Source organism: Anser cygnoides, chromosome 4 (assembly GCF_040182565.1).
Source record: "Anser cygnoides isolate HZ-2024a breed goose chromosome 4, Taihu_goose_T2T_genome, whole genome shotgun sequence".
Classification (NCBI taxonomy): domain Eukaryota; kingdom Metazoa; phylum Chordata; class Aves; order Anseriformes; family Anatidae; genus Anser; species Anser cygnoides.
Genome location: NC_089876.1, coordinates 40,778,651 through 40,906,098, shown reverse-complemented (window position 1 = coordinate 40,906,098; position 127,448 = coordinate 40,778,651). Strand labels below are relative to the sequence as shown.

The 127,448-nt window shown below is 41.2% G+C and overlaps 4 protein-coding genes and 1 long non-coding RNA gene across 20 annotated transcripts; 3 read left to right on the top strand and 2 right to left on the bottom strand.

The window, feature by feature from the left end:
- Positions 1 to 6,368: 6,368 nt before the first annotated feature.
- NAA15 (N-alpha-acetyltransferase 15, NatA auxiliary subunit) lies at positions 6,369 to 52,020 on the bottom strand. Its single transcript, XM_048074981.2, has 20 exons — positions 51,541 to 52,020; positions 37,015 to 37,099; positions 36,045 to 36,149; positions 35,199 to 35,356; positions 32,670 to 32,804; positions 32,355 to 32,508; positions 29,968 to 30,087; positions 29,237 to 29,332; positions 28,997 to 29,103; positions 28,501 to 28,573; positions 26,589 to 26,758; positions 25,775 to 25,927; positions 23,341 to 23,469; positions 20,754 to 20,967; positions 19,399 to 19,592; positions 17,173 to 17,281; positions 16,500 to 16,598; positions 15,625 to 15,768; positions 14,459 to 14,556; positions 6,369 to 11,735 (listed from the first exon to the last, which is right to left on the bottom strand). The coding sequence occupies exons 1-20, from the start codon at positions 52,018 to 52,020 to the stop codon at positions 11,535 to 11,537; spliced, it is 3,024 nt and encodes a 1,007-aa protein (XP_047930938.2). The 3' UTR covers positions 6,369 to 11,534.
- NDUFC1 (NADH:ubiquinone oxidoreductase subunit C1) lies at positions 51,967 to 55,305 on the top strand. 2 transcript variants are annotated; one of them, XM_066996699.1, is made up of 4 exons: positions 51,968 to 52,120; positions 52,467 to 52,570; positions 54,346 to 54,428; positions 55,155 to 55,305. In XM_066996699.1, coding segments are annotated over exons 1-4 (249 nt in total). In that variant the 5' UTR covers positions 51,968 to 52,059; the 3' UTR covers positions 55,156 to 55,305. The 2 variants fall into 2 exon arrangements, with proteins under 2 accessions (XP_066852801.1, XP_066852800.1); XM_066996700.1 differs by lacking the exon at positions 55,155 to 55,305 and having other exon boundaries at positions 51,967 to 52,120; positions 54,346 to 54,429.
- Positions 55,306 to 55,635: 330 nt separating this feature from the next.
- LOC136790815 (uncharacterized) lies at positions 55,636 to 88,083 on the bottom strand. Of its 3 annotated transcripts, none has more exons than XR_010831478.1 (5): positions 87,501 to 88,083; positions 68,724 to 68,928; positions 65,061 to 65,258; positions 60,195 to 60,305; positions 55,636 to 55,770 (listed from the first exon to the last, which is right to left on the bottom strand). It is a non-coding gene; the product is annotated as an uncharacterized lncRNA (long non-coding RNA). The 3 variants fall into 3 exon arrangements; XR_010831479.1 differs by having other exon boundaries at positions 60,195 to 60,302; XR_010831477.1 differs by lacking the exon at positions 55,636 to 55,770 and having other exon boundaries at positions 60,171 to 60,305.
- MGARP (mitochondria localized glutamic acid rich protein) lies at positions 56,680 to 79,270 on the top strand. 7 transcript variants are annotated; one of them, XR_010831457.1, is made up of 7 exons: positions 56,680 to 56,849; positions 57,801 to 57,904; positions 58,961 to 59,063; positions 63,687 to 63,920; positions 75,736 to 75,894; positions 76,586 to 76,693; positions 78,756 to 79,270. XR_010831457.1 is itself a non-coding variant. In XM_066996695.1 (7 exons), exons 1-6 carry the CDS (start codon positions 56,765 to 56,767, stop codon positions 76,630 to 76,632), a joined length of 732 nt encoding a protein of 243 aa, XP_066852796.1. In that variant the 5' UTR covers positions 56,680 to 56,764; the 3' UTR covers positions 76,633 to 76,634; positions 78,756 to 79,270. The 7 variants fall into 7 exon arrangements, 4 of the variants coding, with proteins under 4 accessions (XP_066852796.1, XP_066852795.1, XP_066852797.1 ...); XR_010831458.1 differs by having other exon boundaries at positions 76,540 to 76,634; XR_010831459.1 differs by having other exon boundaries at positions 76,540 to 76,693.
- A 24-nt stretch (positions 88,084 to 88,107) lies between the features above and the next one.
- On the top strand, positions 88,108 to 123,551 carry ELF2 (E74 like ETS transcription factor 2). 7 transcript variants are annotated; one of them, XM_066996684.1, is made up of 9 exons: positions 88,108 to 88,248; positions 95,150 to 95,345; positions 96,301 to 96,466; positions 112,736 to 112,849; positions 113,857 to 114,030; positions 116,059 to 116,145; positions 120,547 to 120,739; positions 121,113 to 121,466; positions 121,853 to 123,551. In XM_066996684.1, the coding sequence occupies exons 2-9, from the start codon at positions 95,274 to 95,276 to the stop codon at positions 122,478 to 122,480; spliced, it is 1,788 nt and encodes a 595-aa protein (XP_066852785.1). In that variant the 5' UTR covers positions 88,108 to 88,248; positions 95,150 to 95,273; the 3' UTR covers positions 122,481 to 123,551. The 7 variants fall into 7 exon arrangements, with proteins under 7 accessions (XP_066852785.1, XP_047930910.2, XP_013044624.3 ...); XM_048074953.2 differs by lacking the exon at positions 88,108 to 88,248 and adding an exon at positions 88,452 to 88,590; XM_013189168.3 differs by lacking the exons at positions 88,108 to 88,248; positions 95,150 to 95,345 and adding an exon at positions 100,927 to 101,027 and having other exon boundaries at positions 96,327 to 96,466.
- Positions 123,552 to 127,448: the final 3,897 nt, after the last annotated feature.

The following is a 127,448-nucleotide window of genomic DNA, read 5'->3' as shown; positions in this document are numbered from 1 at the left end:
TGTTTTTACACCCTCACAACTTCTGCTGATCCACGGTGAGGGATTTCGCAAACAGAAACTGAATCAAAACTGTTCTACTGAAAGTCTACCTTCCTTCATGTGAGAACAAATATTCCTGATACGCTTCACTTGTGAATTAAAACTGGCCTTAAAACTTGTTTTAAAGCCAATCCTCTGATTTAAAGTGCTCTAACAACAGCAGTAAAGTAGAAAATCCATTGTGTTTAAAGCACCATGTTAACTTCAGGTATATCACAACATTATAGAGTTCTCTTCTTGAATTATTAAGGAGCAACTACGTAAGAGCAGCTTACAAATGCACTTAATAGGCTGAAGGATTTTTAGATCAACCCATGCAGCTGTTACACAGACAATCTCACTCTGGCTACGTCAGGAATATGCAGAATGAGGTCACTCTCACTGTTTACTTCTGGGGAAGAAAAAAAAAAAAGAAATATTGCCATATGACACTGAACTCCAAACAAGAGAGAAAAGTCAATAAACAATGAAAGTTATCAGTACTCGGTAGAATTCCTTTCCAGCTTTCTTTGTAGGGAGTATTCACACGAGTATTTGAATGGGATTTGTGCATCTTCTGTGGTAACTTTTCACTGTGAAGGATAAGAATCTTAGAGCAACATATGCACAAGAGATACCTGAAGTAAAAAAATATAAATCAGTAAAGCCTAGTCTTTCATTTTTACACCAAGGTAATGTTCAAAATAATCGGCAACTCTGATCCTCAGTGAAACTGCTGTGTTCTGTTTTCACTGTATTTTTCTACCTTAGGCTATTCTATACCACTCGGTTGCTCTGAGGTGAAGTACACAGCCCCTTTTTTAGCAGAGAGTGCCAGCCCTGAATAAAATGTGCTAGGCTACAATATTTCCCAGATATGAGCTGTAACAGCACTTTCCAAAATTCTGAGATGTGTTTTCAATGACACAGGAAAAAGGGAGTTTACATCTTCCTAATCACTTTCCCATTTTGCCCTCAAAAGTGTCAATTTTAGTTAAGTGTAATTGCTTACTACTTTCAAATTAGAGTATCTTTTCTGTCCATAAATCTGACTCCAGGGTATTTTGGGAAATGGCAAGGTGGATGCAAGTGCCTGGTCCTGGAAATCCCCACAAATGAAAATGCCCTGAAGTCTGGCAAATACAGGGATATGGCCAAAGAAACTCAGAGATGCAGCATTTCCTGGCAAATTCTATATAAGGGGAAGAAGGAACATATGGTTCCTTGGAGGTCCTCAGCAGTGAAATAACGGGCTACAAGAGCAGATCTTCTTAATTAGTGATGAGTTAAAAAACGATGGTTAATGCAGTAACTCCCGTACAGTAACATCTCAGGAGAATCTCTTGGGCTCAAGTCACTTTTGTACGAGCTGTTTCAGTGTAGTACTGGAAATTTCATCACTTCTGCTCTATATGTGGTGATAAAAATGTTGATTAGATCATTACATTTCATCCAGCACTGGCTATTTCTGGATGCTGCTTTCTGTAAATTTGGAGACTAGCAAAGTAGTTGAATTTAATTATAGTAACAGAATACATTAAAAATGTTTCTTGCTGTATAAGCATTTGAAAAAACTTTTTTCTTCTTTCGAAAAGACAAGTCCTTTTAATACGCTATTCAGCTGTGCTTAGTGAATGAATGTACAAGAGCCGAAGTTCACAGCTATTTTTATTTAGCAGATGTAGAGAAGCCTAAAGAAGAGGGATTCTGAAAATAGTTGCGAATCTCTGGACTCACTCAGCATTTCAAGAATAGTTATTTCTGTCTTCCCTTGAAAACAGAAGACTTGTCAGTCACATGAAAATGTAAACTGTGTTCAACATCTAAAATGATGTCTACCAGGTTTTAAGTTACGGAACAAATTAGAAAAGAAGTGTAAGTCTTGGACTATCTCCTGCTTATGATGTTCTGAAGGGGCCAGAAACTTTCCGTGGGCGTCCTTCTGATGCTGGTAGTTTCATGGCAATCCATTTAAGCATTTTTTAATGTTTCTGCAGAGATACTGCACCTCTGACTTCTGAACTCCTCTGGGAGCTTAGTCCTTCAGTGCTGAGCCTCCAGTCCTCCATGTCTTGAAATTGTGTGGTTTTGAAAGGAAAAGCTCTGCTGTTAAAAGGCTTGGCTCTGCAAGTCTCCAAGAGTTGGACCTTCCATTAACATGTTCCTTGGCGATGAAACACCGGTGCCAGGGGTGTAGTAGCAACACGGGGCAGCTCTTTAGAAAGCTGCATTTAAGAACCCTGTATGCCAGGTTCCTAGAACAAGCTGAAAAACAAAGTATTGACACACCCTGTTTAAAGCACAAAGCCAAGCGTTTCATCTGTCTTTGCACTGAGATGAAGTTTTGACAGTTTCTTTTACCGCCAGTGACTGGAATGTGACTTCCTCATTCGCTGCTGTGCTCTTGTTCTTGTCAAAACTATAAACCTAAAATCCTTAATGAAATTAAGAGAAATTGAAGTTTTTCCATGTCTGGCTTGTGCTTGGGTTTTATTTTTATTTTGTTTTGCATGGCTGATGAGAGATCAGTGACAGTGTTCAGCTTAGCGTATGCCTTAGGTTGGGTGGTGACAGGCCTCATCCACCGGCCACGTTGTAGTCATTACTGAAATAAACCTTACATCCCCTGCCACGAGAACCTGCCAAACATGGCCAGAGAAAATCTGTACCCTGTGTGCTACAGGCAGCACCTGCAGCTCCACGAGCAATAGTTTTATAGACACAAATCACTCGACGCCCCTTTTCGTATGAACTGGAGCGGCTGTGGGGTTGGGCCTTCAGTGCTTGGCAGTGGGGTCCCTACGGAAACGTGACGCCACTGTGACTAAAATAGCTCGCCGTCGGGCCGTTCAGGTGGCTGAGGAACACCCCCACGTCAGGAGGTTGTCACAGGAACAGGGGCTCGCAGCAGACACCAGACCTGCACAAATGCCTCCAAAGGCCCTGCCCTGGAGCACCGAGGAGGTGGTGCTGGGCCCGTCCCCACCCGAGGGGCAGCAAAGCTGCTCCGAGGCGTTTGATCCAACAGATGTGCTGTAAGCCAAAAACCATGCCCACGCTTTCTCTCTTCCTGCTCTGCGCCCCAGGGCTTTCTGCATGTGTCAAGGAAGCACTGTGGGAAGGTTCGTCAAATGTCACGGAGCTGCTATATTTACCTGTGGGTGACACGGCCTCCGATAAATCAGCGCTGGGCAGCAAATAAACCCAGCTGCACTGTTCTCTGCCAGCCATTCGCCCGCCTGTGTAAGATCTAACTGGGAGACCTTGATCCCTAGAACTGTTTGATGTGAGGACATACAGTGCATTTTATTTTCTGTCATCTGTTTTTTTTTTTCTTTTCTTCAAATACTACAATATCAGAGTATGGTTTTGTTAATTATTTCTACACGAACAAGATTTTCTCCTTCTTTCCCTGGTCTCACGTTTGTTATTGAGGGCATAGTCCTTCTCCCATTTTAATTAAAACATTGAATAAAAAAATCCAACCTGTGAGCAAAACTGGGAACTGTTCCCACTTCTGTCCCTTTTGGTAAAATCCTGCTGATGCTGGTAGCAACATTGGTTTTGTTTTCAGCAGGAATAAGATGGAGGGTTGCAATAAAGTCACCATGACCTTTATAAACAGCAACCCCCTTCCTCTGCCCCGGACACCGAAAGCCTTGCTGCCAGCACTGGCTGCTGGTTCCCAAGCAGATGCTGGAGGCCCCAGGCGGCTCTGAGGACTAACCTGCTTCTTCACTGCCCCAAGGACACTTCGTCTGACGGAGCATCCCTCCTCAAGGCGTCAGCCGCACCAGTCTGCATTTTAAGAAGGCTACCAGTGAAAGGATGTTAGAGAGCAAATAACACAATGCTTTTTCACTATCGAAAACACTAAGATCGTCCTGCAAAGAATGACTTACAATGTACGTAAGAAAAAACAGAAAATAAAAACAGCCCACACATCTGATATCGTTCACATAGAAAAGAGGCAAAAGTTTTATTTTCCCAGTGGTTTGTGAAGTTGCTCCTTATGCTACCAATTATTGAAGCTTCCCTCAGTTCAGGGTTCCCACTTTTATTTATTCCAGTGGTGTCAGTCTGTCTTTCGCCATTTCTCAAAATTCAGCAGCAGCCCGTGTCTCAAGACGTGTGACTCAGCCCTGCATGCAGATCACTTCGCTTCCTCAGTTTTAACACGCCTGCAGCACAAGGGGTTTTCTCCACTGTCCCCTTCCCTTCTCTTTCAGGGTTTTATCTGGGGGTGAATTTAGGTCAGCATACATTATTCACGTAGCACGCACGCACTTTGTGTACCTGTCAATAATTTATAAAAGGCAGAACGTGACAGGAGCTGCAAATCGTGTTCCCTCTGTCCTCATTTGCTTTCTGTATTTTAGTTCAGACTTTCAGGAAACTGAGGAAAGAGAGGATAGGGTAGGGGGTCAATCCCTTTGTGTTCAAACTGTTGCACGAACCGGGTTTCAGATGCACGAGGTGGCTCGCAGCACAGGCTGTGATGCTGCTCTGCCTAACATACAGCAGCATGAGGAAGTCTCAGCCCAGTTTTGCCAAATAGAAATGTAAGTGAAAGTAGGAGTATCCATTGGACTCGGTAAAGGACTTGTGGTGAACGGATTCTCATCAGGGGACAAAAGAGGAATTTAAAAGCACAAACAAGAGTACTGCACAATAAAGCAAACGTAGACTGCTCCATCTACAGCACAGGAAAGTGCTAGGCCAAGCAGGACCCCCCTTCCCCTGCTGCACAGCAGCTCAGGCATTGCAGCAGTCATGCAACCCACTGAGAGCATTACTTTGGTACGCATTATTAAAACACACACACACAAAATAGAGCAGAACACTGACAGTGCCTTGCCAACCGCATAATCTGAGTCAACCAGATGCTTTTTTTTTTTTCCCCTCTTTGTTTATTAATGCAGTGCTTACTCACCTCTGCCAGAACCTGTGAGGTTTGATGGTTGCAGGAAGGGGACAAGATCTGTGAGCAGCACGTACCTCTTGGGTGCTGTGAGGGCCGCAATGCCTGCAGAGAGGTTTTGTCTGCTGCTCCTGCATGTGTGACCTTCACGGCAGTTTCCAGAAGCGTAACAGCAAGGTAGAAAGAGCTTTTATACTTGATGAAATAGAGAGGTACTGATGAAAAGTCAGACCTGACAGTTCTATGTAGATGAAATAATGTATGAACTGCCATGCTACCTTCTCTCCTCATAAATCTTCTGTGCCTTAAGTCCTCTTGCAGACTGGTCATAAGGTGCTGTTCCCATCAGTGGGAGCATGAAGTTTGAAGGTATTAAGTTCAAGGAAGGCAGCTGCCCAGAGCAAATGCCCCTCTTCTCACAAAAGAAAAATTAAATTTCTGAGGACATTTATAAAGAAGAGATGCTGTTTTTTTTTTTTTTTATTTGGTTGTTGTTTTTTAAGTAGGGTATTATCCATGCAAAGGAACTTTTACTGCAACAAGCTCCCATTTCACTTCCAAAGGTGTGAACATGAAGATATTTCTGTGATTACTTCAATATCTCAAAACAATGCAAAGACAAAACAAAACACAAACAAGACAGCCAACTGCCCAAACAAAAACCCCAGGAACTGATTAAAAAATACGGAACCTGAACGTTGTTGGAGTCCTTTGTCCTCATCGTATACAGTGTTATTCACTATACACTGCAGTTACAATTTTCCCCAGGTAATTTTAGCAATCTAAATTTAGCAATCTAAATGTTAACTTCATATAATGCTGTGTCAGCTGCTAACTAGTTACTTTTCATCTCATTTGTCACCTTTATCACATTATTTTGTCTGCAGACTGATTGAAACCACAAGAAATGGGAGAATGCCGGGTCAGGAAAGCTTTGGGGGTTTATGGGTGGGGAAGAGAAGGCTACCGAGCTCCCCCCTGCCCCTTCAGTCTAGATCTGAGGAAAATAGCAAATGCTTCTTCAGTCCGCTTGCCTCTCAAACCCCATTCTTATTCAATCCTACAGCAAGAGCATTTCCCAAATCTCCATATTGGGTCTTCGTAGCCTGAAAGAGCAAAGCACCTTTTCATGGGTACATATAAGCGGCTCATAGGGTAGGAAAAACTTGGTGAAACCTCCCTGCCAACTTGGTTCTTTCCCAGCATGACTCCCAAGGTAGCCACGTCCTTTCCCCTACTGGCCTTCCTCCATTTTATGAGACCCCCACCCCAATTTGCGACCCATCAGGGTGATGGAGCTGCCAGCATCACAGGCAGCTAGGAATTAAGAGAACTATTCATGACTGCTGTCATTCAAGGGATGATTTATTACGAGGCTGTTAGGCATCTAAGCAGGACACCGAACCCTACAAGGAAACACTAGTACTCGTTTACAAACAGAACTCAGCATTTTTATTCATTGATTGACTTCCTGCCAGTTTTGATATTTGCTATCACCAGAGAAGAGCGTAAAAACACAGTACAACATTGTTAACCAGTTAGGAAGGCTGGAAGGGAAAGCGAATCCCAGTACAATTGCAAGTAACTCAGTGGACTTTATAATTTAAGATTTTTGAACGGATCAGCAATGAAGCAATAAATATGCTGCCGCACTGAACCAACAATAGGACTTTCACTAAGTTTGTAGTTTATTGCATTACATTTTAAAACTAGACGTATCCATCATCATACATTTGTTCACCAACCAGGTAAATGACATTTCTTCATATGTTATGTGCTAAATGGCTAAAATTAAGTAGTAGCTGAACTAGACTAGAATTAGTAGAGGTAGATATTGAATGGGCAGTGCCAGGCAGAAATATTTTGTAGAATTTTTACCTTTTTATGGAAAATTAGCAGATGTAACATTTTCAATTAAAACAACAAACATCTTAGGGAAGCTATTCTAAGATGCTTTGGATTTTCTAGTGATACTTATCTTGAAATATTCTTACAGACCCTTTGATATGGCCCCTTGTAAACTGGACAACCCTTGCCCTCTGGGTTTTCTGCCATCGTTTACTCGAAGACCAACATACAAAGCTGGAATCCTTGTGAACATGCTACTGTTTGCTTGTACCACTCTACAGTAATACACATTTACAGCTTCTTTGACACGGGAGACTGCATTTGTAGTATTTACAGCTTCAGTACTTTCCAGTAACAAAAAAGATACTTGTATACTTAATCTAAAACAGAATTTCTATTATACCACCTCCTCCTAACTCCCTTCAGTCTCCTTTTGCCAAGCCACTGTAATCAGTTTCTCCTCACCGTTCTCAATGCTGTCTGTATGCTCTTGCAAAGAAGAGTCTCTGCCTGAGACAAGCTGGTTTTAATGCCTAAATTCCCAGGAAATGTCATCACAATGACGCGACCATGTTTTGTAAAGGTATATGCCCTTTGCTCCTTAAAACACCAGAGAACAGTTCATCACTGGAACACTCCTAGAAGCGAGTCCTTCCCAAGCTCGGCAACCATTTCCTTCCATCTGGAATAGCTTTCATTAACACGCTTACAGACTGCTTGATTCCTTACTGCTACCGCTGTCTAACCACACTAGATTTGCATCTTTTTCCTCCACAGAACCACAAAGCAGGAGGTCAGGATGCAGTCTGTTACCAGACAAGCACAACTCTTACTTCCACGCAGTTTGAGCTGTTTAACATGATCAGTCAGGTACAAACCGCACTTTTAGAGCAAACTTCCTTTAGATAGATAGGGGGAAAGATTTCAAGGCTAGCTAGCTACTCAGTAGAGAACAATTACAAAAACATTTAAAGCGATCATGAAAAGGGAAAAATAAAATCATTTTTCTCAGGTACATTGAGCTGGATTATCATAATATCAAACATTTTCGCATTAGTGGCACATGCCCAAGCCACAATTGTGGTGTATGGGATGCTAGCACTACAGGAACAATGGCACCATTGCTCAAACCCTCAAAGGCATCATGTAAGACTAAGATCTTTTTTTTTTTTTCCCCATTTGAACTTGCTTACATGATACTGAAATTGTATTTGCACCTCTGGTTTCTCAGGCCTGACCTCACCCTACTCTCACTGGTACTTTCTTTCTAAAAAGACAAATACAATTCTGTCTGGCTGAAGAATAAAGGTGTCACACCAACTTCCAGGATCTACTGTTCAGTTGAGAACCTCCAGACCTGTAAAAACAAGCCACAGGAAACACTAACAGAAGATTTATTAGGCTAATAATACGTACCTCATCTAGCCCTAAAGAGCTCCCTGGAAAAGCTTGGAATTTTCTCCCCACACTAGGAGAAAAACCAAGCGACAGATTTCTTTCTGTACTCGAGATGCCATGCACCAGGAAATGAGTCCTCCCCTACTATCATGGAAGTATTAAGACCTCTGCCGAAAAACGTAACTTTAGAAGAATATGAAGGCTTTTAAGGCATTTAAGATGCAAAGTATAAGATGAGCTATTGAATAGATCATCTTGAGAATATTTACTGGTTTGTACACACATACCTCATGCCTGAATGTTCTGGTCTCCAAGTGAAAAAGGAGACACCCCTCGCCCCCATCATCTTGGGGCAAGCCACCACTTTCAACTACTTGTGATTCAAGCCCACTTCTCTGACGCTGCTTATACATTAGCGGGATCTACAGTCTTCGTCTAGGGAAAATTTGTGTGAACACCTCCTCCCGACCCTCCTGAAGATATCCATGGCATGTCATCACCCATGGCTCCACTCACGGTGAAAACACCTTTCTCCAGTAGAAACTGAAGAACCAAACCAAAGCCTGTCACTAAACAAAGCCTGTCACTAAAAAGCTGCTGCTCTCAGTCACTCTGACCACAGCTGTGATCCCTGCTCACCTGCTTTGGCAGCTGAACACCAGTGACTGTAATTTTGGATCTCAGTATGCAACGGGAAGTTCTCACTGTAGCAGGGTCCTCTGTACTACTACTGCACAGACTACTCCTTGCTTTGGATTATAACTTCATTTCAACCTCTTACAAACTCTTCCACAGGAGTCAACCCTGCACCTAACATGAGATGTGTGAAGATGAATAACAATTCCTACACCAACTAAAGAACCTTCTTGTCCAGATAAACTCTTCGCTTAGTTTCATCGCCTGGGACGGCAGTCTTCTGGAAAGGGATGTGGAACCTCTTTAATCTGAAAGCATCACTTCTGAAGGACCGTGGATGCCTTTCAGCGAGGTTACAAAGAAGTGTCTTTGGGGGAACTGCAACAGATGCACACATGGAAGTTTCTGGAAGGCCCATGGAAACAGCCTTTCCCACTTGCATAATGAAGGATAACTTCTTGCTTTTATTTAATCAATTTCAACACAGAAACAGGCAGTAAAAAAGTAAAGGAAATAATCCCATTTATAGGCAGCACCCAAAAAACAGGATTTGAAAAACAAATTTTGCTTGACGCAATTCGCAATCTGTTTAAAAAAGTGAGCATTCATCTGCCTCTAGCTAAGCATCAGAAGCCAAGGAAACGGCAGCAATACTCAAAGAGGCAAGGCCAAAAGCTCATAGCTTGTGTATGCAAGATTGAGCCATCTTCAGTAGTTGCAGAAGACATGCAGTCCAAGTATCCCAGGCTGCAGAAAAGACTGAGATCTAGACATTAAATACCAGTCAGTTAAAGGCTCTATAGGTATTCTAGTCCCTTAAAGCCCAGCGGATTAAATATACAAATATAGCAATACAACTTACACTTCCAACATGTACTATGCTACAAACATACGCAAGGATAACCTAACCATGAAAAGAAAGTGTCGCTGAATACATAAGAAACAAAAAAACTGCTCTTCTGACAGAAAACTACAAACCTCAACAAATCCTCCTAGATTTCTGAACTGCACGCGTCAATCACCGACATCCATGATGCGGAAGAGGAAGGCTGTGTATCCACATGACAGATACCCTAAACTGAACTCCTGCAGCAAAGAAGGCACTCACTTTATAAGCTGTAGTTTATTTTCTGCTCTGTTTTATGATGAGCCTATAAAAAAAACATTTGAGCACACAGCTGTATTATTAACACAGTAGACTTGTAGAACATAGCTTGACTTGGAAAATAAAATTCAACATAACATTGGTGGAACTTAAAAGCCAAGTAGTAAAGCATTCTGTGTTATAGGACTTCCCAGACATTCAGTATTCACATATAATGCATTTGCACTTTATACTCAACATCCACCCATCAGCAGTGACATTATTAGCATAACTGGACAGCACAGTAAGCCAACCCTGAGCTGCACTCTAGTGAACCCATTCATTTTCAAAGTACAACAGAGATTGGTTTAAATATTCACACAATTGTTTTTCAAAACATTTTATTGCATTATATTTGGTACCTTATGTTTGACAAAGGAAATTACATCTGTAACTGCAGGAATAAGAAGCTGGTCTGTTATTGAAAAAAAATCTTGGGCCCCTTAAAAGTTACAAAGTCTTGGGCTTGCCTGAAACAACTGAGCAAGAAATATATTCTTAGAAATGTAGGGCTTCAAGTATTACAAACCTGTGACACTGTGGAAAAGTTCCAGAGGTATCTAAACTGCAGCACTTTTTTTTTTTCTGCATAACGTGAACAAGGCCTGCTGAGGTTTTAAACTATTAGTCTCTTGATCAGTCAAAATGGTAGTCAGGAGTTCTCCTCTTTGCAACTTCAAGCCATAGTATGTTCTCATTTTGTTTTCACTCTGTGTGAAAAATGCATGCTATCTTTCTAATTAGTTGGTGCCACATCACAGTGCATAATTTTATTTGGTTCTTGCATTACAGTTTTAAAAAGTTTGGCCAACCTACACGGATAGGTTCTTCTCAAAAACAGCAAAGTTGGTTCTCCCCGACCCACCCCCCAAGTTTAATTCAGAGCGATATAATTTCAACTGGTTCCTTCAGTTAAAAACTGTGGTGCAAGAACACCAAACTGATCGTGTACAGTGATTTTCAGAGACACAACAAGCTTATTGAACACACTATGTTTTTTAATTCTGCTTGGTATTGGTATGTCCCAGCATCCACAACATAACGCGTATGTTGCGGGTTTCTCTGTATATTCTGATTCACATTGCATACTTCCTATGGACAGAATCATCCCCGTATCAAAATCAGTCAGATGCTAAAGCCCCAACAACTCTTTGTGCTCAGTGAAAGAATCCAGTGCTAAAACAGCATTTTTGCTGTCTGAGATAACAGTAATCTCACAAGACAAATTTAAAGTAATATTTCTGCCACACACCTGCTCTGAGGGCTACACACCTCCAGATTTCATATAAATTAGTTTAAAAACATGGGTAGGTAGGTAAGGATAAGGGTTTTTTTCTTCAATTTTAGCAGCTTTTAATTTTTAAGAAACCGAACAACCTATATCCAGTAATATGTTAGATATTTTATATATATACTTTGTCAGCAGGATAAAAAAAAGTAAAACTATTTGAAGGCAACATTTTTTTTTTCCTTCCATTCTCTGTGTAAGTTAGAACAATTCAGCAGGTGCGTGACAAAAATATTATACACCAGATATGGTCCAATGTCATTTTTTTCCAATAAAGTTGTTCATATTTCATTGGCCAGTTCTTCAGGTTCTGCAGAACTATCTCCATTAACTGTGATCTTCATATCCTCTTCATATCCAGGGGGCATGAAAGCCAAAGCATAAGGGAAAAGCTTATGACAATTTGCTCTGTAAGTTTCAGATGCTTCTTTACAGTCTCCAAGGCTACCGTCACATAAAGCTTCTAATACCTCCATACACGTCTAATTAAAGAGAAAAATAAAGAAGCGTTATGGTTTCTTAAACGTTCATCTGAACACTCACAAACAAGCTATATAATACTACAGAGAAAACACAAATTCCAAGTACTGTTTTCAGGTTTCTATCAGTACCAAATGACATTTTTCATGAAAGACCAGTGTAGTTTGATTCAAAATAATGCAGTTTAAGCAGATTTAAAATGCAGCTGGAAATCTCGACTGAAGATGAAAATACTCATGTCACCTACTCCTGATGTTCCTTTAAAAAAATAAGATTCTCACTGGTTGGCAACCAAGAACCAGGCTCACCTGCCATTAAATGGGTGTTTTAGATTTGATTCCCCCCAGATCTTGGGACACATTGAGCATTTAAGCAATGCGTAACTTGCATGCCAATTTTAATCTTCACAAATAAAAACAATGAATTCAGAATACATACTGTAATTTCCTAAAACTGATTTTTGTGAATGTGCTTTCAGACAGAAATCAGAAGAATCGCTATTGTGGAATTATATACCACAATTATTTTTTTATTTTTTTATTTTTTTTTTACATTTAAGGGAGCATGACTTAGTGGTATGTGACTAATTACCGAATTGAGCCAATTTGGTTATTTTCACATCCTTCACAAATATCTGCAGTTTCATATCCATTTTGTGATTTAGAAGAGGAAAAAGACTTCCTGTTTTTTTTTTGTTTTTCAATTTGCATTCCAAACATGAGAAACTGAGCTAGTTATTGAGCTTCACTAAAGCTCATCAGCATTTAACATCCTTTTATCTCACACATGCTAGTATATCTGCCTTTTTTTTTTTTTTTCCAATCCTCTGGAATTTACTACAGCTGTTATTTGTTGTATGTATTGAGGTTAACTACTTGTCCTCCTGCTACGGGTTTCTGAAGTTCTCTTCAGCAAGCCCTTTTTTCCCCTTGCACATGAGCTCTGTGTGACACTGGTGTCTATGGAAGGTCAAATATATCCAGATATATGCTTGCAACGTGCCCTGAGACAGTTGGTCTCTACTAAAAATGAAATGTAATTTCTTTCCTTGTGAATGCCTTTCAACAAATGCCCAGACTCCTTCAGATTCCCATATTTTTAGGGCACTTCCAATTTTCCATTTAGAAGTTTGGTAGAAATCAAACTCATCCTTTACATTAGCATCAAGAATGCTTAAATCGAACTTCTTCCATTTTATCATAATGCTGCATATGTGATTTTACACACTGCTGTGTCAGTAAATGGTTCTTACAGTCCTATTGAACAAGATAACATCTCCAAAACCACAAACTATTTTTGATTACATTTTAATCTTTCCCCAGTCCAATTCTCAGGAAAAAAAAAGGCAGCTACCATGCAAGAATGCTGTTGAAGGCAATTTATTTTTCTTTCCTAAATCTATTTATATTCTATCTTAAATAGTTTAAGACTGTTCAGACAATAGCAACAACAACAAAAAACAAAGTTTACAGGGTGCTAAATATGTATTTAACATGTATAATATCTGAGTTTGTGTCCCATTCCCAGATCAGCTAGAGAAAGGACCTGAAGCCTCTATATCCTAAGCAAGCTTAGAAGTCATGACATTGTTGTTTCTCAACCCTATCCTCTCTTTTGTCAAAATAATCTATTAAAATACTTCCCCATTAAAGTTCTACTGAACACAGCATATTCCCTTTTTTTTTTTTGTTTTGGAAAAGGCTTATTTTTGCTTACAAAAGAATAATTTTACCATAAAGTTCACCAACTTCATGTGCACTAGATCTAAAAAATCCAAGTCCCCAGAAGTAAAGAGCAAAATAAAGAAAGAAAAGAGCAGGAGAACTGAGAGAAATGTAGTGTACTACAGGTTGCAATGCCTGTGAAGGAGTCTCAATTAATTATGTGCTTTGGCACTTCCTTATGCCAAAGGAAATGGTTTGACAGGGATACAGAAATACTTTAAAAGTATAGAAAAAGGAAACATTTTATTTCTTCTTTGCTTGCTTTACCAGCTAAGGTTCTGCCAGCGTACTATAATATGAAGAAAAAACATCTTTACTATTTCTTTATAAGGAATGTATGAAGATACTAAAAAAAAAACTACCCTCTCTTGAGTACTTTGAACTGTAAGCCAGGACTGGTAGCCTCCACAGAAGAAGGTGGAAGATGGGGAAATGATAGGAAGGGGAGTGGTGGTGGCTTATGGGGGGTAATTCCATGACTGCCAGAATAGAGCAGAGCTTCAAAGTTTAATGAGCTTTTTATTTATCTACATATTAAGGTCAAAACATGCATACACACCTTTTAATAAAACTAAAACTTGCACAGCTTTCTGGGAGAATGATTGGAAAATCTTCAGTCTGAGCCACTCCCATGTCACAGTCTTTTCCCTGTGAACAGTCACTTGTATAACAGCTAAAGCTCTGACAGACTAACCTTTCCTTACTAGGGAGTGTTAGCATCTTTTACTGTGTGAATGTTCTAGTGTTTAATAAGCTTTTCCATTACTTGAGGCAGTAACATGATTTCTGCTGCTATCTCTTTTCATATTATGACAAAACTACATTTAAATGTTCAAAAAACAGAAAATTTTTCAGTTCAGATGAACCCGAGAGCATTTTCTCTTACATGGCAACTCAACCTCCTTACCATAAGGTGCAACAACCATTTCAGCTTCCTCTTACCTATAACCTTCAATAGATACACAAGTAGTAGTAGTTTACAATTGATAAATAACTGTTACCTGAAGATTTCTGTTAATGAGGGATTCATCGAGGGTCATTGCCAGCTCCACCGCTCTTTTCTGACTTGAAGGATCTAAATAGTACATCATTTTGGCAGCTACAATAGGAAAAATAAACATCACTCAATGGAAGACCAAAAGCATAGTATAAGCAAATATAGAGACAGTATGATTAAGAGGCAATACTGAACTCTAAAGCTGTAGTTCAAAATGGAACCACTCAGAGCATTAAAGTTTGATACCTGAGCAGTTAGGCAAGTAGCTTTAAATCTACTATTAAGTGCTAGACAAAGCATTGAAACGACTAGGTCACTTCTATATTGCAGGATAGGAGCATTTTGCAGCATCCTCTGGAATCACGGGCAGTGAAGGTAACAAATCAGACCTGCTGCAACAGACCACAGTCACCTTTAGCACCAGTGCTCATGCTTCCTTCACACAGAAACTGGGACACAGAAGAGATGGGCACACAGAGCTCTTGTTACAATAGGGTAACAGGACACAGCTCTGAGTCCCACAGCAAAGGTGTAGCCAAAGGGACACGATGTCAGAAAAGATGAAAAGAATAAACTCACTGCTTTTTTGTGGCCAGTTCTAGGGTGACTGAGACACAACAGTAACGCTGCCCCCCAGTGTAGTTTACATCCCGTTTCCCAAGTGGTACTGTAATACTATAATGCAATTGCTACTGACAGATAGCCTCTGGTAACTGTTGAGTAACCAGCACTGAGCTCCCTGCGTTAGGCATACCAAGAGCTCTGAGTGTTAGCTGTCTTGCTGAGCACTCAGCACCTTTCACTTGGCAGTCAATCTCTTCAAATACATTTATTAGAAAGCTCTGCAAGTCTGAATAATACTTCACATACTAGACTATCTATTCCACAGATGCATTAAATACAGTTACAATTTTATGATGCATTTAGCACACATCAGAAATGAAAACATGGCAGAGATGTCCAAAAACTTGTAATTTAGCAGCATATGGAAGAAATGAGAGAAACTCAAAAGACAACCTTATGTTGTCACAGAAACTCAAACTGGGAGAGGAAAAGCATTCCTGACAGAACGAGCCATTTTTACATCACTGGTGCAGATATTGAGAGGCCACTGCTATATCAGCAGAGAAAATACAGAAGCTGTGCAGAAAAAAGATAAAGGCAACATACCTGATAACCTATGTGGTAGTGAGTCATAGTTCTTTTTAAGGAAAGCTTCATTGAAGTTCTTTGGATTAGTTGCTCCAAAAAGCCGATTCATTTCTTGGTTTAACACTGTTCTAACCGCATCAGGCAGATCCTTACTTTCAGATACTATTGAATTGGAAAAAAAAGTTACCAGAAGTAATCACAGAAAAATCCACTCTCCGCTATTATTTTTTGTCATGTTTACGCTATTAGTATAGTTGAAGAAAATGAATCTCAAAGGAAGATACATGAAATAAGAAAAATGTAAATAAGTGGGACTGGTTGGAGAAAGCCTAACTGTGACAGTTTTCTGATGCTTAGAAAAAAAACAAGGCTGTTTTACTCCAATACATTTTCCACCTTGCTGATTAAAGTCTATTAAAGCCTATCTCGAAGATTGAGATCATAAAAGTCTGTTCTTAAATATATCTAATCTTTAGTCATCAAGAGGAAGGGTGACCTCTGGGGCATTGGAAGGGAGAAAAACATTCTAGCAAAAGAGGACATGGTTCTAGGCTTTCTCCTCACACACTTACAGGCTGTGAGCAGAGAAGCCACATTCCTTACTCAGCAGCTTCCATTTTCTGCACTGACTCAACTCTTTGAGGAGGTCACCATACTGCTCATAGCTTTAAAAACACAAACTTACTAATACTTGTTGAAATAATTACTAAATCCAGCTCCAGTCATATTAAGCATATTCAGCCTAAGTCAGCTGTTTAAAAAGCTTTCTAAATTATCATGTATTTGGAATTAATTGTGCTAACAGTATGTATACTAAAAATCCAAGTTTTTGTGTAGTTAGGCATCATCTGGAAACATATACAGATCAAGCCATACATCAAACAGATCCCTACCACTGCTGAAGAGATGAATCATACACTCATGAAGCCACGGATGACTGGAATCAATAGCAAAGGCTCTTTTCACAGACTGAAGCATCAAAAGGAACTTCTCTGGAAAAGAAAGCGTTGGCAAATAGTCAAGAACTGTAGCTGAAACTCAGGGCAGTATGTTGCAGGAATATTTTGTGCTTGAAATTAGAATAATCAGACCAAAATAAACGTGAGTACTACATCATTTTTTCTACCGCATGCTTATTTAACCAGTGAATTAAACCTGTTAAACTGGTAAGTAAATTTGAACATACGTAGTTCTTAAACCATGATATTTAACTGATCCCCAAAAAATTCAAAAAACAAGTACTTCAAACAAACTCATTAGCAACCACACACCGCCACTTACAGCAGTTAGTTCTGCAAACTATTGATACAAACAAATAACGAGGGAAAGTGCAAGTTGGGATAATTCGTTCTACAGTCTTATGGCTTACACACAGCAAAGAAAATAGATAATCACCAAGTGCTCAAACTTCTGATTCGTTACAGAACACTTAACGGCTGTGGCATCGGTCCAGCGAAATAATGCGTCTCTATACAGCCTGATGACTCACATCTCACTGCTTGCCCAAATTCTAATATACAACTTGAAGAACCACAATTGCTTTATTTCATTAGCTTTCTCACCTACCTTTTCTAAAATAAATCTCGAAGGCAAAGAGATGCGTCTCTATTTTATTCTTCACTAAATTCTTCAAAGGTGTTAAAAATTTAATGGCTTCTTCCAAAGGTGCTTCAACCTATAGATTCCGGGGAGGACACACAACTAAGTTACAAAGCTTAAAACTAAGAACTAACTCTCCAACAACAGAATTAGGAATTTTTGATTGAGTCACAGAGTTACTCTCATAAGGTAATTATGTAATAATTTAACAAGAACCTGTTAAATTTCAAATTTTGCATCTTTCACTCAATATTAGTATCTAAACACAGACTGTCAATTCTAATTGGTTTGCGGTGGTTACAAATGACATTTTCCTACAAAGATACATCTTTGCCTTTTATCACACATTAGCAGTAACCATTGCAGCTGAACCTGCATTGTAACATACAGTATGATTCTCTATGGTATTCTACACACATAGGCCCAAAACGTTGATAAATAACTGCTTTATGCTCCTGACAGTCTGTTAAAGTGAGCTGCAGGCGGGCTCCTGACAGCTGCAGGCCATGGCAACATTCCCAGTTAAGATACTAATGGCAAGTGAGAAGTAACTAGATACTGATGATGGTCAGGGGGTCTTCACTAGCGTAATGCAGTGAACGGGTGGCTTTAATGCAAATGAATTCTGTACCTGGATTCTTTAGACAGAACTCTTGCATTAAGAGGTTGAAGATAACTAGAACAAGAAATGCCCTGTGAACACGAGTTACTCTCTAAGAATTGGACACATCATTTAATTGTTGCCTGTCCACAGTGCTTTAGTAATGTTGAAGCAATACACTTCATTGCACTGCACAAGTAACTGTTGAAGACAATGATGAACACCTTACAGAGAGATCCTGCTAATCACATACTCCATCAGTTTTCATTAAAAAATTGCATGGCTTATACACGCTGTTAAGAATTCACATGAACCAGTCACAAATCTGCATTTCAAACTGTTTGAAACATAAAATAAATCAGATTTCAAAGCTATGACTTCAATGCCAAAGCTATCTTTCATTCACCAAGGAAGCTGAGGTTCAACTGTTTCAGGAAAACAGTTTGCAAGTGACCAACTATGTCAAAAATGGTCTTCCAGCCCTGAGAACCAACTGTATTTGAAGCTCTCCAAATCATGATTCCAATATTAAATTTGGAATATAATTAGGGAAGATCTGCCAGAGGCCTGTATTATACAGCTGCAACTACTCCCTATAATCTATATAGGACAGCCTAGGTGTTGTTCCTGGGATATCCCATAACATCCTTCTACTCCAGAGCTCCATTTCAATACATTCCACTCTATTTTGATCTTAATTAGCACCACAATTACAGTGCTTCTCCTTGCAACCAATGACCTAAACAATAGAAATGCTGATAACATTCTTAAGCAAATAGTCAAGCTTTTAAAGTCACTTCCTTCTTGGCTATAAAGCCACTCTCACCTTCCAAATATCACCCCCCAAGAACCAGTAATATTTGTTATATGTCCAATATGAAGAAATCATATTGTATCCATCAATACTTGAATACTATATTACCATTAATAGAAATTATTATTTCCAGTTGGTTTTTCAATATCTTTCCTCACATTTTTTCAACTTTCTCCCACTTCTTCCAGGTACAACTTCCATCACAACAATCTTCTGGGTCACCTCCCCTTTACCTATCTCTACAACTCTTAAGCCAGATTTCAAAATCCACCTCAGTCTAGTCTAGTGCTGTTTCTGAATAGCTTCTTTATCCTTTTTTGCCTTCCACATTTTATACAAATGCAAATAAGTGCTGCTAAACCATTCAGTATCTCAAAGTCTCCTCTTCCACAGGATGCCTATGCTTAATAAATAAAAAATTAATATGGGCCATAAAGAAGGCAATGGTAATCACCTGACATGCAGAATAGAAATAACTCCATCTGCTAGCTAGTATAGTCAGCAAGTTGGTGCAATCCACACATGAAGGTAATTTCGCCTGTAGCAAGTGTATATGACTTCAATTGCTGCCTTTCAAAACTAGGCACAAAAGCAGTGATTTCATTACACTTTTGAAAGTATACCCAACAATCCCTAGAATTTTTTTTTAATGCTGCCTGTGAAAAGCAGACATACATAAAATAAATACGTAATCTGAATGGCTTCCAAATTGTCTGCATCCTCACAGCAGCTTTTCTACAAATTTCTACAACCGCTTCATATTAACATTAGAAAGTACCTTTGCCAATTTCTCAGGGATAAGTTCTTCTTTCGGTCCTCCAATTTCTTCATCATCATCATCTTTCTTCTTTTTCTGATTCCTCTGCTGCTTCTCTTTCTCAGCATTCTTCTTCTCCTCCTCCAGCTGTGCTTTCTTCTGTGCTCTTCTCTGCTTATTTCGTAGCTTCTTTAGCTCCTTGTCAGACATATTTGCTGTACACACACAAAGGGCAAAGACAGGCAATGTTGATGTATAATGTTAATCTGCTGCCAGATACCATCAACGTTTCTTTCAAACCATGTCTACTAACTAGTAATGCTGCCACTACATTTGTGAAAGTTTGTTTACCAGAGACATTATTTTATTGTTTACACTACTACTTTGTAATTAATTCCTATGTGAAATCAGGAAAATAGGAATTAGAACAACAGTATAGCAAACTGAGGGCAGAGCAAAGTATTCACCGCATGACTTCACAGTGTCAGGAGTATAAGTACACACCAATACACATTGATTTCTTCCTTAGGCATTACACAACAGAAATGTTACATTTGACATATTAAATGACCTAACAAAAGTGTGAAACAGTCACATTTCAGTGTAGATAGTTCCAGTTTTGCTTTTAACGCCCTACAGATACATTAAATTTGATTCATACTCAGATCCTCTCCTTGCTCCAATTAAAGCATAGAGAATTAAATGAAAAAGCATATGAAAGCAGCTACAACAAATTCTATTACACTTCTACTCGTCTTAATATGAACCTGAAGCCACACAAATGAACTGAGATGGGAAATCTTAAAACTTGACAAATCCCTCTGTAAGTATTCAACAGCCTCTATTCATACTATTTGAGGTGCCCCAAGCCATAATCACTTAAGTTGCTCTCCAATCAGAAGATGAGCAAAAAAAAAAAATTAAGGATTTAAACACTTTTTACATTAATAGCAAGAGATGATTAAAATGTAGGGTGCTAGCTAGTCATATTTTTGCATACTGATGTTTTTTTTTTCCAGCAAGAGCCACTCCAAGCACACTTTCTTCTATCTGTTACTTCATGGATGAGCAACCACGAGAATTCAATGTTTTTTCAGCCATTCCATAACACAAATATGTTTTTACTTATGAATTTTAATTGTCACTACAAAAAAACCATTATTTTTCATACCTACATAAAAACTTGTTTTAGTTTAGCTTTCAGTAGAACATCTACTTTTACTTCCACTCCAAGTTACTATTTGAGTTGTGATAATAACCTTGTATTTGGTTATTATAAGAAACTTCCAAATGACAACTATGAAGGCCCAGTATTCTTATAGTACATCCACTAACTAGTGAAACTACATATTTAATAAATCCTTAGGGTTCAATACCTGTATCAGTCTCATGTTCTTTATTTTCATCTGTTAAGGGATTATCATGAAGTTTCAAATATATCTCTATGGCAATTCGTGCTGCTTTGAAGTAGAACGGATGTTGTCGAAGTACATCTTCTAGTTTTAGCAAGTCCACGTAAGACCTAAGAGTAATCTTCCTCATACAGTAAGTGTGGAAGTCAAACTGGTCATCTGTGATTTCTACAAAATGCTAACACAACATATAACATTATTTAGCAAGTATTAACAGCAAGATACTAACCTTGACTTTGCATATTACCCCCCTCCAAAAGGAATAATTTAGTAGAAGAATGCTGTTTGACTGCTGTTGACCCTTTTTGAAACATGAGTTAATAAAACAAACAAAAAGTAATGGTGAAAAGACCAGATGGCATCTTAGGTCAGAATCAAAACTCATCCAGTCCACAACCTCTTAACTGTAGCTACCCTCTGACCATTTGCAGTTCAAAGGTTCCCCCTTTGCTGTACTTAAATGGCACTTGAATTTTCTTCTATGAACTCAGCTATTTTTTGTCAGCTTATACTTTTGCCTTCCATTAAGTACCCTAGCAACGAATTCCATACTTAAATCACATGTGATATGACAAAGTACTTCTTTTTGTTGTGGACCTGCTTCCTCACTGCCACTCAGTGTCCCCTTACTTTTGTTTGAGAAAGAGTGAAAAGTCATTCCACTCTTCAACTTCTCCATACATTTGTGATTTCATACAACTTCATCCTAACTCAGTTGTTGCTAGTCAAACTAAAGATCAAGCAGTGTGACAAGCTAATTGCACTCTCCTCATGCAGAAGTTATTCCATAGCTTATGTTTTACTGGCACATTTTTAAGGAGTTAAGAATGACCAAATGGGATATTCAAATGTAAGCAGTGCTATAGATTTACATAATGGAAGGAAAAGTACTTCTATAGTCACTTAATTCCCATTAGTGTCCCATCCTTTCAACTGCTGCTCTACACCAGCACGGTAGTTTTTGCAACACTGTCTATAACAGTTCCAGGATTTCTTTCCAAAGCAGCAATAATTCACTTAAGATCTATTACTGCTTACATCCATGCAAAATAGTCTTCTTGTCCCTCCTCCCCCAGCTACTCTGTTGAACATTAAGTTTTCATGGGCCGTTTTATCATTCAGTATTGTGAGATGCTTCTCTGCAGCTTTCTGCAGCCAGTTTTTAATCGCTTTACATCACAAGTCCTTGAACTATTAACTCCCTTTCTGTGATCATTTATCAATAGATCAAACGAGGGAGACCCTAAGAATCTCCATGTTAAACTCCTTTTCTCGTAAAAACCGCTTTTTTTTTTTTGGTCCTATTCTGTTTTCCCAGTCATGAACCAGCTAATCAAATCAATGAAATCAACTTTCCTTCTTTTTCTGAGACAGCATAGATTCCCTCACATGAAAGCTGACATCAAAAGCATTTCTGAAATCCAGAACACCTCCTAAAGATTAAAGAGGCAATACTTTTTTCTTAGAAAGCTTTGTTGATGTTTTCTGAATACAACAGATTTAGCTCTTGCTTCTGATCTTTACTACACCTTTCATCAATTAATCTAGTAAATACATCAAACACTGACTTAATTCCTTGGACAACCATCAAAAACATTTTGAAGTCAGCTCCACATCTACAAACCTCTTCTGGTACCCACAGCAAACTGCAATACTAGCAGTTTCTTACACAAATTATTTCAAAGGATTTTACACAAATTTCTGCAATGGATTTGTGCAAATAAAATATGGGCCTGACCACTGTTTGAGAACCATTTTTCTGATTCGTTCTGAGAATGAATTAGTCCTGCCAGCTGATAAGCATCATTGCTGAAATCTCGTTAAGTGTCTGCATTTGCAATGAGGTGTAGCTTCCTACTAAGTCCTCCTTTTTGAGTACTTCTTTTACACCCTCAAATGTCTTATGTTTCTAGACCCTTATGTGCTTGAAAAACAAAACTTTTTTTTTTTTAAAGGAAGCTGTCCAAACAATTTCTTTTTTTTTGCCTTTGGAAAAAAAATCTGCATTTAACGTGCAGGGAAGTTTTATTCCCCTGTTTTTGAATACATTTTTTACTTTAAGAAGTCTCTATATTCCTAATAGCTTCTTTTAACCTGTAGCTTAGTTTTTGTTTATTATTTTTTAAAGGAGAGGACATGATTTTATTACATTTACTCTGTCCCTCAAAGACAGGCGACACCTTTCATTTACTTTAAGGCTGGGCTTGTCAGCTCAGCCACCATTTTTTGGACTTAAAATACAAATATTCTTGGTTTCTACCCAAATACCTGTATATTTTTTTTTAAATGAACTCTACCAAAACTAAGCTTATTTTTGACTGTTTTTTGTTCTTTCCTGGATATTTAAAATACTTAATATAACCTAACACACAGTTTGCGATGTCAGTTTTAGAAGAAAATGTAATTTAATCAACTTCCCAGCACCCAATGAAAAACAAAATCTCTCCAGAATCTATGTGAAGTATACTCCTACTGTTCAGAAAGGAAACATATTAGCACAGTAAACTTAAGCTAGTATTTTCCAACCCAGCCAGTTTGACTAGATACATACTCTCTCAATTTCATGGCATTTCTTAAGTGCTTCTCCAAATTTATTCATTGCTTTGTAAGCTTGCGCACATTCTGTCTGAAACCACATGCACTGCATTTCGTTCAAGTTCTCTACTGCCGAGGTTCCTTCCTAAAAGCAAAAACAGCATTACAGAAAAAAAAATCTCAATTTGTTAACCAGTTAAAAGTACAAATAAAAAGGCCATCAAAATAATGACCAATTTCAAAATTGTAGTCCTGAAAGCTAGAAGTTGCCACAGTTATTCCTTAATTTGGCCCTTTTGTGCACTTTTACCCTGATATAATCTTTATTGTACCATCTTTATTTATGTGGTCCCACATTTCCACTGTATTTTCTATTTCATTTCCTCTACCCAAAACAATGCTTCAAGCAATGAACAAGATGAGCTTGCTTTGTTCATTAATCATGACTCCAAGCTGAAGAAAACTGTTCTTGTATGTTTCACTTTTTCAAAGACTCAAAGACACAATTAATAGCCAGGCAGTCGCCACATTACTGTGAGAGTTCCTCATCTTTAGGATAGGAGAGGCATTCGCTCAGTGTTTTCAATATGGCTTGCAAGTATAACATATTGCAGCATGAAGAGAAATTACAGAAAAATTTTATCACACGGCATGGCACTGACACCTGCAGGATTTTTTTTTTTTCCCCCTAAAGCTGCCCATCTGTGTCTTCCAGAGACTTCCTGATTGAGCTAAGTATGGAAGTAGCTGATAGTGCTTCCTGTGAAATAATAGGAGTTTCTTACGGGATCAGCCCTAAGTGGTGGGAAAGGAAAGCAGCACCTAGAGTGGTGGGAAAGGAAAGCAGTACTAGTAGCTTTCATCACTTCTAGTTCAGAAGCAATTACGGTTGTCTTTCAAATCTGGTATTTGTACATGCTTGTATACATCTGTAGAACTTATCATACACCTGTCAAGCTTAATGTCAGCCCCAGCCATTCACAGAGTTTGTGTGATCACGCAAAAACCAAGCTATTGAAGAATCAGCCAAGAACCAAAGCTGGGAAAGCGACAGATAATAGTCAGATAATATTCAAAAGGAAGCGTAAGGAGAATGCTTCAAATGAGAAAGAAAGGCAGTTTTCAAACCAGGCTGAGCTGGGTAGCTAGAAATCAGAAAAAAATGTCAAAGTTCCATTTTCAGTATGCTTAATTTAGGTCTTTAATTTTTATTTTTATGAAGCTTGCACTTGAGCACTAGATATAAGATCAAAAGGAGTTGAAAAAAGATTACAAAGTGCAGCATCATCAAATCATGCTTTTAAAGTTCAGTTCGGGGCAACTGGGATGCTTGCTTTTTTGACATTATCTTGAAGCTGCTTAAGGCATTTTGAGAGTGAATTAACCTGGATTCGCAGGAAATTTTGCATCAACAGCTCCACATAAACCTACTGAGGTTATATATTTTTTTCCTTCTCAAATCCCATCCTGTGTTCGCCTGCACACTCCCACTCACCATTTCAGAAAAAAATCTTTACCTTTTCCCTTATGAATACCCCCTGTTCAACCTACATTACTCCAGGTTCTTCTTAGTGTTCAACAAAGAGAAAATCGGGAGAAGCAAAAATAACTTTACTTTGCAGGAAGGTCCCGAAAGTGTTTTGCCTCCCTCCCATTAACAACACACAAATCATATTGCCAGAATTAAAAAGCTATCATTTGCCAAATATTCTGGGAAGACTGCACTGAGCTATTTTGACTTTCAGATGTGAAAGAACAATAGCAAGAGAACTCAAAAAAAAAAAAAGTAATCTATGAGACCACCAAACCTATCACAATAAGTTACTGTGGGGACAAAAGCTGCATTATACAGATTACTTAATTTCCTGCATCAGTTTTTTTTTCCTGCCAACTAATTGGTTGTAAGCAGATGCAGAAAAAAGATACAACGCGCAGCTTCCCTTTGTCACTATTAAACATGGCCTTGGGGATGAAAGCTTGCTCACAAAAGGAGAACATCTCAGAATGCTTCTCACGCAGAAGCCATAGCAAATTTATTTATTTAAAAGAGAATTCTGACTAGTCTTAACATATTACTGTTAGAACAACGTGAAAGACAGGCTACTTGATCATATCTCTCATATCTATCTCCAATAGAATCAATACTAAACTCAAAGAACTCAAAAAAAACCCACAAAAAAGCCAGTTCTCTCTTGAAAGGGCATCCTGTATTTCTATGTGGCACAAGACATCAAATCCAGGTTTTAATGTTGCATTTTCACTTAACGCTATGGAATCATGCTTAGTAATTCAATCCGTAAAACCAACTACCATTAGTAAAAGCAAGCAACCATTTTTGCTCTGAAACAGAACTTAAGGTTTGTAATAAAGGTGAGGGGAAAGTTAAAAAATTATTCCATAACGGATCAGGCCCACATTATTCAGAAGAGCTATAGTTAAATGCAACCAACCCGTGTAAACTTAGAACACATTTCTTCTGCTTCTTTAATGAAGTTTGCTTTCAACATATATTTCGCACATTTGGAGTTGATAAATCTGTCTGCTGTGTCCAAAGCCTGAGCCTCATCCATCCACCTTGCAGCTTCTTTAATATTTCCAGCATGCTTAAACAAATAGAAATGCAAATTAGACTCGGAAAGTATAAAACATGTACAGCAGATCAACTCTGTTTAATATAACTAGTTAATTTTCTACACTTATGTTTATAAATAGCTTTTCTCAGGAAAGTAACGGATCTTAAAAGGAAAAAAGCGGAGTAACTACTTTCCATCATTATGGAGTTACAGGTCTTTTGGCACTAGAAGTTTTTCCTGAAAATACCTAAAACCACTTTGATTAATCCCACTCTGAGGGAATACCATATTGTAGTTGAGAAATTGTTTTTAAATAGTTAAGAAAAAGAAGGGTGTGCATGTAATATTAGGTGGATGACATTTATAACATCAACTAAATTGATCAGGGTGATCTTCTTTAATATGAAAATAATATGAAAAAAATACATCTTGCAGTACGCTTGTCCTTTATTGCCTTCAAAAATCTTCACAAGGGCTTATTCATGCACACTAAAAAAATCAAACTAGATAACCAATACCCTTCTTTCGGAACACACTAAAATTCACTACAACATTTCCCATGGATTCTTCACGCCTTTAAAACAAGCTTAGCACTTCACTGTTCCATCAAAACCATTAAAGTGTAAAAGTCTTTCAGCATGCCAAAAAAATATCCTCTGATCACCAAGAATGGGCCAAACTTAAAACTTACCTTGTAGATTTTTGCCTTCACAAGGAACAGTTCTATCAAAGTGGGAGTACTTTCTATAGCAGCATTTATATATTCTAGAGCCAGGGATGGCTGTCCAATTTTATCATAATGTTGAGCCAAATAATACTGGACCCAGAGTAAAGTGGTTGGAGGTTCTTCTTTACCATCATCTACAGTAAGAAAATCAGAGGGAGATTTTTTGGTTCAGTTTATTAAAGTAACATGACAAAAAAATAAACAAAAAAACTACACATATAGCCACTGAAGTTAATTCTGCCTCTATATCAGGCTGCCACATCAGACCTGGGAGTGTTTCTGAACTCCTGGGTCCAGGTAAGTAACTTCTAAGTCTATGTTTTGACAAGACTTAAGCACATTTTCTTCCCTTCTCACACCATGGTTTTAAGGGAAAAGAAACATGAATTCGCAAGTCAGAAGATGGTTGCATTTTGATCCAACTAGCCCCTCAGCCAGGGCAGCCCGAAGTGCAGAACCGCAGTGCACAGAGTTCTCACTGAATACCATTTTAGGTGAAGGATATAGCAAGTCCCGCTGAACACAACTGTTGCACACTAACACTGTAAAACATTTCAGTAAATTCAGCATTTACACTTTTTCAGTCCACAGACTTGAGTATTTTCAAATAAAAATGTCGGTTCCATACCACAGCTTTAAAAGGATTTTCTGTCTCTACCTTTGAGAGATTTATTGTCACTATTCATGTAAGTGTATCCAACAAAACAGTGCTATGCACAAGTCAGTTTTCAAAGCTAGAGCGCTCTGCTTGAAACCCACAGTACTAATGAAGCCTTAAAGTTAAGTTTGCTGCTTAATTTTGAATATGAAGCAAAGGCACCTTGCCGGGGGAGGGCACAGGGGTTCTGGTTGTGCCAGAAGATTCCGGTTCTTCAGTTTACATTATAACCAAACATGCAATTACATGCATTTGTTCATTTTAAGGCAGAAGAATGTTGTTTATTTGAACGAAATTTAGTATCAAAGAAAATATTTAATTGAAATTATAGTAAGCTATCTACTCAAACAGAAAAACTTAACAAGCAACTTCATAAGGAAGAATCGCATTATTTTTGCAAAGCAGGGTTGGTTTTGGTTGGTTGCAAATTGGTTACAACTTCAGTAAAAAGTTTTTAATAATAACGATTATTCCATGAAGTTTTAAATGTATATTGTTATTTGTACTATCCTAATTATTACACCATCCTAATCCGCCTACCAAAACTTCAAAACTATCTTTTGTTGATATTTTATGCAGATTTTTCTTGGAGACTTTCCATTACAATGTGATTAAGCTAGTAACTAACGAAACATCATAAAACTACTACAGAGGAAACTGTGAATGTTAGATTCAATACATGTAGAACCACAACTCGCAACAAAAACAGTAGTCAGCGGTAACATGGACAAGGTAGTGCTTGTTTTATTAATCTCTCAAAGACCAAGCAAACAAACAAACAAACCACACAAGGCAGACAAAATACTTCACCACAAGCTCCAAACAAAAAAACCCTGTAGATTGTCCTACCAAATCAGTATAAAACATCAAATAAATATAAATTCATTTTTAACAATGCTACAATTTGACAATGCTACTGAACATTACAACGTAGCCTTCAAATGTCTATTTCCTGTAAATTGATCAACTCAAGCCTTGAAAATAAAACACCTGGACTCAAAATTGGAAGACAAATGATAACTGGATACATGTGTACAGACTTAAAATTTGACAGCTGAAATCCCTTTTAAGGATGGTTGTGGTTTGGTTCTGTTTTGGGAACAGGAATAAAAACATGATTCCAATTTCATCACTCTCCACTGATTCTCTGCCTCTGAATGGTCCTATAATGCTTATACCAGCCACCACTTCCATGAAGTAAGATAGTTTAGCACTCACCATTTGGGTTAAATAACCTGCAGCTTCTTAGGGAGGTTTCATAACCTACCACGAGCTCTTCTATGATTGCCACCTACACATGCAAGACAAGACAAAAAAAACTGTAAGCAAGATGGTATTTCATCTCAGTTTGAGCTACTTTGTGTTCCCCAGACTAGTTATTCTTGGTAAGAAAATTTTGCAATAACCTAAATTGCAACACATATGGGAATGTACTCGGTCTCTCTCCCCCACTTTTAATTAGTAAATCTTAGGGTTTTTTTTTTTTAGTGCAGCTTTTAATTAGTAAATCTTTGTTTTCTACATTTACAAACTAGGCACAAGGCTATGTATGCTTCTGCTTGATTTTTCTAGAAATACTAGAACAGAATAAACAACAGTGCAGACATAGTGAGCACTGAAGAAAAAAAGCTTCTCTCTTTAGTGTGTAACAGCTACTATCATGCTGTAATAGATCAAAACGATAATGTAAAAAGTTGGATAAAAAGAATCCTACCTTCTCCTTGTCTTTATATAATGACCTCAAAGTATTGAAGACCGGTGGGCAACCTTTGCTGAAATTCATCCTTAGAAACTTGTCCAGACATTCCTTAAACTTTTCACCTTGAGAGGAAAAAGACCTGTTGATTTTGTTTTACCACACATTACTTATCAATTGTAGGCTGTTTTTGCTGATAAAACACTAGCATCTAAGAAACACAAGCGCTGATCATTACCTGCTCAAAGATGCACTTACCTGACAAGAAGTTTAACGGTAATCTTCTTGGAACTAGTCCTCTTGGGTATTTTGTCCACGCCTCTTCATAAATCTTTAGCCTCTCCATCATATTTGCTGGAACAGAATTTTACACTTTACTTTTTTGTCAGGATGGGAAAGCAGGGAAAAGGGATGAGGGAAATTAACTAGATCTGGTTAAGAAGAGTCAGAATACAAGATCTAATGAGCATATACTTCCTAGAGAACATTAATTTCCACTTGCAGTGGAAATGATTTCAGATGTTCAGTATCCCTAAATTCCTCTTCCAATACTAGTTATAATTGCATGCATCTCATCTTAAAAACAGTTCTTGTCTTAACACTGTACTAAAATTGTGAACAAAGAAAACCATTCAGGAGAATCATGTCTGTTTTTCCAAAACCTGTATTACCTGTAACGTAAGATTAAGACAGAGTAGAAGAAAAAGTCTGAATTAAACTATTCTATTGGAAATAATTTTCATCTTCCAATAATGCACACCGAGATGAGATGACTGATTTTTTTGGTTTGTTTCCGTTTTAAAAATATGGTAACAATAACACAAGAATCTTTACAGCTTTCCTTAAAATTACAACAATATATACACACTGACAAGAACACAAAATTTAATTGAGCATGTCTTTAAATAATGCAATACCAGTTTTCAACACACATATAAGTGCCAAATGTGCAGAAACAGCTTGCTTACTACAATATATAAAATCATTACCTGGTTTAAGTGCCTTTTCTAGGCCTTTGTAGTAGGCCCAGTTTTCAGGATTTCTTTCTTGCAATCCTTTGTAGACATCAACTGCTTCTTCAAGTCTGCCAAGTTGAAGCAGGAGTTCTCCTGTGTGAAATTTAAGAAACTTTAATTAAGGCAACAGGAGAATGAAGCAGTATAGTATTAATTACTCTACAGTAAAAGATTAGATAATCCTTGACTCCATGTAGATTCTAACTTCTTAGGAAAAAATGATCAAAGTGGCACCACAAACTAGCTGACAGATATTTTGACAACAGGTGCAGATACTTTGACAACAGGTGCAGTTAAAGTAAGATCCCACAACTCAGCCAAATAACTCTTGAAACTTACTTGAAAATTTAATGTTAAAAGCAAGATTCATGTGTTTTTTCTCACTTACAGAAATGACTGGTTACTTTAAGCGCAGTTTTTACTACAGAAGGCAATTAAAAGCAGTACACGGTATTTCATGCGTATAGCATCTTGAAAACCAAACTGTAACTGCAGAGCTGCAAATAAAAGAATGGTTCTTCAGTCTGATATTTCATAAAACTAACTTCAACGTTTTAAAATCAAGACACTGATCTGATTAACAAATTTTCAAGATTCTACAAGCAAGTTTCCTTCTAACGATAATTCATTAAAAGATACAATGGCTAAAACTAAAGTCTAGGTCTAACTGTACTTAGCATCTTTGCTGATGCTGGAGCAAAATTCAAATTTCCTATCTCACAGGAGAAGATTACATTTTACAATGCTTTGATATTTGTAAATGTGACACACTAGAAGATTATACACAAGAGGTGAAACAGTGTCACTCCAGATTAAGGTTAAGATTTTCTTAACCTGTTTCAAGAGCAAAATGCAAAAGTCAGCATTAACTCTTCTCTATGCCATAACATGTAATTTTATCAAAAGATGCCTCTTCCCACAGATAGGGCTGGGGGACTACCCGCAGTATCTAAGCGCGGGGAAAACATCAATAGTTCACTCACCAAGAATGATAGAATCTGGAAAATAAACTTAAATTATTCCTCTTTGGTGGAAGTTATCATTTTTCACCATGGTGGCAAATGCCAATACTATTTTCAGGATTTCTCAGCTGTATTCCATCCACAATGGCTTTTGCACATACACTTGGAATTTACAGACAGCGCTCATTTATTATCAGGCTTTTCTGTGGTATGCGACTGCAGCTAAGTTAAAACCAACAACACAACAGTTGTACCTTACTGCACAGACTGCACAGTGCACAGACTGCAAAGAGCATTTCCATTCTTTTTTTTCCCCAGTAGTTCACTAGAATGTTGTTTGTTTGTTTTTGCAGGGGTCCTGTTTGAAAATCACGTTTCAGACCCTCAGCAAAAACTTGAGAACACAATGTGCCAAAGGTCTTTCAAATAATTTGTAAAAGCAACTCCCATTCCCCAAAACCAAAAGCCCATGCTATGCCTGAAAAATAGTCTGCAGTCGCATAATCCCAACACCTGTTTACAATCATACGCAAACCAAGTAACCCATTCAGAAGAGAGCTGCCTGCAGTCACTTTCTTTGAGGAAATACCACACAATTTTCATAGCATTGTCACTAGTCTATTCGTAGTTTGTTTGCACAACAGTGAGACTGTCGAGCAGGAACAGGGAGCGGGTTACTGTACCTACATGAATATAAGAGTAAAAATCTCTTTGCTTCAAGCAATCACCCTAATAGATTTCAGTGTGGGCTATGAACAGACAGTAGTTTTGATAAGTTGGCAGTTTTACATAAACAGTGAGAGAAGTACTGTGCAGCACCACACAGAAGAGGAACAAGGCATACTTTAAGTAAGTGTACCCGTTAACAGAGCCGTAAGAACAAACTTCTATCATTCTGCATTTCAGCAATGGAATGTAATAGAGTATTATATTGTTCTGTTGTCATATGCTAGCATTATTATAATACAATAGCAGAAGATTATATTGGGTTGCCCACCCAAAGGGTCTATTTCCATACACTTTAAGAGCGACTGAGTATAATTAAAAGCCTTCTACTTTGCCAAAAATTATTCTGCCCTTACAGCAAATGGTCTCTGTCAGGACCACTATCAAATCCTAGGATGGCACAGGTCTGGCTAAACTAGCCAAACAGAATTTCAGAACAATTCAGAATCACCTGTCAGAAAACATTCATCAGCTTGTAAGTTTCAGAACAGCATGTCTGCACTCTGCTGACGACTTATCTACCTGGGAGAGGCATATGATAGGCACAGCACAGAATTTAAACAGTTCTTGAACTTGTTTTTAAATTAAAGTTGCAAAAGATGGAAAAAGCTGACAGCATAGGCACTCCATTTTATAACCATGCATTTAGGTGTATCTTTGAAGAGTAATTACCTTTAGTTTCTTCAACAGCCAGTTTATCACAGATCTGCTTTTCATAGGTACAAAGATGCTCCAAAGCTTCTTTGTTTAGTCCTGCCTCACGGAGGACTTGATTTTGATACAGCAGCAGTTCACTGTACTCATAGTCCACTTTATCAGGTGATGTCTACACAGGACAAGAGACATGAGAAAGCTCAGGCTTCTAGAATGCATTTGGGATTTAATTTATTTGACTAACACTGCATAAAGTTTGCATATCATGACAGGAAATGTTTCATTTTTGTCTTAGGAAGTAATCCACTCAAGAATTCCATGTTCTCCTCTTACCTGCTGTGTCTTCCTAAATTCCTCTAAAATTTTTGCTGCCATTTCATAGTCTTCCAACAGATGGTAAGCAATAGCATAGCCAATCCATGATGCTCGCTGTGCGGGTCGGAGCTGAAGCAACTGGTATCTTGTTTCCTGCAAAAAAGTAGCTATTGATTTTCCTGACTTTATTCTGATGCTCTGCAGAATTCATTATGCAATGCTCTGTCTTCAGCATTCTGATATTTAATGAATGTCATTAAAAATTACTTTTCTATATATAAAGATTATTTCTGAACCAAAAGAAACTTTGAAACACTACAGTGATCTCAACTGGATTAAAAAATTGTATTTTTACATCATTTCTAATTGAAAAGACTCGTGAGTCAGACTAACTTTAAGGTATTACATACACGCTTTTCCTGTATTACTGCTTGTGAACAGAATGAAATTAAAGATGTTTTCGTTTGAGCTGCAGGAATATTTATTATATACTGATGTTTCCAATTCACCTTGGAAATATATATATATTAAATCATTAGAAATGTCATTATGCAAAATAGGTCACGCAAGCACATCCCTATTCTTTGGCCAGAAAATAATTACAGCTGGAAGATGCAACAGATTTGGAATTATGCTGCTTTAATTTGAAAGAAAAGCCAGGACTTGTTTTGTTACAGACTTTTGGAAGACACCTTCAAATACTTAAAAATTAAGAAAAAAAGTTACTACTTACTAAACAGCATAAACAGTCAAAAGCACAGATCAAAAAAAGAACTAAAAATAGTAACAGCAGTTTCATTAGACTGCAGGAAGATCCTTTAAAATATTATAAAATGCGAGAGGGCAGAAACTAAAGCTAAGAACGAACAGCAACCTTTAAACAACAAAAATACCCCTCCCAACTGTATTCCAGTTCTTCATGCTCTTCATAAACTTGTATATGACCATTCATAGATTACTGGCTTATAAACATGTTAACATTTAATCCTTAATGCATTCTGTAAACATGTTACTCGCGTGCTTAATAATTATGTATTTGTAATCACATTTATCCAGATGCCTTTTCAAAGAGAATATATATTTACAAATGAATTTTTGGCACCTATGCTAAGTTTTGGCTACCCTGTCTCAGTGAGAGAGGAGTCAAATTTCTAAATTACTGAAAAGATTGAAACCCGATACAAAATATTATCCTAAGTCTCTTGTGCAAACGTCTGAAGTTCAACAGAGATTATTGCAGAGAAAAGGGATACCTTATTACACTTGCCTACATAAGCTTAAAAGCATACAAGCTTCCAGACACAAAGACTTAAAGCTTTTTTCAATTCATTAATGTTTGAATTATAAATACTTAGGATGTCACATATCCCTGCATGGCACAGTAAGAAAGAAAAAAAATCTTCTGTAATTGTTCAGACTAATCTTAAGTGAGCAATACAGCAATTATCACAAATGCAAGAGGAGAAGTCTTGAGAATCAATCAAGACTTACGAAATAAAGGAATATTTATGAATAAGATAGACACATGGGCAGAAATTATTACTTAGTCTGAACCACACTGAAACAACTCCACAATATGCATAATGAACAGAAGCGGTTACTCCTTAAGAAACAAAGCTACTGGCAAGCTAGACATCAGCTTGCAATTCAAGAAATCAAAAAAGCTAACTACATTAGGAGTAGAATTTGTAGAGAAGATGAGAGAAAGTGTGTGTTCTTTACAGAAGCACCACAGCCACGATACTACCGCTTCATAACAGTTGCTTAGCATCGAACGTCTCACGTGGCAAATACAGACAACTGATGCAAGGCAGCAAATAACTGGGCACTGCAGTAGCAGGCAGAAAAAGAAAGAGGCTTTCTATCTAAGTTACCAAACTGTGTTCACAATTAATCCAAAATAAATAGGAAAAAACAAGGTAGTAATCTAAACATTGAGTACTAAATCTATACAGAAGAGGAATATTCAAGAGTTTTGATAAAGAATCTTACAGCTGACAGAAAATATAAGGAAACGCATGGCCCCTGAGGAAGCTGTGTACTAATGCCCAGGTTAGATAGCAAGCAAAATATGGCGTTTCATGCAGCATACTTCTTGCTTAATATTGTCAGCCACTACTGAGAGGAAAACTAGTGGCCACTGATCTAGAAGAAGAGGCCACTAAAGAGATATGCTAAAAAGTGATTAAAAAATTGAAACTCCTTTGCCTGAAAAACACTATTCTTCAGGACATGCAGGAATCTCTCAAAGTAAATAATAATAAGACCGTGGATTGTCTACAGCTGGATTATGCAGCATTAGAAAAAGTTTAGCAAACAATTCCACAGTGAGATAAACGAATAGTATACTATGTGACTTAGTCTGTATACTTCACAGAGATTGCTCAGTAGTATGTCTGCTTTTACCTTCATGAAGTTACTGAGCACACAGTTTTAATGCTGGATTTCACAGTCTAAGTCCATACTTCTTAAAAGCGTCATGAAACAATTCGCAAACTTTGCCACAATTCCCTAGAAGCTGATAATGTATGTAGTATGTATACTTACCCTGTAACCTTCAAGATCCCTCATTTGAATTTGTAGCAGAGAAAGATCTCTCAAGATTTGAAGATTGTCTTTGTCCCATTTCAGTGCATTTCTATAGCATTTGATAGCTTCATCGTACTTCTTGTCTGACCTCTGAAGAAGGCCATAGACATGCCAACCTGGAAAACTCTGTTAAGGATTCTACTGAACTTGAGCAGGGAGAGAACATATGTAACATAGCAGTGACAGAACAGTTGGTAAAAAGTTCTAAAGCCGTTTTATGTCATCACAATCATTACATTATTTTCCTCAGCTATATGAAGAAACTGCCTGCAAACTTAAAATATAAAACAGTTCACCGGTTACATGGATATGCTGTAAACTCTACTTTTCATGTACTGGATGAGGAAATTGTAGTAGGATCTCTGAAAAAGACCGTCAAGCTTAAATACATTTTTGAATAAGGGCTTATTAGTTTGACAACTGGAGTGCTTGCATTTCCAACATTCTAAGTATATGACAACCTATCAATGTAATGGCAACTACTGCTTTTAGAGCAAACCATGTGCTTAAAAGCCTAGTTTGGCCCACCACAAGTTTAGAGTTGCAGCTTAATGATAAAAACAAATATGTACAATGAAAGCTAGAATAACCTGAGTTAACTGTGACTGCAAGGATAGCTGCAAATCATTTGCCCATTAGACAGCTTAAACAAAATACTGTTATATATTGGACACAATTTTAAATTCTGAAATTCCAGTTTGAGGCATAATCGTACTGGCTCTTGTTGCTACTCTATAAATCAAGTAGTTAGAGAAAAAAACTCTTTCCCATTCGTAAGTGGAAGTTCTATTTCGAAAAGGATACATACATGACTCTTCAAGTCATTCCTTAGGCCTCTACGCACCAGTTCATATGCTTCCTCTTTCTTCCCTAGACAGTTTAATGTTAGTCCTTTCATTGCCAAGGTTTCTAAAAAAACACAAAGATTAAATAAATATCAGTTATTCATTTTTATAAGCTTTTAAGCTTAAAACATCAACTTTCAATATAGTATACATTCAAATGTAGACACCATTATCAACATCGAGATTTTGCATTTTTTTTCACATGGTAAACTAAACGGATTATTCACTTAAGTATGTCATACATGACAGTAATTTTTTGCAGTATTTCTACCAAAAGTGAAGGCATTAAAAACTTTTTGCTCTACAAATATTTTGAGAAGGGAATCTTTTAATGTGACCACTCAAGCATCTATTCACAACACTTTGAGACTTCTACACATCCATCCGTGCCAACCTAGTTCACAAAGAAAGTTTTTGGATAATGGAAAGAAAGTTTCAACTCAGGTAGTAAAAACAGACTGAAAATACAGTAAGGGGCAAACACTGTCCTCCTTCTCTTCCAAAAAAACTATTCCTTCAGAAAAACTAACAAGACCACAAAGCTGACTGAACAATATACAAAGCTGAACAATATATATCTACCTCTGCCTTTTGTCTTGCACTTCTTCCTGATCATGAACAAATAATAATTTCCCCTGAAAAAGTGATTTAAACAATATATATTTCAGAAACTTGTACCATGTTATGACTGCCAGCATAAAGAACGGCAGGCTATGACTACTGGTACGATCAATCTTTAAACTACAAATCTTAACAGAAAGACTGTCATGGTGCAGGTTTTTGGACGCTCTTACTACTGTAAGAAAATCTATTTTAAGGGCAAATGGTTAATTATAAAATGGTATATATATTTACAAAGCTTACAAATTATTACTATATCTTAAAGTATGTGGGGGAGGGAAGTGAGGACATATCAGTTGAAAACTTACCTCCATGTTCTGCAAACTTTGGGTTAGAAAGGATCTGTTTACAAAACTTCAACCCATTTCTATACTGCTTATGTTCGTAACACCGCTGTTGAAGGAGAACAGAGTATGGTTATTCAAAATATTCAGAGTGAAAGTATTTCCTACCAAAATTAAGCATCAGTGAAAATGTATTAATCAGAAAAGGTACTAATTAATAAGCCTCATTTACCTTCCTGTAATTAAAAAACTTTTGATCACCAGAGAAAGTGTATCCATGAGAACACACATTTAAATATCTATTTATTTTATATATATTTTAATACAGCAATTTATCCGATATCACAGGAAATGTTAAGTGCCTAGAGAGATTCAACTTTCCTTTAACATATGAGCAATCCTTATTAAAAACGTATCTTGGTAAGCATTCATCTCACTGTAGCTCAACCATCTTTCACAGAAAGACCACGGGCATCTCCTATAACCATACAGGATGGGGAAAAAAAAGTCATTGGAGCTTGGCTTAAACCATTTCTGAAAGCAACCTCTCATATCAGTTTGAACACCACACAGATCCCATATACATCCAAACTTTCAAAATTGGTATACACTAACATTATCTTGCCATATTGGCAACTGTAACATAGAAAATTCAAATTCAAGTGATAAATCTATTACGCAAGCCCCACAGATGACGCATGACTATGGTATATGCTCTGGCATCTCAGACCTTGAATGTGGCTGTGTGTTTAGAAGACCCCAAGTGCCAGTCACCCATTCTTTTACAAGTCTGCAAGTGCTCATCACAGAAAATCTGCTGACAAGAAGCAATAACTCAAGCACTTGAATCACGTGAATTGAAGCCTGAGTTAGAGATGGTGCATCACAACCAGGGTGCACATACTAGCGGAGTACAGAACAGTATTTAGTTACTCTCCATTTACAGGGGAAGCATTTAGAACAAGCAAGAATCTGTCAATAGTCAGAAGAGTTAACTTGCTCTCTATCAGTGCAGAAACAATTCTCTGCACGGCAGTACACAAGTCTTGCAGTGCCAGTGCTTGGAGTTACCATACAGGCCAAAGCAAATATGCATATAACAGGTCTATAAAACTTATAATTAATCACTTTTGCAGTAAGTTTTCAGGACAACAGGAATCCCTATGTGAGAGCTATAATTAGAAGTTCAGGTCAGCAAGCTTTACAGTTATTCCACCATCGTCTGAACAAAAATAGCATCCGAAGAATTTCTGAAACAGAACTTTGTTCAGCCCAAGAACTGTTTTGATGTTTTCCACTAGATATTCCACAACATTTCATTACGCTTGCTGCCATTCTGGAACTGATTTGATAACTCCTACTTCATGCTGTTTAAATTTCTTAAGAGTGAAGGAATGGTGAGTGAGTGAGAAGCATGCGCGCTGATTTTGTGACAATAATCACTCTGGCAGTACCTCCTGAACGAAGGCCTGCCAAACTGAACAACCTGCTGAAAAACCTGCTAGAGCCAGAATTGCTACTGTTCAGTCTGTATTTCGCTCCAGAATTGCACCACTGTATTTCATTATTCCCATCCAGAACTATATTTCACATCTAACCTGAAAAATATTTCACAGTAATTAGGGAGCAAGTAATACACTGTCAGCATACATTTAATAGCACGCTTCACAGCAGTTTTTTATTATTGCCTTTGGTTGCCAAGAATGGAATTATTACTAATTCTTTGTGGTTTTTATTGCCACAGATAGTTGTCCACAGTGAAGCTGAGTAAACCCCAAAATTAACGAATGGGTCTTGGTGCTACACAGATTGTTAAGCGATCCGAGCTCTACCCAGACACTGCAGTTCTCCAACAGAACTCCACACAACTAGGGTTATATGCAGCATAGGGTCTGATTTTTGGGTGGTCCCATGTGAAGCCAGCAATTGTACTCAACGATCACTGTGGGTCCCTTCCAACTGGGGATACTGAATGGTTATGGGATACTTCACACTAAGCGGAAGACAGCTCTGACCTGAGAAAAAAAAAATCAAGGAATTCTACATGGCAGGTATGTTCCCCTGCCAAACAGTTTCTGAACTGCTCAGGAGTCAAAACTCCAGCATGACCTACCTTTGGGATCACCAATTCAGAGCCTCCATCCTTCCAGACAGCGACTCAAAACATAAAAAGAATGGAAGACCTGTATCTGCAGAGGTCCATTCATTAAGAGTTTTCCAGTTCTTAAAGATCTGTTATTTTAGCTGTTGGAAGCGTTTATTGATTTAAAGTCAATTTAGAATATGTTACAACTTCTTCCTTTCCCAAAAGCTCCTAGATGATCACATATACAAGGCGTTAACATCATTTTACCTATAGAAAATACTGAAAGATACTGAAAATACTGAAAGAACTACCACTTAAATATACATTACTATTTTTACACATCAGAACAGGCTTCCAGAGGTCACAGACTCAGTATGTTAAAACCATTTCCTGTATCCTTTCTGCTAATCCCATACATTCTTTTCCAGTTCTTTCAGTTTTCATTTTTCCAGTTAGACACCTTTGAATATACTTATAAGTGTGCTTGTTGTATAACATGAAACTTCTGCAACTATTTTACAAAGATACTCATTATCACACCGACTAAAGCTCCTCCCCAGATGACATTACTACTATCATTAGAAAATTCTTCCATCTTTCAAAATTTGGAGACATTAGAATACATCCACACCAACCCTTACATACGTATAAATACCCAGAAAGGCATAAGCGAAGACACACACCAGACAATTTCCTGTTGAGGAGTATTGCCAAGAGAACAGAGGGAACGCCCTCCAGACTTAGGACACCATCACCAAGTACAAAACCCATGGGGAATACTCACGCGCACAACACACACATCCACGCTTCTGCAGCTTCAGGTATTACTGTTACATTTCGTTCCAAGATACCCCACGTTCATACCTTGTAGTTTCATTTTTGATGTTTTTCAGCAAAGATGCAAACACCGCAAAAATTAGTTACCTGCATGAAGTCCTCATGACTAGAATACTTCAAAGCTTTGGGACGTGAAAGTACTTTTTAAAAGCCTAGTTAACCTTGCAAGACAGCTTTACGCTGTGAACTGAGAGCCCTCCAGAAATGCAAACCACTGGGTGCAGCTAAGACCATCACAGTCACCTGCACGGGATCCAATGTGCTGCGCTACCCAGGGTAATGAATGTGTGTTCAGAATTCCCTGCTCACACAGCTATCTCAGGTGTACAGCGGAACAGGATTAGCCTGCAAGGAGAAGAATTTGCAATAGTTGAAAAACTATTAACAACAGAAAAAATGCACGCTAATATCAATTTCTGAAGCAAATTGCTTTCTGTTTGCCTGCTGTATTGTAATGCTCAAAGACAAAGATGAAATTTTGTGTATCACAGCCTTCCTTAACAGCATCCTAATTTAAAAGTTGAAGTGCAAGCCACGCTTCTAATTTTCTCCATTTTACAGAGCTTGTCACCTTAACACGACAAGACAACACATGAAAAAGAAAAGAGATGGGACCAACACGGTTACCTTCACAATTAAGAAGACCTGAAGCGTGCTACAATATGACTTAAAATTCAACCCTCGTTTTCCTTAAAACATGACTGGACTGATTCTGAAATGATAAATGTTCACCTCCAGTTTTATTAAGTCTAACAATTTGCTTGAGTGGGACTCATTTCACTATGCAAGATGAAAGCGACGCAAAAAGTGGCACACAGGATGAATGAACTCAAACCAGTTTTGGTTTTCTACATGTCAGCCCACTGCCTGTATCTTTAAACAGAAACCAAGGAAGGAAGAAGCACTGTTGTTGTAAATACCAATACAATCACTTTCAGTCACTTAAGCAAATGCAAAGGATATCTTAGGTTTCATTTTACTGTAACACCAATGCCACAACTCGAGTATAAGAGTACAGAAACACGCATCACTTGAGCACAGCCCCAACTCCTGGGGTAACTGGGAAGCCGTTCGTAACAGGATCTTACTGACTCCGGTTTACCAGTTCTGGAGGCAGGAGTGTAAAACCAAGCAAGAGACAACAGCTCTCAAGTCCTGCTAACAAAGCGCCTGCTAAGGATTACATCTTTCTTCACACTGCTCAAAACTAACCATATACAAACAAGTTAATGAGAATGTATTGCACTTGTCCCCTAAGGAGTCCCATACGAAAAGTTAGGTGAGGCAAACCCAAAGGGGCTTCAAGTAAAGCAGGAAGTTTCAAAAATTAAGTTTAAAGAGTTACATGAATGTTATGGGAATGCTTAAAAAAGAAAATGGTGTATCTACCTCAACTTCTCTGCTTCGTGTTGCTTTGGCATCCTGAAGAGTGCTGTTTAACGCCCTGTCTTCTCTTCCACAGCACTGATGAAAACACGAACAAACTCCAAAAGGTGTTAAAAAAAGTTTATCACTACATGAATGTATTGCTTTCTAAGTACTAAGGGCCATACCACTGAAATGTCAAGGCTGAAGACAGAAAAGCATGACAAGTCAAGGATCCTGCTCCCCACGGTGGTAAAAGAGTCATGGGAAAGGGCAGGACAATGGTCAGAAGGAGAGACTTGGAGAGGAACAAATACAAACGGCGACTCCCTCTATCTCCAAAGACAGGAAAATGGTTAGCAGGGTAACCACCTAGCAAAGGAAGATTAAGGGTTAGGTAAGAGGAACCTGTATAGACATTTTTTTTAAAAAAAGCTTGACTGATTATTATTTACACCTTTAAGTTGTTACCTGCTTTGAAGAAGTTGGCTGAGTCACTTTAATCAACCATTTCTCCCAGCTTATGACACAATAGGATCAACTTTTTTTTTTTTTTTTTGAAATCATCAGTCATAGAAGCTACCGCCCAGGCACCCTCCCTGCAAGCAGAACTGCCATTTGTTCCCACTTAGGTGGGTGTGAAAGCAGCAAAACCTGTCGCAAAAGTGGTACGGCCACAGGAACTGACGAACGTGTCCCTGCTGTAAGGCACTGTCCCAGGCAGGAGGGGTAGGAAGGGTGCTCCCGGGTTGTGTGATTTGCCTTTAAGTACAGCTGTTCAGATGCTGGCTATGAACATGAAATCTTATCTCTGGGCAGTTTCATTTTATGTAGTCTAACAACCGGTCTTTCACCTTGAAGTTCAAGGAAAGTCAGCCAAGATGGTATATATGCTAAAAAACAGGAAATATTTGCGCACAGATTTTTTTTTTCCAGAGTAATACAAAACGCATGATACCGAGTACTTTATAACAGAGCAAATTCACTGAGAATTGTAACAAATTCTCCCTTTAGGCTGCAAAGAGGAAAAAACTTAGAGGCTTATATCCACTGAAGTCTGTGGAAAAGATCCGATCAACCCAGAGAGAACTGGACAGAAGCCATGAATTATCAAGAACTGATCACGTACTTTTATCACCCCAAGTGCAGAATGAAGAACTAGTCACAGCTGCATATATCCACCAGTGAAGTACCGTATGGTCTCTGTTTTCAGGCACTGCTAGATCACTGAAAGCGTGAGCAATGTGCTACATAGAATTTCTCCAACCTTTCAGGTTAATACTTTTAGTCTACTTCATTTTGTTAATGGAAGCATTTCAAATCATGTAATTTTAAGAGTTTCCTTATTCTAGGTATACACACATTCCACATTTTAAACAGCAGGAAGAAGGGAACAAATCAAATCAAGGTCACGTTTCGTCTTGCTTCAGAAAAGACGAGATTATTTTACCCCAGCATGCCCAACAGCATCACTCAGATTCCACTATCATTCATTCATGTGTATAATTATCTCCCTCTCCAAAAAGGTTATTGACTAGCAAGCTGTGAATGAGAGAGAAGGAAGTAGGGAATGCAGCACATGTCACCATAGCACACGCTTACTGAACCTTACTGAAATCTTATTGACACAAACCTTCCTGAAGCTGTGGCTTGAAGGAACAGGGACAGAAACATAAAAAAAATCTTGCAAGAAAAAGGAGACAGTAGGTATTGAAAAGGGGAAGTAAAGAACAAAAAAATAATACAAGGAAAGATGACTGCGAGGTAATACATAGCCTGGGAGAGAAAGCACTCAAGGGAGTCAGTTTCAGTAAGAGGAGAGAAAAGAATCAGTAAAAGTTAAAAAACGAAACAGAAACACAGCTGTAGGAATAGGGATATCTCAAGTACTCTCAGGACAAAAACACAGCAGGAAGTCTTCATCTGAGTAGCTGCTTTCCTCCCAGATGAGTAAGCTCGTAGTAGTTATGTCCTGGCATTGGACACTTACTTGGGGACAGCTGCTCTACAAGAGGTTGCATTCTACAGAGCAGAGTTGCCTTCTCTAAGCAGAACTCCTCCACATATACCTCCTGTGCATACACACTTCCAAAGCCCTCAGTCACAACCAGCTTGTGATGCCTGACAGACAAGTGCTCCAGCTAGGCTTGCGATGCCTTGCAATGAGAAAACAGAAGAGTGAAACATCTAAAAAGTAAGGTTAAGCTGAATGCTTCAAAAGAAAGTCATTTGACTGTCTATCGGCACTGGTTCTCTTTTACACATCTGCTGTCCTTCTGAGCTTTCCCTTTAGTAAGTTACCAGGTGTTTAAAAATATCTAACGAGCTTTTCCATACGTGCTGCAGCCAGAATGACAGCCTACTCCAAACATACCAAGATGCTTTTTATAACATTTAATTACTTTGCCGTATTTACGGTAAGGATGTAACACCTGCTTTAATTAATGTAATTCTACAAAGGATTAAGATGAGGCAACGTATCAGAATCACTTAAGACCCCGGCTGGTAAGACACAGCATAACTCTCCCTCCATACCCAAGTATTTATTCAACAGACTTGAGCGCATAGCAATTGCTTAGCAAAGACTGAAACCGAAATTAGAAGAGCGAGCCCATATTCTCTAAAATCCAGGTCTGAGGTGGAAGGAGGGCTCGCATTCCAGTGTTGGAGACACAGAAGTTGAATCCAGAGATCTGAGCAGAATCAGTCTTCAGCCAGCAGGTGCCTCACACGCACGCTGGCCCACCATGCTAAGTGTGAGTAATTCCTCGGCGTTTCTTCCCTGATGGCTGCCATCAAGAAAGGTGAAAAGACTCCACTAACAATTTCCCTGGTGACCCATGAGGTTGTATACAAGGGAGAACTGACAAGTCACGCTACTAAATCTAGATGCACTCTCAAGGGCTGCCAACAAGAGCACAGAGATGACTTTTATCCAGACTTAATTCAGCTATTCATTGCTTGCTTTATATACTGTATAGTCATATAAACATTCACAAGTGCATTTTAGAATTGGTTATAGTTAATTGAAATAAAACTAAAGCAAATTTGAGCACTTAAAAAAAATACCCCCCCAACACTGACAGTAACTCTGGCAAAGCTATCACTATAATTTAGACAAGGCTGTGACAGACTAGCCAAAATAAGATTTTCTTCGCTGAATGAGAACCAAAATTGGATTCAGACCCAAGAGACAGTGTAGATGCAACCTTAACTTCTCATCACTAGCCCGCTGTACTCAACCCCTCTTCCTCAACAGGTCACGTAGCCTCTAAGTGCCATTGGTAAGAACCTGTATAATTGATCGACATATACGCACAGGTAAGTATTTTACTTGCATCTGAGAGTCCCCAGTAGGAAGTACAATGGAGAGGGGTCTGTCTCTGCCAGAGCAGCTGAGGGATTCCACTTTCTGCTAACCTCTTTCCTGAGGGTTTGTTCGTCTTGAGCAGAAGCAAGGCGGACAAGTCTCAGCTCCAGGAATCAGCTCCTCAGGGGACCGTGCAGGATTTCCCAGCAGCAGCCGTGCACACGCATGTTTGCGGCACCACATCGCCGCGTTGGCAACTACGATGCCGTGAGAGCTTCTGCAGCAGAATGCCTTGGCACACTTGGCCTTAACGTTAGCTGAGGCGTGCACTTACAACGCATGACATGCATGTCTGCCGCTGGGATGCTATCTATTTCTTCCAGCACTGTTCAGATGCAGCAACTTAAAGGCTAGCAAGACCAGGCGCAGTGCAGCTCAAGGCTGATTTCCAGCACAGTTACTCTGTGCAGCTAGACGAGATCAGGTCAAGTCACTAAGGTGCACTAATTCAAGCTAAATGTAGTAAAGAAGATTCTGAAAGCTGGAAGCATTAGGAGCAACCACTCACCGTGAATTAGTGTGTCTTTGGAGCACTAACCATATCAAACAGCTCAACTGCTCTAGGCAAGGGCTTCAACCACGCTGAGTCAGTTTCATGACAAATAAAAGATGTATAAACCAGTGGACTGAAGAAGTAGTCAGACCTAACAGATATCTTAATGCTGAAGAACTCTGAGGCAAACCTGCATCATTTTTTGCCAGCAGATTGAAACCTACCATCTTCTTCCATTGCCGTGCGGCATTACCGAACAGAACTGCTGTGCATAAGGAACAGCTTCAGCAACTGCCTAACTGAAGGGACTAAGAAACCCTCCTCCTGCAGCACCTGCCTTGCTTTTTGGGAGTGATTGATGCTTCATAACGAACATTCCTTGGTAGAATTTATCAGAGGAACAGAACAGGTTCAAACTGCAATTAGTTAGGAAGAAGATAAGAAATAAGCGGACCTTTCCATTCAATGCTGAGGCAGGAAAAAATCAGCCTGTACTTCTGAATTGGCCCCGCATTCCTGCATTTGACAAAATTCCGCTGGCAAGAGCTGCTGACATGTAGTTAAATCTCTTCCAGAAGAAAAACTAGAAATTCTTACTCACTGAAGCGAGGCTTTTGCCGAAAAATCAATTATTCAACATCAGTTCTGTTGGCCGCTACTTGCTTATTTTAACCTCTCCCTTCTTGGGAAAAATTATCACGAATGTGGCTCTGTGCCAGCTCAGACCAGCTGACTTTCTGTCCATTCCTGTAGATCCCCCGTGTTCAGGCTTCATCTCTGAATGCCGCACGGAACTGACGGTACCGCACAAAAGATCTGGTATGGATGGCAGGTATGCGGTTTTTCACGATCTTCTGAAACAGTTAAGTAAATAAATTGAAATTCCAAAATACAGTGCAGAAAAGGATAAGGAAGCCCCCACAAAAGGTCATTCCAGACATGCACAGACGTTCCAACTCAGCTGTAACTCGTGACAGAGCTGGAGACACATGGTGACACTTCCTACCTATGTATTACGTCCAGAGTATTCTTCACCCTTAGCTCTGAGGTATGAGATGTTGTCTTGCAGCACTGAGACATTGCAAAATATTTAATGTGGTATTAAGATAAGGTAGGTTGTTCTTCAACATTACAAGGTTTGCTAGCTTGATGGTGTGATATCATGGGAGCAGACAAGTTCCTTGTAACGAATGGCACTGACCCCAGTTTGAAAGGTAGCAATGAATAACTGCACATTTTCTCTAAAGGCCCTTACCAGCATTACCAGAAAAGATGCAACTCCTTATCATGACTCTTGCTGCAGTGCCACAGTGCTGCTGTGAAAAACAGATTTAAACTTGGGATGCCCAGAAAGTGCAATCAGTAAAAATTCACTACAAACACCTTTGAAAAATAGGAAAAAACCACAGACTTGAAGACTTGATTAAATTCTAATCAAAATAAATGACAATACCTATTGGCACAATATACCATGTAAGACAGATCAATTCCATTGCTACAATGTTTCATATCAACACAGAATTTTGGCTACGAGTACTTACAGCCATAAAAAACCTAAGACTGGTTATGATACTACAACCATTAAGACATTAGAGAAGTGTGTTTTTATCAGTAACACTTTCCTTTTCATTACTGAAACAGATAAGGAACAGAAGTACAGTGTTCCTAAGAAATGTACAGCAGGGAATCCTGTTTGTACAGTTTCAGAGCGCCTTTACGACAAAAGTGACCTAATTTGGTGATCAAGCTCTAGTCATAGCAGTATTGCTCAAGTGATTCCTTAATACTGTCCTAGTCTCAAAAAGTAATTAATTTCTTTAGCAAGCTTGAGAAATATTTCTGGGGAAAAACAAAAATGAAACAAAAAAACACCACCAACAAAAAACACAACAGGTAAGACACAACTCCACTTAAAGTAGAAGGTCTGTACTTTATTTCCATCCCAATGTTTCAACCAAGAAATATTTTTTTCCTCCTACTTTTGGGAAGGCCGAGTGGGGTATTCCTTCTAGCAAAGGAAAAAGGAACGATCGACATCTCTGCGGCCAGGATATTGGAAAAGCCTTGTTAGCAATTCCACGTTTCAGATGAGATAATGTGTGGTGAAACTTCAGAGGCAAACACACCTGATTACTGTACAGTCATGCAAATGCAACGATGATCGCATACAAAATGTGCTAATTTATTTGGTTACTGATAAAAGTGAAATTCGGGAAATTAGTCTTTAATCTTGAATCCAGATCGCTTAAAAGGCTATTCCAAGTCTGCTACCCCAGCAACCTGAAAGTCAGCACCTGAACTGCTGAGACAGAACATTATTTTTAAAGGACTGGTGCCGGTTAAAGTATTAGTGAAGGAGAAGCGCAGGTCTGTCAAGTTTGAAAGCGGAGGGACAGGGAGCAGAATCTGGAATGGAGAAACAGGAAGATGGCCCAGCAGGAGGGACTTGGCAGATTTACAGCAGAGCCACTGTAGAGACGCTGTTCAACAGGCTTTTTTATGTCATTAGGAAGTTCCTGTAACTTGTAGAAGAACACTTGTCAAAGCCAGCATGGAAAGGAAGAACAGCTCAAAGGCAAACACACTCACAGGCAGCAGCATTACCATAAAATTGACCAACTCCAGGTGAAACTCACAACTCCTGCTCTTGCAACAGACACCCCGGCCCTTGTAACGCCCCGCTGGAGTACACGTGCTCTGGCAGCGCTGAATGAAACCCTCCGAGCACGAGGGAACTGACTCTGAGATGGAAGCTGTATGCCTCCCCAGACATCACGAAGACCAAACATCATCACCAGCCCTGACAAGCTAGGGAGCCTCTGATCTGCATACAGCAGAACATAAACGAGGCTAGGCGCCTGGCTTCTTCAGCGCAGTACTTGTACGAGACGTGCCGGAGTTACGGATCAGCAGAACTTTTTAAGCCAGCCCTGAACACCCTTAGCTCCTCACCTGAATTCATCATTTGCGTTATAAAATATTTCACTTACTAAAACATGGAGCAGTCATTTTTGCACCTTCTTGCTCTGCCTGAACACCATGACTCTGAGAACTGTACCCTCTGCTGCTTCGAGGAAGTGAGCAACTTCCACGTAGTATCTGGCACAGCAAATAGCTTTGGATTTAATATTTCTCCAGCACATTTTCAAAATGTCCAACTTCTACATCCAAACAAAAGTTAATTGGATATTGTTAATGGGACTTGGAAAATAAAACTGACCATATTTGATGAATGGTATCTGAATAGAAACAGTGGCCGAGTAATTTGGCAAAGTGCCAGTAAAAATCACCAGTTATATTTGATATAAATCACTCCATCTTATTTCCTACAATTACTAGTCTCATCTTGTCCAGAAAGAGGGGAAAAAATGGAGTAAAGTTTTTTATCCCATTAATTCATAATACATTCAGCCTTCTGGGTACCTAGAAGTCTACTTTCCTACTCCTTCAACTCCTGCATTTGCTATTCTACCCTTTCTTCTCTCTCTGCCTCAAGTCTTCTTGAGTAATCTGTAGGCAGCTCAAAGATTTTCTGTGTTCAAAAGAATGACATGGACTCAAATATGTTCAAATGGATCAAAAACAAAGAGGGGGAAAATGTACAGATCCAGTTCTCTTCTTCGAAACTCCAGAGAACCTTTGAGCAATGGCAGTGGCACAGGAATACTGACGTGTTGACTCAACATTAAGTGTAAGAACAATATAACCTAGAAACTTTCTTTTTAGTGGAAGCACATGTTTAAGCAGGATGGCAATCGATCATCCTGCGACTGCTTTTTTAATTCAAACTAACCGTGCAGATTCCTTTCTCTCTGCACTGTAGGAACACCAAACTGTGAAATGCCATTCACATGATTTTTTTTTTCCTATCAGAACCTCCACATACCTGTAAAGTGACTAGGAGAGGTTAGGCTAGTCAGCGTGTCGCAACAAACGAAGGCAAAGTGCACACCTTTCTGAACTCAGAATTTGTCATTTAGGTGGAAATGCTGGTTTGCAAGCCAATTTTTATGCAAAAGACACTTACTGATCATGCAGGATGTTTGCTACGAAACAATAAACTGAGAAATAATTATTGCCTTTCACTATGGAAAGGTAAATTCAGGCTGGGCAGCTGAGGGTAGTTTTTGCAAAGCCTTAACATTTAAGTTTTGTACCACAAGCATACTGAAAAACAACATAAGGCCTCAGGAACATACACAGTGGATTTTAAAAAAAAGAGATTTTGTTGTATACTTCACTTACAGGAATATAAAGCCACTTAGCCACTTAACTCCTATGTTTACCACTTCCACGAAAATTAGGGTGTGAATGATTTCACATTTCTGCGAACAGTCTGTGTGTCAGTAATTACCTACTTGATGGGTAATGCATCCTTTCAATACTACTTGGGCTGGTTCCCAAAGCATCTGCTGAAAAAAAAAGAAATCCCAGGCTTGCTCAAGGGGACAACTGCGGGGGCCTGCCCAGGCCAGCAGACAGCAGGCGCTGACCCAGGGGCAGCTAATCAGGGCACCTCATTAGGCGGCCCGAGTCCCACGGGTGAGCCAGCTGCCCAGGCGGGCTCTGGCTCCCCGTCCTGCTGCTCAGCCACCCGTGGGCCCCAGGAGGAGGCGGCTGAGGACACGGCGTCGTGGAGATTACAGCCTCCTGAGAAGGGCTCAGTTGAGGAAGGGAAGAGCGAGATGGAGCGGTGGTGCAGGAGCAGATAAGTCGTGTTCCTTTGGACTTGCGTTGATAAATGGGACTTCCTGAAAGACGCCTCACATTCGTGTCTACCACGTAATCAAAACCTTACAAAGTAGGGTCATTATCTATAATGAGGCAGACAAGCAGTTCATTAGCAGTATTTTCAGTGTGATGGAAACTGACTTCAACCCTTTTCTATTCACAAATGCACTTAATCACGGGGCAGCCTTAATGCAGGTTTATTCCTGCAAGATACAGAAAAACAAAAGGCCAGAATAACTTTTAGTTCAGCCAGTACCTGAAATTCCTATGTTTTCATTGAAGATTTTCAGTTAAAAAGAGGGCAAAATTAGAATTGCTTCACTCCACATAAATCCGATTGGACTAGAACAGACCTTTGTCTCTCCTGACCTGAACCAAACCGTGAAGCTTTACTCATCTCGTATGTGCCTAGCCAGCATTTTCTCCAAAAGAAACTTACTCCTCCCTTGTTCCTGCCCTCCGCACAAATACTCAGAGGGCCACGTACCAAGCCCAGAAATAAAAAAAAAACCTGACAGTATTAAACACAGACGGGCACCTTGATTCAGTCTGTCTTGTAACCACACCGGTCATCCCCAATGCAAAGGAAAAGGAGGGAGTAACAACAAGACGATTACTCTCCCAGCTCACAACTTACAAAAAATTACATGCTTAGAACAAGGTCATACCAACTGCCACGCAGGACTGGACCTTCCCAAGTAGAAACAAACTTCGCAGTTCGCTGTATGTCCTCTAACCCTAATGGAAGCGGCACGTCTCAGGACGAGGTGTCTGTACGTACCTGTAAGGATTTCCAGTTCTGCAGATGTATTTCATTTTCACAGAACGTTTTGGAGTGACAGACTACACATACACACCACTTAAATGGCAGAATTTTACAGAGCTGTTATTTCGAAGGACAATAGCACTGGTGTTACTGCTGGCCGCTGGAAGGACCCAACTGAGCAGGTTAAGCCTTGCTGAAAGAAGACGCAAGCTTTTAGACAAAACTGACTTTTCCGAGAGAAAACTATGTAGCGTTTGACCCAGATGACACGATCTTCTGCACAAAGCCACTGAAACCGCTCGCTAACATAACTCCGTTGTTTCCCACTCACCCCCCAGCCTTCAGAAACACGAGGTTCCCCAGCAGGGCACCAAAGCTGAAACAAGTTTCTGAAGATGCAAACCGAAAAACTTCTTTCACGGTAGGTGGACTGCGTGCTGCCACAACCTCACCCTAAAACCCGTGTTCACTGACTAATTCCTGCTGCAGCCCCGTCCCTCCACACGCACACATGGCCACCCAGAAAAAGCCACTGTCAGACCCTGAAGCAGAGCCAGCCTTTGAGCCAAACTTCGGACGGCCTCCGAAGCCTTCACCGCCCCTCACTTCCTCCTCTGAAAGCCGCCTTTCCCCCGGACGGGCAAATCTGATTACCACGGCAAAAATCTGAGTTTAGGAGAGGAAAAATAACACCACACAGGCTCCGCTGGCGGAGGAAGGCTGCTGCAGATAAGGCGCCGGGGCTGTTCGTGGGGCAGCCCCCCGGCCGGAGCAGGGACCCCGCGGGGACGGAGACCCCCCCCGGGCCGACCGGAGCGGCGGGGCCGGGGCTCCGCTCCCCCCCGGGCGGTGCCGAGCCGTGCCCCGCCGGCTGCCCCGCGGCCTCCCGCGGCGGCACTCACCAGGATGCGCTTGAAGAGCGCGTTCTCCTTGGGCGGCAGGCTCACCGACGGCATCGTCCCCGCCGCTCCCGCTCCCGCCGCTGGCTCCGGCGCCGCCGAGGGGGCGCTCCGGGGAGGGGGGGGGGCGCGCGGGCTGCGCCCCGTGCCCGCTGATCGGTCGCCGCCGCCGCCGGGAGCCTCCCCGCCGCAGAGCCTGGCCGCCCCCCCTCCCCCGCCGCCCGCTGTGCCGCGGGCCCGGCCCCGTCCGCCCGCCGCGCTGGGCTGGGCTGGGCTGGGCTGCCCCGAGCCGCGCCGAGCCCCGGGCGGCGGCTCACGTGGTAACCGAGCAGGCCGGAGAGAGGCGCCGCCAAAATGGCCGCCGCGCACGGCTTCCCCAGCCGGGTCAGCGCGCCCGCAGCGCCTGCGCCGCGACCCCGCGCCCGCCCCGCCCCGGGAGAGCGCGGCTGCGGCGGCTCCGCCCGGCCGGCAGGGGGCGGCCATGAGCGCCGCGACCGCCCGCCCGCCCGCCCGGCCGACAAGATGGCGGCGGCGCTGAGGGCGGCGGCGAGGCTGCGGCTGGCGGCCACCGGGCCCGGGCTCGGTGAGCGCGGGGGGTGAGCGGCGCTGCCGGCGGGGCACTGAGACCGGGGGTGGGCTGTGGGGCTGGGGGAAGGGACCGGGACCGGGACCGGGACCTCTTCGGGCTGTGGGCAGCTCCCCGACCCCCCTCTCTCTCTTCCGTCAGCTAGGGGAGGGGATGCCGCAGTGTGTCTAGGAAGGGGTGTCCTATTAACGATGTTGTAATTAGATCTCTTTCCTGATCGTATTTGTCAGTAATTGACTTAGGAGTCAGTTACTGCCAAGTAATTGGCACTGATGAGAAAAAATAGGAAAAGGTAATGACTAGAAAAAAATGTTAACCTGTTTGGAATCTTCTGCCTTCGCAGTTTTTACCCGGTCTGCGTTTGTTGCGAGAAAACATAATTATGACCAACCGAACTGGTTTGGAGTCGGCTTGGCTTTTAGCACCAGTGCTGCCCTGTGGGCTCTTGTAAGTGCTTTTGGTTGATTTTGTTGAACTTAACAATTCCCAGATTGTAATGATCCGAAGATAATGGCTACAGCATATTTAATTGGTTGTGGTAATGGATAGGCATAGCAAGTGTCAAGATTGAAGCAGCACATCACATGTGGATTACTTGTGCTTTCCCAAATCTATGTGGCAGTTTAATTTACAAAAATGAACAAGCTATTAAGCTCCTATTAAGCCCCTGTTGCAAACTTCAAAACATCCACTAGTGAGGAATTAATTCCTCAAGCCTGTTGGCATAATGCTTTCAACATTGTTTTTCCTAACTCACTTTCAATAAAATCTAAGGATGTGCCCAAACAGTTTTGGTTTATCATACTGTGCAAGCGTTCTTTCCTGAAGCATTTTTCAGCTACATTCAGTTGATTAGGACCCCCTTCTCCTGAGCAAAACGCAGGTGCAAGATGCTGAGTTTCAGAGAACTCTTGGGCTTCACGTTGATAGAGCAAGCAGGATGTGGTAGCTCTCCTGAGGAAACACTGAGGATAAGCAGCACTTGCGTGATGACAGTGATTTGCATGGTGGGATGGATTCCCATCCCCATTTTTGGGGTGGTAGCGGATTGACAGTAAAAGGGGGAGAAAAAAAAATTGGCCAGCCAGCAGAAAATGTTTGAGGGAGGTGTGATAAAACATACCTTACTGAGCAATTGATAATTTACGTGTGGTTTAACTTCTGTCACCACGATTCCTAATAGTTATATACTGGTTTACACTCTGATCATGGGAATTTCATTTTCTTTAGTTTTTTTCATACTCTGGTTCTAGTTGTATATTCACAGAATCACAGAATCGTCTAGGTTGGAAGAGACCTCCAAGATGACCTAGTCCAACCTCAGCCCTAACACCAACAAGTCCTCCACTAAACCATATCACTAAGGGCTACATCTAAACGTCTTTTAAAGACCTCCAGGGATGGTGACTCAGCCACCTCCCTGGGAAGCCCATTCCAATGCCTAACAACCCTTTCGGTAAAGAAGTACTTCCTAACATCCAACCTAAAACTCCCCTGTCGCAACTTTCGCCCATTCCCCCTCGTCCTGTCACCAGGCACGTGGGAGAATAGACCAACCCCCACCTCGCTACAGCCTCCTTTAAGGTACCTATAGAGAGCGATAAGGTCTCCCCTGAGCCTCCTCTTCTCCAGGCTGAACAACCCCAGCTCCCTCAGCCGCTCCTCGTAAGACTTGTTCCCCAGACCCCTCACCAGCTTCGTTGCCCTTCTCTGGACTCGCTCGAGCACCTCCATGTCCTTCTTGTAGCGAGGGGCCCAAAACTGAACACAGTACTCGAGGTGCGGCCTCACCAGAGCCGAGTACAGGGGCACAATCACTTCCCTAGACCTGCTGGCCACACTGCTTCTTATGCAGGCCAGGATGCTGTTGGCCTTCTTGGCCACCTGGGCACACTGCTGGCTCATATTCAGCCGACTATCAACCAATACTCCCAGGTCCCTCTCGGCCAGGCAGCTTTCCAGCCACTCATCTCCCAGCCTGGAGCTCTGCTTGGGGTTGTTGCGCCCCAGGTGCAGGACCCGGCACTTGGCCTTGTTGAACTTCATGCAGTTGACCTCAGCCCATCGCTCCAGCCTATCCAGATCAAATTGTATATATATATCAATATTGTATATCAATATTGAGAATATCAAGTATATCAAGTAATCAAGTATATCAATATTGTAGAGACATTTAACATATACTGCTTTTACATATGCTTTAACATATACTGCTTTTCCAGCTTTTCAAGCAGCATAATGAAGATGTAATGGAATATGAAAGAAGAAAAGAAGAGAGAAAACATAAGTGTACAGGATGTTCATAGTGAGTATGGACATACAGATGCTTTTTAACTTAGAAACCTGAATTCTGCAGATCTTTTGACTTTGGTTAGTTCTCAAAATCTTGATTGGTGTCTTTTTCTCTTCCCATATTATTTTCTTTAATATCTTGTCTTGGTTTTGCTGTCTGGCTACTTCTTCCCCAGTTCTGCAGTGATGAAGTGATTAATATTTTCAGATACTCATTTGTGTGCACATTCACTGCCAGCTTTTTGTCTTGGACATGCAAACCTTTTGAAAATAATATGCCTTCTAATGTCTGTAATAAATTTAGGTGCCAAAGAGAATACCTTAGAGTGCTTTTAGTGGCAAGACGGTCAAGGTCACTAGAAATAGCTTCTCTTTGCCTTTTTTTTTTTTAACAGTTCTATGGTGGGAAACATTTTTCTTAGCTGTCATTGTATGTTACTCATAAGAACGATATAAAATCAGTGCCTGTGGATTTGCATTATTAAGCAAATTGTCCTTATTGACTTAAAAAACACAATTGTGATTCTGCCAGATAAAAACATTATTGGGGATCATGGCCTCAGCAATTAACATGCTATTTGAAAGAAACACTTAACCACAGGACTACAAGATTTTCTGAATTAGTTTATTTTTCCTATAAATATTTTTGTCCAGCTAAAAACATAGTACATTGTGAGACCTTTCTAACCCACTTCATTGTGTGTATTTCCTTTGTGCTAATTTTTTCCCCCTTTCTTAGGTTGACCAGAGGCTTGGTAAGAAATATCATCATCGGTTGTGTCCTGTGGATAAATGAGCACAGCAGAAGTACAAAGTATCTAAACACTTACCTGTTCATACATTTCATGTGCATTATTATAAAATAAATGATAAAATGTGGAAGAAACTTACGAAGACTCTTCTTGCCATGTGTTTTCATTCTACTGTCTTTCATAAACTGCTTTCATATAGCATTTACCTTTTTCACAGTTTTGAAAATAATTTTCACAAACTGTCTTTATTATTCTGGAGGTTGCGTTACAAATTCAAGAGTGATTTAAGAGGAAATTTAGCAAATATTTCAAAAATTGAGTGCTCTTGCCATTATTTTCATGGCTGAATTTCCAAAATAAGCAAATATAAGAATGACATTTACCAGAATTCTAATAAAATAGTTATTTGTATAAATGCTGAAAATGCATTTTCTACCTCACATGCCAAAGGGAAAGCTTTCAGCTCAGTTTTCGCTAGATAGACTTTCAAAGGCTGACCCAGTGGTTTGAAGACCTGCTGTAATTTGTTACACATCTTGTAGTTCTTTGAGTACTGACTATTGTTCTTCATTTCTTTGTGGTCTGATTTTTTTTTTTCGCCTCCTGTAGAACAGAAATGAAGCATTATTGGATATAATACCAAAAAAAATCAGAAATAACCAACCATTAAATTCTGTGGGTTTGATCACTACTATTATTTCCTTGGCAGTAACCTTGCTTTGCTTTTGATGTGGCGTGGAAGATAAACGTACTTCGTGCTTACAGAAAGTTAGGATGAAAGTTCAGTCCTCAGAACTGTTTAACTGACCTACGGCTCATTAGTTTACCCTTTCCCAACTGGTATTACATATTTTCTTAAGGGCACAGGCAGTTTTCTGCTTTCCAGCTCTTTGAGACCTGTCACAGGTAGCTGTGCCCAGCTGTTCACCAAGGATGTGTTCCGTGAAGGTGCGGTAGTTACCAGCTCAAGGGACAGTGATGCAATTTCACAGTATTTCTGAAGGGCAGCAGAGGGGGAGTGCGTGCAGCGCTGCGCTCTGGGTATGTCTGGAGGAGAGGCAGGAGCGAGCTTGGCTGGCGGAGGTGCCGGCCTTCATGCGCTGTGTGTTGCGGTGCTGGTGCAGAGAGAGCACGCCTCTGGTGATGGTCTGTGAGGCAGCGTGCTGCCTCCTGGGGACTCACACCTGCACCTGCCATAAGCCAAGGTCGACCAAGGGCAGAGGACGGCAGCGGGATGATGACAGCCAGCGGGACGAGCGCTGCGTGGTCAGGAGGGGAGCTTGAAGGCTGCTTGGAGAAGGGGCAGCCGGCTGTCCGTGTGGGCGAGTGACCCTGAAACGCTTTACAGGCTAACGGGACCCGAGGGCTGTGGCTGGCCTCCTGCGCTGCCGGCCCGCCTCAGCCCGCCTTTGGGGCGCCCGACCCGAACGCCCTTGGCGTTACACGGCGCGGCTCCCCCGGCGGGGCGCCGGGCGAAGGGGCCGCCCTCGCTGCTCCGACCGCCTCCCGGGGCGGGGCGGGGCGGGGCGGGGGGACTGCGGTGCGTGCCGGTGCTCCCGCAGCGCCCGGTGCTCGCTCCGCCGCCGCCGCCGCCACCATGTACCTGTGCAGGGCCGCCTCGCAGGCGCTGGCCGCTCGCCTCAGCCGGGCTCCCTCGGCGGCGGGCCGCCTCCAGCACCGCGGTACGGCTCGGGGGGGGGGGGGGACACAGGTGCGGCGGGCGCGCGAGGTGACCGTGGGGGCCGTTGGCGGCTCCCCCGCCTGAGGGAGGGGGCGGGAAGGGCGTGAGGCGCCCCGCTGTGCCCCGCCGTGCCCCGCCGGGGCGGCCGAGGAGCGCGTCGAGGCAGGTGATGCTATCCGTAACCCGGCGTGTGATGGCGGCTGCGGCTGTTCCTGAGGCTGCCGAGCGCGTTCTGGGCGCGCTGCGGGGGTTCTCGTGCGGGATGAAGGCGCAGAACGCGGCTGACGGCTCGGTCCTCAGACAGCGTTTGGTCGGGGGGCCGGGTTTTGAGCTGTGCTGAAGCATCTCCAGGCTGCAGCACGCAGCGAAGCTGGAGGAATGACGAACGAAAATCGATGACTAACCCTGCCTTTCTGGTGCGATGAGCGCCCGATCGGTGATCAGGTTGTGTAATCCTGCCTCCCTGCCCTGTTGGCCAACGCTCGCGGTTACGGGTATGCATCTAAAGGTCAGCAGCCTATTTGCAACGAAACAACGTGGATCGAAAGGAAACGGCTTTTTCTTAAAGTGCACTGCTGTTACACCGAAGGGAGTTTGTTACCGCTGCTGATCGTGACTGCAGCAAGACGGAATAACGCCAGATTAATTCTTTTAATTCTTAGGCTGAGCATGTCTATTTAGCTGACATCCAGTACCTGGAAGCTGATGTAGGCAGACAACAGTTCACAGAAAATCTTACGCTCTTAGGAAGATCTCAGCTGTGTACCCCATTCATGTTAGGCACCACACCCCATTTTAGCCAGTTGTACTAAACATTGCTAAGCTACATCCCCCCGTTTTGCTACAGATCTTTTGATGGTCCCTTCCCATCTAAAGCTCAGACTGCAAAATTCTATTTTATGATCCTATTTTAGCAGTAATTTTACATCGCTATCAATAACGTTTTTTCTAGCACCGCTTCGCCAGATGTCATCTGGGAGTGTTCCTGGCTCTTCTGGAGAGAACATGATTTACTATCTCCTTGCTGGCGTTGCTGCTTTTGGTGGTTTATTTTATGTAAGTGATTGGCAGTGGAGCTATCTGTGCTTTCTGAGCTGATGTGGTTTCAGGCGTGTTCTGCGTTTAAAAAATAGGGTCAGGATGTAAACTCTGTCAATAAAATGTGGTTGTCATAGCACATAGTTAAAGCAGTTTAACATAAAAATCAGTCCAAGAGAATTAATCAGACAAAATATAGTGCTTGCCTATTTTACTGTTATTTTGATGTGCATAGCTACAGTGATTCTCAGTGGGAAACCTGTTTAAAGCCATGTGAAATGAATGTGTCCAAAGACAGAGTAAAGCATCTGTCTCTAACACCTTGCCTCTTCTTGCGACTACAAACATTAAGGACGTACTGCAGAAGGCAAGAGGGATGTGAACCCAGAAGGGGAAGATTATGAACCTGGTTAACTGGGGCAATAAGAAAGATATGAATATTAATCACTTAGAAAAAGCACATTTGAGTTTTGTAAACACCAAGCTATTTTCAAACACTTTCAGTAATCATTTTCCACTCTGCCTCTAAATATATCAGGCTCTGTGCTTCATGCCCCTAAAGCCTTTGTTTTATAGCTTTCTTCCCTCGAGATTTGAGATAGTGACTAGCACATCCCAAAGAGGTACAGGTTTCTGTCTCCCACAAAATAATCCTCTAAAATGGTAAGCAGCATCTGCTTGTTCAAAATATTATCAGATTGTGTGACTGCATGTCTGAAAGAATTATAAATTCTCTTGCAGTAAGCTTTTTGCTTACCACAGTTTGTATAAAAAATAAATATGTCTGGCCATATTTTTTTTTAATACTCTGTTCAATTCCTGAAACACTGTATCTTCTCTCTGACATCTACACATTTTGTAAGTATGAAATGCGTAAATATGTTATTGAAGCAAAATAGATTTTTTGGATATTTTTACCTTGCTTATAATAATTTGATATGCCTTCTAAGACAAGCAGTAGTACCTGTTTGAAACCCTCCCCTCTTCCTTTTTTTTTTTGTAATTTTGTAGTTAGCTATTAGTTTACATGCAGCTATATTAGTTAGATATATGTTTAGATATATTATTTTCCAGACCTACAGAACAGTTGGTTCCTCCCGCAGCAACTACATTGAGCATATGCATATTCTTCAGGAGAGAGCTGAAGGGCGGAAAAGCGCATACGGGTCAGGCAAGGGTGAGTTGAGCTCTTCTCTTGTTCTCTGGGTACACGAGGATCTGGAGCAGATATCTGGATTATGTAATTGGGCCTTAACCCTGTCCGAGTCCAAGATCTGTGACTGGGAGTAAAGACAAAGGTGTTCTGCTCGAATTTTGGAGATGGGCTTAATGCTTAGGCAGTGGATCTGGCCTGTGATCAACCTGCAGTATGAAAGGATGAAAGTATGCAGGATGAAAAGAGCTAATGTGTGAACCGTTGATTTTATCTTGGGCATTTTCATTTGATTTACTGAAAGCTTAATGAAACGTGATTGAATGCACGATGCTGTCAAAATCAGTTCTGTTCTTTCGTGTTTTTTTTTGGTGGGGAGGAGGGGCGGGAAGAGGTAATATCTCTTTCTCAGCCGACAGTTTGGCTGCAGGCCACGTGTCATCAGGGAACGCAGTTCAATCTTGATGTGTTGAGCTGGGAGAAATATCTATTTATTTATTTAAATAATGTACATAGAACCTATTTCTTGTCCCACAACTTTGATTTAATCCTTTTCATTTTAGATTTAAATGGAAAGCAGACACCAACTAAATGTATGGCAAAACCTTCATGCTTAAATAATTAGACCAAGTTAGTTCAAATACTTGTAATGGAATGTTGTCTCTGTCTACATCAATTAGTGTTACAATGAAGTTAATCTGAAAGATAGGACCTTGGCAAGCATGGCCTTGCTATGAAAAGCAATTATAAAAATGGCTTGTTCAGGATCTCTTTATGTTTACTGAGTTATTGCTTGAACAACAACAAAAAACTTTTAAAAACATGAAGCCATAGCACTTGAAGCTATTCCTTATTTTTTCAGAGGCTGACATCTAGAGAATTGATTTCATGTATTTGAATCCACACAAAGAATAGATTTGACTAAAGTATGCTGAGTTTAATTTCTTTTTCAATGTGAGAACATGCTTTAAATTGTTAGCTTCTAAAATTATTTCTTTATATTCTTCTTGTAGTTCCACAATGTAGCCTTTAGTTTGAAAGTTTTAAAGTTTTTTTTTTAAGCTTTAAAGTTACAGAACTTAAGATTTTAAATGACAAAATACTTTAATTTCCTTTGTTTTATGCATCTGAAAATAATAAAGATTTTAAACTTACTCTCTGGATGCTGAGATGGCCGCAATTTTAATGCAATCCTTCCTTGTCCATCAAACAAAAAGTCTGATCAGGACCACAGTACGTATTTCTTCCCAGTGACTTAGCCTTCTGCTGTTCAGGGAAGAAACAAGGGTTATGCCAACCAAGGCAGTCAGAAGAATGCGGTAGCAGTAACAAAACCTTCCAGGCCACTCAGAATGTAGTCAGTAAATTCCCCCTTTTCTTTGAGGGTTCACTTCTGCAAGGTACTGACTTCTAACCCTAGGCTACCAAAATGTCTGAGTAGGATACCAGCAGAGTCGGTGGTGCTGTTTACCCGTTGAAGGCTATAGCTGCGTTGCCTGAGACGCGGGTAAGAGTACCCAGTGCTCTGTAACTCAATTAATTGTCACTTCAGGTACTCTCCAGATATCCCACATCTGATGCCTTGTGCTGCTTAGAAATTTCCGTAAATGCAACAACCAATGGCGGATGATTACTGCCTCTCATTATTGCTAGTGAGAACACTAAAACACTTCTGGGGCCATTCAGTGAAGGCATTTGACACTTGTTTTCGGTATTATTTTGGATACCGGACTCCTGGCTAGATGCTCAAGACGGAGTTTTTAATTGGACTTGAGTGACCAATTCCAATTCACAATACAAAACTACTGTTGAATCAGCTCTTTTTAAACATCCTTCTTCATTCCCAATTGTATCCTTCCCAAAGAGGTTTCTATTCTTACTTTTCCTATGGAATCCTCTATGTGCTTTCTCAAAAAAATTAACATCTCTTCCTCCCCTTTTTTCCTGTGCCCTGCATAGTGACACTTTTGTGTGTATCTTGTCGTGGTGTGTTACCATAGTACTGCTTTTCCCAGAAGTGCCACTGGAGCTTCTTTCCCCACATACTCTTTAGATTCAGTTAAGTCCTTACACTGTTTCACAGTAAGCATTGCTGATAAGAGTGATTAAAAATTATGTTCTTGAAGTAATCGTACTTTTTAGGATCACTTAAGTTCAAGCTTAAAATACCCTGTAAAACAGCGTTGACAATGAAATCAAATGGCAGACAGAAAAGTAGCATGCCAAACAGAATGTTCATGGCTTATTTGCTACCTATCATATGATAAGAGAAGAACATTCTAGCTGGAAGAGCTTACTACTAGGGTGCAGCAGATCAGAGAGAGTGTCTCTTGATCTAAATAATTTTCATGGTTTCTCTTTCTGAGGAAAGTTCTCCCCTTATGCCCAAACCCAAACTGTCTATTACAAAAAACTTCATGCAGCAAATGGTGCTGTCAAAACAAGAGAAACCATCAAATACTATTCCAGGCTTGCTTATTAGCAGGTTGAAATCATATTTAATGGTATCTTATTTAATGATGAAATTAGACTTTTATAAGAAAATCTAATAGCAAATTTTCTGTAGTTCTTTTTAACTGAAAGCTACTCTCAAATGTAGGGAGGGGTTTTAAAAAGCCCCTGGCAGAAGCCTGACTCAAAGTAGCAGTTGGAAATCTGGGACATCACTTGAACTGTAAAAATGATGCTTGCCTTGTGGAACATTCTACTTGTTTATTTAGCAAATACCGAGCTTTGTCTTCTATTTGCTTGTGTCTCCTTTTAACTTATTCCGTATTTCCTCCTTTTCAGCAATGATTTTTCTTTTTACCTTAATGCAAGCTGATTCAATCTTTCTAATCTGTACTCTGCTTTTACACTTTCCAGACTAAAATACAAGGGAAATCTCTTTCCAAACCCGAGGAAGTTAAATACAAACAAAGGACAGTCGTTCACCATTGCGTACCTTGCAGCCTACCATGGGATGACTTTATGCCTTCTATTGTAAACTCCATACTTGTGAGACTTTAAGAGAAGCACCTATGTTTGCAAGGCCAAACCATATTGAGCTATTACTGAACCTGCTTTGTAGAAGGCAGTTCTGAGGTTGAGAAGCTGGCTGTTCTGAATGAATGCACTCTATATCTGACTGTCCAATAAACTGTACTGAATGCTGAGCTTGGCTGTTAGTCTGTTCTTTGCGTAATCAATTTATTTTTTCTGAAAGATAGCATTCTCTTAAAGGGACATGATCAGGTTGTGGAGTACAAAGCTTCGGTTTGTACTGAACACTGAGCAGACTTGTGTTAAAACCTGAACACAAACAGATGGCTTTCTTATGCCAATGCAAGACTAAGACGTAAAATTGATCCATTCAGTTTTTAAACAAATATAAAAGAATAAAATAAATTCTGACCATGTCTCTTTAAGTTTTTCCTTTTCCTTTTTCTTTCTCACTTAGTTTACACTGTATTGCAAACTTTATTTCCAGTTCTGTTTTTTCACTTGGTGAGTTGGGTCTGGTAGTAAACTTGCAATGAACACTTGCTATATAACTTTCTTGATCTTAGTGTGTATTCGCATGCTGTTTGTGCATCTTCTCTGCTGTTTTGTGCTGTTTGTAATGACTTGTCTCAGCTGAGTATGAAGTATTGCATGCTTGGGAAAAATTGTGATTTTCAATTTCTAAAGAGTCTGACCCACAGCAGTTAGGCAGTTCTTTAGGACAGATAGGTCTGTTTAGGGAAAAAAAAAGTTTTAAGTGGTCATATCTCCAGTAAAGTGAACACTGTTCACTTAAAATTTGCAATTAATTTTCTGATTTATATACCTCTTTTCAGTAAGGGTCCCCTGTCTTGTTCTGTCCTATAGGTCTTACCTTTCTTACTTGAGTGCTATGGCTCTTGCAGTCCCAAGTGTGGTCACAGTGCATCAAGTATAACTTTAAAGAAAGCAGGATAAACAGGGACGGCAGAATACCTCTGGCAAAGTAGAGCTAAGAGATGGCACAAGAGCAATCTGAAAACTAACTCTGTGTTGGGCTCTGCCCCATTGCAACTATTGCCAGCCAAATTAGCCACCTTGAAAGTAGCCCTGCACAAACTGAAGCTGCACCTTGGAATGCAGTGCTTCTGAGCTGTGAGCCCGATTGATAATGCACTACGTAAAAGCTTCCTGGTATGGTGGCAAATGTCTTATTCCCAGTATGGTAACATCACTACTGGGTGCGAACAGGAGAAGAATCCTGCTCCCTGTGAGGTCAGAGTCCATTATCACTGCCCTTTTCATCAGAGTGGTTTTGGAGCAACACTTGGTCTGGTCTGGTCCCTGTCACATTTTATTTTTATCCTTCCCTGCACCCTCACCTCTCGCAGTCACTTGCTTTAAGCCACACTCCTGCTTACTACACTGAAGCAGTTGTGGAACTTGGTAATTAAGAATATGGTTTCCTTATCTTGTAAACATCTGTTTTTTTTTGGTGTGATATTAGACAACAGGGGGGAATAATTCTTGATTTATTGACTTGGTTTGTAGATTCTGATCTCAAAGTTTAGTTAGCTTCCCATTTTTAAATTTTAATGAGGATGATGGTAAAAAGTAGTTGGTGAATTTGTGTTGCATGCATGCACTTTATGCTTTCTTCATTTGTATTAAATAAACCCTTAAAAGGTGATGAAGAGGAAACAGCTGAAGCCGCTGGAGAAGACACAGCCACGGAAGAAGCTGATGCATTAGCTGCTGCTGGACCTGCAGCACAGGATGAGAGTTCTGGGGTGTCCCCAGAAGCTGGAGGGGAGAGTGACTTACCAGCTGCGGATGCACCCCCTGCTGTGGAGGGAGCACAGCAGGAAGCTGCTGCTAATTCGGAAGTTGCTGCTAATTCAGAAGCTGCTGCAGCGCAAGGTTAATTTATGAATGCACTTTTGTGTGTGTGTATGTTGTGAGTTCTTAAAGTCTGCTTCTTAGAACAGAACACAAAAAACAAACACCGGTATTCCTACTGGAGGCTGTCCTGCAGTGAAAGCTAATTCAGTTGTTACCTTGACGTATCATAAGCATTACAGTAACAGAACTTTCAAGAAAGTTCATTTAATCAGTGTCACTAAAAGCATGCTGCCTGTGGCACCAGAGTTAGTCTAAAACTAGAAGAATGAGAAGTTTGTTTTACGACCCCATTCTCCTTCTTCAAGATCTTACGTTAAGGTGAGCAGGTAATGTGATTGGTTAAACAGTTGTTCTGTGAGCGGATTCCTAAGGGTCCGCTGAGGAATCTAAACACTATTTCACAGGCTGTTCCTAGGGTGTGCACACTAAATATAGCTCTTCTGTCAGTTAACTTCAGCGGAATTGCATAACAACCAACATGTCACTATGGTCTTGGTCTTAAAGATAGATCAGGTTAAAAGTGTCAAAATTCAATAAAACGTCAAGCTAGCATTAAACACGAGTCAATTGGAGGCTACATATCCAGTATTTTGAACTCTGAAATATTTTTGTTTACCGTTCCTTTTTAAAATCATGGTAATACAGGTACGCAAACCTATCCATAAGTTGCATAGAACGTAAGTTTATAATTTAGTTTGATTTTTTTTTTTGGTTTGGCAATCAAATTTACTTACTGCTATCCAGTAAGTACAGAGCAATGACTTTTCCTCTTTCCTCGTGAATGATTCAATTACGATTGGAAGGGAAACACACAAACCAATGTGAATTTCTGTTTTGACAGGAAAGCAGCAAACACTTGCATCTGGTATGCACAGTTTTTAAAAACAAACAAAAAAAGGAAGAAATTGACAAGCCTATGATGAAGGAGAAACTTCACTGAAAGTCTTTCTTTGGAAAGGAAGACTTCAGTGTGGCTGTAGCATGTGTGAAAACCAATGATAGTTTTAAGCTTGACTTAAACATGGAACCTTTACTGCATGCCAGTGTTTGACTTCTTTTTTGAGAAAACAAATGTGCACCTACTTGCATCTAAAATATGAGTCAAACTGAGTTTACAAGTATTTTGGCTGCTAGTGTGTGGGGAGGTTTTTGTAGTACCTTGAAAGGTATTAGCTGATTCCTGAATTGTATTCCGCCTTTTTCCTTGGTGGCTCCAATGAGGTATGGATGCATCTTAATTGCCTTTTTAACAAAGCAACTTGAGAGGTGGTGCAGCTCTTCAAATGGTTGACTTCTGTGAAAGCTCTATATACAAATGGGATTTTAATTCATGTGTGAATGGTTCCTTGTGCTTGTCTGCAAAATAATCCATTAAAAATAACACATTTTAAAACAATACTTGGTCCAACCTGGTAAATGTAATAATAGCTCATAAAAAGTATTAGTAAGTGTATTTGTTGTGATTATTACTGTTTACATAAACAAAATAATTATGAGGTAATAATTAAAATACCTATAGCTTTAAAAAGACATCTACTTCTGTAGAATATTTACACTATTTCATTTAGAAAGGAAATAGTCTGGTGTATGCTAAAGTTAGTGAATCAGAGCTGTAAAGAGAGATTTTTTTAAAAAGTCTTTACCTGTGTCGCTCTACAGAGCAACTGCAAAAATTCATTTTAAGAAGTGGTCACTTGCTTGTATCCCGAAGTGGCTGAATATTCCATTCACAACGCTGACCCATGGATAGTTACTAATTTTTGGGTAGGGTGGGATCTTTGTATGGTAAATATTCTCATCTCTCTTTTGAAGATGAAGCAGATAAGGCTCTAGAACCTTGCCTGAGAAACGTTGTGCGTACGTGTCTGAGTATCTGTCTGAGTATCCAATTCCAGACACAGTGACTTTGTGTAGTTAGTTACTATTTTTAGAAGAGCAAACCTGTGCCTTGTTACTGCTCGTGTAGACTGGGAGTCGATGAGGTATTGAGATATTACTGATTTCCTAGATCTATTTTCTCAGGCAACATACTGAAAAACCAGCACTAGAACAGAGCTTCTGTTGCACAGATACTTATAAGGGATTCTGAGGGCCGTCTCCTCTGTCAAATCTTGCTGCAGCAATTATTCTTTGCTGAGTGGTAAGCTGGCAGAAAGGAACCCGTGAGACGTAAAATTGTTGAGAGACTTCTGCTTGTTGTTTCAGCCATCTTCCTTCCAACCTCTAATCAGGAAATTACATGTTAGCAAGAACATGTCGTGTCAAGCAGCAGCACTTGTACTTCACCTCAGCGATTACTAGTGTCCGAGGCAAGGGAGTGCTCGATCTCTTTGGCATTTCCGGGGTGTTAGAACTTGGGATCTGAGAACAGTTTTCTGGTGCAGCTGGTCACTATTAAAGTCAATTTTAAATAATCGTTCCTCATAGTTGTGCCTAAGCCGAGGACGAACGGTATGAATCCCATAAGCAGTTCACGTGAGGTTCCTGCTCTGGGGCTGTCCTGCCGTGGCTGCAGCGTAACCTGAATCCTGCGGTGGGAGGCTGCAAAGGCAGCGGGGCCGCCTGTCACCAGGTCACCTTAGCATGCCTCTGCGCCTCTCATCCAGGCACAGCCTGCAGTAGAACACCAAGGCTTCTGAGGCAGTTCTTTCCTCAGCCCTCCAAGGAACTGACAGATGCCTCTGGCTCTTGACCTCGTGAAGGCTTTAACAAGCAGTACACAAAAGCTTAAAGTAGTATCCCTTTCCTACAAGCCAGTTTCAATCAACAAAATACTTTAAATATAAGAAGTTAGCATTGTGAGCCAGAAGTTTTCTTCTCTGTATGCACTTTGTTCAGAGTGTTTACTTGCAGTAAACAGCTACTTGTGAATTTAAAATGTTTTTCTTTTATTAAATTAAATTAAATTAAATTTAAATTTTATTTATTAAAAATATTCTGGAAATACCTTTCAGTCCTGTATTTAATAGTTGATCATTTATTGTTTTCTCTTCATTTAGAGAAAAAGGGTCTGCATTTTTACTAAGGCAGAGAAGTATTTTCTCTCAGAATTGACAAGGGAAATGTAGACTTAAGTTGAAAAAGAATATTTATTTAAATAACTTTTATTATTTTTGTAGGTAGCTTGATGCTACTTCTGCAGATGAAGGTGCAAGTATTTTTTATTACCATTACACCTCTACTTTCTCAAATGCAATTGATTTTCTTAATTTATAAAGCTTGCTTTAATATATTTGGAAATGTATCCAACAAACGGACATTCATCTCAAGCTCCAGCATGCATAGATACATATGTATGTATGCAAGTAAAATGAATGAGCATCTATGGATGCTCAAAAAACACAAAACCTTGGATGTAGGTACTTAAACAGGGTCATTTCAATTTTAGAAAGCTAATTATAATTGCACTTGGCTGAAATTTTCTCCTTGCTTCAATTTAAGCAATTTACAACTCACTACTGGTATCTGGAATTTTGTTGTTGCTAAAAAAAAAAGTATTGTGTCACACTGTTACTCTAAATTCTGTTTTCCTGTGCTTTTTTATTACTTGAGCAATTGCACTGTCACTCTTGGTTACTGCCTGATGCAGGTAAGTTTCATGTTGTTTTCCTTTTAGTGTACACTGTGTGATGATAAATAAAGATCAGTTAGTCCTCAGATAGAATAAATGCTATAAAATGCACAGATTGGCAAGAGACTATTTGGATTCAGCAGTGTTGTTGCATTAGCGATTGTCTTAGTTTGTTGGATTGCTGCTACAAACCTTGTTCCAACTCTGTTACGGAGGCTTGAGGTTTTGCCATTATCAGCTGGAATAGCAAAATCAATTAGCTCAAAGCCATTCGCTCCTAGACTTCTGTGGTGTAGGTTCCTTTCTAATTTTGCAAATAGTGAAGAACAAGGTCTCTTCTCCATTTATTATTTCAAACACTGTTCTTCCATGACTGGATTTAGGAGGGGTGAGTAACTAGGTTTGGGGAGGATTAGTGTGTGAATGTGCCAGTGTTTTCTGTGTTAAGCTTTGAATGACATGATAATGCCAGCTGTCTGCAACCTAGAGAAACAAATACAGGCTGTGCTGGGCAGGAGTTACTGCTTTCCGGACAGAACTTTTGCTGACCCCATCACGCAATGATGCCAAGCAGATAAAAACACCCTACGTGACCAGTGTACGTTGGTTTTGCTTGGTAAGTTACCAAACTATGGGTGCATACTCAAATTCCTTCTGGTCTGTGCTGTGACCCTGCCAGTATTTTGAGATTGCTGAGAAGTCCTCAGTGATTGCTCATACTTAGTCAGAGGTTTTCATAACGATGTTGCTCAGTAGAACAAATGCATCCTCCCAGTCATTTGTTTGTGTGAGATGTAGGAAGGAGGAAAAGCTGTTCAACCTGCAGCTCTTCACGACCTTAAAGTCGTGTTGGGGCAAGATGCAGCACGGATAGGGCTGCACAGACCTTAACTACTACATCACCTGTCTACAGTTGGAGCTTGGGAAAGTGACTACACTGTTATTCTCCCCGCAGCCCTTATCCCTGCCTGTGTAAATCAGAAGCATCTCCTAACAGGCCCACTATTTGCCATTTTCATACACATGGCATTAAATGGGTCTCTAGATATAGAATGTTGTGACACAAGACAATTAGAATGAGGAGAAGTATTCCTCTCATCTAACTAAATTAGTGCTTAATTGTCAACTATAATAAAGGTTTTCTATTTTGAATCTCCTTTTAGAAGATTTTTTGTCTCTTCATTGGTTATATTGGATGAAGTGCGCTAAATTAGGCTTTAGAAAATTGAATTATGTGAATGTTACCCTACCACGGCAGCATCCGTATCCGTGGAACTACTGTTGGCCATTTCTGCTTCATGTTTGTCCCTTTCTCCATCTGTCCCTTGAGCTGCTGTGTTTATCTTCCATCCTTTTGATTGCCATATATTGGCCACTGTTCTCTTATCTCTTCCTCCTGTTCTTCATAAAACTGAGCTTATAGATGAGTCATCATAGCATAAACAACTGAAAAATCTGTGGGATGAATATGAACAATGTTTAGAAAATAATTCTGTAAAAGCTGTGAGTATCTGAAGACATAAGCTGGTAAACAGAAAGACTGTTCAGTTTTGATCACCTCAGCTGAAGAGAGACTTTTACAGCATGCATTAAGGGGGGGGGGTTCCAGTAAAATGGAAAAATGCTAGAAAAAATGGAAAAATGCAGCCAAGGGTGCAAACAAATAAGTGTGTGAGAACTGCATAAAATAACTGTTTCCTGTTTGTCTACTATAGAACAAGGGGACAAGTAATCACTAAAGCAACATTAGAGCTGACAAAATGGCATAAAGTGAATAATGTATAAACGGTTTTCACTGCTAAGGAGAAAATGGAAGTACTGATTTTACTAATAAAATATTCATAACTCCACATCAAGAATAATAATAATAAAAAATAAAAATTGAAAGCTAACTTTCTATAAATTGGAAAGCAAGACCTTATGTTGGTCAGCCTACACCGTTAGCATTTATTTTAGATAATTAGATACTAGTACCCGTGTTACTTGAACGTGTTCTGTAAATACAGCATGTGGAGGAATACTGTTAGTGTCCTGCTTTAGGGAAAATGGCATCAGTGACATCTTTTTATTCCCCAGTGGTGACAGTGCAAACCAGCACTGGGATTTTTGTATTCATTTTTGGCCAGTGTTTCTCACTGCAGAGAGAAACTTCTTTTTCCAAAACCAACAATGCTGAACTTTGGTTGCCACTTGGGCAACTGTCTGGCATGGGTAAAACTTATCCACGATCTAAGGGAGCCAGGTACCCCCCGCCTTTTATGATCTATTTTGCAACATCTCACATATATTCTTGAGTTACTTTAAAATGTGACAGATTTTAAGTGAATTCTACTTCACTGCAAGATTTTCATGAGCAGTTCTTTAAACTAAGAACAGGGAACTTTTTGCTCTGCCTGTCTTAATGTTTCAGAGGACACCCTAGAAACCTGCAGTGGAGCTTAATGGGGAGAAGCTTTACACCGAGGACTGTCCATAGAATACTGTTTCCTATTTTCACAGTTATTTGATTATTTTTTTTCCTTTGGAATTACTTTGTGACATTGGTTATGTTATAGGTAGCTTGAAATATCAAAGCCTTTTTTGGTATTTTGGTTCGTGTGCATTCTGTGGCTCCAGGCAGATTCCATTTGTATTATGCTGGCTATCTGGTATTATTTTAGCTTTATAAAGCCAAATTCTTCTGCAAAGAATATTTTCAGAAGTAATTGAACATGACTTTCTGCATGAAAGATACCAGTCTCATCTTGACTGTTTAAAACAAAACACAAACATGATATGAAAAATATGTCTGTAAGTGAAATGATTCACTCAGAAAAGTGCATTTTTTTTAAATGTAATTTAAAAATATTTTTTAAATGCAGGAAGTGAATGTCAGTTGATTTTTTTTTCTAACCAAAATATACATTTTGTTAAAATTAATCAAAAGATTAGGATCAAAGAATAGGGAACATTTACAGCTATCCTAGATTTTTTACAGCTAAGAATGTCTAAAGCTATCCTACACTAGGGTAGCTATAAATGTATTAGTAGGGAAATGCAAAACTGGGGAAAAATGCAGACTGTCTCTACTAAGAAGGTTGTAGCTATCTTGTACAGTCTTGTTGTGAAACTTCCAACCTGAGGGAAAAAAATCTCCACTTATCCCCAAGCAAGGGAAAAATTGAATGTAACTTTCTTTTTAAAATCAGGAACACCTCTCTTCTCCATATATATTGTAAATAAGAAAAGTGTGCTTAAGAAAATGCTTCAAAAATACACAGTAAAATTTAAAGTCTTGTAAGATAGAAGAATATAATAAACAAGTTTGTATAATTACACCTGCTGGCTATTTGTATTGGTCATCTATAAATTGGTATCACTAGATGTCAAGAATGATCAACAGGTGTCAACACTAAAGCACTGAACAAGGAGAGCACTCTGAAGCAGTGCTGAGTCAACTGGCCAAAGGTAGTGACAGTTTGGCTGTAGGAATGAAATTCTGAATTCCTGGAGTGCCCCCCACTCTCCAGCTGTTTTTTGTTTTAAACTTGGACTTTTCTCTTTTTTCATGCCGCTCCTAATGCGTCAGTCTTCTCTATTTTTTCATATTAATAGGAGGATGTATTTCTTCACAAGGTAAAGTGCCTCACGTGCATGAGGAAGGAGGACAGCAGTTCTTTCCTTTTTTCAGATAACTTCTTTCTACGTGTAAAATGTTTTGTTTGTTTTTCTTAGCAATTAATTGTTAACTGATACTTTAGTGGAAGTTTGAAGAAGACCTAACCCTCACATTAACATGGTTGATTTTTTTGAATTGCTGTTCCAAGGTTTAAACTTTAGTTTAAGTTAGTGCTAAAAAAGTCTTCTGCTTTTTGCTTTTTTTTTTTTTTAAAAAAGTCTTGCTTCCAGAGTAGTTCACACTTGCACAGTTGGTTAGACAGGGGAGTTGGACTTCTCACTTCTGACCCTCTGGGTTCACCTCTTGACAATGCTGACATTACAGGAGATGAGTGCAGAAGGTAAAGAAGTACACTTTGTTTTTAATTTTCTTTGATTTCATATATCTTACTGTTTTTTCAGGAATTATTGCAATGAAACCTGACAGGAAATAATACATATGCATTTGACCATTGTTGGTTTGGTTTGTTAGCTTTCAGGCATGGTATGTGGTATGAAACACAACGTGGAAAATTCAGCTTTATGAACACTGAACTCTAAAACCTGACTATATCTCCCATGTAGAAAGTGCTATCAGAAACATTATCATTTACAAAAACTTTGCAGGAGCCATGTTCTTAGCAGATTTCAGACCAACTTATCAGTGCCCACTCAGCTTGTGCCATCCCTCCCTTTCACCTACCTGCTTCAGGATCACACTATAGCATATTGTTTCCCAGGTGGTGGGACACAACTGCCAAGGGAAGTTGGTTTGACCTCAGACTAGAACTCTGAGTCCCAGACAAAAGTCCAAGCCGATCCAGTTTGAAAAGTCCCTCAGGACAGTTTTAAAGCTTGTTTAAAATGCTCCAAAGCTTTGGGGGACGATACTATGCAAGTAGTAGGATCTGGATTCTGAAAGTGCATCCATATGTTGTTATTAGCAGGAGAAAATCAATCCATGTGTGTTTTTTACTGATTTTTATTTTTTATATTGTTAGCTGGAGCAAACATCAGTCATACAGGTCATACAAGTCTCTGCTTATCATGCTTCTCTGTTTTGCAGGGAGAATGCTGAGCTCGCTAATATTAAGACAATCAATGGAAAACCATGAGAATGCAGAAATGCAATGGATTTGGAATGTTTTCTGTTCTATTCTGAACACAGAAATGTAGAGTCCTGCTTTCTCAATGCTAGAGCTTGTAGCATTTGTAAGAGCAAAAATTGTGTCCTTAGAGATTGCAGGAATAAATATTTTATAAAGGAAGAAGCTTTCTTCACTGAAATGATAGGAATGCAGTTTTCTAAAAATTATACTGCTGGGTCTAACTGGATGTTGGATATAGTGCCTATAAGCTACTGGAGCTTCCTAATGCTGCTGACTTGTTTAAAAACAAAACAAGCTAATTTCCTTTTGTCCATAAAATCAATTTCCTTTTTTATATTTACTTAACTCAAAACAGATGGGCTTTCATAACATAAATAGTTTGGTATCGTTTGGTGCATGTTTAATGTGCAGCTGGTTCTTGCCCAGTCATGTTTCTGCATGCACAATTTGGAAAGGCTTATTTCGTCTTGAAATGGTTATCTTGTAAAGCAAAGGGAGCTAAAACCCACTTAAAAGTGCATGTAATTATCTTAGGCAAAAATAGGGGATATTTTTTTTGAGTTCAGTGTTACACTGAAGCAATGGATATTATAAAGGTGTTGAGTTATGTACTGATGGTTGTGTAGTGACATCATGCCAGTGGTCTAAATAGCCTGAGGTCTTTGTACTCTCTAAATTTTCAGTATGTTATAATCCCTTTGAACACTTTCAGAACAGCTGTTAATGCAATATGTATAGCCTGGCTACTTGCTGGTAAACATGATTAGTTTGATTTCTCTGAGGCTTGAAGTTCTTCTCTATTACCTTTTGTTGGAAGGACTAGAAAGTTAAGCTCCTAATTCAGATCTTCAAGTGCAATAGTACAATGCTAAAAATTATGAAGTGTACAGCTTCTGTAGAGTAATACGTCCTACAAAGATTTGGGACAGGAAAAAAGCACCGAATGAAACTGTAAAATTATGAAACCATTAACTGCAGTGCTGCTGATGCATGATGTGCTTGGTTTTTTGTTGCTGCTCTTATTGGTTGTTTTGTTTGTTATCTACAGAATTAAGAAAAAAAAACTTGTGAATACAGAAAAACTAAGAACATCAAGAGTATTGCCACTTTTAGATTTTACATTATATGGGTTGGGGTGACAGTCATTTAAGACTAATTTGACTGGAACATTGCAAATAGGTGTTTTGATAAAGACGTTAAGGAGCTGACGTAGTATTTTATAATATTTATAATAAAGCAGCTGGGCATTCAGTGGAGAGCATTATACAAACACTACTTAGATACCATGTGTCTTCACTGCAGAGAGACAGTTATACAATGCAGATTATTTTCAGTCAAAGCGTGTAGAAATCACCAGAAAGCTGGCGTAAATAGAGAAAATGGGTCACAATCATTGCTGCACAAAGACATATGGGGACTTTGGAATTTCAAACTGATCAGCCTTCAGAAAACTACACAATCAGTTAAGATGCTATAACACCTCTACAGCTCTATTTTGAAAAATGAGCTTAAATTTTGTAGAATTGTAGAACTAACAAAAGTTAGAAGTGATTTCATACACCCTCTATTCCTCTATTAACTTCTACAGAGTTTCATGACAGGCTGATTATCAGCTTCATGAAAACTGAATAGACAGAGAAGTGCTTCCAAGGATTATGAAAAACAAGTCATCACTGTACCTGGCACAGATTAAAATCTTCTTTTATGTAGTATTACTGCAGTATTGTACATAGAACAACAGAGATACTAGGCAGCACTGAAAAATATACGAAAAGTATGCAGATATAAATAATAAAAAACCCCAAGCAACCCCACTGAGATTAAATTAATATGTAAGGAAACAATAAGGAGAAATTCCTTAACTTGTTAATGCTTTGTGCTGTTAGCTGATCAATAGAAGAGGGAGATGCAATGGACCCTGTTGTAATCTGGAATGCCCTTCACAGACAAGGGACTGTGTCACAGACCCGATTCTGCAAGAGGTGGGTGACTTGTTCTCAGATTGCCAGGTAATCATTAAACTTGGTTTGCCCTGGGATCACAGGAATTCCCTAGAACAGGGAAAGATGTGTTTATCTTGTGAGCGGAACACAGCATTTGTTCCAAGACTGAGCTGTGTAAAAACCACCAAAAAATAAGAGACTTGTTTTAGTATGTCAGATTAACGTTCAAAATAGCATTCATGGTTATGGAGTTGTACAGCACCGTGTTCAGGTTGATACCATCTTTGGATGATATTTTGGCAGCGGAAATAGGAAGAAAGCACACTGAAATTCTCTGAAAACTGGTAGTTGATCAATATCAAGTTGAACAACAAAAACCACATGCAAAGACCCTTCCCCGATCTGTATGCTCTATTGCATCTTTGACTATAAAGAACATGTCACGTTACCATGCTGAACAGAATGATAGTAATGTAAGAGCAGACCACAGAAAATGGCTTATTACCTTTTTTTTTTTCTTTTTCCTTTCCTAAGTTTCTAACTGTAACAATACAGAGAAGCTAAGATCTTGTTAGGTGTTTAATAATTTTCCATACATGTCCTGATGTAAAGTACAGTTTTATCAGGTTGGTGTTGGGCAGCTTTCAGTTTAATATAGACATGTCAAGAAAGCCGTGGTGATAGCAACAGAATTACAAAACGAACAGGACTTATTTTCATGATGCATTTTCACGGTGCTCAGAACAACAAATGACCAAATGACACCTAGTAGCTTGTCATAAATGCAGTAAGGTAAAAAAAAAAAAAAAAAAGCTGCTAAAATGATCTTCCTGGGCTGGTCTGAATCTTTGCTAGAGACAGTGCCTGGAGGAATGGATAATGAGTGGTCTAAACTGCCACAGCTGATGCAGCCAGGAGCAAGCATGCTCTGATCATGAGCTGTTTCCAGCCTTCTCCTCTTCAAAGGAGCACTTCAGTTGTGGCATCAGAAAGGTTGCTCCTATGAAATTCTGTCCATGTGCGCTCAAAGAATGAGTGTGAACACCACTCCAATTTCCAAAGAGGGAAAACTAGCTAGAGTTTTCTGTAGTAAGCAGGGACAATTACTCACAGGTTTTCAAAAATGCAAAGCCTAGGTTAGAAGAACATGAGAAGAGACATTTTGCTTGAGTAACAGTTTAAAATGTGATGTTTGGTCTCCCTGTAGAATGTAGATACACAGATATACTAATAAATAGGCATCAGGAAATAAAATCTGTAACTGTAAGAGAATACACAGTTTGGAGAACATGTACCTTTTCTTTAGGACATAAAAACATCTCGTGTTTATAGCTTTCTGCCCCAGGGCTAGGAAGAGTCAGATACTAGTTGTGATATTTCCTGGAATTCCACTTGCAAAAGTGTATTTGCATGATAAGATTTAATCATCTCATAAACTCTGTTGCCTCCAATTACTTCCAGCATGTACGTTAGGCAGGTACTTCACATTTTGTGAGCCGTGACTGCTTTCCCTCATTTGTGCCGGTGAATGGACAGGAAAGACAAGACAATTATCTCTCTGATTTGATTCATAGAAACTGTGAGTGAAGTCTTGGATGTTACAGCTTCTTCTGACCATGAGGAAAACTTAGAGAGTGTCAAGGAAGGAGTAGCCTCAGCAGCTCAAGAGATGTCTGACACAGCCTCAAGGAACCAGGACGCTGATGCTGAGGAGTCGGGGCAGACTTCAGAAGGTGCAAGAGTACAGCTGGGTCTGAAACCTTTGGTGTCTGAAAACCACCGGCGGCAGCTTGCACTGAACTAGCTGCAAGAGCATGCAGAACTGAAGTGACACAATGTGTCTGCTGGTGGTGACTGCGTTCGGCAGTGTTAGCACAAAATTTAATGTTGAAATGATTTGCTGTGAGTTAGAAATAGGTGCCAGCAGGTGGGCCGTGGGGGCATTTTGAGCTCGGTGCCCTGCCAAGTGGCTAGACATACAGTCTATTAAAAACATGAAACTCTCCCTTTTGCTGTATGTGATGTAACACTTTTCCTTTAAAAAGTCTGACTTCGTTAGAAAGATAGAATTTTCTTAAATTACACTGCTGTATAGAAAAATGTAGAAAGTGATATTTATAAGCCTTACAATGTTTCAGTACAGCTATAAATGATTCATTCTTATATTGCTCTTGAACAATATAATTGAATGCAAAGAAAAATGTGTGTTAAAATCAACATCACAGAGATTTTTCAAAGTTTGGCTGCTAACTCTTTTACAATTAGATATAAAAAGTTTAAAGAAAAATGTCTATATCTGATATGACTTTGAAAATCATATTCCTTTAGATCAAAGGACCCTTCTTATTTGTAGCTGAGTGTTTCCTTTTCTTCTGCAGGTATACCATACAATGTTTCTCACTAGCATTTTGTCTCCATTTTCAGTTTCTGTGGACAAGGAGACACCTGAAGAAATTGCTAAGGAACCCTAAAGGTACACAGTGCAATTGCAGCATTGAGGTTTCCTGCAATTCACCTTTCTGTTTTTCTCAGGTAGTGGCAAATGCAGGATATGGGAAGTCTGCATGTGCGCTCTGATGGTGAATTTGTATTTCCACACGTAACAAGTGCACTGTAAAAAAAAAAAAACTTAACTGAAGTATTTCTTATTGTTTAGGAATTGTTGTCAGCATCTTTTAGAGGTTAGGGAGCAAAACTCTATCAATTGCCACACTGGTTATTTATTTGTGTCTTTAGCTTAGTTCCCTGCAAATTGCATTAAGACCCAAGAATTATGGTTCTCTGCAAGGCCAAATTTGTTCTTTGGATGCTGATTTCAATTATAGAGATACTGGACTTCTGGGCTATTACCTTATACAAGTGAATTGCCTTTTATTTTTATTTTTTAAAGACATATTTCAAGATTAAGCTCTCTGCGCTTTTAGTTTGTGCTAGGGGAAAATATTGAGTACAATATTGTTACTGGTTCTGATCCATCAGGCTGCTCCTCCTGAAACGTGTGACTAATTGTTCAACTAATTGTTCGCCTTCAACTAATTGTTGCAGTAGATTGGGATTAAGGAATACTTAGATATTATCAGTTGGATATATTACTTCATAGAATAAAACATTTTGTCTGAGTTTTATTATTCTATGTGACCCCCTTTCCAAAATGGACTGTAAGATGGTAAGAGAACCCTAAGGGAAAAGAAAAGATTGGCTGAGAAATGAACATGAAGCTTGGTAGAAAAGATACTAATTAGAATAGAGACAAATGAAAGCAAAGCAAAACAAACCTTTCAGGTCAGGAATTCTCCACATTATTTTTACTCCCAGTTAACAATTCATGCATTAATTCTTGGAGCACCAGTGCAAGAGGAGAAGGAAACAGAGCAAAGAAACTGTTATTTTTCGCTGTGTCCTCAAAATGTATGCCATATGTCTATGAGCACTTGAAACATAATGGCACAGTAGTATGAGTCAGCCTCAAGTGCACGTTTACTTATTCCATCATCCACTGCAATATAAATTATCTTAATGCCTCTTATCTTCATTTGATAAGAGGTAAATATTGTTCTTAAGCTGCATTAGTAAATAAACCAAATGTTTTGGGTCTTTTTACATGTTGTTTTAGCATTTGAAACTAAGAAAAAAATTAAAACCAATGCCAACATTATAAAATAATTTACAAAATGCTTGTGTAAGATGTTCCTCTACCAAATAGAATGTCTGTATTTTACTGGGAATTATGGTATGAGGGGCAACATATATCTAATGAATATGGGTGAGATGTGCAGAAAAGCTGAAGGAGTGTGCTTCTCAAAGCTGCTGGTTTTGCTCAAAATGAAAGCTACGGGCACCTGAGGACATCACATCAGAAAACCAAGATACCAAGAAATTCTCTCCACTCTGGGACACACAAATGCAGTGACATAAAGAAAGTAGTAGTGTTAGGAAGTGATTTTTTTTGGTTGTTTGTTTTCTCTTTCTCCACCTGTTAACATCTTGCAACCCTAAAATGGTTGCACTGTTATTCCAGTTCACTTTTTAAAAACTTCTAGTTATTCAGTAAAGGGGTAGAAGTAGTAGTAGTGGATGAAATCCTCAGATGAAGCCTCGAATTGATGTTGAGAGTGTGTCTGAGTAAGAACACACTGTTGTTCCCCTTAATTTTCAGGGTACAGCAGTTATTCTGTGTGTGGCTCTTGGCCCCATATTGACACTGCTACGTATCAGTAATCTCAACAAACACAATTTACCTCATGCTTAAAGTTAAGCACGTAACTATTTGTAGACGTAAGGCTTAGTGAATCTGCCCAGCATGAGGGGAAATCATTGACACCTGGGCAACGTGGCTGAAGATGAGCGATTCCTTGAAATTGTGCTTTGTTGGTGTAGCAGAGCAAGTTTTTACAAGCCATCAGATAAGTATGGTTTACACAGCAGTAGCGTTTATATGCTGTAATCACTTAACTGATAACCTGCAGTCAAAACTACAGTGCGCTTTGACTGTTGCAGAGAAATAGACCTGCTGAATGAAGTCTGTTGCTAAACATCATTTACTGATGCTCCCTCTAAAACACATTCTTTTTTCTTTTTTTTTTTTTTTTCCCAGTGAGCGGCACTGAAGCCCTTGAAAAGTTCAATGGAAATATTTGTGGCAATCAACCAGCCGATTCCTGTGTGAAACCTCATGCTCCTCCCTGAAGACATAAAACAATCCGTGCAGTTTGTCACACCGCACGCTACTTACTAGGACCAGTATTCATTGCTGCAACAGACAACCTAATACGATTTAAGTTGGCTAGGCAGACGCTTCTGTAATTAACATCTCTGCTTTAGAAAGTAGCACCTGGTAACAAGTGTCAAAGTACCACCCAGCATGTAACAATAACTAGATGTACTAAGAGAAGCAGTAGGCATAACTGAATCCATGTCAGGTGAACTTGTTTTAGCTCTTGGCTGTCTAGGTGTTTACTTTGATTTCCTACTTTTGGTCCAAACTGTGGTGCACAATTATACCATTGTAACATTCCACATGGAGTAAAAAGTTTTAACTAAGCTAAAACCTTATAAAAACTACCTGGTAGTATTTTTACATTGGGTCACGGGGGGAAATGACAACCTTGTTTGCTCCTAAGATTTGGATTTGCAATTTTTACCATAGGACATTTGGCTCTACGAAATCTGATTTTCCTCCTGTGTGAACATTGTAGATGCTATCCTTCCTTGCACAATAGTAGGCAGGAGAAAACATTTGTAAAGCTTCTGCTCTGAGAACAAGAACTGCGTGCACGCGGTAGCAATAAGGACTTTATCACAAATTACAGAAACCAGGAAAATCAAAGTGAGGCTGGCTGGAGCTACCATTGTTGATCCAAGTGGTGGCTCCTGCCCTGGGGGTGCTGGGCCCCGTTCCTACCAAGCCTCGTTCAGCTTGCTGTAGTCTTCGTGTTGTTCTGCCTTAGCAGCGACATTGCAGCGGTGGCATAACACAACGGAGGATTGAGAGAACGCTCTCGTATGAACCAGGAGCAACTCAGGCTCTGGTTAAGCTCCTCTGAGAGCCGGCAGGTGGCCAGCAAAATCCCCAGGGAAGGCTACGGCAGAGGTGTTCAGATGGACAAGGGTTCCTAGGGACTAATGAAGAGCACAATGGCTATGGAAGCTCAGAACAAGCTGTTATCTGTCAAAATACTCTCCCCCAGAGAGGGGCATGTTGCAACCTGGGCTAACTGCGAAACAGACCATGGAAAAGTAGCTACAAGGGCCTTTGCTGGCCAGTGGCCTTTTTCGCTCTTTCTCAAAATGTACAGCCGCTAAATAATCTTGCCTTGTTAGTATTAATAATGAAAAAATCTATAATGAATAATTAGTTTGTAAGCCTGCGTTCTTCTAACCCTCCATTCTGCTTTATGCATGCACATGAGTATCTATTTAAAAGTGTTTAGAGAGGTTCCCATCAGCTAAAAGCATTACAGCCATCATGGAATGGCAACAGTTCTAAGTGAGGCCCAAATAAGATATATTATAAACATTTTCTATAGAAACTGTGAACTAAAAGATGTATCTGTCTGCTTTCTCTTCAAGCAGAACTTTGGAAAGATGCTGAAGGGGAAATTATGGCATTTTAAAATTCCCACCCTTGCACAAAGAAACTCATGCTCCTCCACCTGTCACAAAGCGAATTATAACACTGCTCCAACAAGAATATGGCCTATTGTCCCTGCACCTGCTTGTAAGAATGACTGGAATAATGCTGAAGCAAAATCAGGCTCCTGAGCTTCAAGAAGCCCTTCCATAGCCTTCTACTTAGAGGATAAAGCCACTGCGATTAAGAGCAATTTTTTTTTGTAGACAAAGCTATGGGAATAAAACTCTTACACTGATATTTTGTTGGATGTCTGTCTATATTTATCCGGTAGAGTAAATATTCTATGATGGATGGTTACTCTTAAATGTTATTTTTTATCTCTTCATTTTCAAAAATCCCCAGTGAAAAAAGCTCCAATTTCTACAGCTGGCTGTAGGGTTTCTGAAATTGTAGGATTTCCTGACTGTCCCTTTGTCTCAGGAATTGCTTGAGTATTGAGCAAAATGTATTAGCCCATGGGAACAGTTGCATGAAGAATTGAAGCACAACCTTCGTGATGCTTTCCAAAGCAATCTTCCCAATTTCAAAAAAAAAATAAGTAATAGCTCCAGGATAACCTGTACAAATGCTTCATGTCAGGGATCCCCTTCAAGAAGAAAACAAACAAACAAACAAACCACATCCAAAACCCAAAAGACACTGCTCTTTAAGGCCAAGGAAACTAGGAATGCATCATGAACTTTAGCTGTGATGACACGGAGCACAACACAGTCTGCTTCAACACTTGATTATCCCAGATTAACAGCCGAGAGATTTTGTAATGTGCGGAGGGCTGCTGTGCAGAAATAAATAGCCAATTACTGCATGCAAAATGCCTTGCTGCTTTCTCAGATATTCTTTTTCTTACTGCTTTAGGTGCTCCCTGGTGATCATTGATCACTTTTATCAGTCATGTTAGCATGCAGTCTAATTATCGCAAAGATGCATATTTTTCTGTTCCTTCACCTCCAGAAAAGTGACTTTTTGAGCAGCAACACAAAGGCTGTGATGAAGCGTAGAAAATGGTGAGGAGGAGCTCATTAAGGAGAACAAGATCACAGCAGATGTTGGAGGGAGACGACAAGATTAAAGGAGATGGGGAAAAAGGTTGTGTTTGACAATATAATTTAAAGCTCAGAATAAAACTCGAGTCCTGAATTTGTCCAAACTGCAGAATGCTCCTCTGCAGCCATCAGGTTATCTGTGAAACCAGTCAGTGAAGCGTTTCACTTCCCCCTAGCGCTGGCTCTCGTGAAGGATCACAACCCATCGCTGTTGGCCACAATTCACTTAGCTAAGCACTGGAGACAGACAAAGTCCGTCTAACAGCTAAAGTTTTACTCTTTGTCGGTGTGTAGATGTCAATATAGAGTTTCAGTTTTTACTTACTTCTTAAAAACTTAAGACTATTATTTAAATAGACTGCTAAAACTACAAATTGGTACTCAAAATTTGGAAAACCTGGGAGTGAAATACCTTAACCAAGATTTCTTGTGCCAAAGCATCAAGCTTCAATGGGATAACATACTAATTTACTTAGCTTTCTGAAAGGGAAAGAACAAACCAAACAACCCCCTATCAAAACACCAAACCAAGCATCAGGGTTGTGTTTTTTTCCTGTGTTGACTCCTTTCCTCTCCTTTCCCTCAAAATTTGAATCAACTAGCCAACCCCAATTATTGCTATACCAGAGAAGTGGGAAGGACACAAATCTCCTAGCAGCTGAGTGATGACCGAGGAGGTCAGTGGTTTATTTTGCTGTGCTTGCTAGCAGATGGGTAAATGTAAGCACATTATATGTATATGGCACAGCTGAGTACCACTTTGGAGGTTGTAATCAGTTACTGTAGGTGCTGTTTCCTTTCTGCTTGTGGTTAGGGGATGGAAGGCTGAGCCCATGTCACTGCAGGGTGAGTGCTTAGAGAGCGCAGCCATGTATGGGGTGAGGGGAGAGATGCAAGGACAGGAGGCGTTTTGTGCAAAAGGACGTAGAAGTGAGTGGTGCTTTTTCTGCTGCCTGCAGATCAGCTAGCTTATTTCTGGAGTGCTGCTCCTAATGTGAGGTGGGTACTTCTGCTCTTAGGAAAGGCCTTTCTTGGTTGTACACTTTGCTGTTGCCCTGCTTGCTTGCTGCAGCAAATGGAAGGTGGCAGAATGATGGAAGTAAAGGTTGTCCCAGAGCTACAGCCGCTGCCTGGCACAGTAGGTAACTGGATCTTCCTGCATGCTGGTCTTTGTTCCTTTGTTTGAGATGCTGCAGGAGATGTTGGATCTTCTAGCTTTATTGGGATGGGAAGAAGGGCTAAAACTAGAGCTTTCTGTGCTGGAGTTATTCCTGCCCTTTGTTTGAACTACAGGTGATTAAACATATTGTTTAAACTGTGACTTGCTTTGTGGTTTAGCTATGTGCAAATGTATTCTGCCTCTTTGTGACTTTTTAGCAAACTCAGGCTGATAGTGATCAATGCTTGATATACAGGAGCTCTGAAAAAATAGGAAGACTCAATGGAATTAAAGCTCTTCTTCATGTGCTTCGTTAATGATTTGTATCGGCTCCATGTGCAGATTCAGTGTTATTTAATTACCTAAAAATCTTGGATGTTTAGTGATAAGTAATTTTTCTTATTTTAAATCTTCAAGACTTATTAATCTTTCAAAGGATGTATCTCTGAGCTCTGCTTGTGCCCTAAGAAAAGTGCCATACGTTGCTAGGTTCTTGTGCTTTGTCTCAGGAAGCTCTGCCATCTGTACTTCATTTTTCTAGTTCAGCATTGATTGCAGTACACAAACCAATGGAATTAAGGAGGAAAATATGGAGAATAAGTGGAAGAAGAGAGGGAGTAATGTATATCAGGATCATAATTCCTCTCTGTGTCTTTCCTTCGTCTGTAATTAAATTAGAGAGGTCTTTGGAGACTTCATATATCACCTTCCCATAAAGCGATTTTCTTCTGGCTTCTTTCTTCCTGCATCAGGCTATTTTATTTCTTCAGTAGTTACAGTGAAATGTTAATTCTCCAGTGAGGGCTAATTGAGAATAATTAACTATTGGCTAACGTGCACTCACATCATCAAACAGAAGAGGGCACTAAATCAAAGGCAGTGGATTATTAAAACCCAGAACAGAGACAGCATCTCCCCAAACCTGGAGCCGAACAATACAGGAAGAAATGAATAATGTATGATTTTGCTCGCTAGAGAAAACTGGATTTTTTTTTTAGGCTAATTGTGGTTTGGAGAAAATCCAAATCATACAGATCCTTTTCGTCCCACTGTTGCAGTAAGCAACTCATTTCCAATGCAAATTATGTGGTGCTGAGGCTGTTAGAGCAAGAGAGAAGCCAAACCTGGAGTAACTGTTCAAGGGTTGACAGCTCTTGCCAATGGGCGTACAATGAGGCTGGATGTGAATGTCTTTGTTTCCATTTAAATGATTAATGGAGTTGTATAAAATCAAAATCACTGTGGTCTTGCCCCTTTTTGCTTATCTGCAAGTATCAGAAGTAGAAGGAGCTTACACAAAGTATTTGACCCTGGTTATAAACACAGAAGTACTCTGAAGCACTTGAAGTCATTACGTAAACCTGTTAATAAGAAAAACCTTAATGATTTGAGTTGTCCCTTCCTCCTCCTGTCTGCCTTCAGCATCTCTCTTCTCAGTCTTGTCTGAGGTACTAATTCTGAGATACCCTCACTCAGGCACTATCCACATGAAGACACTTCCTAATTGCAAAGCTTAGATGTTCATAAATGAAAAGTACTTTCCAAAGTTGAAATAGTATGCCATGAAAGACAAAGTTATCTTTGAGAACATTCTTTTCTTTAAAGAAAAACAGTTGAAAACAAACTAGATGAATTACATAAGTTGTTTTAAAAATCAATTCTTTTTTGCAAAACATCAGTTTCCAAAGGGCTTTCCTGTTTCAGAAGGGCCCTTTGTGAGAATTCTGTTTTCTTGTATGTCTAAATGAACATACTGTGCGTCTCATGTGTACCACCCTCTAGTTCTTTTTCTCTGACGTTTTTACACTTTTTGTACAAAGTTATAGGCCTGGGGGAAATGTTTGTTGCTTTGTCAGATGTAGATATTCAGTGGCCCTTCCTAGGCTCAACATTTCTGTGCTACTACTTGCATTTGACAGGGACTGGTATTAAAGATCTGCTCCAGCTACCAGTATCCTGTCAAAATAGCCTTCCCTATTTCAGATCCCTCTAACTTGTTTCACTGAGGGGTAAAAAAAAAGAAAAAGCTGACTGTCAGGATAGATTGGGAACTGGTCTCCTGACTTATTTTTCTTCTCTGCACTGGGGGACAAGAACTAAGAGAGATGATACCATACCGACTCTATCCCTGCTTCTTACCATTCTGATCTTTTTTTTGTTTTCCACCAGCAATAGACTCTGATCTCTCAGCTAGTAATAAAATAATAAAGTAATAGTAAAGTAAAGTAATAATTGTTTTGTTCTGTTTTTTTCTTCCTATAATTGTCTGGTAGGATCTTAAATAAAAGCAAGACCACTCAAATTCTTCAAAATCGTGACGTGATTGCTGTAGCCTCTGTGGTCTGTGCGACCCTTTTACTGTGCCATCAGGCCTTCCTCATGTCTTCTAATCCCATAAAGCCACCAGTATTCCACTATGTACCCAAATACCTCAAAAACTTTCCTTCTTGTGGTGGAGACAGGAAGTCAGCTAAGAAATAGCATTGCTGTAGCTGGTAAACAGCCATACTTGTGTCAACACATCAGTTGGCTGCTGTGGGTCAGCGCAAACAATAGCTGCTTCCTCCGGAGGGGACGCATGCTGCTGGAGGCCTCCTCTGCTCAGCTGCTTGCATTCCAGAAACTTACAGGAACTTACCTTTGAGATTTCTATCCTTTTATAAAATGGACCTCAAATTTGCAAGTGATGTCAAAGGGGAAGGAATGACAGATGGACAGATACAAAGATAGCTAGGCATCAAAGCTTTTTTTTTTTTATAGCTGAAATCATAGCTTATCTTAGTGATGTTGGAAAACTGGACAGAAAGAACAGTATGCTTTTCTAAGGCTATAAATACAATATAGATTCTACTGAAAGTTCATGTTGAAAACAACAACAAAAACGCAAAAATCAAGAAAACTGAGACCTTCTAATTTCTGTTTTAGAAATGATCAATAGTTTTTATTGTTGTGCTCTCTGGATTTTTCACAAAATAGTTTATATGTCCTGAAAATTTATCCTAGGAAGAGGAAAAATAAAACCTAATTACACCCGTAGAATTACTGCTACTTTATTAATAATGATTTACAGAGTAAACTGTCTGACAGAAGGGTTGTGGGACCTTAACTCCCTCGTTTCTTCTGGGTCATTTCTTGGCCATTTCTTCTGGGTCATACTTCTGGGTCTGAATCAGTGTAACTTTCCCCTTTCAACTGAATGACTGAGGGCAGTAAGGTCGGCATATAGAATTAGGCTACAGACTTTTGAGGACCAATGTTTTAAAAAACAATGTGGAGCACAGCTTTCTATAAAAGGGACAGAGCAGCATCTGTTGAAGTGCTGACCCTACGTTATCGCACAGCAGTATCCCTGCAGCAGCGGTTTTGAATTGTTTGCAAGTCTACTTCACAAGCGGGTGATGGGGTGATCTTTTTTTTATAGCTGCATCAATTATGTAATTTCAAAAATCATCCAACCATCCAATCGACCAAACCCCTTAATGGCCCTGCTTTTTCTTCAGTTTGAAGTTTTAATAGTTTTCAGCTTAGCTTTCCAACTAGGTTAAAGTAAAATGAAAAGAGCTGTTCTTAAGAGAAATACAACTTTGCATATGAAGAGTTAATCTGATTTCATTTAAAAAAAAGAAAAAAGAAAAAAAGAAAAGATGCCATTGTGGTGATTTCAAAACAGTGCTGTTTTTTTCTGTAGAGAAGCACAGGTGTCTGTAGTCAGAGTGTGCTTGCCACAGCTGCCTCCCAGAGAGGTGCCGCTGAGCTTCCAGTGAAAACGGCTGCGCAGCTCAGCTCGTTAGGAGAAAAAGTGAGAAGTGGGGAGTCACATAAATAACCAGATCAGGGATGCAAAAATGCTTATACCTTGGCACCCAAGCTGAGAGTGGAGTAAAACCGAATAAACCAGAGGACTGCATGGACCATATAGCAGGAAAATAAACATCGGTGTTACAGAAGAGATCACTTAATGTTTATCTTCACAGCACCCCTAAGTTTGCAACTCATGCCCGGTCATTCCATGAAGGAACTACTGAGATGTACAGAGAAGCCTTAGCTTTGTTTGGTTGGCAGTGGGCCTATGTTTTGAAGGAAGCTGTTTGCTCTCCTTAAAGAGGATCGTGGTTAAGAGGTTTCCTTCTTTTTCTGAATTTTAACTTGAACTTATGGAAAGAAGAAAAATAACTAAAGGAGTATGTCAAGTCAGGACTAATTAAGCACAGAGGTGAAGCTGACAGAACTTGGTTCTGACAGGTTGCAAAAGAAGTCACACTGACAGCTAGAATTCAGCTAGACTTAGTCCCAGCCTATGGCAAGGCTACTTCTGTCAGGGAGACTTCCTAACCTTTTCCTTCCTATATCCTACCTTTTTCTTGACATGCACTTTTCTTTGCCCTAAGTAGCCTTAATTTATTTTGTCAGCTACCATCTCTGATCTAATTCCAAGCCCCATAAGATGTGAATGTCCATCATCTACTATGAGACTTTACCTTTACATTCCTGTCAGAAACTTACATGCCTATACTTTAAAACATAATTACATTCCTGACATGCAAACATTGAATGCTCTTCTGTAATTTCTAGCAGAAACATTGAGATCAAGATATTGTTAATGAATGTTAAGACATACCAAAATTCAGCAACATAAAGTAATAATAAATTATGTATTTCCCAACATCCAAGTGCCTGCTTTATTAAACATCTAGCAGGCTCAATTTGCGGTAAGACCTAAATTTTGCTATTATGTATGCTCTATTACAAAGTGACTGTTTAAGTTTACGACTTCCACAAGAGGCTGCATTATTAATGTGTTATTAATATTGCCTAACACCTTTTGGAATGTAAGAATCTCCAACGCTTCCATGCTTCAGGGCACATACCTGACGTTTAAGGGCCACCTTTATTGTGAGGGTGATGTTTGTGCCCAAATATTTATACCTTGGAAAACTGTGAGGTAAATGTAATCTAGTAGGGCCAGTCAGGTTGTAGGGCTGGATGACAGCTGAAAGAGCTTACCTCCCTAGGAAAGGATGACGGTGCTGTGAAGACATGGAGGGAAGAAATATCCAGTTCAGGTGCATGAGGAACAGGAGCCAGGCCTGTACAGGTGGTACAAGTGGAAGCTGAGGGCTGGGAATCAGCCTTGGTTGGAGGAGGAGGTGAAGAGGAGTGCCAGGTGCGCATTTGCCACGGGTGGTCAGATGGAAACTGTCAGAGAAGCGCTTTTGCACGTTGGTGAAGGTGAGCACGTCTATATGATTGTGCTTTATCTGTGTCCTGCTGCTCACAGTGTTTCTCTGAGGGGTATGTCAGACTCTTACAGTGTCCAGTTTATACAGAAAACCCTCAGGCTGCCGAGCTCTTTCCGAGCACCTGGCTTTGCAACCTTCGTCTCCCCGACAGAGCGCTGTGTTTTTTCCCCTTTTCTCCCCGCGGTGAGAACGCGACGCCCCGCCACGGGACCAGCCCGGGTACCGCCAGCGCTGCGGGGCACCCGCCCCAACGCCCGCTCCCTCAGCGGCGCCTCGCGCCCCACCCGCCCCAACGGCCGCGGCGGGCGGTTGCGCAGGCGCGGCGCATGGCCGCGGCTCCCCGCGAGCATGTGCAGAGGCGGCGGGGGGGCCGGGCCGTGCCGGGCCGGGCCGTGCCGGGCAGGTTTGGCCGCTGCAGCCGCCCCGCCCCGCCCCTGGCGGCTCTGCCCGGGCGGCGCCCACCGCCGCCTGCTGCCGGCCGGGCCGGGGCGCGGAGGCGGCCTGCGGGCACGGTAAGAGCCGGGCGGGCGGGCGGGCGCTGTCAGGCGGCTCCGCGTGAGGGGGGGGCGCGGGGTGGGAGGGCTCCGTGCCCCGTTCTGCCCCCCCTCCCCCCGGCCCCGCCGCGCTTTCGGTTCCCGGCGGCTGTCAGCGCCACCGCGGCCTGGCCGGGCCGTGGCGAGCCGTGCCCGGCGCCTTGTTTACCCGCGGCGGCGGGGGGAAGATGGCAGCCCCGGCCTCCCCGCGCCGCGGCAGCTCGGCCCCGCCGGGGGTGTCCCCGCCGCCCTCGTTCCTCCTGCGCCTCGCCTGCCGCCCGCCCGCCGCCCTCGCGCCTCCTACGGCTGCTCCTTCAACCGGTTAGCTTCGCGGTCTGCCGGGGCTTCCAGCTGTCAGCCGGGAGACGGCGTCCCCCATCCGCCGGGGAGCGAAGCTCTCCTGGCAGCGCTTCAGCGCCGCGTTGCTCCCCAGCAGCGACTCACCCCTGTCGCGGCTCCGTCGTGGGGCTGCCCGGCGCTTTGTCACCCGTCGCGCTGCGTGCGGCAGGCTCGGCCCGCTGCCCGGCGGCGTGAGGCGCGGAGCGGCCGGGCACACGGAGCCCGGCGGGGTGAGGGCACAGGCGGCGGGGCGGCAGCCCGGCACGGGCGTCTGCGGCCTGAAGGGGGAGGGATGGGGGCCGTGTGTGTACCGCCTGTGCCGCGGCTTTGAAGTGAAGCGGTGCGAGCGCTGGCGCTTTGGAGAAGGCTCGGGGAGCGTAGCAATTCTGCATCGCTTGGCGGAAGTATCCGAGAGTACGTTGAAACCTCTGTATTGTCGTCCGAGGGGGATTTGATAAAGCTGCCCGTTCTGTTGAGTACTGCTGAAGAGAGAGAGCTGAGTCTGTAATGCTCACGGCAAAACTTTGTTTCCGAGGTATTAGGGAGGTTAAATACAAGGCTGCGGATCTGCGCGTGATGGGGCTGCTCCCAGGTTCTTCCCTCTCTCCTCGCTCCCTCTCTGGCAGCATCGCTTACTTCAGGAAAGGTGCCGGGAACAGGGTGATGTGTTTTTTGTATGATGGCCTCAGTGGCATGCTCTTTTAATCTCTGAGGTTTCAGTAACAGCAGATTCAGAAAGTCTCTAAACTTCAGGCTGTGCATCTTTGTTTCCAGTAATCGGTTAAGGCATTGAAGGGCTTTATCTCCGTAAAGCTAACTTGAAATTCTTACTCCTTTGTTCTCTAGAACATCCTTTGAAAATGAATCACATATTTGGTGTGCACTGCTTCCTTTGTTTGTTTGTTTTAAACCTGCATCCTTTTTTTTTTTTTTTTTTCATCTGTCTCTGCTCTTTTATTATGTAAAGCGATGAATAATTGTTCCCTGCTCTGGGCTGTGGGGGAGTGGCAATGGATGTTAAGGACCGACAATTGACATGGAGGAAAGAGAAGTGGTGGTAGGGAGTAGGGGTGGGCATGCGAGTGAGTCTTCTGTCAGAGGGAAAGGAAGGTTTCAGGGAATCTTTAAATAGAGAGCAGTGGGAAGAGAGCCTGCTAATAGGATAAAATACGGGAAGGGCCAGAAGAAGAGTGCTGAAGTCAGAAAGCTTTCTGCAGAACGTTAATAGCTTTTAAGTGATTGTAAGCTCTTGGGGCTCATCAGCTTTCGCTATTGATTGAGGTTTCAGAACAAACTGTGGATGGTCAGATTTTCTGGTTAAATATATGTGGAAGTAGTTCCTTGAGTTTCTTGCTGGATTGGGTACACCGTTAATTCGATCCGACGTAACAATTCCTGCGCGTTCAGCAACAGACTTGCTGCCTTGTTGGATGGATGCTCCTGGTGCTCTGAAGTATGTTGTGGCCACTTTTTGCAGCCGTACTTTTTGAACTATGCTTTGACCACTCCTTATTTTGATTTCTCTTTCTGTAACTTTCGGAGTGATTTCTAAGCTGCTATAAATTGCATGGTTGTCTGTTTTGTTCTCCTGAAGCTGGGGATGCAGAGGCTTCCCTGTGTCATCTTTTTGAGCGGACCCTGTGATTCTCTTTGATTTTTTTTTCTCCGTCAGCTTTTGCACTAACTTGTCCTTTTTAGTTTTTAGACTTGTTCTGTGTTTCAAGAAAATAAAGTTAACTCACAGTTTCGCTTGCAGATGCCAGTGTAAATCAGTCAGCCAGAGCTGTGAAGTTGTCTGGGAAAATGTCTTAAAAAGAACTTTGAGTTGGCCAAACTTTTGTTTTTTTTTTTTTTTCCAGTGTTCTTTGCTTTGTAGTATCAGAGTGGTGGTGACAGTTCCTTGGTATGTGTGAGGTGCTGCCTATGAAAGACCACCTTTGTGCCCCTGTGGAGCCTTGTTGCAGTTAAGGGGGTTCAGCAGTGATCTTGGCCGGTGTGTTTCTGTGCGTATAACTTATTTCATTTTCAAGCTGACTTCTTTAACTGGTTTGATCAAACTAAGGAAAGGCTTTCTTGAAAAAGGCTGTATGTGATGCTACTGCTGGCTGCAGCCCTGCTCTTGCGGTTGGATCCGTGTAGGTATCTGCATAAATCCGTCCTCAGGATTTTGGATGCCAGCTGAATAAAAGGGGGACATTGTTCCAAGCGCTCTTATGTTTCTTCTGACTGCTGTGGGAGCAGCTGCCTCTGATCACTACTGCCCAGTCTTCTGGACATTTTTCTTGTTTTCTTGTGTGGGTACAAGCGTGTGCATCTTTTTTTCAAGCATAGACTTTTTTGTTTGTTTGCATATAATTTAAATAAAACTATACTAAAACTATTTGCAGTCTTACACAGATAGTCTTGAACCCAGTCCTAAATAGCTTCTTGTTGAGTCTGGCACAGGAGAGGTGCCATCCCTTTCATACCATTTTGCAACTGTTATTTTTTTAGTTCTGTTAAGCTGCTTGTTTGCTTCTCTGTTAACTTGATAGTGGTTGCACACTGAGGGACTGAGTTAAAATTTGGTGTTTTGTATGACTGCTACACACTCGTTTACGTTGCGATGTGCGGTGTTTTTACCCTTCTCTGGTAGTTACCCAAAACATAATAGGAATGTTTGGATTTCTTGTAGGCAGATGCTTGGGTACATAATGTAGATGTTCTAAGTATAGTCCTAATCATGGGAATAAGCTGCTTGGAAATTTCGTAGCCTTTATGAAAAGTGCAGCCTGTGAAGACCAATATTCTGTGTCTTTTGTAGTGGTGAACAGAAGCTTCTTGCTGTTGAGGTAAGGAAGGTAGCTTTGAGATTCTGATTTTTTTTTTTTTTTTGGGGGGGGGGAGCACCTAGGTTTCTTTCTGTTCTGCAAGATATGCATAAAAATACTCGGGGATTGTGCAGCAAAGCTGTTTTCCCTGTTATAAGGGGTATTCCAAGTGATTCAGAACTAGTTTGTCTCTGCAGTTTCCAGTGACTAGGAAGAACAGAAGTTGGATGTCAGGTCTGTAGTGAAATGATTTGGTCAGCTATTTTGGAAATTTTAGAGTTTGTTTTTTTCCCTTTTTTTTCCCCTCTGATGTAATTCCATGTTTTGCTTTGGTGTGAGCACCCATCCAGAAGTGAACGAAATGTAGTGCTTTTTAAGCTTTCTGCATGTTCTTCTGTAACTCAAAAATAGTCATGCTTTGATCCAGCTTCTGTGCTGGCTGATTGTATCATTGTTTTCTTGAAGACCTGGATCAACTCTTACTCAAAGAATCAGTCTTGTTGTTTTTTGGCCTTTTGGTCTCCCTTAGGCTTGGAAAACGTGGATTTTGGAAGCGATTTTTGGAAGTGTCTAGGCAGTCTTTCCCTTTTACAGAGGTTGAATTAGGTGCCTCTTGCTAGGGAGAAGAGAGGAATAGATCTGGTATTCTGAAAGTCACGAGTGACGTGGAAAGGGTTCCACGGGAACACAGTGCGTAGTGAAGACAGAGCGGGCCTACACCTGGCTGCTTCGTTCAGAAAGGGATGCATCTGCACGAACCAGACGTCCACACACCTAGCAGTCTGTGTCTTGTTCCAGCTTACAGCTGCTAAACCACGCTGAGCTGCAGCTGTTGACTTCCCACTTGCTGCGTGGTGGGCTTTTATTTTTCCACCCCGTCAGGTTTTTGAAAAGTTTGCTGGATAGGAGGAGTCTTAATATAAAATTCAAATCCCGATCTTTAAAGACTCTGGGCCTTTTGTATATTCCTTGTCTGGACGGTTCCGTGCCATCCGTCTGAAGATACCACCCCTTCAATGAACGCAGAGATGGAGCGTCCTAGTCATCCCCCTGTATATTTTTCTCTGTAAGGTTTTCATTCATTAGGAATTTTGCTGTAACTGGAAAATGAGGATTCTGTAGGAGCATCTGTGTTCCTGCACTGCTCTAACTTCACTTCTGCAGGTAATTGGTTATTCCTGGAGAGATAAATCAGTGCAGAAGTCATCAAAACTTCTTGTAACCTAGGAGACAGAGAAATAGCAGGGTGGGTTGGTTTGTTTTTTTTTTTTTGGACATAATCTGATCTAGTATACCATATGAAGTGTTTTCAATTGCTGCGATCTGGCAGCTGTTTGGCCACCTGTGTGGGATTATAGGAGATTCAGTATGAATGTGCAGTACGCACGGTCTAGTATGCGAGCGTTTATTTGTATTAACGCACTGCACGGGAACCAATTTAGCTTTGTGTCGTGCTTAAACAGTGTAGAAGTGGTACCTGTAGCGCTCGTATGTTCTTGCGTGGACACAAGTCTGAGTTGCAGGAATAATGCCAGTGTTTGAAATTGATTGGATTAAAATAAATTAAATTTTCCATTCTTCGGACTCCTCTTTTGGGTTATGGTTGTGCTTGGCAGTGTTTTTAATGTGGATCTACATGGAAAACTAAAATAAAAAAGTCCGTTTCCAAGGAAAGTGGTTTTTTTTCTTTGGTTTGGTTATTTTGGTGTATTCATATACAGCTGTTTTTCCACTCTGCGTATTTCTGAATTTAATGGCTTTTGAAATGTGGGAATTGGTAGGCAGGTAAGGAGCAGGCTTTTTGTGCTGCAAGCCTGGAGGGTGACAGGTGCATATGGCTTTGAGGATGCTTTCTGAAGGCTTTGCAGTTTGAATCGTGTGTGGGGAGGGGAGGAGGTCTTTGCTTTATTTTCCACTGTTTCCTTAGTAAGGCTAGAATTGCTTTTTGATTATTAGTCTTTCCTTGAAAAAGAAAGTAATACTGTGTTGGTTTTTCATGCAAGTGAAGTATTTTTAGGCATGAATCAAACTTTTTCTTCTCAAGTTGAGTGCCTACATAAGCAAAAGCACCTTGATTTTTTCTAAACGGCATGTATTTTTTCCTTTCCTTTGGAATATGTCTTGTGCTTACTCTGCTGCTGCAATAATAACAACTTAAGATGGTGTCCTTTTATTCAGTTTTGATTTCCAAGACATGAGGATCAGTTGCCTAGAAAGCTGCCGTCAGAATTTATTCTTCTTGGCTACTGACTTGTTGTGCAGAGTTGATTGGATAACAGAAACGATGCCTTTCTGAACCCCTTTTTGTGGCGTGCTGAAGGATTCTCAATACTTTGATAAATGAAGCTTTTCAAACATCTTTTGCATAATATTATTTTCTCAACTTTATTTCTTAGTTGACATCCAGCTGGGGAGAACAGTAACAGTAATTTTTGCTAGCATACCTAAGCTGTTGTGTCCATGAAGATTCTCCTGTTGCTCTGCGTGAATCTGAGCTAGCACTTCACTGTATAGGCAAGATTAATTCAGTTGAAGCTGGATGCCTGCTGTTGAGAAGCAGGATTATTGAGTTTACCCATTAGAGTATTAATTATAAAGTTCTTTCTTCATCGTTATGTGTGTTGGAAGATGCATTTTTTTCCCTTCTAGACCTCTTTGACTGTGTTAGCTTTCTAAAAAGGTGGATTTTATTAAAAATCATGGGTTTCTGACTTCTGTTACAATGCATTGATCTCCGTGGAGTTACTTGCAAGGGTAATTGGTATCAGATTGGCTTCTTATGTCTCACGTGGAGTATGCGCTTTCTGTTGTACAACCAAGAAGCCAAGCCTCTTAGTTTGCATCTTGAAGTAGTAAACTGCTCTTCACTGCCCAGGGTTTATGAACACAGGTTATTTGTCTCTTGGAAAGACAGGATATGAACCATAAGATTTATACAGAATAAATAAATAGCAGTTGTTTAGAAACAAAGCTCTGCGGTTAGTCTAGTATGAAGAAATTCACAAAGATGGAGGTTGTGTATCTTTATAAGCTAAAGGAGTCCACAGTTTACTTGACTTAAAGTGTTATGCTGTGAAACTTTTTTTTTTTTAAATCATAACAATTTCCTCTGTAGAAAAAGAAAGAAGTGGAACTGCTACAATGCTTTTTATTTCAAATAAAACTGTAGGTTAGAAATTAGGTGTGTATTAGTGGGATGTATATTATATGTGAATTGCTGTAGAAAGGCAATATGTTTGAAAAGTTGATGAAATTTAATGGAACTACAGGTTTATGAAATGACTATGGAACCAATAGAATAAAAGAGAAAATGTGATTTGAAAAATATTTCCTGACTTAATAGGGAAACAGTTGCTGTATAAAAACCATACTAACTCAAACGTGTATCTCAGAGTTTGTTGCTGTTTGACCTCAGTAAGAAATCCATCGTTATTTTGGCTGATTGAAAGTATCTAAGTCTATTATTTGTTTTTCAAATTAATGTATGAAATTCAACAAATTGAAAAGAACCAAAATGAAATTTATTATCGTATTATTAAAAGTTAATCTGAACCTTGTGTTGTATGACAATGTTCAGTGTTAACTTTACCAAGGTCAGCACCATCTTTCTCTGTTGTGTTCACTGATGCCCTCTCTTGATGTAGAGATGCATCAGGCAATAACTTTTCTAAATGTTGAAAGTCTTTTGAGTGTAAACTGTGCAAATAACTTAAAACTATTTTGTGTTTCAGCCACCTGTTCCTAGCTGTTTAACAGAAGTGGATTGTGAATTTAAGCCTTTGATAACCTCAGCCTATCAGCATTACAGTCTTTGGGATAGATAGCAGCTCTCAAAGCCTCTTCAGGGGATGCACCATGACATCGGCTGTGATTGACACTGGAGGCTCCGGCCTGGAGTTCGACAGCAATGGAATAAAAAAAGAGGAGGTTAGAAAAATAAACAGAACTTATTTACTAACACACTTTATACCTTTTATCTCAATTTGAAAGAAAAATTTACTGTGAACTTGTGCGTGAAATGGACCAGAGATTGTTGTATGGGGTGTTATAGAGCAGACAATTTTTCAGGGATCTCTTATTCGACATATTATTGCAGGGGAGTGGAAGCAGTAAGCTTTGAAGTCTGTGGTACAACTGTGGACTGAGCTTACAAAAAGAAATTCTGTACTAAGCATCTCTTTAAAGTAAAGATCTCAGATGTGTCTTGAGGTAGGATGAGACGAGCAAAACAGTACAAGGACCATTTTCAAAGTTAGCTAACAGTGTATTTGCTTCTATTTTGCGTTGTTTTTTTTTTTTTTTTTTAAAAAAAGAAGTATTCTACTATCCTGTAGGTTGTGGTAAATTTTGTTTGGCAGAGTTCCACTCCTGCAACACTTGAACAGATTAAGTATGCTGTAACAGACATTTTGATCCTGAAACAAGTAGAGATAGCCATATGGGCTTTGAAGTAGCTAGTTCTTTTGTGATAGCTTATATATTTAATCCAAAACATGAGTGTTCATAAGATAGAGGTCAGTCGTAGGTATGTTGCAGTATACAGGCAAAGCCTTGATTATGTTTCACGGGGGAGGGAGAGAAGAAACACTTCCCACAGCTGAGTGTCTTACTGCAAAACAGCAAGCTTTTTAGTTATCTTAAAGTTGTCTGATGCTTTAAATCTTAAGTGCTCAGAGTCAGGAGTGAGATTCAGGAATGTCCCTCTGGTGGACAATAAGCTCTTTTTTTTTTTTTTTTTTTAATATTTCCATTTAAAAGAAAATTTCTTCTAAAAACCTTCAACATTGTTATTATTCCATAAAATATGTAAGAGCATAAAAGGAAAGTACTGATTTAGAGTTCAACAGTGCAGTATTTAGAGTTTTTTTTTTTCTTTCTATAGGAAAATGAGCCAGTCTCTGAATTCCCAGCAGTGATTGTGGAGCCAGTTCCTAGTGCCAGACTAGAACAGGGTTACGCTGCTCAGGTCCTGGTTTATGATGACGAGACTTATCTGATGCAAGATGTAGCAGAGGAACAAGAAATTGAGACTGAAACTGTGGAAACAGGTAGACTTATTTTTTTTTTCCCCCTATTAGATTTTCTTTCTTTTAGAAGTCCATGAGGAGTGTGTCTTTGTATTTAACTGCAGAGTAGAGATCCTGACCTGGTATCAGATCTGTTGCCAATGAAGTTACTTTTACTTGGCTTCAGTGGCAGCAGGATTGGGGCTTGTCAGATAAAAATGTCACCCTAGGTTTAGTGTAATGCGTTGTAATGCTGCCTACCCTCATGACGAGGGGAATCTTCATTTATGTGTTTGTTATGCAGGGGTTTAGCAGGGCAGCTAAACATGGAGTTCTTAAAAATCAGCTGAGCCAGGAACCTGGTTAGAGTTTAGTTTTACAATGCGTCTGAGCCAAATAACTGCAGGGCAGCTGGCAATATAGACTGCGCTGTTCAATTTACCCTATCTTCCAACTCTTTCCCCCTCCCCGTGAGCTCTCTGCTCTGTCCCTTGCTATCCTGCTTTTTTGCTCTGAGAGTTGTTTCATTGCTGATTTAGTGGCAGGAGAGCATGGCTGGAGGGAATGGAGTTGGGCTGTCCTTTTATGGGCAAAAAGCCTAATGGATTGAAATCAACTCAGCTATATGGGAAGGTAACAAGTTATGAATGAGGAAGGGAATAGAGCTTTGGCGTTAAATTGACTGTCCTATTTAGGGATGTGTCTATCTGGTTGTGCACCTTTTTTTCCAAAGCACATGCTTATGAGCTTTGCTCTTTCTGTGGGAGACCTAAGTCTATTTAAACAGTCTGAAGAAACAAAGGCTGTGCTCCTATGGGAGCCTAATGACATCAAATTGTTAGGCTGCTGCTGTGCAGCAATTGCCATGGGTCCCTCCTGCTTTCTTGTGCTTATACTTGAACTTCTTTTTAACCATTTCAGTATGCTGATTTTGCAAGAAAAAATAGTAGAGAAGCCCTCTACTGTTTGGTATTTTTGCTGGGTTAACTTTCTGCTGATTTAGCATGCTGACATGGTTCAGCGAAGGACCTGACGAGTGCTGGGATAGGGACCTGCACACAAAGGGAGGACAGGTCCTCTTGGGCATTCGATACTGAACTGGAGAGACCGCTTGAGCAGAGCACGGATAGCTGACGTTCATATCCTTGGGCTGCCTAATTTAGAGCTGGAGGTTTGAATTCATGATGTTGGGCAGGCAAAACAAAACTGACAGACTCTCCTCTCAGTTGCTTAGCTTCATAGCCCAGTAAATGTATGTGCGTTCCCATTAGACTTGGTAGGTTTAAGTTCAAGTTGCTCCCTAACCAGTGGATGAAATTGCTCATACGTTTTCTGAGTGTGGATGTTAATCTCCCATGGCACTGCATCAAAAACTACATGCATCAACTTTATAAGATACGAATGAACTAATGGTTCGGGTTTCGTGAGAATACTTGCAATTCCAGTTTACTGAAATGTGTTTTGAATTAAATATGCCTGTTATGAGTTAAGTTAATGTAAAGAAAAAATATGAAATGTGTATTTTTAAAACATTATTTTTGACTATGGTAATAAAACTTATAAGGGTAAGGTAAGTGAGAAGTGAGGGTGTTTTTCCCCAGAAGCTGAGTTTTATAAATTAAACTTGTATTTGAAAACTGTTAAGTGCTTGTACATCGATAGCTTCTGCATTCAGAGGTGTCGCTTTTTAAACATCAAGTGTCCCTCTTCTTGTGAGTAAGATTTTGATAAATTGATGGCTAGGAGAACAACGCTCTCAGAATGAAGAGCTACTGCAAGTGAACTCTATGTTTTTAAGTATCACTTTCTGGCTGCAGTAAATTGGTAGAAATTACAGTTAAAAACTCATAGTTCTTCTGTAGGGATTTTTCTTTTAAGCTGTTGTTTGGGGAAATACGTGACTGCTTCCAAGTCTTGATATTTGAAAGTACAGTCTTAAAATTTATGGGTCAGTTTACACAATAATTTGGTGAGTTTGCGGCTGGGATTGTTATGGAATGTGTCTTGACTACAGACAGATTGTATTTATTTATTTTTTAAATGTCAGAATACCTTTAATATGTCCATAAAAATTCAGTGTAACAGCACAATAAAATATTGCAGTTCATTCAAGTGTTTAAAGCTTTGTTTTAATATTCTTGATACAACAATTATAAAGAAAGATAATGTGCACAGAAAAGCCAATTTTTAGTAGTGTAGATGAGAAATTAAAATATAATGATATAAAAAAAATAGTAATAGATATTACAATTTGTGATTCCAAGAGGTCTTTGGGGAGAGATGTAATCCTTTCCTATACGCCAACTTTTCTTTATTATTTGTATAGTATGTACAACATCAATCCAGTGCAATTGTCATGATGCAATTACATGTGACTGCGTAATGGTTCCACATGGAGTTTTTAACTACTGTTGATGAAAACTGCTTGGATTAGACTGTTCCAATGGAGGCAGTCTTGTGGGGCATCATAAAGAATTCTTGGCTGTATTTGAAATGACATTTATCCATTTAACATAATACTTGTTAATGTCAGTATCTCTACTGTTGTCAGTATCTCTACTGTTGGCCATAGGTGGCATTTTTTTTTTTTTGCAACAAGCCATTTGTAATTCTAATGACTGCTGATTTACATGCTTTATAACTTCATGAAATATTTATTCCAAGAGCCCCGAGCTACTTTGCAGTTAATCTAATCCTCTATAATTTTAGTTCAATGCAACGTTTCTAGCCTTTGGAGATATGAATCAGTGCCCTTTGTGCTAAACGTAATGGGGTACCTGAGGTGGTAGAATTTACTTAAGACACTGAAGAGATGATTTGTACTGTGCATTGAGTGGTTTGTGTGTGGCTTGCTGCTCTGTGACTGGGTTTGAGACTCTGTGTACTGCAAGGACCGCCAGTGCTGATCCAAGGCAGAATCAGGACCTGTAATGTAGTTTTGTGTATTTTTTAAAAAGGATTTTAAAAACTTACTGTTTATGAAATCGTGATTCAATTAGGCTATATAATCATTATAGATAACCATGCCTATAAATAATGATGTTTTTAGTTAATTTGAGAGGAATATATTTTTTTGCCTTTCAGACTCCTTCCAGCCTGTCTCCTACTACTGTCTTGATTCATGAGTCAAGTATAATTAATTATAATTAATCAGTTAACTATAAAATTAATCCATTAACTATAAAAGTAAAATCTGACAAGTTTATCCTTTTTTTTTTTTTTAAGAAACAAGAAACACTTAGTGTTTCAAGTTATATTTTTCAGTCCTGTTCCAGAAAAGCTGCCTGTTTGCTTGGAACAGGAAAAAATTATTGATAAAAGTTTTCTAGGAAAAATGAAATACGAGAATTTTGATCTTTCCAAGTGTCCGTGTGACATTCTCAATGGAAGTAATTAGTGCCTTTTAAATGTTTTATAGGCGAAGCGTAAGCCTTAGAAATAATATTTATTTTCTGACGTGTATGATATCACTCTTAGGCATAATACCTTTAGATTATTGGGGATGGAGTCAACATCCTTAAGAAAAAAAATCTTTAAATTTTGTTTACTGCAACAGTCCAAGTGTTTGTATAATAAACAATACATCCTTAATGATTGATTTATAATATCCAAATTTCCTTGGCTTCCATTTCCTGAGAGATTGTCTGTCCTTATAGTATTTAGCCCTTCAAATCTGGGTTTATTCAGCAAAATCTTTGCAGTTTACCTAACAGCATAAGGTGCTGTCCTTAAAGAAGCAAACACTCTGAAATTAAGTTTCTGTAGTTCTGTTAATTTGTCATGACACAGAACCCCTAATGTGGATGCGTGTTAGTTAATGGGATAACCTAATCTCTGGGTTTACTATATGTGCAGTGCTGAAGGTACCACAGTTATGATCTGCTGATCTGACACATGGTCGATTTCTAGTCTTTTAATCAAACGAGGCATTGGATGAGTGCGTAAGTGATAGGATAATGCTATTTAAAAGTGCCAAGAGTTATCTGGAACTTCATTGTGAAAATTGGTTAGTACTTTCTGAACTCTCTTCATACTGATTTTAAGCCTACACTGGTGTTACTTTTCTTCTGTATTCTCTCACTTATGATGAATTTGCAAAACCAGTGTTATTTACTCTTTACAAAACTTGTTGTACAGTAGACAGGAGTTAATCAAATATTGCTGTAAGTACAGTAAAACTTTATCCACCTGAGAAGTACACCAACATCATGTTGCCAATATATACCCTGGTTTAATTGGTTCAGTGAATTTAATTTCTTGTGTCAGTAGTGTTTTCTCCCCTAGCTTTTTGTTAATCATCAAAGGGACAAGTATAGGCTTGGGATTTTTTTTTTCTCACAACCTTAAGATCAAAGAGGAGGAAACAAAACTGCTTTTGAGAAATTGAGATACCATTCGACTTGTTAAGTGTCCCCACATTTTTGAATTTGATGTTCCATCAGAATTCCTCCTGTGGTATAAGCTGAAATTCTGTTTTAATTCTAAAAATATTATTGCCACAGGGGGGTAGAAGATCTGCAGGAAAATATGGGGATCTGAAAATGAGCCCCTCCAGGATTACCATCTGATGGAAAAATATTGGGCCACAAAGACAACAATGATGGTATGTTTGTCTATAATCTCTTAATTTTTTTTTTCCACCAGGAACTTCAGTTGAAGCTATCGTGTAAATTGGTAGTCATCCTTAAGGAGGGAGGAGATGAATAAACAGTGAATTTAGGCTTAACTCCTCCCCTGATTTAAACAAATGCATTAATGAAATGTATACTTTTAAGGCAAATCTCCTTTTACAGGGGAAATTTCAGGTTATTACGCTGTTATCAGCATGGGAACTAGTTTTGTGTATCTGCGTAAAGTCTCTAGTTGTTACCTGTTCTGGTTTCTGCTGCTGTATGTCTTTTCTCATTATTATTAAAATTGTTTTCTTCTGACTTCTTTTATGTGAGTGTGGGCTTGTGAACTCTTAAGTTTATCTAAGATAAGTTTGTGTTGGTTGTTAAATATCATATACTTAGAACTTGACGTTAGAGCTGGTTAAAATCTTATGTTTGATTTTGGCACGTATATGTAGGTGATAAACAAAGCAACGTATCCTTCATTTTGTCCGTACATTACTTGATCCAACTGCCTGGTAGAAAAGATGAGTTAACATCCAGCATACGTTTCAGTAGTGCTGACATATCCTATTGATTGAACTTGTTTCCTTACTCTGACAGCTTGATAAGAATTCTTAAAAGCAGAGAACAGTTTGCCTGTGCTGACTAGAAACCAGAGTTTGGATGTTCTGTGAACTTGATTAAACTCTCAGCTTAAGCTGGCACCATCTTCATCAAAGAGCTAAGATGAAGCCCATTTGCTAGATAAAAGGAAAAAAAAGATAAAGCTTTGAGTGAAGATGGAGTACTTGCTCTTGGCCAAAAATCTGATGTCTCAAACACATTTGTGGACTAAGAATGTGAGTTAATTTTACACCATTTTTACACCATGTTGCTACTACACTGGTGTGAGTTCTCCCTGCCATGAAATCCATTGCATTTTTGCTAGGTAGATGCTGATGACTGTGAAACAATATGATGCCCCTTCAGCTGCATGTGCTACTTGGAGCATTTACGCTGTGGGCCATGTACATCTGTTCTCAGTGACATTCTTAATTCAGAAACCAAATTCAACTGCAACTTGAATTTTGTGTCATCTTTGGTGATTCCTTCTCTGAGAACTTAATGGAAAGAGCTGGTGCAGCTGCACTATGGATGATAATATTTTTATGTAACAGTAATGGACTGGTTGTTGTAAACAGTTCTTTGTACGTTTTGGGTTTCTACCTTGCTGCTCTTAGGTGCTCCATTTGTGCTGAAAGAACACTGTGAGACTAAGTATTTGGTTATAAAACCTAATTTAACGTGCACTTTTCAGGCATAATTATATATATTTTTTGTGGTTGAGGCTAACTGAATGGCTTCCTAGAACGGGGCATTGAATTAGACCTTAGATGTTCAGATTTGCACTTCCCTCTAAACTCCCAACTCCAGTTCCAACTGGGAGTAAGAAATTGTCAGACGTTACTACGAAGAGTCATTATACTGATCTAAGCTGAACCATTCTGTAGTTTGTATCTTGCGTTTAGAATGCACTGACATGCCAAAACCATCTTGGTATGAGTGCACAAGGTAGTGGTCTTTATTGATCAAAAATATGATGACAAACTTGAAAGTAATAATTTTTAAAGGTGACCTGCATATTAAAAGGGAGAAGGTAGTTAATAAATTCCAGGATCTCAGTAAAGCCATGTGTATTTACAGGGGCTGAAGGTTCTGCTCAAAGATTCTGTGTATTTACAGAGTAGACGTTTGTTATTACCAGAGAAGAAGTCTTAGGAATTGTAAATGCTAGGTCTTGAACAGAGTTGTTGTTCAATGGTGGCTTAGCTCATACGCCAGTCTGTTACCAGTCTCAAATTCTGTCAGTTTTGTAAACTCACGTAATGTGCTGTGGAAACGCCTGATTTGTGATACTGCTAGACTGCCCTCCAGTTAAAGAATTTCATTATAAGGCAAGGAATTCCATACTTCGGTATTTTTTGAGACAGACAAGTCTTTCTTGTTCTGCATTCACAAGTGATCATGCTGGAATTTAGACCCTTGTTATTTTGAACAACTCCTTTCTGTTTGCCTGTAGTACCTGATCCTGAGCATAAGTTTTCTTCACTTTGTGGGATCACTGACTGCCGTATGGGTAGTGGCACCTGGAGTCTGGGCCTACCCGGAGGTGTAGGCCGTGACGGACTCGTGGCTTTGTTGTTACTGGACTTCACGTGGTGTAGTCAAGGAAACAACCCAAGCACAGTCACAGCCTCCCTTCTCAGTATTTCCCTGGTTCTTCCAGGGGTACTCTGTGGTTAGTTTGCTGTTACTTCTGCAGTTTTCTACTGTAAAATCCACAGTGGATGGTGATGCTGATGTGCTGATACAGGCGCGTGGCCTTTGGTGTTTCTGCAACCTGTGAAGAGTGTTTCTGTGTGTCGTTACCGTTGCAGTGCGGTAGTTGGTATCAACAGTTGGATAGTTGCTGTCCTCAACAGCAGGCTACTACTTCTGTGGTTGCTAGAGGTGAATTTCTTCAGGATTCTGGGCAAATCTGACTTTTCTGTAACTGTTTGGAAATTGAAGGCCCTTCTGCACTCGGGACAAGACACTCCTGGAATTGTTAAGTTACCTGAAGCTTTTTAGTTTGGTTGGCATTTGGGTATTGTTCCTGTGTTACTCTTTCAATTTCTCATGGTTTTGCTTGTAAGCATTCATGTAGACTGCAAGTATCACCCAGTGACAGATCGCTGTCTACCCTTGGCTGTTTAATCAAATGAAGTCAAACCAATTACCTCTCTAAGAATTAACAACTGCTTTATGATAAGTGCCTTTTCTGAGCATAGAATTATCATGCTAGAATACAACCGGAATCTTCTGTGGCTAAAAATAGTTAAATAAACATTTTTCTTTCTGGTTCAGCGTTTGCCATCAGTGATGGGCAGTGAAGGAAAAAGGTGTTATTAGAAGGTTGTAATTTCAGTATGTGAAGTTACAGCGCTTGTGAAATAGCTTCGCAAGGGAAGCTAGACTCCTTGGCCAGAGATGTCTTCCATATGTTTGTCAGAACTGTGGTGGAAAGGGAAATTTTGCATAGGAAACTGGGGGAGAGGAGACTTGTAATTCCTCTATAGTTGCTGAAGGTGACTCTTCAGGGAAGTGCTAGATAGACGATTCCACTCCCACCCACTTCTGCAAATCTGCTGAAACTTTCCCCTTTTTCATATTTTGAATTTTTGTATCAGCTGTCTTGCATGCAATTAGTCTCATTCATTTTATTCTCTTGGATTGTCTTTCACTTTTTCAGAATAATCAGTATGAAGTTTAACTAGTGTGTTTTGCAAAGCCAAAGTGAAACTTATTTCTTTTCATGTGAGCAAAGTTGTCTGTATCCCTTTGAGTGGACAGGTGTTTTACTCCTGCATCCCTACATGTCAGGGGATATAATTCACTCGGATAGTATTCCTGTTGCCCACGTTACCTATCTGCCAAAGACTCTGAAGTGAATAGGGATGGAGTTGGGTGTTTGCTGCAAATGCACTTGCTCGTTATCATCTTGAAATTACTTATGACTTACTACATTCATGTGTGTAATTTGCATTATTTTAAACGGTGGCTTTCCTGAATAATAGAACGTGTTGATTTTTTTCTTTTCTGGCGGTTGGTAGGTCTAGCACGTGATGAGCATGTAGAGGCCTACATACCTGAAGGAGGCCCAGCTGTCTTGCCAGCTTGAGCTTGTGGTAAACAAATTGCAATAAAACTTGATCTCTGTGCATTCTAACACTAAAAGCCAATAATAATAAAAAGATAAGATAATGAATATATTCCTGCCTGACAAAGAACAATGCTGTTTCTGTAACTTTTTTTCTACTTTACAACAGAGGAACATAAATTAATCTGCAATTTCATGTAGTTGTATTACACTGTGGTAAACATTTCCTGCCTCTTTGGGCCTCCCACCACTCCTCCAGAGTAGCCTTTGTAGCCCTCTTCATTAGCCTTCTGCCTAGAAAGAAGGCTTTTAAAGAGAGATTAAAAAAATAAGTGCACATTTACTTTTTTCCCTATTGACTGTGTTTTTTCCCTGAACTGGTAAGATTTTATTAGCATGACAAATCAATTGGTGTTTAACATAAAATACTGTAAACCATACAGTTTAAACCTGAGGAGCTGCAGAACTTTCAAGGAAAATCACATTCTTGAAGTCAGCGTTATGCTTGAATGCTTTACTTTCCCATTACTTGTATATAAGTAAGTTCAGGTCAAAATGATCATTTTGTAGATTTATTGTAGTGGTCTACAGTCTCGAAAGTGTGTAGGCCTGTATTTTTTCAGCTGATAGGAATCCCTTGGGCATCCATCTATCTGTGGGATCAGACAGTGAAGAACTAGAATGATGTGTGCAGCTGTTCTCGTCCATTCCACGTGAATTGGCAAACACCATGCTAAGCCTGCTCGCAGGGGTAAATAAATGCTGCTTGGAAAACTAGTATTAAGCCAAAAGCTTGATACTTTACTCTTTTTCTAATTATTATTATAATTCTTTTCATATGCATGGTGTCTGTCAAAAATTACATGCGTGGATTCCTTGGAAGTGCTTATTCAAAAAGTTTATGTACCTTAGGCAAAACTTCATTCTACTTGTAGGGGGTAGAGGGAGCAACTGGGATACCTGCCAGACACTTTAGTTTGTGGCTGGAAGTCGCAACCAGCAAAATGTCCTCGCTGAATTACATGCCAAACAGTAAGGCAGCAAGCTATGAATGCATCTTTTGCAGGGTATAAGGGTGTGAGCTGCTGTTGTCACAGGCCTGGATCTTTCAAGGTGTTTGGTGGCTCAGTGCACCCTTTGGATCCATACCCAAGCTGCCAAACTATTTTAAAGGGTATTTTTAGTGCTGCGGACCTAGCTGCTCGATGAAGAGAAGTGTTGAGTAAATTGTGATTTTTAACGCCAGCAGGTGCCCAGGACAGTGACATAAGTACGTAGTTATTTCGATCCTCGGTATGTAAGCTGAGTTAGCAGCGGTGTTTCCCCTAGAGTGTACCGCAGGAGGTTTCCACTTCAACTCGAGGAGTTTTTAATGAAGAGCTACGAAGTTATATTGCGCATTTAAGCGTGTGCCCACGCAGGATGCCTTTACATGTCCTTGGGCTCGCCCCCACTGGAAAAATTTCTGCCGGAGAATACAGCAGAGTCCCCTAGCGGAAATCTGCTGACAGAAGGAGCTCTCGTAACGCTGCCGTTCCGCCTCTCTGCACAACAGCAGCTGAGAGGAGCGCTCCGCTGTCGGCAGGGCCGTGTCTGCGGGAGGTTCTTGCCGTCACAGCTGGCCCCGGAGCGCCTTTCTTGGCCGTGCGTCGGGCTGGAGGCAGCGCGGCTGGCAGGGCCCGAGCGGGCCTGCCCTCGGGGAGACACTGGGGCTCGGACGGGAAGGGAGCCCCCTCGCGTGCGGGTTTCGTTCGTTAGCTGGTGAGACAGCGAACGGGTATGCGTTCCTGGCTGTGGGGAACGGAGAGTGAAGTCTTAAAAGCCGGAATGTTATTTCTGCGTGTGAAGGCGGTCATTAAACGGCATTCCTAAAAAGCTCTGAGCCTTGCAGTAGGAGTGCGGTCTGCCGGAGCCTGAGGCACCGAGGTTGGCGGTTGCAGGTGACCTGCCCCAGCCGCTGCTCTGTGCTCCCTGCGCGGGGCAAGCGCTGCCGCTTTCTCCCCCTAACGTAGGCCCAAGGGCAAAATCGCGAGGGGGAGAGATTTCTGCTTATCGCAGGGGCGCACCCGGCGCCCTGTAACTTCACGTGGGAAGTTTGAGCCGCTTGCGCAGAAAGCGGCCGCTCGGCCCTCCTGCCTGGCGGGAAGGCTGGAACCGCAGGCTGCTCTCCGTGCCCGCAGGCTCCTCGCCGCCTCCCCCGGCGTAACCCCGGGGGCCGGGGGCCGCGCCCTGACGGCCGGGGGGGCTGTGCCGGGGGGCGGCCGCCTCCCTCCGCGGCTCCGTGAGGCGGCGGCGGCGCTGCTCGGTCTCGGGCTCCCCCCGCGGCGCGGCGGCGGCGGGTGCCGGCGCGGCACTTCCTGTCTGGGGCCGGCGGCGGAAGGATCGGCTCTGGCCGCGCCGCCCCGCAGGAAGCGCTCCCGCCGCCGCCGCGCCGTGGCGGTGCCCGCGCCGCCCGCCCTGCCCTGCCCGGCACGGCGCTGCTCGGCCCCGCCGCGGGGGCGCGCACCGCCGCGGGAGCGCGCACGGCCGCCGCCGCTCCCCCCCGCCCTCCTCCTCTTCCGCCGGCCCCGCGCGCGCCCGGCGGGCAACGTGAAGGCGCTGGGGCAGCGTAAACATGGCGGCGTCCCTGCACGAGGGGCCCACCAACCAGCTCGACCTCCTCATCCGCGCCGGTAAGGGCACGGCGGGGCGGGGCGGGGCGGGACGGGGCGCGGGGGGAAGGACGGGGCGGCGGCGGCGGGCGAGCGGGCGGCACCTGCACACGGGCGGCGGCGGCGGCGGGGCCGGGGCCGCAACCAGGAAGTGCGCGGGGCGCCCGCCCGTCCGTCCGTCCGTCCTCCCGCCGCCGCCACGCTGCCCACCCCCCCCCCCCCCGGTTTTGAACTCGGCGGCAGGGCGGTCCCGCCGCCCCCCCCCTCCCCGCACACGTGGGGCCGTGCCCCCCCCCCCCCCTCCCGCCGCGCAACGGAAGCGCCGCGCTCCGCCGGGCCCCCGGTATTGGGGGGGGGGGCGAGGGGGGAGTGTCGGCCGCGCGGCGCCCAATGGGGGGCGGCGGCGGGGCGGCGGGGCGGGGCGGGGCGCGGCGGCAGCCAATGGGAGCGCGGCGGGCGGCGGAGCGGCGGCCGCCCGGGGCGCTGGCGGGGCGCGCGCGCGCGGGGCCGGGGGCAGCGCCGTGTAAACACGGAAGTGGCGCCGCATCGCATCGCCCCGCGCCGCCCGCACGTGGGCACTGCCTGCGGCTGCACCGCGCTGCCGCCGGGAGCGGCCCGGCCCGGCCCGGCCCCGTCCCAGCCGCTGTCGTGAGGGCGCCTCCGCGGCGACCCGGGAGAGAGCCGCCCGGGCTCGCGGGTAGCGGTGCTCCCGGCGCCGGGCTGGTAGCGCACCGGGAGATCCAGGTGCTTCGAGCCCGCTGCTCGCTTCGTGCCTCGCCGCTGTGCAGCGCGTTGTTGGCTGCGCCTGAGCTTCGCGCAGCTGGCAGTCCTCCGAACTAACGGGGGCAGGCTGAGCGGATTCCAAGTGCTCGCAAAAGCGAGGAATTGCTCTCCAGTTTCCGAAGGTATGCCTGACATAAAGCAAGCAGGGGGCTAAAAGCGCCCTCTTTTCCAACCAAGTGCTGCACACGGAAAGATCAGCTGTATAGGCAACTCCTTTTTTAATTCATTTTTATTTTTTTATTAAAATACAAGTTACACACAGTTACTACTTTACGCTGCTGTTTGCTGTCATCATTTTAACACTGAGATAAAACAAGCACATGAAGGCCAGTCAGCTTCACTAGAGTCTGTTAGCGTACCTGTAGTTACTCTTGACTGAGCTCCATGCTCGGAATTGTGAATTCTTCATTGCAGCACGGTGCCAGTGCATGATAGCATTAATGGATAAGCCTTTGTAAATCAGAGCTAAGAGTTAAATGTTGACCTCGTAAATGCAGGCATCGATAGCTCTTCGGATAAAGAGAGGGGAGCTGTACCACAAGTTCACAAAGTACCATTTTGAAAATTTCAGCCCGTTATTTTTTATCACTTGCTTCAATTCATTTTGTTACTCTTGTTTTCTGTTAAAACTGGGAATATTGTTACTAAACTGAAGTGTTGGCAGTATTTTGTTGTGTAAAGCTAAAGGACAGCCTTGTCAGACTTAATTACCAAGTTTGGTATTTTGTAACAGCTGTTGAGAGCCTCGAATAATCTACAGTGCGTGCTATTTGCTTAGAGGGATGGAAGTGGAGCTGGAAGACGTTAGCTCAACAACTGGAGATAGATGTCAACTAACCCTGTTGACTTCACTTTTTAAAAAGCACAAGGACTTCTTCTCCAGTAGACACATAGATTTTTGTATATAAAGGTTCTTGTTTTTCTTCTGAAAACAGACCAGAAAACTTTTTTTAACGGACTACTTTAATAAGTGCTGCAGCATCAGACTGCTTCATAGAAGTAGAGAGATGAGATGTGGTTTAAAGGAGTGGAAAATGAACGTGGCCCCGCTAGCTCTGAAGATCAGCAAGCATCAGTTCGTCTGGTACTTGGTTAGCAAAGTTTGGAAAAGGTACTTCCTGCCGAGTGAACTGCTTTGCTTGGTTTGGGCAAGCGGTGCTCTTCCTGAAATGAATGTGTAAAGTAATAGAGCTAAATATTAAGTGATTTGTTCAAGCCGTACAGTTTATTTTAGTTCTGGGAGTCCTTTAGGCCTGCCCGGCGGCATCATATCGTGTTACAAATGAAATAGGAAATTGGTGACTCAGACCTTTTTCAGAAACGTGGTCACGCGCGTTATTCTTTGGTTGGAAAGCCTTCTGCCTTGATGTTACTGTGCTCGTGTGCCACAGCCTTGGAGGCACTGAGAGCAGACGAGGGTTGCTGTGGAGCAGTGCTTGTCTGAGCACAAGCCACGGGAGCTTGAAAGGTACCGCACGGTAAATAACCGCCAGTGGTTTTCCGTGGTGGTGCCTTTTGATCAAAGTTGGCTTTTTACTGAGGAACCCTGCTTCTCTGGGTTGCTTTTCTCCCCCGTCCTTCTCGTGAGAAGTACTACCAAGCCTTGTGACACATGCCGTTTAGTCGAGCATGCTTTATCTGGTCATCTTCAGGAACAGCCTCCTGGCTTTTGCTTGTCCCATCCCCTCTCTGTGAACCTGTTCCCTCACTTCACCTTTGGTTCATCTTTTCTAGCTCTATTTTTTTTTTTTACCTCCTGACGGAGTGCTTGGACTTGCTCCCATCTATTAATTAGACACTTTCTAGAGTGGCAGAAAGGTACTTTATTTAAAACTCGCATTGAGATATGACACGTTGCTTTTGCGAGAGTGTTGGTGCAGTAACATTGCCTCATCACGCCTAAAAGCTATCATAAAACTCCTTGGGGAGACAAATGCTTCTGGGCCCAAAACCGTGGGCTGGCTAAAGGAGAAGCTAGCAAGCTCAGAAGACTTCAAACGTGATGATAGTGCTTATTTTATTGGGTGTTTTCATAGATGTCTTTTGGCCACGTTAGTTTAGTTTAACTGCCCTGACAGACAGCCGGCATGTGTGCTGCTCCAGCCACAGGGCAGAAGCGTTGCTATTTTTTGCTTGATATTTTTTAGATGGCAATTTCCATGTAGACCCGAGTAACTTATGTTGAGAAAAAATCTGTGCAGTTTGTGATTTCCAATGTCAGAGGCTTTTGGCAGTCAGGTAGTGCTCTTTTTATTGGAAATGGGATGGCTACTGAGGGCAAAGGTGGGGTGGCTCCTTTGCTCCCTGGCTTTCTTGCTATGCAATTGCAGCCTTGGTCCCTAACGCTGGGGGGCTTGCATCTCCTTTCCTCATGGTCTAGCCCCTGATCAAGTAGGGATAATATTGGAAGAGTACAAAGAAGATTAAAGCTACCTTTATTGCCTTGTTCCTGCTCTGTGCCAAGCACCTCTTACTCGTGGTGCAGCTTACAGACGTTACCTGTAGGAAATACCTCGCGACTTTGGGTAAAAGCAGAAAAACTTGGTATGCTTACAAGCAGTTAGGGATGGATGACCTGGGTGAGCTGATTCAGCACTCTGCCTCGCTGCCGAGACGAGTCAGCTGCGTGAAGGAAGCCCTGTGGGTTCAGCACCCGGTGTGTGCTCAGAAGCGAGCTGCCCCTTGCCCACGCGGTAACCAGCAGGAACGGAAAAGGAAATTCTTGCTGGGGGAGAGAGGGTGGTGGAAAAGCTTCGTCGACCTGCTTTAAATCGTTTTTTTCCATGCTGTAGATAAATAATAGGCTAAATGCTGACCGGGAATTCCTGATTTTGGTGTTGGTGTGGAATTGATACAGGTGTAACTGCTGGGTTCTGAAGGCCAGGGCAAAGTTTTGTCCGGCAGGTGAGGGGAAACCAAGTCACCCATTTGTGTGAGACCAGGCGACCTCAGAAAGAAACCTGCAGGCTGAGGGCTTCCTGCAGGTGCTCGGCGCCTGGCCTGGGACACCCCTCAGCTGTATCCCTGGGGAGAGACACTGAGAGCACCCGGGGCCTGCAGGGGAAGGGCTCAGGAGCAGCGCTGCCCTGCCCGTGGATCAGTGTGGGTAATAAGGACCCTTTCTGTTGGCAGGGTTTCCCATGCCCTCAGGGTAGGCTTTTGTTGTTGGAACTCAGCCTTACCAGGCGCCTGCTGTTCCAAAAGATAAAGCCCCCTGAATAGCTGCGGGGACAGGGCTGCGGCAGAAGCCTCGGTGGGCGGCTGGGATGGTTCAGAGGTTTCCTTCACCCGGGATTCTGCATGTGTGTCTCTTCCAGGTTTTGGTCCTGTCATGTTTTTGCTCTGCTGGCTAGTGGGTTTTCCAGCTTTTCAGTCCTTGCTTTTAAAGTGGAATGTGCTGGGTCTTTTCCCCACGTGTGCCTGCGCAAATCTGCGTGTGTCCCTAGCGCTTTCCGAAGGCAGAAGCGATGCCGGGAGCGTGGCCCTGCTTCCCCTGAACAGACGCCAGTTGTTTCTCGGACGCTTTCGGTAACAGGATAGGTGCCCTGGAGCTGTCGCGGAGAGCCGGTGCCGAATCCCCTTTCCCTCTCCGACGCCGGAGATAGGTGACCGTGCTCGGGCTAAAGATAGAGCAGCCCGGCGGCAGCAGCAGGCAGATTGCCTTACAAGGCCTGGTAACGCGGCGCAGCGGGGCGGCAGCGGGGCGCATACCTTGGGCTGCAGTGCCCCGTGCCAGGTGGTGCCTTCGGGGTCCTGCTGCCCCACACCGCCCCGAGGTGAGGGGCCGGCCCGACGGGCATCGGAGCCCCCCTGCGAAGCCTCTTCCTTTTCTTTGTGCCCAGCTCCAGCGGTCTGCTCCGCATCGGAGTTTAAATGGACTCTCTTCAATTTACTTCAGATTAGCTTTGATTGATTACTTAGCTTTCGTAAACTTTCAGAACTTGAAAAAAGAGACTTTTACCCTTTTCCCCTATTGCTTAAAAACCCATCCTCATAGCGTTTGAATACTTTGTGTGTTTTTTTTGTTTGTTTGTTTTTTTAACCCTGCTAAACCCAACTCACAGATATTCTTAACGTCAGGACACAAAACTGGATATAACTGTTTTGCAAGCTCACTGTGTATTTATATGTATGTTTTTTAGACTGAAAATCTCGAGAGAGGTGACCTTTATATTTTAATGGGATAGTAGCTGGGATAGGATTCTTTTCTTCCTCTGCTGTGTCAGTTTATAACCATCTTCATTCCAATCTGGTTTATTCTGGTTAAGTTGGAGGTAGAAGGTAAACCCCAGAAGTTTGCTTCTGCAAGCTCCTGAACTGATAGAAACGGGGAGTTGCCTGTGAACCAGAAATCCGATCTAAGAAGTGCCTGTGTCTAAGTGTTGGTTCTTGTTGGTTGCTTCTCTCCTGTCTTCCCTGAACATTTCTGTTGGCAGGAAGGTAGAAAGGTGCAAAGACACCTGGCAATTTGGGAATTTGGGGGTCTTTGTGTTTAAGATTGAGTAGCGCTGTTGTACAGCGATACCTGTAGACTTCTGTGAGTAATCTGGTCTCATTACACTTTTTTTTTTCCTTTTTACAGTGGAAGCATCAGTTCATGGAAGCAATGTACACTGCACAGATAAGACAATTGAAGCCGCAGAGGCCTTGCTTCATATGGAGTCTCCTACCTGCCTGAGAGATGCCAGGAGTCCTGGTATGTCAGCCACAGGTCCTGCCCAGGGAGGGGTTTATTTTTCCCACGTGCTAGTAAAACAACCAAATTGGGAAACCTGCTTCTGTAGAGACTTGTATACTGCTTAAAACATTTTCTTGCTTGTTTCAGTACTAATGATTTATTTCGAGTTTTTCCACAATTTCTTCATCCTGTAACAAGCATACTTCCAGGTGGTATCATTTACCCGAGAGAGGTTGTTGGGTACAGATACTTGAATAGTGACACATTTAAAACAAATTTTTCCATCTGAATATTAGGAAACGCTTCTCTGTTGTGTGGGTGATGGAGTACTGGCATAGGCTGCCCAGAGAGGTTGTGGAGCCTCTCTCCTGGGGGATCTTTAAAGCTGCTTGGGCACTTGGCTCTGGGTGTCCCCGCTTGAGCAGGGGGTTGGACCAGGCGACCTCAGAGGTCCCTTGCAACCTCAGCCATTCTGTGATTCTGCGAACGCGGTATTTTACATTGCTAAAATAGAGTTACTTTAAGTGGAAATAATTTTCATCTGTTCCTCCGTTTTAGAAAGACTATCTGAATAAAGTATGTTTCAAAGCATTATCGGTTTAAAAAACCAAAAGTTAATTTTGATGATTCCTTTTGCTTGATGTTCCTTCTGAAGTTATTTAATATATGTTGGATGAAATAATGGTCAAACTGAAACACCAAAGCTACAGAAAAGGAAATGGAGATTGACAGGCAGTCCGGTCCAGTCCTTAATTTGCTAAGGATCAGAGACTGAGTTCTAATTTGTTTAATTTAAAGCTGAGTTTAGTTCTAAACACTATTTCTCTGCTAATACTTGTCTTATGCCTAACAGTACTCGCAGGCGTGTGTGTTTTGGAGATTGCTTTTCTACATGACAGTTTGTTGGAATTGAATCTTGCTATACTATTCTACATGCTTTTTTAAAAAACAATTTCATAGAAGATAACATTAAAATTATTGGGTAGAAACTTTATTGGATATTCTTTTTTTTTTTCACTTCGCAGTGGAAGTTTTTGTCCCTCCTTGTGTGTCAACCCCAGAATTTATCCATGCAGCCATGAGGCCTGATGTAATCACAGAAACTGTGGTGGAGGTATCAACGGAGGAGTCTGAACCAATGGATGCGTCTCCTGTTCCAACATCCCCTGATATCCATGAACCGATGAAAAAGAAAAAAGGTGTGTATGGCTCTTCATAGCAGCAGTCTCAGAAACTATTTCTTACGTGCACAGCCTCAGATGATGCAGTCGATATGGGTGTAGGTAGGTTAGATTATCTGATTTCTCTGATCATATATTCAGATTGAGTGAAGTCTGAAATGTGAATTCCTAGAGAATAGGCCTGTGAGAGCAACAAAAACTAGCAAGAAAATATATTTCACCAAGCCATTAAGGAAGAGAGTGTCTTTTCCTATTTCATTGTGTTTTTTTTTTAAGCGAGGTTTACAGAGTGAAGGAAGGGTGAAGAAGGATTAAAAGTGGATTTGAGTGGGTAACTGTTAGTTCTCTGAAATATGGATATATTTGGAGAGCAGGTGGTCTCTGGGATCTTCCAATGAAATAGCGGGGAAAATGCTAACTTAGAAAAACATAAATTCGTTTACAAAATCAGTACAAGATCTTCCTGGTAAGAGAAGTTTCTTAGCCTAATTGGCATTGCTTGGAGGAGACGCTCATCAGAACAGCAAATGAGGTCCAAGCATTCAGCTGCCAGATGAGATTGCTCTGAAGGGTTGGCACCTGATAAGGTTTGTCTCTGGACTAGAAGTTTTCTTACAGGCACCAGTATAATTCACTTAACCACAGGAATGCTTTTTTTATTAGGGCTTCCAGACACAGACGTGCTAAGATTTGCTTCTAGTTCAGGAAAAAAAAATGCCATGTCATGATAAAGTGGTATAAACCTGAGATCTACAAGTTTGAGATCTGGTGAAAACACATGCACGTAGCAGACAACAGTAAATGACATAAGCAATAAAATGATTAATGCTTTTTTGTAGCTGTACGTTGGATTTAAACCACTTGTTTATTTTTCACTGTCTGTCTGAATGGTCATTACTGGGCAGATGAAGTTACACAGCTATGCTCAGAAAGTTCAGAAACTTTCTGAATGGTATTTCGTAAGTATCTTCCTATTACAGGGTCTAAATCCCAGCTCTTATATGTGTAAGGTCATTCAGCCGTAGTTACAGAGCTGTAACTTCTGTCTTGATAATTAATTCCTGTTGAAGTCAGTGTTTAATGAAGAATATTGTTGATCAGCAAAAGTTAATGCTCGTGTGCCCGAGGGAGGAGAGTTAATCGCTGCTGCTCCCCTTGAACTGAAGGCAGAAGCATGCACTGTTTACAGTCTGCTGCCCTGAGGTACGATCCTCTTCCCTGCATGGGCCTGTTTACCTCGAGTAAAAAGGTCACCGGAGTGTAAAAGGATGAAGAAGCCGCAGGCCTTGCTGGGAGAGGATTTCCCTGGCACAGGAACGCAGGCAGCTCTAAGCCTGCCGCCTGCTGAGGAGTCCCCCGCTAAGCCGCCTCGTAGCGGCGTGCCGAGGGCAGGAGGCAGCGTGTGGGAGCCCTGCCAGCCTGCTGAGTGCTGGGGCAGCCCGGCACGGGTGCAGGTAAGCCTCCGGCACTGCCCAGAGCTGCCTCCAGCGCTGCCCAGAGCTCCCGGCACCACGGAGGCTGCCGTGGGGGCTGTCGCTGCCTTAATGCTCTGCTGGATGCAAATCCTCCGCGGCACAACTCCCATGCTGAGCAGAAGCTCGTCCGTAGCTTTTAACGGAGAGATGCAAAGTGGAAGGAAGTGCTTATGGTTTCAGCTGCAAAAATTTCTTAGGAAAACTGACGCTCTGGTCAGCACGCGCACTAGAATGTCGGAAACAAAGCAGAAGGAAGAATAATGGGTTTCAGAGTAAAACAGACGCTGGACTAAAAACATGCAAGTACATTGAAGATTTACTTCATGTGTTTAGTGTGTACCTCACCTGCCATTACATCAGCTGAAATTGAGTTAAATCTGCCTATGAAATAAGCAAACAGTGTATTAAATTGGATGTGCGGTACTAGTAATCTAAGAATGTAAATTTGTACATACCTGTAGCAAGGAAATAGCATAAAAAATGCACAAACTGCTTTTTCAGCAAAGTCAAACTATAAAATAGTTTTATTCTGCATATGATCAATCCTTTTTTTTCTGTGTTTTGTGTGCAGCTGGCCGTAAACCGAAGACCCAACAGTCAGCTATTTCAGATGGCTCTCCAGATCTAGGTATCAAGAAGAAGCCTAGAGAAGGCAAAGGTATAGTTTTCCATTTATTAAGTCTTTGAGATTATGAAGTTTATAAGTATTGAATGTCATAGGGAAAACAGAGATCTTGAAAAGTTTGCTGGCTGAGTTTGCACTGACTTCATCAGAGTTTTAACTTCATGTCTCTGAAGCTGTTTGTACAAGATGTAGCACAAGGATGTGCGCAACTGTTTTATAAATGCCGTAGTACACTGTACAGTTAATAGGCTTTGTGAATTTTCATTTGCTTTGCATTGATTGCCTCGTGCTGTCTTTTGTGGTTTGCGTTGCCTTGTTGCTAGGCGCGTAATTTGTTAAGCTGCCACTGAAAGGCTTGTTCTCCAGCCGAAGCAGCTAATGGGCCTTTGTAACGCTGAGGGTTGGAAATGTGTTCTTAATTGATTCACAGACTTTGGCTGGGAATATGTTGCTTGACTAATAGATTCGGATTGGCTTAAGGGGAGAAACAAATGCTGATATGTTTCTCTACTGGTTGAGTGAGGGGTTTAGTGCAGAAGGGACACGTTTTTCATGTTTTTCATGACGAATAGTCCTTTTGGTGTGCAAGCCCCTGCTCTTCGCCCAGCGGTCAGACAGACCGGCGCACCTGCTCACAGGTTACTTCTCAATTGCAGTACGGTGTATCAGCTCGTACCCTGGCTGTAGGTGAAGAAGATGGATCTGGTTCCCACTAAACGTTGCTTGGAGATTTTGCTGCAGCTGGGACAAACGGATTTTAGTGGTTTTCAGAAGCAGCATACTAGCTGAAGGGCTGTGCAGCTGTCAGTATGGGAGATACATATATATAGATGGATATAGATAGAGATTTCTTTGAGAGCATGATCTCCGCTGTTCGCATAATTCCTTATCTGGGTACAGCTTCTGAGTTGTCATGCTTGTGAGCAGGCTAAGGAAGAACGGACGCTAGCTCATGAAAACCAGTACAGAAAGTAGTTAAACTTCTCTGCATTGCCCACTGTTGTTGTCTTTGGTCTTGGCTGTAGCAGTGGACCTTAATGAAGGGCACAGATCCTTACCTTTGCTGTGCTTAAAAGTGCGTAGTTTGATTTTTATTTTTATATATATATATATATATATATACATATATATATATTTTTTTTAGTATTCTTAAAGCCTTCTTTGTAGTTCTGATTTTGCTATTAGAACTTTCTATTATTTAAAGAGTACTTGTGAACTGCTTGGTTCCTAGTTTGCTGCACAAATTACTTTGCGAAAGGAGGCCTGTGTTTCTGTCCCATCCAGTCTTTGTCTCTACTGGTGATTCCTTTCTCTAGCTGTTCTGTTTTATGAAGTGGGAGATGTGACTACTTTTTGATAAATTTCTGTGGACCCTTGTAATGTATGTTGTTCTTATTCCGTTCTCATTTATGTGTGTTGTTCTCATTCCATTCTTATTTTATTCTAGAGCTGGCATAAAATACATTTGCTGTATTAATGTAGGCTAACTTGATGTCCTGCAAAATATTTTGTTACTTTTTTTTTTTTTTACTATTTATTTCAAAAAAATTACTTGCAATTGTAGGCTATTTTACATATAGCATATTTTTGGAAAAACAGGAATTATTCCTAGTGCTGATTGCTGTCAACAGAGTTAAGTCAAGGACAGCTGGTTGTGCACAGTTGGGAAGGGGGTCTCTTGTTGTCTGTAGGTACTCCTACTGTGTGCATTCCCGATGCCCTCTGGTGCAAAGTGAAGCAGCTGTAAATATGATCTAATTGGCCCCTTCACTTTATTATACAGGAGGAAATGAAGACTATTTATTTATTTAGTGGGATAAAAGTACTATTATTTGTCCTCGCTTACAGGATTGGCAGTTTAGGTCTAATTTCTCTTTCCTCACTTTGTGTTTTCCTTTGCTTAAATACTCTTTTAAAAGTGTAGGTAGATAGCATAAAGCTGCAGGAGATTTTTCCTTCCGTTGGAGGAAGCAAAACAGGCCTTGAGCCTCCCCTCGTAGATGCTGGTACGAATGTGACAGTTTGTTGATACACACGATGCCTTGTATTATTCACATACTTTCTGGCTATTAATCCTTCTATTCTGAGACTATGGCTGACGTTCTTAAATAGCTGGCAGTTGTAATGATCAGCCAGCCACAAAAATGTCTTTCATTGTGCTAAATCTGCTCTATACGAAGCTGAGGAAGACAGGTAACAATCGTGTCTGGCTCAGTGCCTGCTTTTAGTATTGGTGAGCATGGGACCTCCTAGGAGTGGAGGTGAGAACTGCGTGCTCTTACAGCAGGCTTGTGTCCCTAGCCGCGTGCAGTACATGTTCACAGCTACCAGGCTGGGCTTCCAGATGCTTAGGGGTGGCCCAAATGTAAACGTGCTCAGATCATATGTTGTACAGCCATGTCTTCCTCTTCCTCAGGGGTGTGTAGGCTTGGATTTATAGTATTAGGGAAGTAATTGTTCTAGGGAAAAAGGATTTGAAAAATGCTTCAAAATTGTATTCAACATTTCTAAAATTAGCTTTTGTGTTAAATGCATTGCAGCTACAGTTGGCAGAGCAGGATGCCTGTGGTATTGCTGGAACTTACTGGCATAGCAGAGTGCTTCTGGGTAGCATAACTATTCCACAGCCTTCCTGTGGAAAGAAATTACTTAGGTCAGTAACGAGTACGAGGGAAAAGAAAAAGCTGTTGAGTCAGCAGCACTGTTCCAGCAGAAAAATTAGGCACTTCAAGGAATGATTTCTCTTGAAGTTCATGTTTGCTTCCTAATGTTGAAGCCCACTTTTGTTTCTGCAAAGAATCTGTTGCAGACCTCTACAGGATTTGTTGGTGAACCCAGAAATTCTTTTTCTGAGAAGCTAAAAGGGGGAGAATAAAGGATTAATTCCAAGGAATATGCTGCAAGTTAATATTTTTTCTCTAGTAAAAGTCTTCCTGGTGCAAGAGCTTACTGGTCATTTGTTATATGCAGTTTGTCAAAATGATCCTTCCCGTACCTAAAATAGAGCATTAAGTTTATCCAGGATGCTTCCAGGATTCTGGAGTTTTCTTCTTGATTCTTTTCCTCATACAGATCCTATTCGGATTTCTTTGAAATTCTGGCAGAAGCTGGATTTTGGTAGCTCTTGACTCAGTACTCGCTGTTTATTGGAGCACTTAATATACGTTTATTGTCTGTCTCTGAGGTGGTCATCCAGAAGATGGAAATTATAGTTTTTTCTCCTTTGAGTTTTTTCAAAGAGAGATAATTACTTGGAGTCTGCAACAGTGGTCCTTAACCCATCTTAACGCATATTTAGTTGTCTTCAGCGTGGCATAACAAATGCTATGCTGGGCCACTAAATTTCAGGTATTAATGACCTTTTTGCGCACACACAAAAATATTTTAATGTGTTTTTTGTTTGGCCTGTGGCACCTGCTGGGGTTCGGAAGCATGATCAAGAGAATTGGGATTACCATTCCGAGGTTGTTGTTCTTGTAGCTCTGTCCTGGTTTTCCCTTCCTGGATTGTTTTAGCAGTCTTCTCCAAGTAGGAATGTGGTCTGTGTTTTTTTTTTTTCTCACCCCTTTTCCTAGGTGTAATTGGTATAGTCAGCATCCAGACAACCCCCACATTGTTTTATGCCATTCTGATAGTCATCATGCTGAACCCCGTTTTGGGGCTTCTCCAGTGGAAATTGTACAGCCCTATAATATGTAAGAAGTATGTTTGTTTCTCCTTCTGTAGGCTGACTTCGTTCTGTACCCCCCAAATTACAGAAAGGTCCGTGGCATTTCAGCCATACGAATACTTGCGGGGAGTAGTTGGATGGGCTTTGCACCTAGCAGGGCATTGGTTGCTCTGCGAGGTAGATTTGGGACAGGACGTGGGGCTGTCAGCAGCAGGTGTGAGAGCTCCTTTGGTGCTGATGTCCCGCACAAGAAAGCAGGAAGATCCTGGGCAGGAGGTTATGGCCTTATCACAATTTTAGATGGTTTATTATTGAAGGTTGTATGTCTTTAAAAATAGATTTATTTAAATCTTCCAGTCCATCCTTCAGCATCGTAAAATGCACTGGTATTTCCATTCCCTGCTTAAGAAAACAGAAGAAAATTACGAGCTCTCTTCCTCTCTGCTGAGCAGCTGTAGGTTCTAGTGACTGGGAGCACTCTCACCCTTTTTTTTTTTTTTTTTCTCAGGAACTGAGAATGTGTGCTGAATTGGAGAGGTTCCTGTGCTTATATAGCAGATCACTTGGATTAGCTCCTTTCAGAATGTAAATATTTATGGCAGCTTTACTAAACAGACTGAATGAACACTTGCAGGTTACATTACATACTATTCTCTGTGTAGCATTCGCTTTCAGCTTAGGTCATTCAGAATTACCTATATATGGAGAATTTTCTGTTGTCTTTAAAAGTGGATTTCTAATATTCAAATGTTTTCTGATTATAGGTAATACAACGTACTTATGGGAGTTTCTCCTGGACCTTCTCCAGGACAAAAATACTTGTCCTCGGTACATTAAGTGGACTCAGCGAGAGAAGGGAATCTTTAAGCTTGTGGACTCAAAAGCCGTCTCCAAACTATGGGGAAAACACAAAAACAAACCTGACATGAACTACGAGACTATGGGGAGAGCTTTGAGGTAAAATCTTCTATATGCTTAGGTTTGCTACTATAATTTTGCCTATAGCAATAATGCAAATTCTGAAAAGTTTAAGATTTTTGTCGTCTTGCTGACTTGTCTGTTTAAAAAGCAGCAGTCTTGCAGATCATACTGCGTTTTGTGTTACCAGTTAACTTGCAATTTAAATTCTGAAGTTTATGTGTAAAAGGTCATTTATTTATTTATTTTTTTTAGCTAGATTCTTCAGGTATTATGTCAGTATTGTCTGCCAGCTTCCTTCTGTACCTTCTCACATGTTAGGTATTGCTGTGAATGTTTTCCTGTTAGCAGAGAATGAGTTTTTCTTTAAAATCTGCCATGGTACCACTACTAAATTGTACTTTTCTTGCAGGTATTACTATCAAAGAGGAATCCTGGCAAAAGTTGAGGGACAGAGGCTTGTTTATCAGTTTAAGGAGATGCCAAAAAATATAGTTGTCATAGATGATGACAAAAATGAATCCTGCAATGAAGATTTGTCAATGCCTACAGATGAAAAGTCATTGGAGAGAGTGTCTTTATCTGCGGAAAACCTTTTAAAAGCAGCAACCTCTGCACGTGGAGGAAAAAATTCGTCTCAGTTAACCTGTACCAGAACAGAAAAAGCAGTCACCAGAGTTGTGAATATTGCCTCACCAGTGCATGATACATCATCATCTCATCCCTCAACTACCACTACTACTGTCCCAGCAACGACAGCTCCCAGGTTTGTATTGCCGTGGCTTGGGCTTGCCATTTGCTTGCCATTTGCCATTTTGGCTGGGAAACTGTCTTTTAGGTTTTGTTTTGATACTATAAATGCTGGATTTGTTTTCTGATTTGCAAGCAGCAACAGAATATGGTAAATACTGTGAAAGTAGTTGGAGATCAGAGCTGACTGTCAACGTGCTTGCCCTCAAGCGTATTTTAAAATGATGTAGGGGGAAGTGAAGAGAGAGATGAATGCTGCTAAATTTCCAAACATGATGGATGCACAAAAGTTTTTAAGAACCAGTTAAAAGCCTGCATATTCTGGATTTGTGTATCCCTGTTTTCAGCTCTACTAGTAGTACCCAGTGTTTTGGCTTAAACACACACGTCTTTATTTTGCAGGACCGTACGAGTGGCAATGCAAGTGCCTGTTGTAATGACCTCTCTGGGACAGAAAATTTCAACTGTGGCAGTACAGTCAGTAAATGCAGGGTCGCCGTTAATAACCAACACGAGTCCAACAACAGCAACAACTCCAAAGGTAGTAATCCAGACAATCCCTACTGTGATGCCAGCCTCTGCTGAAAACGGAGACAAAATCACGATGCAGCCTGCCAAAATCATTACAATCCCCGCCACGCAACTCACACAGTGTCAGTTACAAACAAAAACGGGCCTGACAGGGTCGGGAAGTATTAACATCGTTGGAACCCCGCTGGCTGTGAGAGCACTAACCCCAGTGTCTATAGCTCACGGGACGCCAGTAATGAGACTATCGGTGCCTGCTCAGCAGGCGTCCAGCCAGACTCCTCCCAGGGTCATTAGCGCGGTTATAAAAAATCCAGAAGTTAAATCAGACACAGCGGCTATAAAACAGGAACGGGAAGTGAAAACGCTGCAGCTTGTACAAGAAGAGAAGCCAGCAGACGGAAGCAAGACTGTAACCCACGTAGTAGTAGTTAGTACGCCCTCAGCTATTGCCCTTCCTGTGACAGTGAAAACAGAAGGAATCATGACGTGCGAGAAATGAAGAACAGGTTGCGTGGACTTGTAGACTGTTACTCTTTTGGTTATACTGACATAATTGGGGGAGGGAAGTGGACGCGATCACCAAGTTGAAAAGGAGAGTTTTGAACTGTTAAATAAACGTGCGTATGTTGAAGACTTACTGGAAAAAATATATATATTTTCCCGTGTTTCAGTGGGAATTGAACCACATTGCTATGCTGACAGAAACTGCCTCTTCCAGTTGGGAAACGGCTGAACCTATGGAGAAGGAATGATAGAGAGACTGAAAAGGGACCAAACAGTTCACTACGTTATCAAGTTACACTAAGAGCTGGAACACTAAAAAAGAGCTGTGTGAGAGGTTTGCCTTGGTTTTTAGCTTTCAGGGGGAGAGGAAAGTCTCATTGTTAAAAATGGCAAATTCGGTGCATTTTATATGCAAACCAGCAATCACTACTGTGTGCCCACAGTACTCAACTGGTGCTATGTGAAAAACTCTGCTACTAGGTATTGTAGAATGTGAAATATAAGACGAGATTTAAGAGCTTCTAAAAGAAGACAGAAACCTAGAGGGATTTTTGTATCATAGCTTAAGCAGATTTAAAACGAAAGCCTTAGACTGATTTTCAGTTATCTTTCTTGAAATAAGCTAATGGCTTGTTTGTGTAAAGCTTTTTTATTAAAAACAAATTTTTAAAGAATCTTGTACCTAGCACAGTATTGTTATAGAATTACATGTAACATATTTTGTATGGTAGTTAAAGTCTGTCTAAATTTCTTAATTGTGGACAAAATGGCAGCAGGCTTTTGGCCTTTTGCTGTAATATGCCTGTGTCTCTCACTTAGCCTTGACATCTGTGCATACATTTCAGTTTCAGCTCTACTCTGTCACTTGAAAGGTCACACCCAGCATGAGCTTTTGTCAGGTAGTTCTAAACCTGTAAATTTTTTTTAGTTAAAGAGGGAAGTACCAGTGTTCAGAATGAACTATAATAGTTTGTATATTCAACATTTGAAGTATATTCTATTTTGTTGTACTCTTGTTTCAAAGTGTATTCAAGTAGGTTTTAATGAAATATAGAAATGAAATTTGTGTTTGGTCTGCTTTTTATTTTTAATATTTTTGTTTCATCTCTTAACCTTCTTTTCTGCTTATTTGAAATCTTCTAGGCATTCAGCCTAAGATAGCTGAGATAGCATGGAAATTTGGAACCCCCCCAATACTCCTATACTCCGAATGGCTGACCAGCTCTCCCACACAGTACGCTGACATATTTTTCACGGAAGTATCTGAGAAGCTTGCAGTAGTTGGTGAGGTAACTTCTGACAGGGGTCTAGTTCTCTTATGCTTTTTTAGGTGGGTGAGCATACTCAGCGCTCTTGCGTTGTGGCTAATCACATGAGTACTTGCAGTTGCTACTTCAGTAGCTTTAGAAGTTACTGCCCTCCAGCTGACAGGTGGTATCTTTATGTGCACTCCCAGTTGCTTTAATGCAAAGAAAACAGGGTTTGCTTAAACGACTCTGAGAATCAGTAACTTCGAGAGCTCTGTGAACTACTTCATATTCCTCCAGCTACACCTTAATTTCCTAAGGCTGCACTGCAAAGTAAAGGTGGAAGTGAGCAGACCCAGCTACTCGAGTGTACTAATCTCTCTGATCTCACTGAGGCAAGTAGAAAGTAGTGGTAGGTAAAAACTGTGAGAAAGGAGAAATAAGAAGTTGCACTGCTGCTCCTTTTGGTGCAGTTATCTTTGACATCTCCAACTGTAAATATTTCGGCTTCTGCACAAGTAAATGATTTTAGATAATATTTTCTTTTCCTCTCTGAATGAAGTAAGGATCTAAATAGGGTTTACATTTATAGTTGCACTTAGGCTATGGGTATCAAGATACATCACTGCAGGGTAAGGTCGGGTGAGATCACACAGTTCGTGAATTACTCGGTAGTTACAGCCCACGTGCAAGAGCGTTCCCTAAAATAGGTGCATGGCAGCTTACCCTGTTTTCGTGAGGATCCACGTGAGGGTATGACGGCAGGCAGTACAGAAGCGTCGCTTCACCTTGTGGGTACCCAGGTGCCCAGAGGAACCCCTCGTTCCTAGCGAGGTGCTCTGGAAAGTCTTTGCAGCAGGGACGCAGGTAATCTCAAAGTAATAAAAGTCCAAGTGACCACTTAGGTACTTCATGCCTGGAGGAGCAGTTTTAACAGAAATCCAGAATTGAGGTCTTGAGTAGTGATAAAGGAGGCCAGTATTAAATAGTTGCGCTAGAGGTTATTTTTTTCATGTTAACTTTTAATGCAGAAGAAGGAGTTACCTGCAGAGTCCTAGCAGTAAGCCCCGTTCTTCCCTTAGGATGGTGAGAAATGTGGGGATAGCTCCATACAGCCAAACCAGCCTGTGGGGAACTTCAGAAGCCTATGAATAAAGGATATTTTTTTTGTACTCTAAGTAGGGAAGCAGAGTTTAAGAACAAATGAACAACCTGAAGGAGGAAAATGATTTTGGTGTAGATGGCAGCAATCCCTTCCACCAGCAGTTAATCCAAAGAAGGAAAGGTGGTTACAGATGAACTGTGTTTCCGAGCCTGGGAGTAGAGGACAAAGACTTTCACAGGAGGAAGTGTTCAAGAAGGAAGAGGATTTGTGCTGCCAGGAAAGAGGTAGGTTGGAAAGGGAAGTAGGGGGAAGCTGGGCAATGAGTAGACTTGTTTGGAAGTTTGTGAGGCAACTCTTCCGGACAAAGGGAAATGGAGCACTACAAAGAGAGGCAGGCAGGCAGGCAGTGAGGCATGCTGCGGAGGTAGAACAGATAGGATCTAGAAGACAACAAGGAGAAAATCAATGGTATTTTTAAACCCACGTTTGTCTATTCTGTAAGAAATCCTTTTTTAAATGGCTGTTATTTGATCTTGTGTAAAAGGCGCTGTATCTTACCGCATGAAATGTATATCACTGGAGTATTTGTAGTTGAGACCTTTCCCACACCTAATTTAGATACGCTGGAGGTCAGCTGGGGCCAAAGTGCCTTCCTGGAAAGGATTTCCAGCTGGCGAGCTCCTCCTCTTAAGTTAGATCCAGGACTTTGTTGTGTAATGGCAGGAATGAAAGGAATGGAGGAGCAGGTCTCTGCTGCTTGCCCACAGCCGTGCCCTGAGGCGCTGCAGCTACTGCCCGTGCTATGTCTGGTGGCGGTCCTTTGGCTCTCTCCCCTGGCCACACAGCGAGCAGCACACACGTGTACCAGCTGCCCGAGGACGTTTATCAGATGTGTGTGAAGTGCTGTGGGAATCCCGATCTGTATGAAGATGTGTTGTAACTGAGATGGAAGGGGTACTTAGCCAGGCTTCAAACAGCGGAGCCCCTATTTGTTAACCTTTCCCTGTATGCTTCTGTCCTCCTCTCTCTTTTTTAATATTTAGCTGCTAGATACAAATACGGACAGCCTTTCACAGGCAGTGATTTTAATGTGTTTGCTTAGGTGCAGACAAGCATTGCTTGTGTGTGTGGTTCCTCTAAGTTAATCTGAGATGAGTTATTCTCCAGAATTGTGTCATCTTGGTAATGAGACGTGCTTACAAGAGGTGTTCAGTCTCTCCCTGAGGATTTCTACAGCTGAGTTTCAGAAGAGCAAGGCTCCTACTTGTAACCAAAATTCTTTTTTTTGGCAAAAACTTCTGCTGGCATCTAAGTTGAGTGTTTCAGTGAAGGGTTCTGTGCCTTGACACAACTCCAGTGAGCTGAGTAAAGCATGCTGCTGGGGAAGGCTTAGCTCTTTGGGGTCCTCTGCTAATTGATTTAATCAACTTTTGGACTTTGGAGAATTACGTCTGAGCTGATCGCGGATCACTGAGCCAGAGGTGGTCAGGTAGTTGATGGGGAAGTGGTGGGGTGCCTGAAGCCTCAGCTTGTACCGTGACACATGCAGCGGGGATCTCGGTTGTGCAGGAAGAAGCTCACAGCCAGAACAAGCTAAATTCAATTTCTGCCTTGTAGAGACATCAAATAGTAGGTATTAAGCTTATTAAATGGGAAAGATGCAAGTGACAGTATCTACTTCTGATCTAATTGTTATCCAAGGTAGCTAGCGTTTTAATAAGCTTGCAGCAGCTTCTGCCTTTCAGCAAATTAACTAAGTGGGTCACTTCTTCCCTCAGCTAGCTTGAGGGCAGGGGAAAAACCGACACTGCTAAAGCCAATGCAGCTTTTATTCAAGATTAGAGCAAGGGATCTGTTGAGACTTCTAGCCTTGGTGTGCTTATAAGGCAGGCAGCTACAAGAAGGGCTTTGAAGAAATTTTTATTGCAAGAGTCATACTGCTACACAGAAAAAAATAATTAAAAACCTTCCTCCTCCTTCCTGTGAAAAATATTTACTGTACTGATATTTATAGCAGGCAAAAGCATTTCGCTGCTGCAGGCCTGCCTCTTGGTGAGTAAAACAAAAGCAAGGGCAATATTTCACTTAAGCTTTCCAAAACAGTCCATCTGCAAAAGCACATTTTATAGCAAGTACTGGGAAAAGGCTGAAACTGACTGGGAAATCACCAGTTAATTTCTGAGTCTTGTCTGCCTTTCATTAAAATGTATCAGAAAGCGTCCACTGCTGCGTTCTAGCAGGGATGTGTGATTTTCACATCCCCCCACTCCCTGCACCCCTTCAAAATTGCCCTGTAAGGACATGAAGCAGGGGACGCTTAGTGTCGAGCGTCTGGGGTGAAATAAGAGTCCCAGCCCGTTTTACTTTAGAAAAGCTCTGCAGTGATCCTAGAAATCACGCGGTATGTCCCCACACAATTACTGTTTAAAACCAGGGTCTGAGTAAAGCGGCGTAAGAATCACCCAGATACCAAATATTCTCCATCCCCCTCTGGGAGTGGCGATGGGAGCGGTGTCGGTGCTGCAGCTTGGCTCCGGCTGGTACACAAAGCCTGCTGTAACCTGTGCCAGGGCTGCCTGCCCTGGGCAAGGCGAGGCAGCACCGCACGGAT

Bases quoted from the DNA above. Each gene is read 5' to 3' on its own strand.
- NAA15 (XM_048074981.2), bottom strand. From the start codon at position 52,020: ATGGCCGCCCCCTGCCGGCCGGGCGGAGCCGCCGCAGCCGCGCTCTCC. The intron at 37,100-51,540 runs GTGAGTGCCGCC...CTCCTTCAACAG, and splicing joins CGCTCTTCAAGCGCATCCTG to CGGTGTTACGAACATAAGCA. The intron at 15,769-16,499 runs GTAGGGATCTGT...CCAATTCAATAG, and splicing joins GATTCATCTCTTCAGCAGTG to TATCTGAAAGTAAGGATCTG.
- NDUFC1 (XM_066996699.1), top strand. From the start codon at position 52,060: ATGGCGGCGGCGCTGAGGGCGGCGGCGAGGCTGCGGCTGGCGGCCACC. The intron at 52,121-52,466 runs GTGAGCGCGGGG...CTGCCTTCGCAG, and splicing joins GGCCACCGGGCCCGGGCTCG to TTTTTACCCGGTCTGCGTTT. The intron at 52,571-54,345 runs GTAAGTGCTTTT...CTGCTTTTCCAG, and splicing joins GTGCTGCCCTGTGGGCTCTT to CTTTTCAAGCAGCATAATGA.
- MGARP (XM_066996694.1), top strand. From the start codon at position 56,765: ATGTACCTGTGCAGGGCCGCCTCGCAGGCGCTGGCCGCTCGCCTCAGC. The intron at 57,905-58,960 runs GTAAGTGATTGG...ATTATTTTCCAG, and splicing joins CTTTTGGTGGTTTATTTTAT to ACCTACAGAACAGTTGGTTC. The intron at 59,064-63,686 runs GTGAGTTGAGCT...AACCCTTAAAAG, and splicing joins CGCATACGGGTCAGGCAAGG to GTGATGAAGAGGAAACAGCT.
- ELF2 (XM_066996684.1), top strand. From the start codon at position 95,274: ATGACATCGGCTGTGATTGACACTGGAGGCTCCGGCCTGGAGTTCGAC. The intron at 120,740-121,112 runs GTAAAATCTTCT...CTTTTCTTGCAG, and splicing joins ACTATGGGGAGAGCTTTGAG to GTATTACTATCAAAGAGGAA. The intron at 121,467-121,852 runs GTTTGTATTGCC...TTTATTTTGCAG, and splicing joins CCAGCAACGACAGCTCCCAG to GACCGTACGAGTGGCAATGC.